Source organism: Mytilus galloprovincialis, chromosome 4 (genome assembly GCF_965363235.1).
Source record: "Mytilus galloprovincialis chromosome 4, xbMytGall1.hap1.1, whole genome shotgun sequence".
In the NCBI taxonomy this organism is placed as follows: Eukaryota; Metazoa; Mollusca; class Bivalvia; order Mytilida; family Mytilidae; genus Mytilus; species Mytilus galloprovincialis.
The window spans coordinates 85,256,959-85,384,408 of record NC_134841.1 but is presented as its reverse complement, the minus strand read 5'-3'; the positions used below and the strand labels follow the sequence as shown (position 1 = coordinate 85,384,408).

At 33.0% G+C, this 127,450-nt stretch overlaps 3 protein-coding genes and 1 long non-coding RNA gene across 12 annotated transcripts; 1 reads left to right on the top strand and 3 right to left on the bottom strand.

Annotated features, from left to right (window-relative positions):
• Positions 1–9,924: 9,924 nt before the first annotated feature.
• On the bottom strand, positions 9,925–63,490 carry LOC143073224 (kinase non-catalytic C-lobe domain-containing protein 1-like). 9 transcript variants are annotated; one of them, XM_076248591.1, is made up of 26 exons: positions 63,359–63,490; positions 61,293–61,355; positions 57,916–58,249; positions 49,231–49,251; positions 40,156–40,211; positions 37,767–38,531; positions 35,975–36,089; positions 34,196–34,332; positions 33,378–33,536; positions 32,870–32,953; positions 29,958–31,687; positions 28,452–29,139; positions 27,655–27,675; positions 26,602–26,734; positions 26,037–26,131; positions 25,487–25,692; positions 24,153–24,263; positions 23,143–23,290; positions 22,648–22,788; positions 22,205–22,225; positions 21,063–21,257; positions 20,595–20,698; positions 20,022–20,172; positions 15,783–15,965; positions 15,147–15,304; positions 9,925–13,081 (listed from the first exon to the last, which is right to left on the bottom strand). In XM_076248591.1, the coding sequence occupies exons 3-26, from the start codon at positions 58,202–58,204 to the stop codon at positions 12,856–12,858; spliced, it is 5,937 nt and encodes a 1,978-aa protein (XP_076104706.1). In that variant the 5' UTR covers positions 58,205–58,249; positions 61,293–61,355; positions 63,359–63,490; the 3' UTR covers positions 9,925–12,855. The 9 variants fall into 9 exon arrangements, with proteins under 9 accessions (XP_076104706.1, XP_076104705.1, XP_076104707.1 ...); XM_076248590.1 differs by lacking the exon at positions 63,359–63,490 and having other exon boundaries at positions 61,293–61,565; XM_076248592.1 differs by lacking the exons at positions 61,293–61,355; positions 63,359–63,490 and adding an exon at positions 61,164–61,251.
• Positions 63,491–82,139: 18,649 nt separating this feature from the next.
• LOC143073222 (uncharacterized) lies at positions 82,140–93,226 on the bottom strand. Its single transcript, XM_076248589.1, has 3 exons — positions 93,131–93,226; positions 89,097–89,213; positions 82,140–83,784 (listed from the first exon to the last, which is right to left on the bottom strand). Exons 2-3 carry the CDS (start codon positions 89,149–89,151, stop codon positions 82,598–82,600), a joined length of 1,242 nt encoding a protein of 413 aa, XP_076104704.1. The 5' UTR covers positions 89,152–89,213; positions 93,131–93,226; the 3' UTR covers positions 82,140–82,597.
• LOC143073223 (uncharacterized) lies at positions 93,162–114,088 on the top strand. The gene is made up of 2 exons (XR_012977433.1): positions 93,162–93,624; positions 112,823–114,088. It is a non-coding gene; the product is annotated as an uncharacterized LOC143073223 (long non-coding RNA).
• Positions 114,089–119,141: 5,053 nt separating this feature from the next.
• Positions 119,142–123,695, bottom strand: LOC143073221 (C-signal-like). The gene is made up of 4 exons (XM_076248588.1): positions 123,572–123,695; positions 120,851–121,179; positions 120,208–120,373; positions 119,142–119,477 (listed from the first exon to the last, which is right to left on the bottom strand). The coding sequence occupies exons 2-4, from the start codon at positions 121,172–121,174 to the stop codon at positions 119,197–119,199; spliced, it is 771 nt and encodes a 256-aa protein (XP_076104703.1). The 5' UTR covers positions 121,175–121,179; positions 123,572–123,695; the 3' UTR covers positions 119,142–119,196.
• Between the last annotated feature and the right edge of the window lie 3,755 nt (positions 123,696–127,450).

The following is a 127,450-nucleotide window of genomic DNA, read 5'->3' as shown; positions in this document are numbered from 1 at the left end:
TTCAAATCAATATAGAATCATATTCAAAACAGTGTGGTCCTGGCCATTGATTGACGACCTAAATTATCCCATTGACTGGGACAGATCAAGTGAACGTTTGTCGGTAACGACCATTGCTCACTTCTTACTTATTATATAATTTAAACTGTGGGGTCACCATAGGTTCTTAACGCCTTTAATAATAAAATAATTCGAAAAATTATTCAGGAATAACCTTTATGTTTTGATTTATATTATTGATATAAATCAACACATCGTATTATTCCGGATTAGTTTTTCGAATTACTTTATTTAGGTGTTGAGAACCTTATGTGACCCCACAGATTCAGTGTCTTTAACAAGTACATAGTGAGCAGTGATTGTTACCAACAAACGTTCACCTAATCTGTCCCAGTCAATGGGATAATTTAGGTCGTCAACCAATGGTCGTAAAAAAAAAAGGCAGGATGAGTAACTTGGAAAAAAAAAGGCAGGATGACATTTGTTGTAAAAAAAGTCAGGATAAGCTAAGAAAAAAAGGCAGGACCGAATAGACTGAAAAAAAGAAGGCAGGATAGAGATTACAAATAAAAAAAAAAGCAGGAAACAATTTTTCATCCTAGCCCCCCCCCCTAAAAATCAAATGGTAGCTTCCTAAGTTATATCACTGCTTCACTGCGTTGTCGTTTTGAATATTTGTGATTTTGTCCTCATTTTTGTTCGATGTTGTTTGTTTTAAGTTTGGCATTTTATCGGTCTGGCGAGTACAGCTTATTTAAAAGGGATTTAAACGTTTTTGTTTTTTTTCATATTTCAATTGTGCAGGGTTAAAAGGGTTGTTGGTGTGTATCGGTGTTTGTGTTGGTGTGTGTGTGTGTGGGTTAGATCTAACAAATACGTATTACCTCGCTGTATATAATTTATGGTCGTTGGTTTGTCTCATGTGAATTATTTTATTCAGGGAACATTTGAGACGCGGAGGGAAAGTTGTATAATTAAATTGGCAATCAATTGGCAATAATATTTCATCTTCTTTTTGAAGTAATACATGTAAATTTAAGTATTTACAACTCAATACAACATGCAGTGATTTGTTTAAAAACTTGAGGTATTGAGAAAAGAATTAACGAAAGTATTCTCCCGCCGCTTCTGAAGTCCATGTTTTGGAAAAAATACCCCCCCCCCCAAAAAAAAACCCCAACTAAAATATAGGTGCAGAGTGGCATCATTTGATAAAGAATCTGAGAAAGTTTTATTAATATACGGTAAGTTTAGGAAAGTTGCGTATAGTCAATGGGTACCACCCAATAAGGTAGTGGAAAAGCCCTTATCACGGAAGGAGAAAACAGTGAGTTTTCTAAAAAAAAAAAATGAAAATAAGAGGTGCACAATTGAATTAAATGATAAAGAATCTAAAAAAGATTCACAAAGTTAAGTGTCTGAAGGAATTTGTGGATATATTAAAATAGATACGCCCAATATAAAACTATGGCAAAGTCCGTATTTGAGATATAAAAATATGAAAAATATTTTCACCAAAAAATAGAAATAGAAGGTGCATATTTGCATTAATTGATTAAAAATGGAGCAATTCAGTTCAGAACTTTTATAATTGGTTTAGGAGGTGGTGTTGGAAAAACCTGATAGGTGCCCCATATAATGCATAGTCCGTATCTTATACAAAGAACCCCCATAAAAGATGTTTACTTTAATTCGAAATAGACGGTGCACAATACAGTCATTATAATTTATGATAAGGAATCCGGGAAAGATTAATTAAGTCATATCAGTGACGGATAAAAAAAAAAGGCGATCCGGCGGATTGAAACCCTTTTTAACTATCAATGCATTTGTATGGGAACATATATTTGGAATCCCCTTTTCTCCTGGATTGGACCCTCTCTCCATTTAAAAATGGCTGGAAACCCCATTGTATATTAAGTGGTAAATGAGGAGATGTACTTACAAAACAGGCCAAACATAGTATAACTGTCCAACGAACGAACGGAAAGACGGACTTCATTATCATTATAAACCCCCGCAGTGTTGTACAATTGGGTGTCACCGAAATAGCTCTACTCCCAAAACAAAGTGAAGTAACTGTGATCAATTATAGGCTACAGTACGGCCTCGAATGTGTGTAAATACATGCATTTTTGTATTACAATTAAATCTGTGCGTTTGTACAATTTTAAGTATAACGGAGGACAATTCTGAAACTTATACATACAACAAACCTTCCTCTTGTTTTAACAACATTTAAACATCCTTATACTGAATGTAGTAAGTCGAGTACACCCTATTAAGCTAATAGATATAGCAACATGTGGTGTGAGTGCCAATGAGACAACTCTCCATCCAAATAACAATTTAAAAATTAAACCATTATAGGTTAAAGTACGGCCTTCAATGTTTCATATAAGTTTTTTTCAGGATGTTAATTTATTGAAATATATTTGTGTTATTTCGAAAAATGACACCTTCTAAATGTATCGTAAATAACTTTGAAATCACTACTAGAATACAGTGAAATATAAAGATTTTAACAACATTTAACATCCTTATACTGAATGTAGTAAGTCGAGTACACCCTATTAAGCTAAACATGTTTCATATAAGTTTTCAGGATGTGAATTTATTGAAATATATTGTGTTATTTAGAAAAATGACATCTTCTAAATGTATCGTAAATAACTTTGAAATCACTACTAGAATACAGTGAAATAACGACTGATCATACAGTTTCAAAATATACAAGCGAGACTGATCGTACAGTGAGAAATTCAAACAAGTGTTATTTTCTTATTTCTGGCTTCAAAGATCTGGTTGAAACTTTTACCACCACTTGAAATATATTTCATTTAGTTAATTAAGTCTGGTATTTACGTTAATTTGTACACTAAGAGGGTAAAAAGATTGTTTTTAGGTTCACAGACTGATTGTCCTTAGTGATGCACTTGAAAATCTATTGATTAAGACAGAGATACGAATAATGAATGTGCTAAATTTAATTCTAAACCATTTGAGAATATCGATGTCAGCTGAATTAATCATTCAGCAATGTACAGATGATCCACTTACCGTTAAATTCAGTATATCCATCAAATTTCACATACTATCCAAAAAGTTCTCGCTTCGAAAATCGCGACTTCCGGATAGCGTACAGAATAGTATCTACACTGTGATTAAGGGAGCTACCATTTGATTTTTATGGGGGGGCTAGTATGAAAAATTTTGTCCTGCATTTTTTTTTTTAGCTGTAATCTCTGTCCTGCCTTTTTATTTTTCACTGTAATCGGTCCTGCCTTTTTTTTTTTTAGTTTATCCAGACTTTTTTTTACCTAAATTGTTGTCCTGACTTTTTTTTTGCAAGTGTCACATCCTGCCTTTTTTTTTACTCAAAACTCCTGTCCTGCCTATTTTTTTAAATTTCATCTATTTGTCTATGATCGGTTATTTATTTTTGTAAACTATTAGAGGACAGATTATTCATTTTCTGCACTATTGAAGCAAGATTTTTCATTTACATTAAAGCAAGGGACTGATTATTCATTTTCACAACTATATTTATGATATTCGAAAACATACAATTTTAAATGATTTGTTTATTATAAATAATACATATAGTATAGTCAAGTCATTATGTACCATTTAATTAGATTATAAACCATCCCCCTCTGCAGAAATTAATCTTTTAAATTCCCAACTGCCTATACATGTATTGCATACATACATAGTATTAAACTGTAGTTATAACTATGCACTTTTAAATGTATTGGCAAACATACTACGCCGAGCGGTGTGATGCAATTTTTTTTAAAGGGTTTTGGAGCCACTGAAGGCCCAAGAAGCTATAGACCAAATGATGCAAAATCATGCTATCTGGGTGTTCCGAAGACCCTTTAATTCATAATCTGAAAATGAAAGTTTTTTTTTAATAATTTTTTGACAATATTTTGGTCTCAAAGCAAAATGTATAAATTCAGTGTAAGACTTAAGTTTCTAGGGACAACATCAAAAGACAAATGTGAATGATAAAGCAAAAATGAAATTCACATAGTTAAGTCTGTGGCTGCTGTTTTTTTTTTAAACTCATGATCAAGTTCGTAACAAAATCACTAGATTACAAAAGGAATGCAACACTAACAGAATACAGAAGGGCAATCAATGAACAAAAGACAAATAAATAAGAAACATTGATCCCGAAAAATCAGGGCTATAAGTCTGAGGGAAAACAGAACTTTCTTCTTGCAAGGCCTTGAACACAATTTGATATGGAGACAAGCGTTTGGTTTTGAAATTTCCTACATGTAGTTACGGCCCTCAGTTAAAATAAAAGCTAGGTAAGGTTTCCTGAGACAATATAGCTCAAGTTAAATGAAACCAATTTTCAGACATTTCGAGTATATTTAAATAATATTTATACTTTTGTTATTAAAAAATTTGGGAAGTGTTTCCCCGATTTGTTTTGGGAAAAAAAGGTGAATTTATGAAGAATCTGGTGCCATCTCATACTTTCGATTAGACCTGTCAGATGAGTTATTTATTTTCTATACATTGCAAGTCAGTTAATTTATTATCAAACTACCATAAAACAAACCATTTATTTTTTTGATTATCAAGGCCAAGTTATTTATTTTCAAAATTCATCATATTTGTAACCCTACTGGTGTTACGGTAGTTGTTACAAATGTACCTAGTTGCTCTTCTTTGAACCATTTCTATTTCTTGGGTAGCATCTTTGGTGTGAGGGTCCCATAAACTGCAGCTGTATTCTAATTTAGGTCTGACTATTGCTTGATATGCTCTTGATTCAATATCTGTTTTTGATATTTTTAAATTTCTTTTAAGGAATCCTAAAGATTTATTGCCGTTTGAGATAATGTTGTCAGAATGTAGGTTCCATTTAAGATTTTATTGTAGAGTAAAGCCCAGATATTTAGCAGATGTAACGGATTCAAGAATGTGACTATATAAAGGATGTAATCATGTAAATATGGTTTCTTTTTATGTGAAATTGAAAGTTAAGTGCATTTATCAATGATGAGGGTGGAAAGCCCTAGCTTGGTGTTCACTTTTATTGTGTCAAACTGTTTTAATGCTTTATTTACATGTGTATATTAAAGCCAATAACAGCATTTTACTCCTGTGTTCTATTTATAGCAACTGTGGCCATATTTAATGATGTTTAAAATCCCCAGCTTCAATGTTCAACCTAGATACATTATGGAACATTCAGTTAAAGTTTGGTAATATATGGCCAAGTAGTTTCAGAGAACATTTTTCAAAAAGTTGATGACAACAAATCTTTCTAAACCAGATGAGCTAAAACTAGAGGCTCTAAAGAATGACAACAAATCTTTCTAGACCAGATGAGCTAAAACTAGAGGCTCTAAAGAGCCTGTGTCGCTCACCTTGGTCTATGTGAATATTAAACAATGGACACAGATGGATTCATGACAAAATTGTGTTTTGGTGATGGTGATGTGTTTGTCGATCTTACTTTACTAAACATTCTTGCTGCTTACAATTATCTCTATCTATAACAGTACTTTCTGTGGAAAATGTTATTGAAAATCTTCAAATTTTAAGAAAATTGTTAAAAATTGACTATAAAGGGCAGTAACTCCTAAAGTGGTCAACTGACTATTTTGGTCATACTGACTTATTTTTAGTTCTTACAAAATTGCTGTACATTATTGCTGTTTACAGTTTATCTCTATCTATAATAATATTCAAGATAATAACAAAAAAACAGCAAAATTTCCTCAAAATTACCAATTCAGGGGCAGCAACCTAACAACCGATTAACCAATTCATCTGAAAATTCCAGGACAGATAGATCGTGACCTGATCAACAATTTTACTTCCTGTCAGATTTGCTCTTAATGCTTTGGTTTTTGAGTTATAAGCCAAAAACTGCATTTAACCCGTATGTTCTATTTTTAGCCATGGCGGCCATCTTGGTTGGTTGGCTGGGTTACCGGACATATTTTTAGCTCACCTGGCCTAAAAGGCCAAGTGAGCTTTTCTCATCACTTGGCGTCCGGCGTCCGTCGTCGTCCGTCGTCGTCCGTCGTCGTCGTTAACTTTTACAAAAATCTTCTCCTCTGAAACTACTGGGCCAAATTAAAACAAACTAAATTAATCCAAACTTGGCCACAATCATCTTTTGGGTTAGTAGTTTGAAAAATGTGTCCGGTGACCTGGCCATCCAACCAAGATGGCTGCCATGGCTAAAAATAGAACATGGGGTAAAATGCAGTTTTTGGCTTATAACTCAAAACCCAAAGCATTTAGAGCAAATCTGACATGGGGTAAAATTGTTTATCAGGTCAACATTTATCTGCTCTGAAATTTTTAGATGAATCGGACAACCCGTTGTTGGGTTGCTGACCCTGAATTGTTAGTTTTAAGGAAATTTTGCTGTTTTTGGTCATTATCTTGAATATTATTATTGATAGAGATAAACTGTAAACAACAATAATGTTCAGCAAAGTAAGATTTACAAATAAGTCAACATGACCGAAATGGTCAATTGACCCCCTTAGGAGTTATTGTTCTTTATTGTCAATTTTTAACAATTTTCATAAAATTTGTAAATTTTTACTAACATTTTCCACTGAAACTAATGGGCCAAGTTCATTATAGATAGAGATAATTTTAAGCAGCAAGAATGTTCAGTAAAGTAAGATGTACAAATACATCACCATCACCAAAATACAATTTTGTCATGAATCCATCTGCTTCCTTTAATATTCACATAGACCAAGGTGAGCGACACAGGCTCTTTAGAGCCTCTAGTTCGTAAATCTTAGTAATATTTTACAAAAAATCTTCTCCTCTGAAACTACTGGGCCAAATTAATCCAAACTTGGCCACAATCATCTTTTGGGTTAGTAGTTTGAAAAATGTGTCCGGTGACCCGGCCATCAAACCAAGATGGCCACCATGGCTAAAAATAGAACATGGGGTAAAATGCATTTTTTGGCTTATAACTCAAAACCCAAAGCATTTAGAGCAAATCTGACATGGGGTAAAATTGTTTATCAGGTCAACATTTATCTGCTCTGAAATTTTTAGATGAATCGGACAACCCGTTGTTGGGTTGCTGACCCTGAATTGTTAGTTTTAAGGAAATTTTGCTGTTTTTGGTCATTATCTTGAATATTATTATTGATAGAGATAAACTGTAAACAACAATAATGTTCAGCAAAGTAAGATTTACAAATAAGTCAACATGACCGAAATGGTCAATTGACCCCCTTACATGCTTAGGAGTTATTGTTCTTTATTGTCAATTTTTAACAATTTTCATAAAATTTGTAAATTTTTACTTACATTTTCCACTGAAACTAATGGGCCAAGTTCATTATAGATAGAGATAATTTTAAGCAGCAAGAATGTTCAGTAAAGTAAGATGTACAAATACATCACCATCACCAAAATACAATTTTGTCATGAATCCATCTGCTTCCTTTAATATTCACATAGACCAAGGTGAGCGACACAGGCTCTTTAGAGCCTCTAGTTCGTAAATCTTAGTAATATTTTACAAAAATCTTCTCCTCTGAAACTACTGGGCCAAATTAATCCAAACTTGGCCACAATCATCTTTTGGGTTAGTAGTTTGAAAAATGTGTCCGGTGACCCGGCCATCAAACCAAGATGGCCGCCATGGCTAAAAATAGAACATGGGGTAAAATGCATTTTTTGGCTTATAACTCAAAACCCAAAGCATTTAGAGCAAATCTGACATGGGGTAAAATTGTTTATCAGGTCAACATTTATCTGCTCTGAAATTTTTAGATGAATCGGACAACCCTTTGTTGGGTTGCTGACCCTGAATTGTTAGTTTTAAGGAAATTTTGCTGTTTTTGGTCATTATCTTGAATATTATTATTGATAGAGATAAACTGTAAACAACAATAATGTTCAGCAAAGTAAGATTTACAAATAAGTCAACATGACCGAAATGGTCAATTGACCCCCTTAGGAGTTATTGTTCTTTATTGTCAATTTTTAACAATTTTCATAAAATTTGTAAATTTTTACTAACATTTTCCACTGAAACTAATGGGCCAAGTTCATTATAGATAGAGATAATTTTAAGCAGCAAGAATGTTCAGTAAAGTAAGATGTACAAACACATCACCATCACCAAAATACAATTTTGTCATGAATCCATCTGCTTCCTTTAATATTCACATAGACCAAGGTGAGCGACACAGGCTCTTTAGAGCCTCTAGTTCGTAAATCTTAGTAATATTTTACAAAAATCTTCTCCTCTGAAACTACTGGGCCAAATTAATCCAAACTTGGCCACAATCATCTTTTGGGTTAGTAGTTTGAAAAATGTGTCCGGTGACCCGGCTATCAAACCAAGATGGCCGCCATGGCTAAAAATAGAACATGGGGTAAAATGCATTTTTTGGCTTATAACTCAAAACCCAAAGCATTTAGAGCAAATCTGACATGGGGTGAAATTGTTTATCAGGTCAAGATCTATCTGCCCTGAAATTTTCAGATGAATTGGACAACCCGTTGTTGGCTTGCTGGCCCTGAATTAGTAATTTTAAAGAAATTTTGCTCTTTTTGGTTATTATCTTGAATATTATTATAGATAGAGATAAACTATAAACAGCAATAATGTTCACCAAAGTAAGATTTACAAATAAGTCAACATGACTGAAATGGTCAGTTGACCCCTTTAGGAGTTATTGCCCTTTAAAGTCAATAGCCGTGTCAGATTTGAGATAAATGCTTTGGTTTTTGAGTTATAAGCCAAAAACTGCATTTTACCCCTATGTTCTATTTTTACCCATGGCGGCCATCTTGGTTGGTTGGGCGGGTCACCGGACACATTTTTTAAACTAGATACCCCAATGATGATTATGGCCAAGTTTGGTTAAATTTGGCCCAGTAGTTTCAGAGGAGAAGATTTTTCTAAAAGATTACTAAGATTTACGAAAAATGGTTAAAAATTGACTATAAAGGGCAATTACTCCTAAAGTGGTCAACTGACCATTTTGGTCATGTTGACTTATTTGTAGATCTTACTTTGCTGAACATTATTGCTGTTTACAGTTTATCTCTATCTATAATAATATTCAAGATAATAACCAAAAACAGCAAAATTTCCTTAAAATTACCATTTCAGGGGCAGCAACCCAACAACGAAATGTCCGATTTATCTGAAAATTTCAGGGCAGATAGATCTTGACCTGATGAACAATATTACAACATGTCAGATTTGCTCTAAATGCTTTGGGTTTTGAGTTATAAGCCAAAAACTGCATTTTACCCCTATGCTCTATTTTTAGCCATGGCGGCCATCTTGGTTGGTTGGGCGGGTCACCGGACACATTTTTTAAACTAGATACCCCAATGATGATTGTGGCCAAGTTTGGTTAAATTTGGCCCAGTAGTTTATGATTAGAGTCAAGTGCATCTGCCATGTGTAGGATTCCAAACCTTAGTGTTGACAGGCTATTGATACAGTAGATGGACTACTAAGACCACTCAGCCAACCCCTCTAAGGTTAGAGACATATTGATACAGTAGATGGACTACTAAGACCACTCGGCCAACCCCTCTAAGGTTAGAGACATATTGATACAGTAGATGGACTACTAAGACCACTCAGCCAACCCCTCTAAGGTTAGAGACATATTGATACAGTAGATGGACTACTAAGACCACTCAGCCAACAAGATCCCTCCAAGGTTAGAGACATATGATCATGAGAAACACGTTTTTTTTATTATACCTTGTATTGACAACCAGGTACGATTATCTTGAATACATTCTTTATATTTTAATTATTCTGTGTTGATACAGATCAAAAACAATAATTACTGTTGGATGTACTGATAGACAAAGAGATAAGATGTCTCCTAAATCCATTTCTATAATACATACCAAAGTTTTATGAAACTAACAAAACAAGTTTTCAAAAACATTTTATTTTCATTTTTGGAAAATAATCAATAAAGTTTAACAAATACAAGCTGACAGTGTGTCCAAAATACATATTGATATACTAGTAAGATACAATTATAAAGGCATATTTGATTATTTAAGGTATACTTATTTGTGGAAGTCATTAAATGTTGTAATACAATATGTAGAATAATTTTCATACATTTTTAAACGATTTAAAACAAGATAGACATTTTCTAAAAAATAACAATAATCACTCTTGGTTTTGGAGTTTGGTTAAACTTGACCACAAAAGGAGTAGGTTCGATAAGGCCCTAAAATGGCCCCCTTTTTAGCATAAATTTCAAATTGGGATTTGTTTACCAATATCACAATGAATAATTGCTAACACAGTGACTAGATAGGAAATAAAGTCTTTTTGTTGAAAATTTACGTTCCTGCGTTTAATTCATCACGTCACAAATAGTACTCATTTTGATTTTCCACAAAAAACAATGGGTAAATTTTTACTGAATATACGGAAGGAAACATAGAGCACATACGTCGACAAAAAAGATTTTTGACAATAATGTTTGTAATGACATTTTACATGTCTAACTTGGAATATTTAGGTTGTCGACGGCTGCGCTCTATGTTTCCTGATCCTAAATTTGTCTGAAATCCTGCCGATTTTGTAAAATTTTGCCAAAAACCCTTATTTTGACCTAACTGGGATGTAAAAATCAACGCTGTAGAATAAAACTATGACAGAAATTGTTCTATAAAACTTTCTCGCATGTCTTTAATTCAACTTAAAACATTTTTTATCTTGTAGCATTGAACTTTATAATTGGGGACAAATATGACCCTTACCAAACTTACTCCTTTCAGAGAAGACATTGAGCCATATGAGCTATAAAAGAAAATTGAAAAAAATCACCATCATAATTTCATGAATATACAGTGGTTTTCTGTCTTTCGTTTCTCATGTATCTTAAACTGAATGGTAGCACAAAATAGAATATTGACAGTTCGATTCCTAGAGTTTTAAATAGTATATCATTTGATGATATTAATGCTATACAACTTGTACAAGTTTATTTTTAGAATATAAATGTCAACAAATTAATAAATGCCTGTATGTTCTATAAATGCATAGTTATAAAAGAATGTCAGCAGAATATAAAATTATAAAATAAACAATAAATAAATATACTATAATACACAATATCACAGTTTAGTATTAGCAGATCTATGGGCAAGCAAACAACCCTGTTTAACAACTTTGTAGGTATATAAATATAATAAACATAAAATATATATATTTTTTTAATTTTACATTTGTATAATAATTTTTAAGTATAGTCCTTATAAGATTCTTACTAAATGTGATTCATAGATGGAAGGCTTACAACTGAAATTGTAGGATAATAAAGGATGTTGTAATCCATATATTATTTATATGAACCCTTACAAGATGAGACATAATTCTATAGAATGCACTACAAAAACTCATGTTAAGGGAGATAACTCAAATACATCCTTTAAATCTTTGGTCAGATGTCCTGGTAAGGCAGTAAATGGAAAATATAATTAATTCAATTCATGTAAATCCACTAAAACTGATTTACAAAAATACAAATGTGTAGCCTTTCATGAAGCATATCACAAAATTATGATCTTGTTTGATTCATATATGGACTATAACTTTAGTAAAACATTTTTCATACACACAGAATACATAAGGAATAAAATTGCTAAATCTCAATCTACTGGATTAAAATATTGAGAATACAATAAAATATATCTTATTTCAGAAATACTTTTGAACAGACTTATTTCCAAATAATTCATACATCTTTTAAAAAGAAAATATAAAATAAAATGATGCACACAAAAATTTGTGCAAACAAAGACCATTTTGTTAGGAAAAAGGTTATTGGAATGATATACATGATAAAAGATCATATAAATTTATAAAAATAATATCATAAAACTCTTTATAATAAAATATATATATGTAAACATAGATGTGTAAAAAGTATATACAGTGTATCACAAACTTCTATATTGCAATAATAAAATGTGGATTTTATACAAATATGTTTCTTATACAAAAATACAACCTAAAATATCACTGTTAAATGCTTCAGTAGAACATAATAATCTTATCAAAAGTGGTTATCTCCCCTTCTTGCATTTCCTTGAAATATAAATATACATTTATTCCACGTCAGCTTTACTTTATGATATATTAAAACATACCTTTGAAACAATTCTTTAAGGGGGAGGTTTTAATTAGCATTTATAAAGAACAAGGGTAAAACTATATGGCACCGACAACTAGGCAAAAACAGAAAAGGCTTTTCCTGGCCATGAAATATATTCCTGTTTTTGTAAAAGGCAATTAAAAAATAGTGGTTGCACAGTTTAACAGCCTAATATCGTAATATTCAATGCCATTTGGAAAAAGATTATCTAGATCCTGGATTTTCATCTATAAAGCAGTATTAAAATTGAAGCCATTTTGATTTTGTTGGATATAAGGAAGACAATTAGAACATAATGCTTCCAGTCATGAAAGTGCTTTATATTTTCTTAACTATTAACCTCTGTATAATTTTGGACTTCCGCAGCACTAATAAATATTTTCTGAACTTCTTAATTTTTCTAAAATTTATATAATACATTGTTAAACAGTGCTTTTATCTTCATTTTACATCTAAAATACTGTTAACTAATTTGTTAAGAGTTAATAATATCTAAATAATCAGTACTTGTACTTCATAGGAATTTGGCACATTTTTTTCCTTGAGACAAATATATCTGTTGTCCTAAGCATGGATTTTAAAGTTATTGTAAAAATTTCATTCACATGTTTCTTATATAATTGTCTAATCTCCATTGACATGTTCAGATGTATTTTTGATAAGGCAGTCTCATTTTTTCAGCAGTTTATTTTGATTGCAGTTTTCCTTTCATTTTACGGAAGGCACCCACAATGCCACCACTAGACATTCTATGATAATTTGTATCATGCTGAGCAGCAATCTGGTGAACATCCTGGTCACAGAACTCCTTCATTCTTTGAACAAGTACTTCCTGTAGGTCAATTTCTGGGTCAAATCCATATAAATGGTTCTTAAATATCCGTACTTGATCAATAGCATTGCAAATAGATCTGAATAAAATAGAACAAATAATTACATTAAAATACTTTTTGAACTACTGAAAGAGTTTTGAAATTCAAATATACATTAATCATACAAGCCTTAGCACATACCTGTAAAGTACTCATATTCCAAGTTTCTATCAAAACCTTTCTGGTTTTCAAAAGGTCCGTCTTATTATTTAATTAGGACTCCCTGGACATAATTTTTTTTTAATTTTATTATATTTCATTTTATTAATTAACTACACTGTTATTGGACTTAATATGATGAAAACTGCCTATGCAATATAATGTGTAAACTAGGCCAATACAGAATAACTCGGCCAATACAGATTTTTTTCTGTATTGGCCGAGTTATTCTATATTGGCCGAGTTGACACAAGTGCAGGAATTCGGAACGTCTCTAGATTTTACATCGAAAGTCACGATAAACACAAACTGAAAGTAATCAGTTGTTTTGAAGACGCAGTTGTCATTTAGTGATCTTAAACATGCTGAAAATGTCAGTATGGCATACATTTCAGGCGAAAGACGGTCACATTCATTTAAAAGGTATTTTGAAAGCAGACGATAGAACTATTTCAGGTTTGGGGAACGAGTAGATTATCACAAAGTTCATTTCTTGACGACCTCATAATTTCACGATTGTACACATCGATTTTTAATTAGTTTCTGCATAACACATGCAATGGCAGTACCTTTCCAATTACTATTTATGTGTTGCGTCTAAATTTAAGTTGTAACACTTTATAGTGACTGAAAAGGGTAGAAAAATTCATCAGATGAGAAAATGCTGAAGACACCTGGAAACAGCACCAGATCATTATGGAATTGCATCTAATACAAAGAAACAAACTGTGATTTTGATAGTTCCGCTTCAAGGTAAAAATATTTATCTCTTAAAATGATATTAAGAAAATATTGTAACACTGTAGTTAATTAATAAAGATATTATTACGTGTATTTCTGTATTGGCCTTGTCATTGGTCCTCGGCCAGCTGTATTGGCCTTCGGCTTCGCCTCAGGCCAATACAGCAAGCCTCGGACCAATAACAAGGCCAATACAGAAATACTTACGTAATAATATCATAGATAAGACTAGTTGTGTCAGAAAAAACATAAATGATGTCGCTTGCAAATAAAAGCTAGAAGCCTTTTTTATGGCAGGACATTTGAGAATGAAAGTATGTTTAGCAGTAATTTTCACAAAATTTTCATGGTCTAAAAACCAACCATTTCAGTGGAGTAGAACCAAACTTATACTCAATCTTTTATTCATCATAGTAGACTCACATACTAAAAATCAGCTCAATAGGCAAAGACATTTAAGTCTAAATAACGGTTCGATGGGGAATGACAGAATAACAGAAAAGAGTAAAACTATATGGCTGCCAACATTGGTGCAGGGCAATAAAAACCTTCTTCAAATAGTAAAATTATTTATTAAATGAAATGAGCAAATAAGCACTAATACGGATAACGTAAAACTGAAAACGTTCCACTGTCGATATCAATCAAGATTTAATAATGCTCTTCCAACAGGGCCAATACGAAAAAAAAACCAGGGCCAATACAGAAAAAAGCGTGAAAAAACGTATTGGACCTAGGGCTAATACAGGACGTTCACTTCCGGTTTTCAATTTTCTTACACCATTACTTAACTTTGGAAGTATCTTTATTCATAAAAACATTTGTATAAATTTTTAAAATCAAAATAATAAAATAAACAGGTTAAATGATGTGCAATGACTTGTAACGTCTTAAAGTTTTGAAACGGAAAAAACAGGTCCAATACAGAAAAAAGCCCTAGGGCTAATACGGGACGTTCACTTCTGGATGTTTCTGTATTGGCACTGTTATAGATTCTCGGTCAGCTGTATTGGCCCAAGACCATACGGGTCTCGAGGCCAATACAGCAAACCTTGAATCTATACCAGTGTCAATACAGAAACAGCCAGTTAATAACACTATAATATTTAATTTTCTTCATGTCATATGAACTAGGATACTAAGATTGCCTTAATAATACATGTAAAATGTGATGTTTATTGCTAAACTTATTGTTTTTATTCACCTCATTTTACTCCATTTATACATTCCATTTGCCAGTTTAAATCCTCCTATTTCACACTGTTGTATATGTAGCAGTAGAAGTACCACTGATGGAATTGTGGGATACATGTGACTGTCCTTGTTACTCAACAATGATCCAACATCACTTTTCAGGAAGATCTATAAAAGGTTAAATGAGATTTTAATATTAATTAATTTTAATTTCTATATATAGACAATAGTTCATATATTTTTAAAACTTCTGTGGTTTTTTTTTCTAAGTTCAAATCATCAATGCACAGGACTTCCTAGTTCTTGAGCTAAATTGTTCAAAGTGTTTTTTCCAAAATAATCATTGTGAATGTGCTCAAATAAAATATCACTTAATGAGACATAAAAGAAGTTTTTACATTAAAACTATGTTGCTTAGAATTGTATATTTCTATAAAAACAGAAGGAGTTTGAAGACTCCTAAAATCATTACACAGCTCTTACTTAATTCAAGCTTTATGCAGAATATATTAACATGATCATTTTCAATTGGGTTATTGTGCAAACAAGAAAACATAACTGACACACAGAGAACATTGACCTATTCCTCGTTAATTCTATATTAGGAGTTAGAAACACCTACGGTATAAGCTACACAGATATTTACCCTTGTAGTGGTAAGCTCCTCCATTACTGCAACACACTTGGCAGACAGATTTTTCCAGATTGGTAACTGTTTGATGACTAAGTTTTCCAAGCCTTCTAAGATTGACATGCATGTAGCATAGTTTCTCATATCCTTACAAGTCTGGGCTGTAAATAACAGCTTACTTAATACTGCTGTCTGGCTCTACAAGGAAAAAATATAGAGCTACAGATGGATGATATACTGTTTTATATTTATATTTCTGTCAAATAAACTAGAGGCTCTCAAGAGCCTGTGTCGCTCACCTGTTAATGTGTTTACTGATGTCGGCCATCTTTGTTGGTAGGCGGGGTCATTAGACACTCTTTTTAAAAATAGATACCCTAGTATTATGATTGTGGCAAAGTTTGTTTAATTTGGCCAAGTAGTTTTAGAAAAGATTTTTATACAAGTTACAAAAATGAGGAAAAGTTATTTAATATTGACTCTAAAGGGCAATAACTCCTTAGGGGGTCCTCTAACAATTTTGATCATGCTGACTTATTTGTAGATCTTACTTTGCTGAACATTATTGCTGTTTACAGTTTATCTCTATCTATAATAGTATTCAAGATAATAACCAAAAACTGCAAAATTTTCTTAAAATAACCAATTTAAGGGCAGCAACCCAACAACAGGTTGTCCGATTCAACTGAAAATTTGTGAGGGGATATATCTTATTCTAATGGACATTAAAATCTTGAAAAATTGCCCTAAATGTCTTGGTTTCAAAGATATAAAGCAAAAACTGCATTTTACCAATATGTTCTAATTTTAGCCATGTCGGCCATTTTGTTTGGTAGGCTTGGTCATCGGACACATTTTTTAAACTATAAACCACAATGATAATTGTCGCCAAGTTTGATTAAATTTGGCCAAGTAGTTTTAGAGAAGAAAATTTTTAGAAAAGTTACAAAAAATGATGAAAAGTTGTTAAAAATTGACTATAAAGGTCAATAACTCCTTAAGGGGTCGACTGGCAATTTTGGTCATGTTGACTTATTTGTAGGTCTTACTCTGCTGAACATTATTGCTGTTTACAGTTTATCTCTATCTATAATAGTATTCAAGATAATAACCAAAAACTGCAAAATTTCCTTAAAATAACCATTTCAGGGGCAGCAACCCAACAACAGGTTGTCCGATTCGTCTGAAAATTTCAGGGCAGATAGATCTTCACCTGATTAACAATTTTACCCGCGTCAGATTTGCTCTAAATGCTTTGGTTTTTGAGTTATAAGCCAAAAACTGCATTTTACCCCTATGTTCTATTTTTAGCCATGGCGGCCATCTTGGTTGGTTTGACGGGTCACGCCACACATTTTTTAAACTAGATATCCCAAGGATGATTGTGGCCAAGTTTGGTAGAATTTGGCTCAGTAGTTTCAGAGGAGAAGATTTTTGTAAAAGTTTACAGACGACGGACGACGGACGCAGGACGACGGACGACGGACGCCAAGTGATGAGAAAAGCTCACTTGACCTTTCAGGTCAGGTGAGCTAAAAAGTATGTATGTTTACTGTACCCCTACCTACATTACTTTGTACCCCCTACCCTAAAGTTTTTTTTTTACCATTTTTGATTATGCACTGTTATAAGTCACAATTCTGCTCCACTAGACTCAATTTAAAAATAAAACCACTTTCTTGTTTGGCCTTTAATAAAAATCATGTCATTGCAAGTTACTTTATTTGCTTTTCATTTACTATTAAACTAATGAAAAGCAAATAAAGTAATTTATGAAATAGAATTTCATTAAAAATACCTCTGTAAAAAGAAAGGCTAACCATCTCAGCAGCCACCCAGTGAGATACTAAGATAAAAGCTACCTCTGTTTGTTGATTAATTTTCCCTCTTACCTTGACAGAAGAACAGCTGACTATTTCAGCAGCCACCCAGTGAGATACTTGGTTAGAGACTTACCTTGACAGAGGAACAGCTGCCTAGTTCAGCAGGCACCCAGTGAGATACTTGGTTAGAACTTACCTTGACAGAAAAACAGCTGACTATTTCAGCAGCCACCCAGTAAGATACTTGGTTAGAACTAAATTGACAGAGAAACAGGGGACTATTCCAGCAGCCACACAGTGAGATACTTGGTTAGAACTTATCTTGACAGAGGAACAGCTGATTATCTCAGCAGCCACCCAGTGAGATACTTGGTTAGAACTTACCTTGACAGAGGAACAGCTGACCATTTCAGCAGCCACCCAATGAGATACTTGGTTAGAACTTGGTTATATGACTATGCCAATATATATACTAGCCAAGATTTAAAAAAAGTCTTATGACCCGAGTATTGTTTTCTCACAAGGACAAATCTTAAAGTTATCAACTCCTACTGTAAATCTAATACTTTATATATGCACTTAAAAAGCAAGGTTTAATGTCTATACCAAAAACGTAAACTGAAACTGTTTTACAGTGCACTTAACATATACATGTCCATGAAATCAGAATTCAGTGATGTATATTTGGCAGTCAGGATATTTCATATATAATTATATACGTAAAGCCTTATTTAACATGGTGTTATACCAACCCTGGATTTGGAGTAAGTCTTATAATTGCTCTATAATCACATTATCTTTTTTTAAATCTTGATTAAATCGGCTCAATTTTCAATATGTACAGTCCCGAATATGAATGAAATACATGCCACTGGACGTAAGACAAACAACTTTCAATCACAACTTATGATGTGCTTTTTCTACCCTTCAACCCTTTAAAACAAATCCAATATAGTCTTTTTTTGTCAACAGATATGGTAAATAATGGACCCAGACTATAACTGTCGTTTATGTGAAACTACAGAAAAGAGAACTGCTCACCACCTACCATACGAAAAATCAAAATATGCTAGAGACATAAAACTCTCACTTAACATTGATAGTCAAAATGATCCAACACATTGTATGTGATAAAATTTTATTTTGCACTCTTTGCTTTTACATTCGATAAGATGTGACGAATCATCCGATTTACACGAACAATATATCTCACTTTCAAAATGTGAGGAAAAAAAATCATCGGGTATATTATCTGTCTCAAATTCATCCATTGTCAAAGTGTTTGTTTGGAATTAATGATTGTATGTCTCGTTCACATTCATCTATACACGTGTGTATAAATAACTCGAATAATTCTGCGCCCTATAGCGGCCTATAGCCTATCGAGGTAGCAATCGGAGATTAGACGGAGATCAGCGGAATATAACGACTGACATTATTCGGGTTAGTGTATAAACTGTTTCCTTAGGATTTATGACAACATCCGCTTTCTTCGTGTATTTCCGTACCCCGGAAACGACCGACACATGACTTTATCGCAATGTGCCACACGCTGGTGTATTAATATAGTGCCATGTTTCAAGTTAATTAACATGTCATTAAATGGTACGCGGCATCGCAGATGAACCGTTTGAAGTCGGGTCGTAGTAGTTCCTGTCAATATAATACTTCCATGCTTTGACAGAGGAACAGCTGACCATCTCAGCAGCCACCCAGTGAGATACTTGGTTAGAACTTACCTTGACAGAGGAACAGCTGACCATTTCAGCAGCCACCCAATGAGATACTTGGTTAGAACTTACTTTGACAAAGGAACAGCTGACTATTTCAGCAGCCACCCAGTGAGATACTTGGTTAGAACTTACTTTGACAGAGGAACAGCTGACTATATCAGCAGTCACCCAGTGAGATACTTGGTTAGAACTTAACTTGACAAAGGAACAGCTGACTATTTCAGCAGCCACCCAGTGAGATACTTGGTTAGAACTTAGTTTGCATAGGAACAGCTGACTATTTCAGCAGCCACCCAGTGAGATACTTGGTTAGAACTTACCTTGACAGAGGAACAGCTGACTATTTCAGCAGCCACCCAGTGAGATACTTGGTTAGAACTTACTTTGACAGAGGAACAGCTGACTATATCAGCAGTCACCCAGTGAGATACTTGGTTAGAACTTAACTTGACAGAGGAACAGCTGACTATTTCAGCAGCCACCCAGTGAGATACTTGGTTAGAACTTACCTTAACAGAGGAACAGCTGACTATCTCAGCAGCCACTGAATGAGATACTTGGTTAGAACTTACCTTGACAGAGGAACAGCTGACTATTTCAACAGCCACCCAGTGAGATACTTGTTTAGAACTTACCTTGACAGAGGAACAGCTGACTATTTCAGCAGCCACCCAGTGAGATACTTGGTTAGAACTTACCTTGACAGAGGAACAGCTGACTATTTCAGCAGCCACCCAGTGAGATACTTGGTTAGAAAACTCAATCATCTGCTGCATGTTAGATTCATTTCTAATGTCACATACAAACAAGTTATACTCAGTCTGGTTTTCACTGACAGGACTGTTCAACCTGGAAAATATATTTTTTAAATGATTCAATTTTGGAATCAATTCATAATAATACAAGTTTACAAGAATACAAGAACACATGTCCATAGGAAATCATGTGCTGCTCACATGATCGATCACATTTCCATGTTTCAGTTGTTGCTGTGTAGCATAGTCATAATCCTAATTTGGAATATATTTTAAAACCAAAAAGAACAAGTGTACTACGTTTCATGTGATTAACAGACACTCTTCATTTAGACATTAACCATTATTTATTGTTAGGACTTGTGGCAAAATTGATTGGTTGGTGTAATTTTACACAGCTTCTGGGAAAAATGGCTATTTTGTGACAACTTTGTAGTTGGAATGTCAATATCAAAATTTCTTTAATGAATCAATAAACATCTATGCTTCCAAACTTCCATACTAAATATAACTTACTTGAAAGTAGAGGGTGCTCTAGACTTTGCTAAGGTTAATGATACTCCTACTCCCTGAGACTTGGAGTTTAAATAATGTACTGGATGAGTTTGCTGGAATAGTCCCTAAAGCAAAAGAGAGAAGGTAACATAAAGGTAAGTACCACAATATATGATTTGAAAATTTTAATGTTAACTGCAAATGAAGTCTACAATCTGTTTTTAGAAATCTTATGCCCTATCAAATTTGCACTATTTTTACGTTTTTTATTTACGAGTGCAGAATGATACTATTGGTTTATTTCGTATGGTAATTGCCATTAAAAATCGCCACAAAAATAACAGATTAAAATGCCACATTTATTTTTCCATTCATACAGAATATATTTATACTTACAAAATAAAAACATTCAATCTTCTTGGTCATTTTTTTTTAAAATTATATACATTTACACAATCCATCATAAGTTACTTATTTTAATGGGCTTACCTGTTCTATTAAAGTCAGTTGTTCTGCCAGTTTCTGAGGAGTATAGTCAGCTAAAGTAAAATTCTCTGTCCTCCGTGATAGTTTCAAATCCAGATCAACACTACCACGTCTATGTGGCTTAACTGGCCCTGGTTTTACATGAGGTAGTACAGATTTGTTTGATTTTGATTTCACCACTGATTTGAGAGTGTCCCACTGAAATTAAAAGAGTCTATCATTAACACACGTAAATGTTTTCAAGTGTAAAACATCATATTCTACTAACATTGAAACAAATTATGGCAAAGATTTTAACCATTTAACATTTTTAAGCATTGTAAAAATAAGAAGATCTGTCCCTGGTATTTAAACAGCTATCCACTAAAAAGAGGAAAAGCAATTAACTATATACATATAAAACTTGTGACAATTTTTGTTTTCTTGAATATAAAGGCCTAACTGAGACAATTTGTCAACCTCACACTGGTAGTTAATTTCTAGAAAACAATTAATTTCTAACTAGGATATAGAACATGTACTATTTAAATCTGAACATTCCTTTCAAAATTGTTAGCATTTCAGTATATACATATCTTTGGCATTTTTTTGTTGGTTTTCAATGCAGTATATTTAGTACATTTTAATTTGATTAACTCTTCCTCAGATTTCAATGTTCTGATTTATTTATTTTGCCAAAATAATAAAATAAAAGCTAATCAGAATAGGAAATAAATGTAGAAGAAACCAAAAAGAAAAAGAAAATTCATGTTGTTATTTTAAAAGTTCCATGAGCACCAATTATTTCAAATGTCTAGGTATCCATACTTAATAACTACAATATCTATATATGAAAGTATCTGTGCAAATACTTGTGCTAGGATTGTATTTTAACAAAGTATTCCAAAAATGCTCACATATGTTATTACTACTAAATTAGTAGACAGTTTTATTTTATTTTAATATATATAGAATGACTTTTAATTTGATGTTAATACAATCATAATTTAACAAACTTTTATGTTTTTCACTAGTTAATAAAGGAATATAATAAGGTTGTAAGTTAATATGTTTTGTGCACAAGAAATTTGTAACCCAAAAATAACTGAAAGTTAAACATAAAGTAAAGTTGTTTTTGTAAATGTCACCATCTACATGCAAATTACCTGAGGTTCTTCACTATTGTCCTAAATAAAACATTCCTAGAAGCTTAAACACAAGTTTTCAATAATGTGGGAACAATTGAACAACACATATAAAAAAAAACTAATCCTTTTTTCTTTTCTTTTAGTTTCGATAATAACTAATAACCATTAATAAACAAGACTTCAATTTTGTTTTCTAGATTTCATTTTTACACAAAATTGAATAGAATAGATGAGGATATAAGTCAATAAGACAGCAACCCAATGACAAACATAATCAAATGATATAAGAGCACAACAAACAGTCTTAAACAATAGAATGGTGTCTATAAAATATGTCAAGCTCTAAATCATCCATACTTAGTCTATAAAAGATGTGAATAAATCAAAGTTTATTCCTAATTGAAAATTAATTTCTAACAAAACATTTAGCATGATAAAAAGCTAGAATAAGAGAACTGTACCTTTTTCTGTGTCCCTGGTTTATAGACATGGATATTATCCTCTGTAGCTGTTGAAGAAAGGTCTATGTTTTGTCCAATTAAACAACTGTTCAGTAAATCTTGTAAGGAGGGCTCTTCATATTCGGATGATGGCTTGATGCCCTTTAAAAGTATAAAAAGCAAGGTTATGTTCCATACACTTGATTCATCTAACAGAAAACATAAGGACTTATGCTAGTACATGTATATCTGACATTGAAAAAATGCATTTGTAAAGCTGGAAAACAATACTGTAAGATTGTCACTTTATCCATATTTTTTTTAGTTTTTACATGTTAAAAAAAAAAAATACCGATTATAAAACATTCAGACACCAGCCCTTCTTAGTTCCTCTGTTTTCTTTCTAAACAACATGATAAGTAAGTCACCTTGCTCAAAGCATTTTTTTATTATGACAATTTATTTTAATTGTAAAGATCTAGGTTTAATACTACAATTTATGAGTGTATAACTTACAGCTTCCTCCAGAAAGTTTTGCAGTGTATCAATCAGGTCAGAGTTGTCATCAAAATCTACTGAGTAAAATCCTTCCACCCAAAAATATAGTACATCTAATACTCTCTGTCTCAACCTTGTTAAATTGGATTCTCCTGATTTATTGTTTCTGAAAATAAAGATCAACAATATGATTTGTCGGCTTTTCTTTAAATAAAACACCAACAAAAAAGCCAAGTCAAAGTTAGATTATTATCTTGGAGTAAAGTGATATTTCTTTGATAGGTTATATGCACTTGTGAAAAGATGTTTTATTAGTGTAAAGAATTCAATAAGATCACATTTTTTCAAAACTGACACTGCAAATTTCAATTTAAGCTTTATTGGGTGGGATGAAGATCAAATTTAAATAAGGTTTTGAAGATATGGCATGCATTCTTTTGCCTTTAAAAGACATTTTATTTTATGTCCTCTTTCCATTAAATGTGTGAATTGTTTGTACAGCCCAACAAAATTTTCAATTTGTTTAAAATAATATAATAGCTGGGAGTTTCAGAAGAAATATAAAATTTGTCAGAAAATTGGTATAATTATATGTACGATTCTAATATTGTAATTTACAATTCTGATGTTTATGTATGTATTTGACATAGTGCAATATAAAGATTGATGATAACTGGTTCTCTAAAGGTAACAAATTTTAAAACTGACAACCTTTTCACAGTGCTATATAATTTTACATATGATGTCAATGTGGTACCAGACACCTTGATTAAACTAATTTGGCTCGTTTAATTTCTATAAAAATTTTCCTTCAACCTTTTGACAAAAATATAGAAATTCAAATAAATTGAACCACACATTTTATTGGAAAAATTTCATTGTGTATATATATGTTTGACAAACACTAATTTTTATCATTGTATTTCCATTACAATAGAACGTGATTAAAATATTCAGTTGAATTTTACAGAGTTATCTCCCTGTAGTTTTATGTACCACCTTACAGCTTACAGATCTTGGTAACTTACCCTTTGGCACTTCTATATTTAGTAATCAGAAAGTTCATTACATCTGTCTGTGAAACAAAATATCGGTAACAAAATAAATACTGGTGGATATATCCAAAACTTAAAGCAGTGCTGAAAAAAATAATACAACAATATTTAATTAGATGTTTGACAGCATTTTAATAGTTACTGTAAATTCATTTAATTTTATTTTCTGTTAATTTAAAAAAAAACATACCTTTATAAAATTAATATCAATATATACAATTTAATTAAACTCTGTTTTCAAATGACTAAAACATATGTCACAAGCCTTGAAGGTATTGTTAGGAACTGTAATATTGTATAAAAACATGTTCATAATATTCTAAAGCACCTATGTGGAATTTAATTAATATAAATATCTATTTCAATTATTACAAATTTGTAATTTCAGATCTAACTTTAAATAGAAGAATAAATTACAAACAAGAAATTATCCCAAGTACACGGATGCCCCATCCGCACTATCATTTTCTATGTTCAATGGACCGTGAAAATGGGATAAAACATCTAATTTGGCATTAAAATAAGAAAGGTCATATCATAGGGAACATGTTTTCTAAGTTTCAAATTGATTGGAATTCAACTTCATCAAAAACTACCTTGACCAAAAACTTTAACCTGAAGCAGGACAGACGAACAAACGGTTGAACGAACGGACGGACGAACGGACGCAGACCAGAAAACTTAATGCCCATAAATGGGGCATAAAAATTGATAGTTTAAAAAGCTAACATAAAGTTCCTTACATCATTTGAACTCTGGGTGATAGTTGTCTCATAAACAATTATACCACATCTCCTTATTTTTTTTTAAGAACCATTTTAAACAGAAAACATTTCTAGAAAATGTGTTGTCACTTTCTTTCATATCGCTTATAACTATTGGTATGTTTGTAAAACAAATTTTCATATGAATATTGTTAAAGACAGAACTCAACCCACAAATATATAAGGAAACTATGTCAGGAAACTGATGTTCAGTGGTTGTCATTTGTTGATTTGGTTCATAAGTGTTTCTGGTATTATTGTGGTTTCTGGTTTCTTGTTTTTTATATAGATTGGATGTTGGTTTTCCTGTTTGAATGGTTTTACACTTGTCATTTTTGGGGCCCTTTATAGCTTACTGTTCAGTATGAGCCAAGGCACTGTGTTGAAGGCTGTACTTTGACCTATTATGGTTTACATTTACAAATTATGACTTGGATGGAGAGTTGTCTCATTGGCACTCATAAGACATCTTCTTATATCAATTGAACACATTGGTTATCAAACATCTCCTTTTATATAACAGGAAAAAGCATATGAACTTACGATGAGAAGAGATATGACATAAGACCGTCTGTCATTCCTGCATGTAAAGCCTGTATCTCACAGCCTGTCTGTGGTTCCCTTAAGATCTGGAACTGTAATAAGGGGTTGTCCTGGCAAGGTTTCAGTTTAAGGGGCTGGTCAGGATCACATGTTACAACTGAGTACAAATAGGTCGGATGAATACTCGATAACTCAGTTACTGACATCTGAAAATTTACAAAATAAAAGATTTACTGTATATCAAAGTCAAAGTTAATAAATAGGCTTGTCTTCATGAGAGTAAACATTTGGTAATAATGATGAAAATTTCTTATTAAGTTAACATAAGTTAGCACAAGACATGATTCGACGAATGTTCATGTTTCTATTACCAAGGTCTCACAACTAAGGATTGAAAAATCTGAAAATGGTAAAAATCAGTGGAATCTTGTCTGTTTGGAATAAAACATTTAAACAAATTAATGCACGATTGGTTTGATAAGTTGAATTATGAGACAGACAGATAATAGCTAACCATAATACAGGCATATATTTCAATTGGTTAATTTACCTGCAGATGTGTTTGACAAAGTTGTAAGAAGTGTATTTTTGCTGCCATTTCATCTAAATCTTTACAAACTTGCAGTAATGTTGATTTCTGTTCACCTGTAAAAAGATATAAAACAAGCTCATAAACAATTTACAGCTACCATACTATCAAGGTCAACTTCAGTTTAACCTTAAGTACAACTTTTGGATAGAGCTAATTTTGGTGGTTAGTTAACAGTGGCAATATATCAACAGTCAAATTTGAATCAGAAATTTTATAAATTTTAGATATACCATTGGATAACTAATTTTTTTCTTCTAAATTCATACTTTCTTACATGAACACAACAATAAAATTTTCAAATCAATCAGTAGGGGTGGAGGCCAGCTGTATTTGAAATTCATGTACAGTTGACAGCTTTTGCCAAAGATTACCTTCAAGTGTTCTTTGACAGCTTTCAAGATATGTTTTGTTCTACAATTATTTGTGAGTGGTGTGCATAAAATGTATAGGACTGCAGTCAATTAGTAAAGTTTTGTCTAAAAAAAAATGTTTTCAAAAAGAAGAAAAAAGAAAATGTTATTACCTTTATCAGATTTTGAACTTTCTGTGAGCTTGAAGTAGAAATTTTCTGTTTTCTTCTTTTGTCTTTTCTCCATCATTACTTGCTGTTCAAGGGCAGACAACTCTGACTGCAATGAACTAGCATTTTCCTCATCCTATAAATGTAATTCATAAGTCAGTATTTATAATATGCTTTTGTTTCAGCAGAAACTACTGTTATATTGGAAGACTTTAATGAATACAAAACAAAGACACTATGTCTATTCTTTAAACTATCATGCTATCAAAAGAAAACTCACATTAAAAAAAGCTTAAAAAAAGTTATATGTATTGACAGTTTATCTTTTCACTTTAATATTTTTATGATTGAAAAATCTCATCAAAATTGTAGATTTCATTCATTCTATATCTGGTCAGATCTTTTTTTGTAATCTGACATCTCCTTCATAAATTCCTAATGTCAACTCAGCTAAAAATAATTCTTTACAGACAGTGATATAAGAAATATCAACTCCAGCTGGGTGATGTTGCATTTGAAATGGTCATTTTACTGGATGAAAAAAAAAGAAGTAGATATTTCAATTTTTATGAACTTTTGAAAAAAATCATAACAGGAGAAATATTTTTTTATTAAATATCAGGATTTTTTCGACATTTTTAAAAATATTTAAACTTGAACTGCGTTATCTTAAAAATCATTTGATTAAGGATTGTGATGATATAAAAAGAGTGCCTGTTAATTCTCATCTGAAACACCATATTAATTATAAATATATATGACAAAATATATCTAGCATCTATTACCACATGATACAATATTAAATAATTCCTTGATTGAACATGTAACCTTTTTGAATATTATTGGTTCTGATATGGACCATCTGGGCTGAAAATTTAGTTTTAATGCATTAAAAACATATTCCTGTCATGCAACAAAAAAAACAAATCATGCAATTCTAAGCATCATTTTTGTTAACTGTCAGCATCAATTTCCAAAGCCCAATGGCCCACATCATTGGTTCCAATATTTCCTGATTATATCATGCTAATGTTTTCCTGTACATGCATAAATTACCTCAAGGTCTTCATTTATTACCTTCAAATACATTTTTTTTAAACTAAATTATGAAAGACCAATTCTGCGTTAGCTATGGAAGAAATTTGGCAAAAATTTGATTTTTTTAATAATTTAACTGCAAGTACTGAGCTTAATGAGGATGACAAGTACCTAGAACAATTCCAGTAGTAAAATATCAAACCTTATAGAACAATTATAACCATATCATCTGTAAATCCATTTCACATCAGTCATCTTCACATTTTAAGTAAATTCTGACAGAGTATAATTTTTTTTACCTCTAAGAATCATGAATAAAACATGTTAGAAGTGCCAAAATCCCATATCCAGAAAAATATCAATATTTTGTAAGGAAATCTAGGGACAAAAGATGTCAAATTCAGAAATGGCTAATTCCTAAAAATTTCTAGCATGCATAATTGACATTTTAGGACTTGACAATAACATGCATTAAATCCCAACTACAAATTTTACATTAAAGTAGACAATAACAGCTGACATTCAAAGAATGGCAGTTTAAATCAATTTGTATAATAATTTTAGTTAAAAGTTTCTCTGACGAGCATTTCCATAAAACTTTTTTATTTAGTTTGCAAGCCTGCATCTGTATATGATTTAGCCCCAACATTTCAAATCACAAATTAAAATGAGTCACACAATGCCATAAGATTAAAAACAAGGCATTTGTTTAGGAAAATGCCTACACTCTTTAGTAGATAAAACATAGTGATCCTTTAACAACAGCTGCTTCATTTACAATGGGAATAGAAATAGATCATAAATAAAACACTTACTATACTCTGAACGAATTTTTCCATATCTGGTGAAAAATTTAACTGCATAGTGGCATAATGGTATACAACATTACATTTCCTTGTATGAAGTGGGATCTCCGTTCGTACATTATCCACTAACGATAATTGAGAAAGATGACGAGTCAAATTACTTCCCTTACTTAACATTCCACTATCAGCAGAAAACACACGATTTTGATTTGTTTTCTTATTTTTACGATAAATTCCATGTTCTGATTTTTCTGTCTGACTATCTGATTTGTTGCTTTCCTCTGTTGACTCATGTGAACGATAACTCCGTTGACTATCCGAATTATTTCCTAATGTTCGTAAGGGATTATTTTCCATTGGAATATTATTCTTACTGACATCCCTGTCTGGAGTTGCCTCCCTTTCCCTAAGTTTATCATTAGAATTATCTGACACTAAGGTATCATCACTAAGCCTGTCAATATTATTTGGCACATTTTGTTCCGACACATTATTAAATGATGAATTTTTCGATTTGTCGTGGTGATGTTTACGACGAGGTCTACGCCTCCTTTCGTAATTTTCATTGTCTGTGGAATCTGATGTTTCAGGCTGATGTAATCGTTGATGAAGTGACAATGGTCTTTGACTAGGAAGATCTCTTTGGTTTTGAACCTGTACAGACGGTTCTAAGACAGTAGGCTGAACCTGAGGTGATCTATTGAAGAGAAAAGTTCATGATATATTTCTATTTCTATATTTCCTTTTCAACTATCTACTTGGTACAAAATGTACTTCATTAATGTTTAAATCTAGTGCATTTCATTGGAATTCATAAATTGTTTTTATCTAACTTAAATCTATCTTTTTGTTAATATCTAACTTAAATCTATCTTTTTGTTTTTATCTAACTTAAATCTATCTTTTTGTTTTTATCTAACTTAAATCTATCTAATTTTTTAATATGGTTTAATATTTTTTTTACAATTCACTGTTTGTTGTGCAAAAAAGTTTAACTACAAACTAGTTTGTATTTTGTGAGAATTTGTCTCTAGTAATTTCATATATTCTTACTTGTAAGTATAATATGCTCTTAATTTTGTATGATCATGAAGATGCATAATACACTTTGTCTTTTAATTCAAATGTGACAAAATTCCAAGTGACCCCAAATAAGTTGACATGTAAAAATCAATCTTAAGTTGGGTCCCAACCAACATGTTCAACTATGCCCGACTCTGTATGTGCCGGTCCCAAGTCAGGAGCTTGTAATTCAGAGGTTGTTATTGCTCCTGTATATCATATTTGTTTTCTGTTTATTGTTTTGGTACATAAATCAGGTCCTCAGTTTACTTTTTTGAATTGTTTTACATCTGCGATTTTGGGGCCTTTTATAGCTTGCTATCTGTATTGGTTTTGTTAATTTTTCAAGGTTATATGGTGACCTATAGTTGCTTGCTTGTGTTTGGTAGCTTAGGTAAAGTTGTATCATTGGCAATCATACCACATCTTATCTTACCTTACAACCAACCTTACCTATTAGATGCATTGACTGAATCATACAGACTCATCAATAAATCTGGGGCCCAATAAATGTCGCAGTATTTCTCAGTTATTGCACTAGCAAAGGTTTCCCACTTAAGGTTCCCTAAAGAAGCTATATATTCAGCAGTGGCTAAATCCTCCACACCATTTTCCATATAACCATCAAATGCAAACTCCTCCCTTAACAAGTGAATAACACGTCCTAATTTCTCCTGTTGAGAACTATGGACGTTATTCAATAATCGTTCAACCATACTTCCTGCAGCAGGAGGTTTATAAGCACCATTTACACTACTAATACCACTGTCTTTAGAGGCAGACGGAGACGATGACTGGGATTCAGAAATCGGTGGCTGCATAGACACCTGATTATCTGCCCCTGATTGTTTATGAGGTATGTGTTGATTGCTAGAATGTTGTAATGAGTCAAACTGAATGTTTTGATGATTGCCCCTGTGAAGAACAGTATCATCATAAGATCCAGGTTTGATCTCAAATGCTGACAGATGACTAGAATGTCTTTTTATGGCTTCACCATCTGAATGAAAATGTTCATCATTTATCATATGTGCAGATTTAGATCTCCATAGATTGCTAGTTTCTGCTGAATGATCAACATGTCGAGCACTATGTACTCTCCCTGTATTCTTAGCTCTCATGTTAGCAGTTTTTTGTAAAAGATTTTTAGCTGCTCTGCCAGGTCTCCCTGACCTACTAGCATTTGGTGAACTATCCATATCACCACTAGTATTTAGAGGCGACTGATTTAACACAGTAAAGTTTCCATGCATTTTCTGACTTTTAGCAGAATCTGATAAATATCCATAATCATTTACTGTTGGTTGTTGAAATGGCACAGGCATTCCAACAGGTACCAACTGCACAAACCCTGTTCTTGGATCCTGTTGTAATTGAACCTGCATTGGGTAACCACCTGGTACCATTCCACCCCCATACTGTGGTAATGTCACAGTTTGTCCTACAACATGCTGCTGATATTGTGAGGGAATATTCAAATTTGGCCACATCTGTGGCGGTGGCATTTGTGGCGTCATAAACTGATTATTCTGATTCTGAACCCAGTCTGCCGTATCTACCTGTGATGGTTTTTGTTCTGATTTACCCATAAAATTTTGTAAATGCTGAGCAATAGCAGACGCCAAAGTATCTGTATCCACTTGTGTGCCTCGTTTCTGAACTTCTGACAATAAATTTTCCAATGCTCCCATGCCGTCTTTCTTATTGGATTTTTCCTCATGACTATCATCATTAGATGATTTCTGGGTTGACGATTTTTTTGGACTATGATACTGTTTAGATTTAGGTTTCGGTGAACGAGGTGGTGTGCTAGGCTCAACTTCATCATCTTTTCCACCAGATGGTTGTCTATGTTTCATCAAATTCTTTTTCAATTCTTTTAATTTTTTCACGACCTCTTTGTCCTTTTCACTTGGTTGACAATCATTGGTAGGACTTTTTTCCTTTTTGACTTCTTTCTTTTCTACTGGTGTTTCAGTTCTATGTAAAACAATAGGTTTGAAATGTGTAGCTGTTGATCTGTAAGCAGTTGGAATGGTCTTGCTAGGTTCATCTGGTTTAACTGGGACAGGTTTCTTTGGAACAAAAGCTGACTCGACAGTAGTTTTGATTGGTCTAAAAGCTGATCCCATGTCAATCTCTTGTGTCATATCATGTTTGATAGAATTTTCTTCTTGTTCAATCTGTAATTATACAGACAAGTTAGAAGTAAGACAAAATGTATGTTAGTTTAAAAATTAGTACATGTAGCTTTCATAGAAAAGTTACATCCGACGTCTGCTTCATCAAACTGAGTTAAACACCATCAAAGAGATATCTAGCAAAACAGCATTGTTTTGAAAGAAGTCACTGTTTACATGAGTTTTTCTTGTTGACATATATGATTATCAACTTGTTGACATATATGATTATCAATATGCTTTAAAAAAATCAATTTTGTCATTAACTTAACATATGAAGTACCTTTAAGGCTTGTATAGTCCGCGGTTTTATTCTCAAAAATTGGACCTTCCAGACCGAGTGCGGACTTTAGAGTACAATAAGCAAGAAATAAGAGAAAAATTTCAATTGTTCCTTCCGTTTTGGTGTTTCATACTGACTAATATGGTTTGTACTAGCTTAAGACCCTTCAAACATTAATGTGATAGATATATTAAAGACTGTTTTACAAAAGAATGGAACTGTTTACCTTTCAAAGTTGTATTATAGTAAGTAAGTAAGTGAGTAAGTAATTTTTATTGGTTTGAAATCTAAAATTACAGGATTACAACATATATATCATATTGATATCTGTAATGTACAGATTTCGACTCTCACCAGTTAATTTCTTCTTTTACACATGCTTTTTAAACTTCCTGTTTACACATAAACAAGTTTGTAAATTGTTTTTTAAGTGAATTAAAACTTATTTTAACAATCATGAAGCGTTCTAGAATCATTTACAAGCAGTTTCAGCTTCTGTTTGATGATGGAAAACAGAAGTTTCCAAGAAAATACCGCAAACGACCGCACTGGATTTGAAATTAACGGACTTTCATTAGACCTTTTCTAACAGTTACAAAACTATTTTTCCCTAAAATTTCGTCAGAAGAAGGGGGTGCAGACTATGTACCAGTGTGAACTATACATGCCTTTCTACTGTAACTTCACTTTTGTGACATCTCAAAGCCAATTCATGTTACTTCTCCTTTGTAATAAATGTTATACAGAAGATTTTTTTCAATATATACATTCAGAGGTTTTACTTTTTGAAACAGGATCTAGAATGTTTTTTAATATTATTAATTTTTCTGACTCTATTTTAAATCAACTTATTAAACATATATTTTCAGCTATATTGTATCTAATTTCAAAGAAAACCATACCAGTCTAAGTTGTGCATCCTGGAAGAGTTGTTGTAATATCAGTGCTGAAGATTCCCCTGTTCTACCATCATGGATGCCACATATCTAAAACAAATGAATATATCATTTATATGTGATTTTTGTTTTTTATACAGGATGGCTAGTTTATTATTTGGCATTAATACTATATACTTCTGTAGTCTATTTGATAGAATAAATTTGAAGGTATTAATAAAGCAATATCTTTTAACTTGTTAATTATTTGCTTTATAGGGAATATAAAATGTGGAATTTCAAGTTAATTTTTGGTGTGAAATTAAACAAGATTGAATATAATAATTCAGAATTATCTGGGGTCAAAATTAAAAAAAACATAGAGGGGATTCAATCCATGATATAAATCACTTGTTTTACATGGAATAGTATAAATTCTAAATCTCAGCTATTGGCAAAATGCATTTGACATATTTCAGCACATTAACAGAAACTGAACATCTAATTGTAGCGCCCTGAATGAAATTATCAATACCTCTAAAGTATCCTCTATACTCGGTCTCTGTGTCATGTCTGGATGAACTAACTGAGATAGTAACTCCTTTAATTCTGATGAAATACCAAGGGAGCTAACTGATGAATGTTTAGCACCTCCTGTACACCTCAAGGTTGTTCCAAGTCCATATAAACAAGCCTGAAACATAGATAGTATCAGAATATGTAAATATATAACTCATGGCAATCCTCTGAAAAATGCATATGTCTAGTAATTTATTAAAGAAGATAAGAAGAGAAACCTTTGAGATAATATGAAACATTTTCATAGATGAATTTGCCTTGAAATAAATTTACCTAAAAATCCCCTCACCCATTTCAAAAGTGTCATATTCTACTGTCAATATATAAATTTTCCTTTTAACACAAGTCCCTTTGAAATTTTGTTATAATTAGTGTTATAATACATGTTAAGATTTGTTCAGGTGATGAGGGTTCTGTATACTCCTGTGTCTTGCTTGCAATTGCTGATGTCAGCATAGAAGTGAAGTGTTAAATGTTAAGTATGAGTCCATTTGTCAGTCAAGTATTTTAAGAATTTTCACCCTGATACTGTCTTTTGGTCACAATAAAGTTTGTCCAAAGTTTGTAAAATTCCGTGAAGGTCTGACAATCATTGACTTCTAAAAAAAACTTTTGACCACAGACTAAACTAAAATGTTGATAACATCAATACACTGATTTAAACAAGGTCTCAGTTTCATAACATAAATTTTGCATACTCAACCAAAAAAGTGAAAATAGGTTTGATTTAGGGAAGTAAATACTTCCAACAACATAATTAATTCTTTATAATACCTTCTCGGAGAGTTCTCCTTTCTGTTGTAATTCAGGTGACATAAACATAACCTCCAGTGGTTTGTCCTCAGGTATGGCTCTAAAGGAAATACTCCCATTATCTCGAACAAGTAGTGTGTCTAAAGACAGGTATGCAGCTGAAATTGAAAAGAAAAAAATACAATAGTCCATATACCATTATGGCATTAAAATCGTTAAATAAGCTGCATGTTTTTTTCTCTATCTTTGACCCTGCGTGTTATACTCAGGCAGGGGTCGAATTTAAGCTTTTTTGTGTACTGGCCAGCCGGACCAGTGGACTGAAAACTCTACTGGTCAGGCTCCAAATCTACTGGTCCTGCAAAAATGACATTAATTTGACAAACACTAATATAAATGACAGATGTTTATTTTATTTTGATGCTTTCATTTACATAAGTTAGACAGTAACAAAGGAATAGTCTTTATTCTGATTTTGATAAAGGCTTTGGTAATCTCAATGATTTTCAGAATCCAATCTGAAATTTGACGATCCAGTTACGAAAATACATCTCCTATCTACATGTAGGTCTGTCACTGCAAATTTTTCACATATTGTACAGTTCATTAAATTCCGATTTACTCATATAATGCAACCATTCACGATCTTTTTCCCATGATTTTTGGTATTTGCGTTTCCTTTTGTCACTTTCGTATACTTTATTTCGATCTTCCTTTTGATTTTCAGTTATCTTAATTTTTTTGTCCGGCGGTTTAACTCCTTCCAAAAATTTCCACATTTTATATTGTTGTGAAGGACGCTCACCCGAGATATTAATTAACTTGATCAATTGTAATACCCCCAGTACCGTGTAATTGATTTTACAGATAGGGCCTAAATTGTTTTGTAAACAAACGGAGATTGCAATGCAATCAGTGATTTTTATCGACAAATTTCTACTGGTCCACCGGACCACCAGCTGACAAAATCTACTGGTCCGACGCAAATTTTACTAGTCCCGGACCACCGGACTAGCGCTAATTTCGACCCCTGTCAGGTGCGCTTTATGTATGTATTTTTTTCTGTTTTCAGGACGAGCTTGAAAAAAAAATAATCTGGAATTTTTCTGGAGACAGTCCAGTCCGATTGTCAAGTGTTTGCAGTGACTTAATAAAATGTTTATGTGGCATATTTTGTAATGAATAAATATATTTTCTTGATTGTTTGTTCTTTATTTCATTGTTGGTTCAGGAAGTTGATAACCATGTGTTCATTTCATAAACAAATTCACAAGTCCTTTACTTTTTTTATTTAACTAACTTTTATTTAGCAATAACAACAGAATAATTGTACAAATATTATCTAAATTCAAGTCATCCCCCTTTACCCCTTTATAATCACTTAAACCCACTGTCAGCTGTAAAAATGTGAACTGGAAGTGTTTGATCATTCCTCCTGAATGGCTAGCTCACCTAGTCAAAATAGGCCATTTTGATAATATTGTATGTTTGTTGCGATCAGTTAGGTTTGCTTATTTATAACAAATGACCAAAACTACAAGAAACATATCCATAACCTTTGGGTTTTTTCTGGATCAAATTTATTTTTCCTTTACTGTTTTGTCATAAATCAGGCTGTTGGCTTTCTAGATGAATTGTTTTACGTATTTCATTGCTGAATGCAGTGTGGTGACCTTAAGTTTCTTACATCCACATCATTTGGACTCTAGTGCTTAGTTGTCTTATTGGCAATCTTACCACATCTCCTTATTTATATATTGGCAACTCATTTAATAGTTAAGGCTTTTTATTTAAACTTACGTAGATGTTTCTTTTTTCTCTGTAGAGAGTAAGCACCTTCTTTACAAATGGCCCACAACTCCTCTTCTGATATATTCCTATCTATTGTCTCTAAGATCTCAGTTATTGTATAGCCCTAAAAGTAAATTATACATATATTTAAAGCCATTGCAAAAATTTCAACAGAGGAAAGTGTCCTGAAACACTTTGATCAAAAGCAAATTTCACTGCATACTTTGATTGGTCAAAGACCTCAAATTTCAAGTTGCAGATTACTCATAACTCAAAGAACCACATTTTCTGTAAGATCCAAAAAGATTAGATGAAAGTTCTTGTTTGAAAGAGTTAGTAGAGTCATGACTAAATTGTGCTAAGATTGATTGATTTATTGCTTTGTGATGTCCAGTGGCAATTATCACATGCCTATTCTAGTCGACAACATTTTAATGAATTATGAGTATACCCTGTTTTTATATAAATGACAGGAAACAAACAGCAGGTTCTCAAACATATTATTTTGGCTCAAAGTAGGCTAGTCTTTGTTCAAACTTTCACATTCTCATATTGTGAACAATTAATTTTGAAGTCTTATGTTTGACCAATGTGAGGATCAAACCAATTACCAACTGCACTCAAGGCTACTAAACTACCACAAGACCAAATACAAATAGACTGTGGGTTATTTAGATATTGCAATATTATATGTGAATTTTCAATTTGACTTCTGCAGAATATTTTACTTTTGTTGTTTTATGGTCTGTTTTTAAATTATAAGTTTGTTTTGTACTTTAGAGGTTGTTATTTTGAATCAATGTTTTCTGAGGTACTTCTTTCTTTAAGTGTCTTTAAAGTAGTGTTTTAATATTAAATCTAAACCCTCAGATTTAGCACTGTATAGGCTATTCACCTGTATACAGAACTATTAATCCAAGTAGTATAGTACATTGACATACAAACTGATGAATTAAAATGTCTACACATTGTGCCTGCTTAAATTTCATTTTTAACAAGCTAATTACAAAGCAAAATAATCTTTCCCATAACAGTTTATCCCATTTTACAGAAAATCTATTTTCCACAAAATTGTTACACAATCCACAAAATTGATCTCCACAAAACTCAATTAATCCACAGAATGACAGAAGTCATTATTATACAACTTGTGATAGAATTTGGGCTGTAAAAATGGAAGCTCCATAATTGAAATAGCTTGACATAACTTTCAAGATTTGTAATTTTCTTAAGTATTATAATATCTCATTTGCTTCCATAAAAAGAGACCTGGCAGAACTGTATCAAACAACTGACCACTTACAATAAAAATTATCAGACAACTGACCATTGCCAATTTTCAGTAACAGTATTATTTGTTTTATTAACTCCTTGAATTATTCAATAAATACATAGTCCTGGAATTATTCAATAAATACATAGTCCTGGAATTTTTCAATAAATACATAGTCCTGGAATTTTTACCATGTTTACTCAAATTATGTTCATATATAAACATGCTATGTAAAAAATTTCAGACATCATTCTACAATTTGGCAATAGTAGCTACATATATGTATTAAATCAAATATACTAAATCTATATATAAGATCTTAATTACAAGAGCAGTTACAGTTCATGAAATTTGTTTCAGCAAGGAAGTAGAAAACTAGGGCTCAAATTTAAATAAAAACATTTTTCTTCTGAACTTGTGCCTTTTCCCCTTAATTTGTGTCTTTATTTGGGAGGGGAAAAAAAACTATCAAATACCAGCACATAAAATATTTCAATAAAAGCATTAAATATAAGCATAATCTCTTACCTGACGTTTCTTTGACCTATTTGACTTTTCTGATTTATTAGAATCTGACTTTTCTTTGTTAGTTTGAACAGAATCAGAATGTTTCCGTTTTTGAGGCACAGGTTTAAATTTGGACATATTTTCATTATTATTATCATTATTATTTGATAAATCCATATCAATCACTCCTGAATCATTATCCAACTGTTTTTTAAGGTCTGGCTTTCTTGGAATTGGTGGTTTAAATCCAATGTTGTCTTTCTCATTTTCACCACTTAAAGTTCTATTTTTATTTTTCCTGTTATGAGGAGATGACTGTTTTAAGTTTCCAGTTGCCGTTGGTATCCCTGTGTAATTTCCACGAAGTGCCATGTCTTCTTCTGCATTAGCAGACGACACTATGTCAGGTGACACTGCAGGTGTAGAATGCTGCTGTGGATCAGTTATGTTTAACGCTGATGAATCGGGTAACAATTTTGACTGGCTTTGTAAATAGTTTGCTAAACCTGCAGTTACATCTGCTAAACTTGACGAATGTCCATCAGGTGCTGGAGAAAAATGTGCCGTAAATGAACCAATCTTACAACAAATATCTGCTGATGATTTTCCAACAAGTTCCTCTTCACATTGATTTATAAGAGATTCTAAATCCGGTCGGTCACTTGGTTTCTCTGATGTCATGTAACCAAATAATTGTCTTAATTCTGCAGTGATTTCTGGACGACCTGGTTCCCCATTATATTCTGCTGCATACAGTAGTGTCATCCCAAGAGAAAACAGGTGAGACTGAAATGGAAAATTTATGCTTAAATTTTTATAATTGTTTTTTAAACTCATCAACTACAAGTAATCAACATAATCCAGCAACCAATGGAATTCAAACAATATTTCAGAATCCCAACTCTATGGAAGGTTTTTCTTTTCCAAAAATTCAAAACACAAAAAAACTGACATATTTCTTCTATATACCTCATAATACTGACTGTAGAAAGTCTGAAATATAAATTTCAACAGGGAAAATAATTGGACATACTAACCTATTGTTGAAAAATACTTAAATTACTTACTTTGAAAAAGTAAAGACAGCAAAGCAATAATGTCTTCATTCAAACTTTAAAATGAAACAAAACAAATTGAAAATTGTCTGTAATTAAAACAAAATAAAGCTGAAATGAAATTTTTACAAAAACTCTTCTTCTATGGTACACAAAATTTATTTCAATTGTGAAATATAATACTGATTTACAGGCTTTTGTTTGGTTGACAAGTTTTATTTAAAAAAAAAAGCATTTGTTTTCATAAATGATATCTTAAATAAGCATAAGAACTTTTGAAAAATATGAAATCAGTAATCCCTTGGTTGGTTGTTCTTCTAAACAAAGATACAAAACTGCAGGTTCCAAGAATATGAATCTAGCATCATTAGATTGGTTTAATACACCTTCAGTCTTTAAAAAAACTCCATTCCAATTTTCTATTCACTTTAATCATGAAAGCATTCTCAAAATAGAATGTTTACAGTATTATATAATGTTATCTTGTCAAGTCAATACTTTCAGATTCATATGACTTCCAACGATAAAAAAATATTAAAAACTTTTATTCTTTATTCACTTTTAAAACAATCTATTAAACACACTATTGATCTATTAGTAAAAAATACATAAAGAAAAAGACTAAATAGCCTTTTTGATTTCACTGAAAACATTTCCGATAATTCAAGTGTTATGTGGACTGATTTTCATACTGATTATTTCAAAAATATTGAATTCATGGCTATATATATAATGACAATTATGTCCAAAAACAATAGAATTGAAAAGGGTTTTACTATCTGGTTTAAAAAAGGGTGTGCCCATACCTTTTATCTGTTATTTAAAAAAATATCTGTGCTTTTATTTAGTTTCTGAATTCATGTTGAGGCTTCTTTTTCAACATTCACTGAAGTATTTAAGAATTAAACTTCAAATGAAACTTATTCTGATTCAAGCACCATTCATACTCAATCGTATGAATATATAAGTTTTTATACATAAATCATTTAGAAAAGGGAAGTATAATTTTTCCCTCTTTCATTGGAGAGCATTCATTACATTCTACAATTAACAGGCTATTATTTGAACTTGGAATTATTTTAAATTATGGAATTTGTATAATTTCTTGTGTTTAAAATTTTTGATAAATTCTATTTTGGTTAGATAGTGTTGTGCGCGGCACAGTACATTCTATTGAAAAATATTATTTTCTTTGTAATAGAAAGTGTTGTGCGCAGCACAGAACATTTCAGTACAGAATAAACATGGAATTTATTGAAAATTTCAATAACAAGAAATCAAGCAAATTCCATAATTAAAAATAATTCCAAGTTCAAATAATAGCCTGTTAATTAGGTCTCGCATAATTTCTTTACCTTGTAAGACTGTTCGTTGTGTTCATATTCTGGAGGTATGTACAACTGCTCTGGTTCTGTAAATATAAACATGTAAATACATTAATTATACCCAACAGACTATTTGTGGTTAAGTTATATGTGACAGAAAAAGGTCTTTTTTTTCCCCAATACATAGGTTCTCTATCCAATTCATCATTAGAAAATTAGCAATCTATTTGTGTATGCATAACACCATTGCTTTTCTGTCTTCCGTACAGTATCTCATTTATCGAAGACAAAGCCTTTAAACCAAGCTATGAAATATAATTTTGGTGCTGAGGAAAAAAAACCTTCCTAATTTAATTTTTATGAATATCCTTAACATCATATGTTAGCAATCCCTGGGGGAAAAAACAACTTGTTTTTTTCCCATAACATTTATATTCAATGAGTTAACAGCTTCTGGAAAACAATCAATTTAAATCAAATAACTGGTCTCAAAACCTTTTAATAAATATGTATATTAGTTGTAATAAATTTCATATTGATAAAACTACTATTTATTGAGGAAGTCAACACAAGTAGAATTTGACTTTATTATATACGATTTCTTTGAGAGAGAGAAAAAACTAATCAATTACACATTTAAAATTATTAAAATTGCCATTATTTTTAAATTTAATAACATATATTTCTAATTTTACTCCCAATTAAAGTCTAGCATTAGTAATCCAATCACATAATTGATTTTAAATGTTAAATTTATGAAACATAAATGTGGATTCATATCGATAAATATAATAATTGTACAGTTAATTGATCCTATATTTTCACACCTTCTTTTCTTTACCTTGAGTCAGAAAAAATTAAATATAAAAGAACAGAGTTCCAATGTCCCCCACGTTGCGCTTATTTAATATTTCCAAGGGGCATAACCCTTTTAAAAAAAGTTGATGGTCCACCAATATAAAACTTGTCCAATATATAGCTGATATTAAGTTTTATAAAAATCTGGCAAGATTTGTACCTTTGAGAGAGATAACAAGACTGGAAGGACAGTACTTGATATTTCCATGTCCCCCGCAACACTTAAAGCTGGGACAAAAAAATGTATTATATAATAGGGAGACCATGTAAAATAGAACTTCATCTTCAAAGTTGAAGAATCTTTTAAATATTTAACCATAGTTTACAAGGCTGGTAGCCAGGACTAGTCAATGGGGTGCAATTTTATTAGTAAAAAAGGGGGGGGTCTAAAAGCCCATCACTAACCCTGGCAGTTCTTGTGATTAGAGAACATTAAAATAAGCCAATAAGGAAATCAGGAGTTAACAGCAATAAAAAGGGAGTGTGATCGAAACCCCCCACCACCACACTGGCTCCGATTTGGGACCTATGCAAAACAACAAAATAAAGATGGCCCCTGCTCTCTAAATAACGTTATGGATAGCCATATATAAAATATGTTAGTGAAATAAATAAATTGTGAACTCTTCATACAATCATTTATTATCTTTTTTGCTGTTGCAGGAAAATATTTCAATGAAATCTATTATTTTTTTCTAATATGCGGCATAATTATCAAGTTCTAAGCTAAATTCTAATGTGATATATAATAAATACCTTTTTTGTACCATTAAAAGTCTTCCTTTATGAATATTGGTACCAAGGGATATTTTATTTAGGTTAAAAGCTTATCAAATAAATCAAGAAAATTCATTTCCCATTCCAATTACTATACTTTTAACAAGGGTTTGTTAATCGAAACATGTTATTCAAGAATAAGCATACAATAGTTTTTATGAATTTAAGATTTTAAAGACTACTTACAATAATTTGTCATGTTTTCTATTAGTATGATCAACCCAAATGATATTTATGTAACAGGCCTGTTCCAAGTTTTTCAAGTTCAGCCATTTCAATAGGGACTATGCAAATGTTTTTAAACTTTATTAAAACATTGACTTTTGTAACCAATTCCTACCTTTAAAACTTCTTAATATATTCCAATTAAAATTTCTCTCATGGTAGAATTTTTATTCCACGTATATCCTTGTTTTGACAATAGATCCATACACCTTATAAAAACAATTCCGTGTGACAATAGACCACTGTAACGTCACATTCTATATCATAAGGTATCTATTACTCTCTCTTTTGGCAGAATTCCGCAGACTTATTCAAAGAAGAGAGTTCATTGCATAAAACAGTAACAAATCTAATGTCCTACCATATGACCTATGTTAATTGTTAAAAGGATACTGTTACATTTGATTTTTTAATAAATAATTTTTTAATTGAGGCTTGAAGTAGTTTTGGTTGTAAATATTCTAATAATAGATCATGATAAGTACGAAATTCTTCAATAAATTAAAATCACTCAGATTAGTTTAACTGAAAAACTACGGTACCGACATCAAATGGAACGATCTTATATTAAATAATATAAAACATAATCATCAGTTATAAAAGATTTGAACTATGATTTTTACCATATAAACCAGTATATCTGATTTCACATTGAATTCTTTCGACGAGTCACAATAAATTAAAGGTTTGACAAATACAATGTAGTTATAACAGGAACCTAGCAGTGAACAACAATAGCTGTAAATCTTTAACTGTATATCAATCTTTTTAAATAAACAATCAGCAAATATAATAATAACGAGATTTTATAAATAATTAATTTTCCGAATAGTTAAATGCTTGCAATAAAATACAAAAGTTACCTATACATGTATTAATTTTATTATAGCATATTCTCTCACTATAAATGCACCCAAGAGAGATTTTTCTCTTTGTTTTCATGAATGCTTTACTATTTTTTTAAAAAGCTGCAGTTGTTTCAATGAAATTTGACTATTTTGAATTAATATGCAAACTTTGCATAAAATTTTGCTTTTCTAATCTAATTTTTCTCCCATTGTTGCAAACTTAAAAGACAACAAAAAAGTTTACCATGAAAAAAAGAAAAATAATACCTTTTGCAACAAAATATTTTACAAAATCAATTTATGCTACATACCTTAATCTTGCAATTATCAAAAAAAAATCAGTACAAATTTTGGTGACAAAGTTTTCAGAGATTTCGTTAATCTTTATTGACTCAGGAGTTTAGCTAGAAGATAAATAAATATTTTGAAAACAACGTCACTTATTATTTTATCGAAGGCTCTCATAATGTATCGATCTTTAATAATAAGAAGAAAAGATCATATCATTTTCTGAGTGTATCATACAAAGACACCTGAACTCTTTCCTTGGTTGTAACGTTATGTGGTGTTTACAAAGATTACTGCTGAAAAGATAACCCTTACTGAAATAAACACCAAAGGCTTGATTAATTCCCTTACATTCTACCCTTATCAAAACCATGACAAACTCTACATGTTCTGAATGCTATTGACGAAATGTGTCAATCAATCAAACCTAAAATTTAGTATTATTCATGTACATAATTATGTGTTTTGTTTTGTTCAATGTATGGTTCAAACCTGCCATATGTTCATATGCATGTCCAGAGCTAGGAGCCTCAACAGTGTTTATCCACACCCGTAGCCAGGGGGAAAGGGGGAAAAGGGGTAAAAGGGGGAGTATAGGGGTTTGTATGAAACCCCCTTAAAAACAAATTTGCATGAAAGTCAACGTTCTATTTGAATTATAACTGTTAAAGTTGAGTATGATTGTATTGAACCCCATGTGGAAATTCCTGGCTACGAGCCTGTTGTCTTTTTATCTTATATTGTTTTTTGTCACTGGAAGAATTTTGTGTTGATGACCATTTTTTGATACTAGTCTGTTAAAATCAATCAAATCTAACTTAGCATTGAGGGGAGACAACATTATCATAGTTGAAGATTATTTGTTGACCTCTAGCTTTTTTTGGGGTGTTATTGAGTAGCTTTGTAAATAGATGGTCTGAGACCACAATTATTTCGTAGTGCATTTCTTTTAGAACGTAAATGAAAATTTTAAAAATCCCACCTACGCTTTCTCAAAGAATCTTTTACAGTGTGTTGTACTACTTTTGGGACAAATTATATAAAAATCATAGAAAACTTCATTGGCTCTAACTCAAAATATGGACAATTTTAGGGCGTCTTGAAATCTTTTGACAGCTTCCGAAGTGCTAATTTTTAACCTTTTTCAGCTGGACCAAATCACAAAAATTCCTTTAAAATTCTGGACCCAAATTTTTTTTACAGTGTAATTTCAGAAGATTATATTGATATTTTAGCAGTATATCAACATTCCATGACTTCATAAACAGCTGAGTCATGTTCATTTGTTATAGGGGCATGCTATGATTGTCCTGTGTCATTTCAAAACATGTTATTGTATGAAATATGAAAAATATAGGACCAAACAGCTTAAAGAAACTAAGTTAAAATACAAGTAAAACGTGTCTGAGGTCACCAATACCCTTGCTCAAGTTTTGAAATGGAACAGACTGACAGATTGAAGACAGAAGGATGGAAAGACAGACAGTCTAGGGTCACACTTAATGCCCCCCTCCCCTACATCAGTGGCATAAAAAAATTGAACTATCAAATAGAAAATCTCGGCTCACTAAACTGTGTATAAATTCAGTAAGATTCTTAAGTTGTCATATGATATGTATGATATTTGAAATTGTTTAAGATATTTCCTTTATCATTCGGGGTGAATGAAGTTAATTAACATACAGTGACCTATAGTTGCTTACATAATCTATGTAAAAAAAGTCTGATTTGTATCATCTTTTACATAATTTTTGCAATGCAAGCATCTGGATAAAAGACCCCCTTGACTTTTCAATGTATGTAAAGAATTATTTCAGTTAGTTATATCCATACATAATAAACATAACAGTATTCTATAGTGTATATAAAACCCATTGAACCTAAGTTATTCAACAGTTTAACAATGCATCGATTATTTTCTTAACAAATCAAAGATTAAAATGTACATATATACAACTTGCTATGTTAAGGTCATTTCTGTACCTATTGTATTTCAGTGCACTTCATTCTTTAACAAAATGTTCTCAAAAATCCTTATGATTTGTTCTGTCATTCAAACAGATTCAAAGAAAGATAACTGTTATACACCTTTATGCTTAGAATGTATTCATCAAAGGGATGCATATTTACATTTACATTTATATCTTTGGTAAAGTTAAAAATCCTAAAATAAATTCTGTTTTATTTACTTGCATTAGAGAATGACATGTCTTAAGTAATATGCTTTTTTTGATTGCTGTCATGTAAGAGCAAGATTTTTGCAAAAATAAGAAAATGTTGAATGATTTCCAATGAGACAACCTATATATTATGAGCTTATAAAAGGCTGATTGATGAATCGGATGTTTTGATAGAAACCAAAATAATTGGTTGTTCTGGGTGTATTAAGAGATTCCTGTCCAAAAGAAGAAGACGTCAGTAAATTGATTTAAATACAAATTTGAATCGAGTTAATCTGATTATATCTTATAAACAATTTGAAATTCTGTACTACATGTATCTACCTTCCCAATAATCTTGATTACATACATGAAATTATTTATAGTTTTAATTAGTGTAAGTCATTCTCCCTGAAGCTTCCATCACCAGTCCAGCATTATTCGTTATTAAGATGAATATAACTGATACATGGTCCCAATTTACCGCTGAACGAAATAACAAGTGCTCCAAGCATAAAAACACAACATGTTTTATATGTATACAGTATAAACATGCTATTACAAGATAAGGAGATTTCACTCAATAGATTTATCACTTAGCTAGCTTTAAAACATAGTATCATGCATAAATTAAGGAGAACATTTCAGAAATTGATGTAAATAAAAAAATAAAACTAGAGGCTCTAAAGAGCCTGTGTCGCTCACCTTGGTCTATGTGCATATTAAACAAAGGACACAAATGGATTCATGACAAAATTGTATTTTGGTGATGGTGATGTGTTTGAAGTTCTTACTTTACTGAACGATTTTGCTTCTTACAATTATATCTATAATGAACTTTGCCAATTAGTAACAGAGAACTATATTTGGTAAAAATTTACATAAATTTACCAAATTAATGAAAATTGTTAAAACTTGACTATAAAGGGCAATAACTCCTTAAGGGGTCAATTGACCATTTAGGTCATGTTGACTTATTTGTAGATCTTACTTTGCTGAACATTATTGCTGTTTACAGTTTATCGCTACCTATAATAGTATTCAAGATAACCAAAAACGGCAAAATTTCTTTAAAAATTACCAATTGGAGGGCAGCAACCCAACAACCAGTTGTCCAATTCATCTGAAAAATTCAGGGCAGATAGATATTGACTTGATTAACAATTTAACTTCTTGTCAGATTTGCTCTAGATGCTTTGGTTTCATAGTTATAAGCCAAAAACTGCATTTTACCCCTATGTTCTATTTTTAGCCGTGGCGGCCATCTTGGTTGAATGGCCAGGTCATCGGACACATTTTTCAAACTAGATACCCCAAAGATGATTGTGGCCTAGTAGTTTCAGTGGAGATTTTGTAAAAAATTACTTAGATTTATGAAAAATGGTTAAAGATTGACTATAAAGGGCAATAACTCCTAAAGGGGTCAACTGACCATTTTGATCATGTTGACTTATTTGTAGATCTTACTTTGCTGAACATTATTGCTGTTTACAATTTATCTCTATCTATAATAATATTCAAGATAATAACCAAAAACAGCAAAATTTCCTCAAAATTACCAATTCAGGGGCAGCAACCCAACAACCAATTGACCGATTCATCTGAAAATTTCAGGGCAGATAGATCTTGACCTGATAAACATTTTTATCCCATGTCAGATTTCCTCAAAATGCTTTGGTTTTTGAGTTATAAGCCAAAAACTGCATTTTACCCCTATGTTCTATTTTTAGCAGTGGAGGCCATCTTGGTTGGTTGACCAGGTCACGCCACACATTTTTTAAACTAGATACCCCAAAGATGATTGTGGCCAAGTTTGGATTAATTTGGCCCAGTAGTTTCAGAGGAGAAGATTTTTGTAAAAGATTACTTTAATTTACGAAAAATGGTTAAAAATTGACTATAAAGGGCAATACCTCCTAAACGGGTCAACTGACCATTTTGGTCATGTTGACTTATTTGTAGATCTTACTTTGCTGAACATTATTGCTGTTTACAGTTTATCTCTATCTATAATAATATTCAAGATAATAACCAAAAACAGCAAAATTTCCTCAAAATTACCAATTCAGGGGCAGCAACCCAACAATCAATTGACCGATTCATCTGAAAATTTCAGGGCAGATAGATCTTGACCTGATAAACATTTTTATCCCTGTCAGATTTCCTCAAATGCTTTGGTTTTTGAGTTATAAGCCAAAAACTGCATTTTACCCCTTCGTTCTATTTTTAGCCGTGGCAGCCATCTTGGTTGGTTGACCAGGTCACGCCACACATTTTTTAAACTAGATACCCCAAAGATGATTGTGGCCAAGTTTGGATTAATTTGGCCCAGTAGTTTCAGAGGAGAAGATTTTTGTAAAAGATTACTTTAATTTACGAAAAATGGTTAAAAATTGACTATAAAGGGCAATACCTCCTAAACGGGTCAACTGACCATTTTGGTCATGTTGACTTATTTGTAGATCTTACTTTGCTGAACATTATTGCTGTTTACAGTTTATCTCTATCTATAATAATATTCAAGATAATAACCAAAAACAGCAAAATTTCCTCAAAATTACCGATTCAGGGGCAGCAACCCAACAACCGATTGACCAATTCATCTGAAAATTTCAGGGCAGATAGATCTTGACCTGATAAACATTTTTACCCCATGTCAGATTTGCTCTAAATGCTTTGGTTTTTGAGTTATAAGCCAAAAACTTCATTTTACCCCTATGTTCTATTTTTAGCCTTGGCGGCCATCTTGGTTGGTTGACCGGGTCACGCCACACATTTTTTAAACTAGATACCCCAATGATGATTGTGGCCAAGTTTGGTTTGATTTGGCCCAGTAGTTTCAGAGGAGAAGATTTTTGTAAAAGCTAACGCCGGACGACGACGGACGACGGACGACGGACGACGGACAACGGACGCAAAGTGATGAGAAAAGCTCACTTGGCCCTTTGGGCCAGGTGAGCTAAAAATAAATATTTTTTTACATTTTATTACTTTTTCCTATTGTACAGCATCTTAAAACTGCAGTGTCTGAAAAATGCCTTATACCAACTTTAATCAATTTGAATAATTTACTGAAGCAAATTTAACAACTATATTCAGCATTTCACTCCTGAAGAGTTAGGAACTTTGACAATGACAACTTATAAAACAAAGGAACAATGTGTGCATAAAGATAACAAATCTTAAATTAAAGAGTTATCTCCCTGTATTGGAAACATTTTATTAGGCGGTTTCAATCATACACTTTCATCCACATGCTTTTTCAAGTGGTACAACAACCATGCATCCATTGGTTATTAATAGTTAAAATTTTCAATTAAATAATGAATTAAAAATACATATGTTATGACTGTTCTATTTGAATGCTGCAAACACTTGTAAATTCTCCCATTAAATCCATCTAGCTTTAATGAGGCTTTTTCTTTAAAAGCAAATGTTACAGATTGCTTTAAAATCTACTTTTGATAAAATATCTGGAATATTATTATTATAAGTAAGTATATTAGATGATCTAAGATTTATCTAGTTTCATCAATTCTACAGATGTGAATTTTTAAAGTTAAAGCTAATTGGTCTCCATAATTTTTTGATGCCAAGACAGACAAGGAAAGGATTTTCTACAAAGGAAACATGTTAGACTCTATCATGTCTAAGAAAACAAAATAAAACTCTAAAAGTGCCAAAATAGAATTCAAAATTACCTTAATTATCTAGGCAAGTTTTAGCAAAGAATAACTAAATAAAAGCAACTCATCTTGCAGTGTCTTAAAAATTTATGAATCAAATATCTAACTTTGAAAGATATTTCCAATGTCTATAAAGAGAAGGATTTTCATGTGTCAAAACTTAATAGGTTTTTGTGTCTATACACATGAAAGTTGTGTTTCTACACATGCATCACACATTCATACATATACATTATTACAGCAAACTTTATAATGGAAACTTACGATCTTCATATGGTTCCCATCCTGTCAATTTCCAAAAAGAAATCATTTGTATTATTTTAAAACCTTAATTAATAAATACATTAAGATAACTTTTCCCCTAAATCTTTACTACATCACATTTTTTATGCTGTTGCAGTTTATTTTCACAAATGTCTTGTTTAATCTTACGATTTACTGCCCTTCTTATATTTTGTCAAGTTTTTTCATAGCCAATAGTGATGTGATATAACAAAAGTTTGTATCTGTAGACAATCTTAATAAAAGTTTTGAATCTAATTTCCACCCTCCCCGTTTTAATTTATCAATAACAAAAACCTTATCTATGCATATAAAGTAAGGAGATGTGGTATTGAGTCAAACCTTGTCTATGCATATAAAGTAAGGAGATGTGGTATTGAGTCAACTCCTCAAACAAAGTCAAAATGACATGGATTAAAGTAACTATTGTCACTATGGTCTTCAACAATGAGCAAAACTCATACTGTAAACCCAGGTAGTCTGCTATAAAAACTAAAAATTCAGACATGACAAAATGTTAAACCATTCCAACAAAAAAATCAACAGCCTGATTTACAACCAAATTACTAATAAACTAAAAACAAATAAGACAGTCAGCAACCAAAATCTGAACCAGTTTGTTTTATATTTATCTTAAAAACAATATTTACAATGTTGGAAGTCACTATAATATGACAACTGAAATGTATAGACCTTTACAATAATATCCCAGTGGAAGATGTTTTCAAAGTTCATAGAACTGATCTAAATGATAAATAGTAAAGCACAAATTAAACCATTTGGGACAGTTAGAGCTTTAATTAATGAAGGACAAATTTGTATGTATACTTTATGGCTGGCCAAAAACTGTTTGACTGAAGTATTTTTTTCTTTTTGTATTTCAAATTAGTTATATATAGGAATTTATCGAAATGTTTTTGGTGTAATAAGTGTTTTTCACAACCAAACCTTAGTCCACTCCCCCCAATCATACATTGCCTTTATTTACCAGTCATATTCAAACCATGGTCCAATCCTTCAAAACGACTGATTTAAACTTTAATAACGAGTCATTAAAGCACCTTTTAAACTTTGTAAAAAGACTTTTTGATTATAAAATTTACAATTTCAAAAGGCATATCCTAATAGTATTCAATAAATGCTGATCAATTGCTTCGGTGTTGAATGTGTCTCCTTTTATAACTTTTTAAATTAGTTTGAGCTACAAATATTTGATAAAGATCATTTGTACTCAAAGCATAAACTAAGTAAAGGAAAATAAGCTTCTGTTAAGTTTAAATATGGATGTAAAGGCATTTAAAAGAACAGGTCATATATAGATAAAAATTAAAAACAATTCATTGACCCACTTTACATCTTCTAAAAACTTTGATACACATTTTCTGACAGAAGAAAAATAAAGTTTCAATGCAGTCTCTCTCAATTCAAGAACTTATTGACAAACAGTCAGTGAAGCAATTTGATCCCCCAAAAGAAGAAAAACAAAGAAGCTTCTAGATCAAAGTACACTCTTTCCTTTAAGGGGAGAGTGACAAAAAAACTGAAATGTTTCATATCAAAGAACTTATGGTCAAGCTATGGTGTACTGATACACTAGTGTACACTTGATAAAATTCATTCTTAGAAGTACATGTATTGTTGTTGATGTCTAAAAACTGTAAATAAAACAAATTAAATAGAAACTGATGATTTAATATCTGTAATCAGCACAAAATTATCCAAATAAACATAAGGTATAATATAAGAACTCAGATAGGTACTAAAGCAATCATATATGAGGTTACTCATGACTTGGGGCCGGTACATGAATATGTGACAGGATTAACCTAAAATTTGAGATCTCAACCCTGACCCTATTTAGACCATTTGTTTACTACAGTAAAAGTCACACCTTCCCTACAAAGAACTACACATTGTCAAACATCACTTGACTGTAACATGTGACATGGTGTTATTTCTGACAAATTCATCTAGAAATCTTTTCATATCTATAAATCTTTCTAAAAAAACCCTCTGAAAATTATTAAAAGTTGACTTTATCAGTAAAATCTCTTTTTACAGACTTTATTCATATGCTTATAAAATTGAAGGGATTATGGCTGGACACCAATCATATTGGACACCTACTGGCTGAACATCACAGGCTTCTCGACTGGCAAGAAAAATGACAGGAATAATATAAATAATCTTACACTTTCTCATTTTTACCCCCTACCCTAAATACCTGAAAAAGAAAGTTAGCCTCATGACTGTTTTAAGCAATTGTATCAGTCCTCTTTTCATTTGATCACACTCTCTTTGCTGATTGTCAAAAATTTCTTTATCACAAAAAAATTGAGAAGAATAAACGCACACATATTTAGACAATTTGAAGTACATAATAAATAAGTTTGAAATTTATTCAATTAAGTTTAAAAATACATATCACAAAGTGTAATGAAATGATAAAGCCTCTTGATTTGGTAAGTAAGTCAAGAAAGGATAAGTTGAAACCTAATCGAGATTTCAGTTTTAAGGATAACCTTTTATTATGGAATTTTAAACTTGGCGCTTGTCCAGCTAACTTTGATTCATTTGTTACTTATAATCTGAGATATAAATTATTTCCCAATTTTAAACAGCTTATGTATTCTTTAAAGGATATTTCATGTTTTTCTCCAATGTTTAACTGTGACTCAAAGCATTTAAATTCCAGTCCAGAAATCGACATTTATAAACAATATATTTTGAATTTGTCATTTACCAGTTCAATAAAACACCAGATAAACAACAATTAATTTTATAACGCTTTACATAGTAGTACAAATATGTTATTTATCAGAAAGTGAAATTGATATTTTTGGAAGCTAAACAGTCACTTCAACATGAATACTACATAATTTTATAGATAGCAGATATATTTTATTGTGGGAGATACTTATTAAGTTGATTTTGAAGCGAAAAAGCAAACCATAATAAAAAATCTTAATACTTTAAGATTCTTTCATGAGGAGGTGGACCAAGGTAAGGGAACATGGGAATGAGGGGGCTGGAAACAAGATTCAGGAGGATGGATATGGGAGTCAGGGGTTGGGTACTATGAAAGAGGGATATAGATATCAGCCTTAGAAATTGTTTTTCACCAATTTTCATTTTGGAGTAAGGAGAGGGAAACAGAGTTGGGGGTAGGAAAGTTGAAAAACGGGGACTGACCCCCTGTCCACCCTTTCTTTAATAAAAATTACCATTTGGTGATTGAACATTGAATATAATATAAAACATACAATTTCAAATTTTCAATTAATAAAATTGTTCTGTATTATTCGAAAATTTCATGAATGAACTGTATTTACAATATACAGAAGCATAAATCATAAACTCCATGGTTAAAAGATGGCTAGTCTTCATTTGCAAGACATGGAGATGTATTGACTTGACTTGTCTTGTCTTGAAAACAAGCATAACTCATTTGAAACTTAGAGCTTCCCGTTTTAGTGACAGTGTTTGACAAACCTACAACAAAAGCCATCAAGGACAATACATTATCAATATACATTGTAAAAATCCTATCACTTTACAAACCATAACAATAAACATTATGTAAAATCACCTATACAAAAATATACTGTGAAATATGATCTGATGTTGTCAGTTTGTTGTATATCACATTACAAAGGTCATAGTCATAGCAAGTGTGACAAATAAATAGAAATATAATTCATGCATATACAAATATCTTGATAAAACTAGATTTGAAGGAACCATACAAGCGACCTTGTCAGTTAGAAGAATAAGGGTGTTCTCTATACTTCCTTCGAACTAAGGTCACCAGAAAGGCAATGCCAAGTCAAAATATATCTCGCAATTATTTACCATTGAACCAAAACAGTAAATATGTGAAGGCATGTTAAGAAAGTTGAACTCAGTGTGAGCTTTTTCTCACAAATAAATAAGTAAAATGCAACAAATGGATATGAATGATGGACACACAGACAGATGGAAATCAGTCAACCCTCCTCCTTGTAATTGGTGGAGTTAAAAACCTGGAATACAACTGTCCAGAAAATTTGCACAGGCTTACTAGCTTCTTGAGCACAAAATTGGGTATTGCTGATGAGAGAACCTTTGTTTCTACTTGCTTTCAGTATTTCAAACAGTCTGTCTATTTCATAATTTTGTCAAAATTAATGTTTTCATATTTTTGTGATGGATAAAAAAGATGTGGTATGATTGCCAATGAGACAACTCTGCACAAGGGACTAAATGACACAGAAATTAACAACTATAAGTCATTGAACAGTCTTCAACAATGAACAAAGTCCACAACACATAGTCAGCTATAAAAGGCCCCAAAGCAAAATGACAAATGTAAAATAATTCAAACAAGAATACGAATGATGTTCATCTGATTTTTCACAGATGTGTTCATCTGGTTTTCACAATTGGAATTTGAATTCCGTAATATTAATATCAAACTTTTTTTTCTCTAAAAAGAAACCTTAATCAGATTTTTTTTTCTCTCAATTATTAAAAGCATAAAATCTATAGACAAACTGGCAACACCTTTTTGTAATATGAAATGAAAAAAATATAATATATAATTTAAATTTTCATTTAGCGGTTTCAAATATATTACATCAAAATTCATAACAGAATAAAAGTAAATTCCAAATTTAGGATATTAATAACTCAAGTCCTTGTATTTAATTGTACACATAGTAAAATGAGATGGCGATAGGCCTAGCCAAATCCACTTTTGGGTTGTATGGAATAAAAGCTTACTGATTGTATCTGCTCTGTGTAAGTCTGAGAGGGAAGATTTAAGGGTTTTAAAAATAACATGATTTACTGTTACAAACCAAGGCTCATCTCAAAAAGCTAGCTTATGTTTGTTACACAGTGTTACTGCAGTGTATGCAATGCTAAGTAAAATATTATGAATTTATAAGACTATCAAAATAAAACTTTTAAAGAAATTTATGAAGTGATAAAATGTACAGGTAAGAATGTGAACAGCTGATTCTCGACAGGTTTGCTACTGAAATAAATTCTTACTCCAGAGATGTTTACAAGCTAGATAAACTTAAAGGTATCTTCTCTTTTATGTTTCCAGGACAATAACAAATTAAACCTATTAGATGTATCTGGCTGGAAAAATTAACAATAAAACTTTTTTAAAGAGGTCAAAATTTTGCAAATCATTGTCACATTGTGTGTTTCAACAAAAGCATCCATATTATAATAGATACAATGCAAAAGTTTTACACTTCAGGTTTTTCTAATTTGAATTTTACACTGCCTCAAACTGAATAATGCATGTTCATGAATGCAAACAATATGTTTGTTAAATAAAGAACACTTAATAATGAACAGTCAGGATATATTTAGATTGTCAGACAATAAGTTCTTTTCCAGTCAAATATTTCAAACAAAATATTCTGTAAACCTATCAGACTTTTTGAGTAAAATTATTATGACAATTTTTTTTTAATAAAAGACCTTAGACCATATTTCTGAACCCTGTTTCCAACCCTCAACCCAAATGGCCAATATAGTGCATCAAACCAACAAAAAACATTGTAGTTTCAAATATTCTAAAACTCAGTTGAATGTCTTGATACCAACAAAATGTTTCCACAATGTCATGTTAGTTTTACTTCACTTCACAGAAACGATTTCTATTTTCATGTTAACGGATTTGTTACATTGATCCCTAGTGTCTTAATTCTGATATCACTATAAATGACAGTCCTTTTGACGTCAGTAATTCACTATTTGGACAATCAAAGAGCTTTTAAAAGACATATTTTAGTACAAATGTATTGCAAGAATCTATTGCTGAAAATCTTTTGGTGACCTCTAGATGTATTTTGTGATTGAATTGAGTTGTTAAATTGCTGTCTTATTGAAAACTACCACACAATTCATTTATTTACATGGTTAGTATTTTTCTTTCTATTATTAGTATTTTTTTTTAAACAGTATGGTATAAGGATCTTAGAGTACAACGTTACGCATGTACAAAAATAATTATTTAGGGGGAGGGAGATTTCTTTACTTGTGATTTTTTTATACCAGTAAGTAATATCTGCCTTGTAATCTGCTAAGATTTTGAATAACCTCTTGTAATTTCCTTTTTAGTGGTCAATTATCCCTTTGGCATGACAATTTATTACAAAATCTGAACTTGACACTGTACATAAAAACTTTTAATGATATTTATTTACACAATAACTTATGTTATAAAAGTCAGGCTATTTAAACACAAAACATTCAAACTTTTACCTATCAGAATCAACAGTAGAGCCAAACAAACATTGCTGAATGGATACCAAAATATTCAGTACATGTGAATTGATAACCTAGGAGTCAATACTAATTTATTCTAAACTTTGTTGAACTTTCTAAAAAAAAACAGTGTCAAATTGCCCCTTAATAGCAAATGATGAAATAGAACTATACATCATTTTAAATTGGCAAAATTTTTAAGAATAAAGAGATCATGGCAAGAACCTTTGGTGATAAATGTAAATAAGAAGATGTGGTATGAGTGCCAATGAGACAACTTTCCATGCATCCAAGGTTTCCTTGAATATAACGACAAGATTTCTGATTGTCAATCTTTCTCTATACTATGCATCAGCATTATCAAGGAAAAAATTCTTCCCAAATTATTGACAAGTGGATAATGATAATAGCTCTTTTATATAATGACTTTATAATACTTCAAATAGGTATGCTGCAAAACTTAAAGACGGCAGACAAAATTTTAAATCTGTATTATGACATCAAGATATCATTCAAAATGGTTATGAAGAAAACACGATCAGAATATCAGTATCTTTTTTTTCTTTATTATAAGCTTTAATTAAAATCTAAGATCCAAACAAGAGTAAATTTTTACACTTCAAAGAAGTTCAGTTTGCTGGACTTTTCCAACTTCTTCTTTCTTGAATATTATGCTGTTCCTTGAAAAATATATATATTATTAAACCCCCCAATTTGATGTAGCCATCAACAGTTTATACAAAATCTTCTTTAAAGCTTATCAGTAATATGACCCAACTACTCTAGAGGTAATATGACCCAATGACATTGAGTAGCTTACTATTACAAAACAAGAGCCTTAATTGTATTAAAATCACCATTTTAATTGAACACCATTGATTTGAAATTTAAAATTTTATTATCATTTATAAGATCCTTCAGATTTTCATACTCTGTAAACACATTATCTCGTAGACATTTAATCAGATTTTCGCTGACAATAGGGACACAAGTTCGTCTACTAACTAATGATGTCTGGGACAATAGAGACCTATTCTATTGAGGATCATTTTACTTTCACTCAAAATACTTCATGCAGCTTATATTTGAAATGATTAGGATTTTTCAATGAGAAAAAAGGAAAAATTTGAAAGAAATTGAAATTTACATTAATATTGGTATTTCCATAGCTGAGCAACTGCTTTGATTCTTCTTGTCCTTTTTAATATGAATTCCTTAATGGTGACCATTCCAATTCCTTTCCTTTTCCAAAATGTTAGTTTAGAAAACTATATCAAAAGGTGCTGATGTAATAAATTTTACAAAATCTTTCTTCAGTTTCAAGAATAAACTTACTTTTAAGATATAAACCATGGGCTTTTCAAATTATCTAACAATACAGTGACACCACATGGGTAAAAAAAGTTTATACATTTGTACCTTTCTTTCGCAATTTTATACATGAATTGAAAAACGTGATTAACCTAAACCATAATAAGAGAACAAGACATACATTTAATATTCAACGAATTCTTTAGGTTGGCTGCATGCAATTCTAATGTTATTAGCCCACACAGCAAAAGGGATAGGTGACAATAATTTGAAACTCCTAAAATATAATTTAACTTTGAATATATGCACATTGAATATTGAAAACATTTGTCACCTTTGAATTAGCTTTTCATTTATTTCATAAATACAAATTTTAAAATTATATTTTAACATGCAAACTTGATGAGCATGTTTTACTTAATCAAAACAGAATGGCGGTAAAAACATTTACAATATCTGTTAAAAACATGTCAAAAAGATACAGTCTGAAATTAGACCCCAAAAGAAATTTAAAACCATATATTCCTTCAGAGTTGCCCAGCTCAACTTTATAAATGGCTGTTGATGATTTATAATGATGGCAGATAAAACATGACATCCTATTTAAGCTTTTTTATCAATGGTTTTAATATCATGTTTTCAGACACAACATTTATGGCAGATCTTTTTAATTTTATACCAATTGGTGGTCTGACAACTGTGTTCTAATGTCTATGCTGATACACTGTTAAAGCATTTTCCATTGGAAAGTAAAATACATGTGATTCTTGAGGCAGGAGTCAAAATCTCCTGACTTTTTAGCACTCTTTTGTCCCTCCTCTTAGATGGTTTTTTTTTAAATTTCAACCAAAAAAAACCTTGTCAGTACATGTACTTAGTACATTTACTGGTAATATATAAATCACAACAAAAATTTTTAATATAAAATTGAAGAAAAATCTGACAATATTATTTGGTTAATGAATATCATGCAACATGAAAAATGTTCTTAATTAATTTCGGCAAAAATTTTGCAACAAACTATTCTCTCTACAATATGTTATGACCACTACAAACATAGATACGACAGTCGCCGATTTGGTACCATACCTGTTTCCAAGTCTAAAAAGCAGACGTTTCCAGAACCATCAAAAGCTACGGTGTCTGGTGTAATGCACAATGTTTGGAACATTTCTGGTGAACTCTTTACAACATCCAGTACAAGGCAACATTCACGACACAAGGCCCATAACTCTTCCTCGGACAAGCAAAAATCTCTAGATGACAGAATGTCTGAAAGACTAATGGTTTCATCTCCTTCAAACTCAGGACTTGCATCTATTTCCTCTAATTCCCCTTCCACAAACTCCATATTTGATGGAAGAAATTCTGTTTCCATGGTTATTTATCCATTATCACAATAAAAAACTACACTTTAGCTGACCTGAAAAATAAACTATATTTGAACATAGTCCATTAAAGTACATAAATATAATTGTATTGTCTGGTATTATTAAATGTAAAATAAATATCAATATACTTATATCTGTTAAAAGTTAAATAGACTCAAGGCATTAAATCTGATAAGTTTGCTGGCATTCTGTTTTTAGACAATTTTTTAAACATGAAGCATTGTCCTTTTAGCATGTTTTCTTATTTGGTACTAATACATCCTTGGCTTTCAATTATTCTGCTTTGAACATTCCAGAAAAGTGCTTTGAACGCATGAAATTTATTACATGTTGTTTTCACTTTGTTCGCATATATATTATAATCTTGTGATCATATATTTTTTTTTCAAAACTCCTTCCAAACTAATCGAAAGATCTACTTTTCATTTACATCTATTTTAGCACTGTAAAAATATCAATGATTTTCCAAATTAATTACTCATTCTGAGGGTTTTTGAAAGGTTCAGAATCACATTTCTTTTCTGTACCATCTTCACATATATCTTAACATCATTCATCAATTTTAATATGTGTTGTAAAAGTCAGCTTACATTGAGTGAACATTTTGTGCACTTAATAACCCCATCATGGAGAAGCATGTCTTAACAATGTACACAGACAAGGGAATGTATGTTAGATTTCATTCACTAAGTAACTAAAGGTATGGTGTAGCTCCTTATAACATACAACGAAATACCATTAAATTTCTGTATCAATTAAAGGTGGTCTGCATATATTATTTGACAACTGGAATTCCACTATATATTGTCATATCACTATGGACAAATGACCTTTATACCATTCATTTTATCGAAAGTATTTTATTATTAAACCATTTTATAAGGACATAATCATTAAACTGTTACAATTTTTTCTCTAAAATGAAATAACAGATACTGGAAGCAGAGATCACATGATGAAAGAAACATAGTGTGATGTAAAATAAAAATATTTGCTATTTTCTCTTTGTTGAAAAGAAAGATGTATACTTTTCCCCTATTTGTTGTATGATAAAATAATATGTGCTTATTTCCTATTTGTTGTATGATAAAATGATGTGTGCTTACTCCCTATCTGTTATATGCTATGTTTGTAATGATACGATGATTACAAATAACATCTTTTCATCTATGAAACTATGTTAAGCATAGCCACAGGTTGAAAATTGTTATAATTGTGAAAAAAGAGATTAATTTTTTAAGTAGAATATTTAATCCATCCATCTATCATATACTATCTAGAAGGAAAGGCCATTCTGCATATCTATTATTTATTGTTCTACATGTATTCATATCCTTAGATACTTTCTTTGTATTTCTCAAACTGAGAAAAACTTATTTAATGGAATCAAAATCACTTAAACAACTGAAATGAGTCCTTTGGGTTTTCTTGTTACTTTGCTGTATCAATGACATTTATCCAAGAAACATCACTTATGGTCTAGCTGACCAAGGGCTTCATAAACATATTAAGCTGTTTTTTTTTTGTTGTTTTTTTAGATCTAGCTAAATTATAAAATAAATTGCCTGTCTACTAGGCCAGTAAAATATATATTGATTGTTGGTTGTTGTGAAATGCCCAGTGGCAAATATTTCATGATTGTTCAGGACAAGTAAAATATAATTGCATTTTCTATGATTATCAAAAAATATTTTGAGAGTTGTATGGTCACTTTGCCAATTAAGCATACTTGGTTTTTATCTGCCCCACAAGTTTATATCTTTGTACACATATGAAAGTATGTTTGTTGTATAGGCCACAAGTAAGTTGTGTCAAAAGCTTAAATCTGTTATACATGAAACAAACAAAGACATTTGTTAAATATTTTATCCAAATATTAAATTCTTTTGAAAATATAACAATAAACAAATATTTTCATATTAGTAAAGTATATTGTCTATTTTTATGAATCTAATCCATAAATCTATAAATATACAAAATGTTAAACAATAAAGTCAACATAATTTTATGCCTTTATGCCAATCTTTCATAAATTTAATGTAACAGTTGATGTAGGGTCTCTTTATTAATGTTTGTATACCCCAAGTAGCAAAAAATGGGAATACATTTTTAAGTCTGTTCATAAACATTTAATAAAAACATTTCACATCTGAATGTGACTCCTCATGGGACTTGATTACAGTAAAATATTCTGCACATCTCATTTCATTTGTCTATCAAGATTCTCGCCTGATTTTTAATTGCAAAAATATTATTTTAAGGGGGAAAAAGGGGGGGTATGTGAGCTTGCGAGCTCACAGCAAGTTATGCTATTTTGTTCATAGACAACATTATGAACGAGTTGTTCTATATTGATCACTACAGGATGTAAATTGATACTCCTACAGCCTACTGACATTTTCTGTCTTCTTCATTTTGTTGACATGCAAGAAGGCAGAGAATGTTTTTAATTTATTCATGATTTTCAAGAACTTCTGTTCTTAAGACTACAAACTTATAATCATCTCTTAATACTTTGATTAATGATTATGCAGAAGAAATCTCATGCATAATGCACAAAAAAGTGTGGTTTTTTTTCCTTTTTCTTCAAGTTACTAAATTGCTGCACTAAGAACTTAAATTCAATTTAAATGGATATAAATTCTTTTGACCATCCCCACTCAATATTAAAACATGTGTAAATTAATCCTCTTAGTACATACAAATGTTTCAGAATTTATTGTTATATTAACTCCCTCCAGTTACTTTTTATTTCAATAGTTTGTTTATTTCTACTGACTGCACTAACGACCCCCCCCCCCCTATTTTCCCGTAAAAAAACCTTCATACACTACTTCTTTTATCAAAGTGAAACTTACATTTAAAAGAATAAATCTAATCTTTTCTGCTTACAAATTTTTGGTTGAAATGATGATGAAAAACTAAATAAATAAAAATAAAACGTACCTTAACATGTTGTACAATATCCTAGTAAAATGTGTATTGACACAACTTTGTTGGAAGTTATGTATTTAATGGTAAACTTTTATCTGCAGAAATCAATAAAACAAATGAATTGACCAATTTATTACTTACCTGAATTTTTACCTGTCCAGGTGTAAATTACAGGTATAAATCCTCCATACTCTTCAAAATCAGCTGAAATTTCAAAACTGTGCACTGATCAATATGTCAATTTGGATAAAAAGTTGAACTACTGCCAGAAATATCCTACAATATGTAACAGCCTAGTTAATGTGTTAATCATTTCAATATTGATGGTCTTGGTTGGACGATTACGGTACAGTAGTATACTACCCGTTAACTCATGCATGTCCAGACAAGTTTGTCAACAATCCTTTTAAAGTTCTATTCATTTAGAGGATGGCGTCAACAAACATAACACTTGATAAAAATAGAAAGTTGTTAATTGCAAATAAATAGCATTATTTTTTCCTTTGAAAAGTAATTTATTAAAATGCTTAATGAACTTGGAATTCTCCTGGCAAACAGCTTAAGATCACCCAAAAAATTTAAGTAATTAAAATATTTAGGTAGATGGGTTCGAATATCAACTTTAAACATTTATGAATTGGATTTTAAATTATGTTAATCATTAAGTACACAATGTTATTGAATTCCAAAATTAATTTACATATTAATCCTGTCATAAGGAAAATCAACTCTCTGTTCCAAATTTGAACAAATTGGATCTCATTCAAATCAACAATCAGATTATTTATTGAATGAATCATAATTCAATTATTCAGATTTAAAACTTTGAAAGATAAATTGTGGATTAATGCTAAAAATAAGACTTTTTGTGTATTCAATTTTCAAGCTTAAATTTTGAAATGTTATGATACAAGTTTTTAATTCCATGAGAGTTGTAAACAAATTATACAAATTTGCTTCAATGTAAGAAATCTAATTTTGATGTACAAAATATCAAGATCCTTAAACTGATCAATAGAAAGGTTCAAAATCTGTTTAATTTACCCATTGATTAAATGAATACATGATAATATATTATGCAGTGGCTGCATCAGCAAACTATGGGACAGCACAACAAATCGATTCAGAGCATAGAAGTTTAACTCAAATTACAACATTGTACCCTTGTTCAAGGATTGATCAATGCTGATCATATTTCAGGTATTTTAGATGTAGGTAACAGAAAGTAGTTTTCATAGATTAAATTTTTGGCTCCATCAGTTACTATATTTTTCTAAAAGTAGGTTAATGTGACCTATTTTTCATGGATGACCAATTCACTGAAGTACACCTCTATGAAGGTTTCTATCATTCTATATGAACAATGATGTAAGATTTACTCGAACAGGGTAAATAATAAAAAATCCGATAGCTAATCAACTTTTGAAAATGGAAATGCAAAAAATCACCATTATTTCTCACTACAATTCAGTCTTTTGTGGAATAATTAAGGCCAGAAAATGGATATATTCTTCCACAGTCAAATGATTTTTTCTCTAAAACCTTGAAACGGTAAAATCATGTTATTTAAAACACCCCACCTTGATATTATGGTGAAATTATAAATTACAAATAAAGTGGACACCACGTAAAATTCCACTTTGCACAGAAATTAATGGACAATTTACACATCAAAGAGTACTAATTTGTAGGGTCTATTTGTCATCTCACCTCAGGTTATAAATCGTGGCTTATCTTAATTGACCAATAAACCTTATCAATTATTCATACTAAATTACTTATTATATTGCATTTGGTCCTATTCAGTCAACTACTTACATAAATATTCTCTTAAGGGTATGATAAAATTTTATTATCCAATAAATTGCAGGTAAATGAAGTTCATCTTAATCAAAGGGGAATAATCCAAGCTGATATTCTGACAGCATTCATGAACTCTGCATTTGTTGGAGGCTATTTCTGTTTTCGTCAATTGAAATCAACTTATTGAACTGACTTAATACTGTTTATTTTTCATTGTCAAAACAACTAAATGTTATATAAAGATAAATATTATTAAAAAATTTATCAAAGCCATTTTATGTGCAATACATATATATAATTTTCATTCTGGATGCAACTTTTTAATATTATGGTATATTTTAAGCTTCTGGAATTGAAAATATGTACACTTCGATCATCAATCTGTCGTTCTTACAAATCATTACCATGGCAACTACTTGTAAAGTTCCTTGTTCAGACTCCCATGGTATCTGCTGAGCTCTTGCGTTAATTGTCTACTCATAGAGTTAATGACCTTTTCTCTTATCTTGATAATTATGTCATGGTCTCCCTAAAACAATATAAATCTAAATAATATATTATTTCACACTTATTAAACTTAAATCTATTGTATGGTAATTTACATAACTACAGTATAATACATATTAATTTCTACAGTGTATTGTATCCAAACAATAGTTTAAAGGAAGAATGTAATTAATCCATTATAAAACTATTTGACATGGTTCAAAATATAAACATGTATTATCCTTCTTTAGAAATCTAAAATATTTGGCTTATATATATCTATAACAAAAACAAAATAAACAATTTTTAAATTAACACAAAGTATATTTGTTTGTAATCATATGGCAATAACATATGTAGATGGTATATCAGGACCTAACACTAGACAGCTGGCAAATTGCTAGTTAAAATTTAGATTTTAACGGATTTTATAAGTTTATAAATGTTTTTACAAGTTATATAACCTTTGCTGATTTGGTGTAACAAACAACAAAAATCTTTAGCAAAATTAGAAATAAATTCCTTACTATTAATATTAATAGAAATTTATTTTAACAAATCCTAAACCTTTTTTCCCCTGATTATTGAGTGATATATAGGGCTTGGATGAGTGGACACCTTCTTATACATTTGCAGAGGTTTTGATGAAATTATCAGAGAGACAAGAACTAATGTGGCATTTTCATTATCCCCTCCTTAAGTGTTTTTTTTGGGGTTTTTTTTCAGAATTGTGTGATAATCTAACAAATCTTAGATTTTGATCAGATAAAACTTTTATCCAAATTTGAAGAGGATACAAAAATAAAATCAAAGACTCAAATTGGGGCAGAACACTTCTTGAACATTGGAGAACGTTCTATGCTAAATATTGAAATATTCGGAAATATAAGCGGATTATGTAAAATGTGAAGAGTCAAAAATTAATTTTATGGTTCAATAAATTCAAAATAAATTATTGCCATTCATTATAAATAAATTTCTATCAAAAATAAGGTTCAAAGAACATTTTATATTATTTATATTAAAAATAACAATGTACACACATGTTGGCATATGAAAACACTTCAGAGTGGGCGTGTTGCCATAAAATTTACAACATTGAAAATAAAAGTAATACTTTAAACCAATCAGAAGACAGTAAGTACACCAAATTTATTTATATTGGGATGATAGTAATTGCAGTTATGATCATCACGTTGACACCAGTGTTTCTGGGGCCTCTAAAGTATGTCCTTCTAACTTATAAAAACAGAATTTTAAAATTTAATAGTTGCAAAATATGGACAAATGATTTGTATATTGATTGATGGAACCACAGAGGTTTGTTACTATTTGCCAGGTTTTAAATACTACATGTATTAAATTCAAAGTGGAACCCTAGTCCTATAATATATTAAAGACTTCAGAGTTTCATATCATTTACATTCAAAGTTTTCTATCGGATATTTTTTTTTAACTGTCAATGTTGAAATGTGAATACAAGGATCCTTGGCGAATATAAGACTTTGGAGTTTCACATCATTTACATTCAACGTTTTTTATCGGATTTTTTTTTTTTACTGTCAATGTTGAATGATATGAAACTCCAAAGTCTCATATTATAGAGGGGGGGGGGGGGGGGGGGGGGGCAATACCTTTTTGTGTTAACCTGTTATGGCCCTTTTCAAGATGTTGTTAACTGTTATCTGAGATCAATTTAAGCTGTTAACTGTTTTCAACCCACTTTGTTAACTGTTATCAGCATTTTTGCATTTTTTGTTAACTGTTTTTTTGCCAAAATCGAGGTGTTGTTAACATGTTAATGGACCCCCTATTGCCCCCCCCCTTTTCCCCTAATTATAGATTCATTATCAAATTATAGGACTAAGTGGAATCCTAAAAAAAGTGTTTTTTAGGGAGTTTCATTGGATAGTTAACCCGGCAAATAGTAACACACACATGTGCGGTCTTACAGGTGTTTGAATAACTGTATGCAAAGGTGTTTGAAATCTTTGACTTTGGAAGCAATAACAGTGTCAAACTCGACTATCAAGCCACTACCGGCACTAGATTGTAGTAATGTAGGGCTTATAAAATAAGAGGCGGATTTAGAGGGGGGCCCAGGGGGCCCGGGCCCCCCTTTTTGGGAAAAAATTTGGTTGCTTATATAGGGAATCACTGAAGCGTGACTGAAGCCGGCCCCCTCTTAGGTCAGTCAGTGGGCTCCCACTTATGAAAATTTCTGGATCCGCCACTGAAAATTGGCTTTTTGAAGCTGACATCTTTGACATTTTTTTAACAGTTTTCTGACACTGGTCTAAAATGCTGAATATTTGAAGTGTGACCTGTTAACTAACTTTTATACTTTTGGTGGTCGCCAGTGTAGACAAATCTTCGGGAGATGCCAAAATTAGATTCTTTTTTCCCGCCAAATCTTAATTGGATGTCAACCTAGCACCACATAACAATTTTTAAATAACAAAACACGATTACGGACCTTTGAGTACCAAGACGCAATATCATAAATCATATAACAGTCGGAAACCAGGTTGAAATAGAACAAAAGAATCGAAGCTCTCTATTAGTTAAGGCGATAAATGTTTACTGTATTGTTTACTATAGTGACAAATTTTTAAAAAGTTAATAGAAACAAACAAAACTGCAATTTTCTTCTCAATTACGAGGTGTTTTATTTCAAAAACACCATTTGCATAAGTTTTCAATTTATCTAGTACATAGTTAAGCAGAACAATTAGATATCAAGTCGACGACATTGGTATCTTTCAAGTTGGATGACAAAAATGCATAACCTCCGATTTTTTTGAAAAAATTACCACGGACGGAAAAGATATCAATCTATTAGTTCAGTAATTTTCGTGTCTGCCCTTCCATTATGTGACTGAAGAAAAAATTCCAAAAAATAGGTAACAATTGTATCGAAAAGAGAAAATCGAGTGCACCTTTTTATGTTAGGGCGTGTTTGAGTTGAGTATTTTGTCTTGATATCGTTCAAAGTATGAATATTTCATACATCGTCTCGCTTCAGATTCTATCATTTTTATATATTAAAGCTACAGGTTGACTTTATAACACAAAAGAATAACAGTACTAAAAGATGAAATATATGGGTCAAGTGAAATACCTATCTAATGAGTCACAAAAACAGGGAAGGTGTGTTCGAATAGCTATTTTTTTACTGAAAGTACTTGACGACAGTCTTACAAGTTGGATGATGAAAATGCATATCTTCGAAAAATTCTAATTTTTTGTGTGTGATAACTAGGGTTTATAGTCTTCAACCACTAAAAAAATCTAGTCTGCCCTTCCACGAAATATTTAATTAGTTTTTTTTTTAAATGTTTATGATTTTTCGAAAATTCCACCTAACAACCGATCAGACAATAGTTTTAAGTTGAATCAATGCAGACAATATCATTAACTGATGCTCATTAGCTAGTTGATACATTTGTCTTTTAAAATATAACTGACATATAAGGATCGTATTGGTGCAATGTGGATAAATTTATCGGTTTCCAAGAGCAAAATTGGTAGCGCGTCATCGCTACAATGGCTTCCATTTTTACGACTGTGAAAATGAACTGGCGTAATGGGGAGATAATTTTGACGAAGTAGGATCCTGACTGATAATACTTGCAAAGTTTATAAATGATGAGATGTTAAACGTTTATGCAAAAAAAAAAAAAATAAGAAAAAAATTCACTTATAGAAAGACAGACATATATATACAGACTCTGAGAATGAGAATGAAATTCCAGCTGAAAAAACCACTGAACTGCCACCAACCATAGATGTAATATGGTATTAAATATATGCACCAACATACGCTGATTAATTCAAATCGCAACCAAAAAAGAATCATGGTTGTAAATATCCAGTTTCTGATAGAAATATGTCTAATCATGTAAGCTCAAGATGCCACTTACATTGACTATCTAAAAATACCCGTAAAAAGGTAGTATCATGGTTTAATAAGGGTCTACCATTTTCTACATAAGAAAATGCCTGTACCTTCTTCTTCTTCTGGAAGTCCACCCTATCTGCAGGGTCACCGCATTAAAAAATTTTGTTTATTTTTAAAATTGCGTTATTTAAAATTCTATCTACTGGTTAAAATTTAAAATAATAGTAACAGAGTTAGAATAGGATAAAACTAAAAATTAGTTAAAAACAGGAACTTGTATGTACACTATACATTTAAAATTATAAAATGGATAAAAGTAATATCTTATCAGTTGTTTAATTTCTCTTTTCAAAGGAAAGTGAAAGGAACTATTGATCTGTACTAGTAATTGGTACCAAGTCAGGAATATGACAGTTGTTATCGATGCGAAACCGTTTGATGTGTTTGAGCTCAGTTTGATTTTGCCATTTGATTAGGGACTATCCGTTTTGAATTTTCAAGTCCTCGGACTGCGGACTTCGTGTTTTTATTTGGTGATTTTACAGTTTTCATGGTGTCAGGCAGGTTAAGACTATTTCGAGTTTGCGCGATTGTACCTTTTTGCCTTTCATAGTCTATAGGAAGTCGAAAACGCGAAATCAAGAAATGAAACCGTGGCGGCATTTCGCGTTTTCGTGTATTCGACTTCCGTGTTTTCGCATTTTCGACTTCGAGTTTATAATAATTTATAATTCAATGCGAAAAGAGAGCCCACTGACTATTACAGTTATGTCTTTCGAATATGCTGACGTAACTCAATTTCTAATAAATAATATTATAGTAAACTTCAGTTATGTCATCCAACATCAGTAAAAAGTTCTACTATATCCGATGCCAAATTGACGTTGTGTTTTATTGCTTCTTCTTCATAATATCTCCAGAAGAGGTTCATATTCATTATTTTTTGTTAGTCTCCAGTAGAAGATATTACGCCGAGATGAACAGAAGAGACCAATAAAACACGACCTTGGTTAATATATTAGATGATGATCTTACGTTTGCTAGACCTTTGATCATATACGAGTTCGTAGTCCGTGTAGAGCAAATATTCGCTTCCTGATTATATATTCTCTGAGCGTAGCAAACATTATTCAACACTGTAATAAGATCATTGAATATTGTTTTTATTAGTATAAATATATTGATTTTGTTATCAGTAAATTAAAGGCTAACTATAAAATATTACTTGAGTGTTACATATAGATTCTTACATTGATACCAGTGGATTATTGGATTTGTCCAATTTCGATAGTTAAATTATCAATTTTAAAGTCCGAGCTTCGGCGAGGATTATCAATTTTAAAGTCCGAGCCTCGGCGAGGACTTTAAAATTTATAATTTAACTATCGAGATGGGATAAATCCGATAATCCACGAGTAGGTATTTAAGAATCTGTTTCTCTAATGATTAAAAAATATTTTTTCTTTTTCTGTTAAACGAAAGTCCCCTTCGAGTGCCTTTCACATTCCACGAAGTTGTCAATTTCATTAACGCCTGTTAGCATATTGTGATCAATCCAGTTAGCTAAAAAGGTTATGACCCTTAAAATCGTCCAATGATCTTTTGAGATCACCGGCAACCACATGGTGATCAATTTTTTTAATACAATGGGTTCGGAAAGGGATAAATTTCCATAGAATAAGAGAAATATATATACACATTCATGGATCTACAATCTGTCGATACCTGTATTGGCATTGCACAATGTCATGTTTTTCTCTGACTGTTTTTGACGTCTTTATACAAAATCCATTGGATGTTGGATGTGTACGGATTGATAATTTAGTCTTAGATGCATAATTTTTTTATAAGTTGTTAAAGGCTTTGAACTAGTTGTCAGTTAACTGCGATTACTCTCAGATCTGTATCTAGTGTCTTTTTGTTGTTGGGATGTACAAGTACCCGTACACGTCCACTTGTATTTTATCCATCTGACGAGTTAAACCTTTTTCAACTGATTTTTATAGTTCGTTTTTATGTCGTACTGTCTCGGGTATGGGGAAGGTTGGGATCCCTCTATAATGTTTAACCCCGCCACATTCTGTATGTATGTGCCTTTCCCAAGTCAGGAGCCTATAATTCAGTGGTTGTCGTTTGTTGATGTGTTACATATTTGTTTTTCGTTCATTTTTATACATGCATAAATTAGGCCGTTAGTTTTCTCGTTTGAATTGGTTTACATTGTCATTCCGTGGCCTTTTAAGCTGACTATGCAGTATGGGTTTTTCTCATTGTTAAAGGCCATACGGTGACCTATAGTTGTAAATTTCTGTGTCATTTTTTTGTATCTTGTGGAGAGTTGTCTCATTGGCAATCATACCACATCTTCTTTTTTTTATAATTAGTACATTTACACTTGTAACTACAAGCACAAATATGGCTAATATGACCAAATATATTTTCTCAGTAGTAGGTTTATCTTAGTACTAGGTAATCTACTTTTGTCTTGAGAAAAAGGTTTTCACGCTGGCTGAAACTTGAATGTGCATGGTTTGTTCAACAACAGTTTATTCGTTGACAAGAAGCGTAGTGATGAATAAAGATGAACAGGAAATGAAGTGTGTACTGCTTTTTTACTATAGACTTCTAACAGTCCTTGCTGTGTGGAATATCGAGAATATCATGTACTGATGGGAGACTATAAATGGCAAGGAGTTAACGAATATTTCCGAAGATAAATTATTTAGCGGTCAAGTGATTCTCTACAGGTGAATCCATAGGCTAGCATGAACAGCTGGAACTCGATAGTGTCAATTACACTGACGCCGATGAATAATTCCAGCAAGTGTACAAAAAGCAACATCTCACAAGTTCATGGATATAATTCATCTCATTGATTTTCGGTAGAATACCTCTATGTCATCTAGTTGTTTTTGTCTGGAAGAAGAATTTCTAAGCCATATGTTAATACTGGTAGAATATAAGTAAGAAATTGTTATTTTTACAAAGATAGATTATTAGTACTTGATTTATTTTTAAATTTGCGTATTAAGGGGAGTTAATTCTAAAAAAACCCAGCATGGTTTCTAGAGGAATCCTCATGAAATGTGTATATGTTATGCCATAGCAGGGGAAAACATACGGTGACCACATCTTTTCTTTTGATAATCTGAAAACATTTTATTATTTCTATATTTTCATATTTTATTTATGTATCATTTTTCCCCACCTTGTAGAATAATGCTAGGTGACCAACATTTGTACACATATCACAATATATTTAAAAGCTGACTTTGCGATACGGGCTTTGCTCATTGTTGAAGGCCCTTTGTTGACTTAGAGTTGTTAGTTTCTATGTCATTTTGTCTCTTGTGGAGAGTTGTCTCATTGACACTCATGCCACATCTTCTTATTATACTGTTTCAAACTGAGTTTGGCAAAGAATGAAAAAAATCCACCATTTTTCGTTTCATACCCCTATATTACCTTAATAGATTGAAAGGTCATTTTTACTTTCCGGTGGTTTTTTTTTCTATGTATTTGATAAATAAAAAAATTAAAAATATTAAGTTTGTTGTCTAGTTTTCTCTTTTGTTAAAAAAAAAGAGAAGTTATTTGCAGCCTTTATAGATTTCGAAAGAGCTTTTGATACCATTTGGCGTGATGGACTCTGGTTTAAGTTGCTTACTCTACATATAAATGGGAAAATGTATAATGTAATTATCCATTCATATGAAAATATTAAATCAAATATTGTATATAACAGTTATGTGTCAGACTATTTTATGTGTAATAAAGGTGTCCACCAAGGTGAAAACTTATCCCCTATATTATTTGCATTATATTTAAACGACCTAGAACACTTTCTGGAAGACAAAAGCCTGCGGGGGTTTGAGAGTATTTCTGAAGAAATGGAGTCCAAGCTTCAAATTTATTTAAAACTGTTTGTAATCCTTTGTGCGGACGACACAGTACTATTGGCAGAAAGTTCTGATGATTTACAGAAACAGCTGGATTCTTTCAGTGAATACTGTAATGTTTGGAAGCTTAAAGTTAACGTCACGAAAACCGAAGTGATGATTTTTTTCCAGAGGCAGAATGCCGTCAAATTTACACGGACATTGAAATTGTTTCTTAAGAATTTAACTATTTGGGCATATTATTATCTAGAAATGAGTAATACTAAAATAGCACAGAAACACTTAGCAGAAAAAGCAACAAAAGCTATGTTTAATGTGTTGAAAGCAGACCACATACATAATCTTTCTCTTCAATGTCACTTAGATCTTTTCGATAAAGTTGTATAACCCATACTTTTGTATGAATGTGAAATTTGGGGGCATGGTAATGTTGAAACTATAGAAAGAATCCATCTGAAATTCTGTAAACTCCTTTTGAAACTAAAAAATTCCAAACCTAACTATATGGTATACGGTGAACTTGGTAGATATCCTTTGGACATTGATATTAAATTAAAAATAGTGTCTTATTGGTGTAAATTATTATCTGCTAAAGAGACTAAGCTATCTTCTATCGCATATAGACTATCAAAAACACTATTTACTGTTAATAATGCATGTCCATTTTTTGTGAGTAAAGTTAAAAATATATTGGATGAATGTTGTTTTTCAAATATTTTGATTTCTCAATGTTTTGATAATGATATCTATAATACTAAAATTACGAGGTCCAATTTGTCAGCCGTCATCACGTAAAAACGACGAATCAAAGAATTCAGCTTTATATATAACTAATATAGAATGAAATTCAAAACAGTGTGGCTGTGGCCATTGATTGACACATTAAATTCTTCCATTGACTGGGACAATTTAGGTGAACGTTTGTATGTAACGACCACTGCTCACTATGTACTTTTTAAAAACACTTAAACTATGGGGTCACCAAAGGTTCTCAACACCTCAATAAAGTAATTCGAAAAAATTAATCAGGAATAACACGATGTTTTGATTGATATCAATTATATAACTCAAAACATAAAGGTTATTCCTGATTATTTTTTTCGAATTATTTTATAATTAAAGCCGGTAAGAAACCTTTGGTGACTCCACAGTTTAAATGTCTATCGTAGGTACGTCGTGAACAGTGATCGTTACAGACAAACGTTCACGTAAATTGTCCCAGTCAATGGATGAATTTAATGTGTCAATCAATGGCCACAGCCACACTGTTTTGAATTTCATTCTAGTACAAAGGTGTAGATTAAAAATTACACCACTCCAGGCCCTTTTGTTTTCCACGTAATTAATATTGCCAATAATTAAGAAGTTCCGGGTCGAGTCCGATACCGATACCAATAGTATATTCACCTGTTACCTATTACCTTATCTGTACGTTCCGCATCTAACAGGTGCACCACCAAACGGTGTATTTAGGATTATTACAAGAGTCTACAAAAGCAGTAAATTATAGAATTATTAAGTTAGAATTAAATTTTGAAAAATATTTCGATATCTTGGATATGCACGAAAATATTATTTTATGTAGATATAGAACCACAAACCACAGGCTCCCAATAGAGACAGGGAGGTGGAATAATGTTAATAGAAATGATAGAAAATGTCATCTATGCTATATTGGTAGCATTGGAGACGAATTGCATTATCTGCTAGAATGTCCATTTTTTAACGACAGCAGAAAATTATACCTTGATAAGTACTATTTGGCTCGTGTTATTTGGAAAACTGACGAGCAAACTAAACAAAAAGTCAGAGTTAGAAAGATTATGTAAGCTTATAAAGTGTATAAATAAACATGTGGGTCCTCCTGGCTAAAATGTATATTATTTCGAAACCACTGTATTTTATATATGTTTTCTAAATAGATGCACATTAATGACATTTTGCACTCTCTCTGTACCTATGTATCTGCAATGGTTATGAGAATAAAGAAAGGTGTAAAAGGTTAAAACAATCTAATTACCGTAATAATTAAATCATAACAGCATGGTATTAAATTAATGGGCGTATGACATTTGCGCCGATTTTGAAAATTTTCATTCTTTCATTTGCGCCGATTTCATTTTTTCATTTGCGCCGATTTTTTTAATTGCTCCTAATTAGATTTACAGGTAAATTAATACTTGTACATGTACTATACCATTGGTAAAATTTGGTTCTTATTTGGTTTTTCATTTATGTTTAAGATAATTTTGATTCATATTTTTCTGCAACTTCATTGTAACATGATAGACATATTGCACACTGAAACTAGCCGAGGAGACAGTTCTTTAATCATCAAGGGCCATACATATCGGAAGATAAGTGTCCTGAAATATAACAACATATCTTACTAATGTACTATAAAACTGTGTAAAGCCAGAGTCACCACGGATTTTATTGTCAAACACACAGATCGAGCATAAATATGTGGCAGATGTCAGAAAGACAGAGGCTAAAGAACTACGGTTACGTTCAGGGAAAATGTCTGGAGATGTATCTTGTAGGCCTTCTTCCACCTCCCCACTGTGAGCAGGGGACAACAGTTATATAAAATTGAGAAAGGAAATGGTGAATATGTCAAAGCGACAACCACCCGACCATAGAGCAAACAACAGTCGAAGGCAACCAATGGGTCTTCAATGTAGCGAGAATTCCCGCACCCGTAGGTGTCCTTCAGCTGGCCCCTAAAATATGCATAATAGTACAGTGATAATGGACGTCATACTAAACTCCGAATTATACACAAGAAACTAAAATTTAAAATCATACAAGACTAACAAAGGCCAGAGGCTCCTGACTTGGGACAGGCGCAAAATTGCGGCGGGGTTAAACATGTTTATGAGATCTCAACCCTCCCCCTATACCTCTAGCCAATGTAGAAAAGTAAAACAATAACAATACGCACATTAAAATTCAGTTCAAGAGAAGTCCGAGTCTGATGTCAAAAGATGTAACAAAAGAAAATAAATAAAATGACAATAATACATAAATAACAACAGACTACTAGCAGTTAACTGACACGCCAGCTCCAGACCTCAATTAAACTGATTGAAAGATTATGTCTTCATCATATGAATATCAGGTACAATCCCTCCCGTTAGGGGTTTAGTATCATACTATCATAAAATATATGAGAAGAACATAACCCGTGTCATGCCAACAACTGTTTTTTTAGAAATAAATGTGTTTAGTTCCGATGCAAAGACCCTATCAGTGAATCAATGTTAAAGCCAAAATATGCAATCTTTAATGACCTGACAACAGTATCGTAACTATATCCCCTTTTAATAAGTCTATTTAAAGGTTTTGTTAGTTTCTGAGGAGAATACTGACATTTTTGTGCTTTATAAAGAATATTTCCATAAAATTTTGGATGTGAAATACCTGAACGTATAAGATGTCTGCATGTTGAGTTATATTTACGAATTATTTCCTTATACCGGTGATAAAATTTAGTAAATGTTTTGACCAGTTTGTGATATCGAAAACCCTGGTGTAATAATTTTTCAGTAATACATAAATTTCTCTCGCTAAAATCTAATACATTGTTATATACACGAGCGAATCGTACAAGTTGAGATATATAAACACCATAAGATGGTGACAAGGGAACGTCACCATCTAAAAATGGATAATTAACAATAGGAAATGAAAAATCATCTCTTTTATCATAAATTTTTGTATTAAGCTTCCCGTTTATGATATAGATATCAAGATCGAGGAAAGGGCAGTGGTCATTGTTATCATTAGCTTTATTTAAAGTAAGTTCTACAGGATAAATTTCTTTAGTATACATACTGAAGTCGTCATTATTTAGAGCCAATATATCATCCAAATATCTAAAAGTATTGTTAAATTTTTGTATCAAATGTTGTTTTGATGGGTCTTTGCTAATTTTAGTCATAAATTGTAACTCATAACAATACAAAAACAGGTCCGCAATAAGTGGTGCACAGTTAGTCCCCATTGGAATTCCAATAACTTGACGATATACGGAATCTCCAAAGCGAACAAAAATGTTATCAAGTAAAAATTCAAGTGCATAAATAGTATCAAAGCATGTCCAATTGACATAGTTCTTTTGTTTATTGCTACTAAAAAATGATCTAAAAGAGTTTGAACATATGTACTCGCATATACATGTTATGATTGACAATTCATAAATTTGTACAAGTGGCTAATTCAAGTGCATAAATAGTATCAAAGCATGTCCAATTGACATAGTTCTTTTGTTTATTGCTACTAAAAATGATCTAAAAGAGTTTGAACATATGTACTCGCATATACATGTTATGATTGACAATTCATAAATTTGTACAAGTGGCTAATGGAAGAGGTCTATAATGTTAAATGAAAAATAACATGACTTGGATGGAGAGTTCTCTCATTGGCACTCATATCACATCTTTTTATATCTATTCACCTGTAATTTACCTGTAAAAAAAATCGGCGCAAATGAAAGAAAATATCGGCGCAAATGAAAGAAAAAATCGGCGCAAATGAAGTGCAGATCGGCGCAAATGCAAACCGCCGAAATTAATGTTTTGAACATGTTTACCCACAGGGTAAATGTAACTATGACATGTGTATATTTAACGGATTCTTATCAACTGTCAACTTTCTAAGAATTTCACTGAAAATAAAAATTGACAAAAAAAATATATGTAAACAACTTTTTATTAATGGTTTGCAACTCGGTCCGTCCGGAGATTAATTTCGATTTTCGAGCGCTTCCTAACTCCCGGCTACACGACCTAAAAATATCATGTATTCGCCACTGTAGAAGATTCGGAAATGAAAACCAAAAGATGATACATTTTAAGCAAGCATACGCTGGAGAAGCTATATGACTAAAAAGGTCATGCCGACATAGCTAAATCCATAATTCTGCCTTAAGAAGGTTGAACATTATGTAGGCTTTTTTTTTTTTTTTTATAATTTCTAGATTTATCACCCGAGAAATTAAGAAAGGTATACAATCTTTTTGCCATAGGCTCATTAACAGCTAACAAAACCCACGAACACGTCATTGCCATGTCAGTGTAGAAGTACTAATACTGGTGAACGTTGACCGTATTGAACTAGCAATACACCAACACTGGTAGTAAATACAGTGGCGGATCCAGCCATTTTAAAAAGGGGGTTCCCACTGTAAAAGGGGGGCTCCAACTATATGCTCCAATTCAAATGCATTGATCGGCAAAAAGGGGGGTCCAACCCCGGAACCCCCCCCCCCCCCCCCCCCCTGGATCCGCCACTGAGTAAATATAAATATATTAACGCTGCATTTTGTGTTTCATGATGATGCGCCTCTCTGGCGCAACCTTTCACAAGAGCGCCCGAACAAAAGAAAAAAAAACATGGAGCCAGTTTATTTATACTTGATTATTTGAGGAATTAACTTTATGACCAAATGAAGAAAACATACATAACCAAGTGCACCATATTATAGGGTCTACCTTCAATGTAACCTTTTTATAGGGTCTACCTTCAATGTAACCTTATTATAGGGTCTACCTTCAATGTAACCTTATTATATGATGGAGTTGGTTGGTTCGATAAATGTACGTAATGGACTAATTATAATCACTGTATCCAATTAAGGGAATTGTTATTTTGTGAATGAATATTGTTTTAAATTATGAAGACATCGGGCAATTTAAGGTATATAGATTCTGTATTCTTTATAACCCTATCCGCACTTTTATGAAGCATCACTCCAATTTATTTATGCCAACGGGACCAACTTGAAGTACGTAGAATTATAAATCGAGATAGCTGTCCTTATAAATTTAAAGACAGATTAGAGGAAATAAGTAAAAAAAGTAAAAAATTTAGAAAATAATCAAACTTTTTGTGAACTAGATTACAAAATAACCCTAAAAGAAATTTTGGATACTATAAATACACTAAAGAATAATAAAGCTGCAGGATTGGATGGTATTCCAAATGAGATGTTAATTTTATACTATTTTAAAAGATATGTACAGCAAGAATGAAATGCCTGTGAAAGTGGGCAATGTATTAACACCATCTTTCAGTTCACTAGTTGGGGTAAGACGAGGGGATGTTCTAAGTTCAAACTTATTTAAGCTTTTCATTAACGATCTGCCTCCAAAATTTGAGCCAAGTCCAGATGCTGTTGATATCAATGGGCGTAGAATTGATTGTCTTATGTACGCTGATGACATTATTGTATTATCAAACACTAAAAAAAGGTCTTCAAAACCGACTTGATATATTGCATACTTATTGTATTGACTGGTGTCTAGATGTAAACTTGTCCAAAACAAAAGTTTTAATTTTTAACAAGCCTGGAAAATTTTTAAAGGAATCATTTTATTTAGATAAAGAGGCTATAGAATGTGTTAATAAATGTAAATATTTAGGGATAGTCTTTACTTCTAGTGGTCTTTTTCAACAGGGGAAAGAAGAGCTATTCAAAAAATCCTTAAAGGCAAAATTTAAATTACAAAAATCCATGTCAGCTTGTAATCCAAGTATTTATACTGCAATTCATTTATATGATCACACAATAAACATTATTTTATCATATTGTAGTGAAATTTGGGGTTCATTTAAAATTAACTCTGCTGCTTGCAAGAAAAAAAGTGATTATCTATTTGAACTAATCTACATAAATGATTATTTGGAAAAATCACATTTCAGATATTTAAAGTATATTCTTGGTGTAAATAAGAAAGCCTCAAATTTAGCAGTGTCATCAGAGGTTGCAAGATTTCCTCTTTATTTTTCTGTCATTATATCTATGGTAAAATATGTACACAGGCTTAACAAGTTGGACAAAGGGTTACTTTATGATGCTTATGTATGTAATAAAATTTTAGATGCAGAAAACATTAATTGTTGGTATTCATCTATGAAATATGTACTTCAATCACTTGATATACAAAATTTAGATACAAATTAAGCTCAATAAATTAATTAAATTTGTAAAATGTAAACTTTGTAATAGTTTTAAAACATTTTGGTTGGTCAAAAGATCTGAAACCTTATCACAAGGTAATACATGAATAGTAAATAAGGGAATTATTTAAACCTCAAGACTGACTTTGTAAAGGAGGCTTATTTATCAATTAAAGATTTTAGTATAAGAAGAGCTATATGTAAAATGAGAATAAGTGCTCATGATCTTAAAATTGAGAAAGATAGATATAGTAAAAAATACATAGAGAGAACTCAACGTCTATGTCATCACTGCTTATCACATGGATCAAATTCTATTGAAGATGAGACCCATTTTACAGTAAATTGTCCATTATATGATGAACAGAGGAAATTATTATTTGATAAAGTTATTACTTTTTGTACTAATTTTAAAGAACTACCTAATGATGAGAAATATTTCTGGCTGTTCACAAATGAGCATTTACCAACTCTCATGTGCCTAGGAAATTACATTATTAAAGGTTTAGAAATAAGATCCAGATGTAAACAAAATATATGAAGTAATTTAGTATTTTATTGTTATAAGATTTAATATAATAGTTATATAAAACACATGTTGTGTTAGGCTCTGACCCTGTCCATAACGTTATAGTATGTATTAGTTTTCTGTTTTGCCTTTTTCCAATCATATTGTGTTGTAAAATGATGCCCTTTGTGGGTTCTTGGTTAGATTAATAAAATTCTTATCTTATCTTATCTTATACAACGAAGTATTAACTGAAGATGCTTAAAACAAAAATACTAATGTATTAAATTGATGAGGTGTACATAATTCATCCTAAATATATAATTAATGATACGTGATTCGTCATGTTCGTGGAGATTGATGTGCTATATTTATTTCTATATTTAACCTGAGAGTAGAATAATAATAATAACCATATCACAGATTTAACTGACTGCAGATTGAAACGTTTTCTGGGGATGACAGATAGAGTTCATAAGATATCCTCCGGAGGCCAAATTCAGTCGATTATCAAAACCGTCGTTAACCTTTGACCAAGTGACATAAAATGTCCTCACCAATGGAGCATTATCAAACCTTGAGTACTAAAAGTGTCTGTTGTTTTAAAGTATTTTCGCAATGGCATAATATAAAAAAGAAGATGTGGTATGATTGTTAATGAGACAACTCTCCACAAGAGACCAAATGACACGGACATTAACAACTATAGGTCAGTCACCGTACGGCCTTCAACAATGAGAAAAGCCCATACCGCATAGTCAGCTATAAAGACACCGAAATGACAAATGTAAATCAATTTAAACGAGAAAACTAAGTAATGGTATAATTCATGTATAAAAAATGAACGAAAAAAAAAATGTAATACATCAACAAACGACAACCACTAAATTACAGGCTCTTGTCTTGGGACAGACACATACGTAAAGGATGTGGCGGGTTAAACATGTTAGAGAGATTCCTACCATCCCCTTACCTGGGACAGTGATGCAACCGTACAACAGTATTAAAGAACGAACTATAAAAATCACTTGAAAAAGGCACAAATATAAATACTACACAGTGTGGCCGTGGTCGGGTACTTGTATATCCAAACAACAAAAAGACACTAAGTACAGATCTGAGAGTACTCGCAGTTACTGACAGCTAGTTCAAAGCCACTAACAAATAATTCGTGCATCGAAGACTAAATTCTCAATCAATAAATTCCTTTATAAAGGCTTTAAATGTACAATGCCAAGATACAGGCATATGTGTAAATAACAATAATATTTTAGTTTGCTTTTTAATTTACTGATAACAAAATCAATATTAATACCAATAAAAACAATATTCAATGAGCTAATTACAGTGTTGAATTGTTAACCGTTTCGTATAAGTTTATTCAAAGGATCGATAAGTTTATCAGGATCGTTTCTAAATTATCGGGCACGGTAAACAACATTTCCGTAAAAATGAGGATGTGCTATCCCGTTTGAAATAAGTATTCTACAGGTACAACCAAACTTCAAACCAAATCTTTATATTTATTGAAGAATTTAGAAAATGGTTTAAGTAATTTGTGGTAATGAAATCCCTGGCTTAACAATTTACCAGTCAGCTTGTTTTCGACTAATGAGTTTGATTACCCTTTTGGTATGTCTCGTTTCTCTTGACTATCAATAACTTTTATAGTATGGAACAATTTAAATTTTGCATTTTAAAACCGTCTATGGACGTTTTTGATAAATAACATGCTCGTGAATTCGGTTTGACGATACTTGATTTGTTTACTCTTTACCCTACATTTCCACACAATCTTATCAACCAGAAGTTTTCTTATTGAAAAAAAGATTCTTTGAAAAATTAAAGCCATTTTTAGTAATGAAAACAATTATCCTCATTTAAAGCTGCTTTAATTATCTATTAATCATTTAGTATTTTGAATTCTAATTATTGTCCGATAGTTTGGCATTGTTTACGAGAAAATGATACTTCAAAAATGGGGGAAATACAGGAACACGCCTTTCGCTTTATCTCTGATGAATAGAAAAGTACTCTTAAAAAAATACTTATACAACAGGTTTACCATCATTAAGAATTAAAAGATTAAGAACTGTGATTTTAGAAATCTTTAATAGGATTTTACATAGACAATATCCATGCAGTATATCGTCAAGACAATCAAAATGTGCTTATAAGTGTGCTGGTCATGTTTGTTTAATTTATATTGTATTTGCTATTTTAGTTGCCCTATCTCGTCACTAAGGTGGATAGTCATCCTATGGACATACAAAATCTCTTTATTTTTGTATTTATTATCTAGATTGTTTACAGTGCTTATTATGCTTTCACCAATATGTTTGACTGTAGCAGCTATAATGCTACATATGCATCTATAACCTTATTGTATATGCATGGTAAGTGTGAGTATAGCATGTCATCTAATAGCTCTACATAGATTATGTTATACTTGTATTAGTGTGTACCGACTTTTAACTTCTTTAACTTCTATAACGCCTATATGTGATCATTAAAGCAATACATTTCTCCTTGTCAACACATGTGTACATTTCGATAATAAAGTTTATTGACAGATTATAGGTATTTCTATGGGCACAAATTACGCCCCTTAAGGGCAAACGTTACAGTAGCCAATTTTCTTTATATTTTTTGTGTCTTGAAATACAAGTAAGGAGATATATTGTGATTATTGCCAGCGAGACAACTATCCATTTAGAACAAAAGGAAAAAGCAAGTATTCACCAATGGTCTAACACAATCCTGTGCGTTAAACTATAAAAGGCCTGGAATTACAAAATTCGATACAATTCAAAAGAGGAGATCGCTGGCCTTAGATTTACTAAACATTTAAAAAAAATACTTAGACGGAACTAACAACGACAACTAACAACAGGCTTTTGGTGGGCACTACAAATATGTACCTGGAGTAAACATGCTCCCTAGTGTTCAATTCTACCCCTTCGCCGTCACTTTGGACACTGGGGTAGTTTATATATACACTAATTGTTTGTTTATATTTTTGCATTGTACATATAAGGTCATTGGGTACTCAGACTGTTCACGACGTCTTTACTCTAAATCCGTCGGATGTGTATATACTTTAGTCTGGGAGAACACAATCTATCTATTAGCTAGTTGAAATGCATGACTTTGAAGTAGCTCTCCGAAACTACGAGTACTCCTATATTGGTGCTTTGTTTCAATTGTCAGTTTTCCTGCCGAAGATTGTGTGTTATCTCCAGGCACTCCTGCTACCTCCATCAATAGAAACTGTCGGCCATGAACAAGTCAAATGTGCTGAAAGTGACGTAAAACACCAACAATTTTAATCAATCAATCACTGACCCAGAACAGAGCGGGGTTAAATTCATTGTGTGAGATTTCAAATATATAACTCCAATGAGAAAGATAACAAGAACACAAAATAATGAAAAAATATCCCGTAATAAATAGTAAAAATACACATTAACAAAATTATTCTGACAATCAAGGCAATTTATAAATTTTTCTCGTTAATATTCCCTTTTTTTTTTCTTTTTATTTTTTACAAATGCTGACTTCTCAACAGCTAAAAATCACACAGACCTCTCATATTATTGTTTAATATTATAATTTAGAGATCTTGATGTATCACATACATTGCCATTTGAAAAAGTTAGTTTTTTTTTGTTGCTAATTGATTTTAGCAGCTAGCTTACATTAAATTTAAGTTAATATAACTCTTGCAATGTGAAATGAAACTAGAATATTCGCCAAAGTCAAATTGCTTTCGAAAACCTATATTTATATCTCATAGAACTATAATTTGCGTTAGATGAAAGCTATTGAATCCAATTATAATGCAAAAGTGTTCAGTCAGTAACTATAAAACGCATCAGTCAAATTAGAAAAACCATGGACCAGTACGTTTAGATTCTCTCATATATGTTTTGACTGTGTTGTCGAGTGTCTGGTCAGTGTTTTCTCCTATTCCGAAATTTTGGGCCTCCGTGTTGGTAAATTCATTGTAGCCCGACGAAGTGAGCGGCGGCGGTGCTTCTTTTACAAACGTGTCCTGTTGTTTAAAATTAGGATGAATTCTTTTCTGTACATACGGAGAATTATCATCTATGAATTCACTTAATTTAGGAATTTTATTCAAAACATGAGAAGAGCTAAATTCGGGTAATGCTTCTGTCTGCTGAATAGAAGACAGCGTATTAGATTGGCTAAGTCTGCGTTTATTTTTAGTTTTAGTCCTCTGGTCTGGAGAAAACTCGGCGATATTCTGTTGTTCAAATAATTGTGAATTATCGGCAATACTTTGTTCTTGAAATAGTTGAGAATTATCGGCGATACTTCGTTCTTGGAATAGTTTTGAATTATCGGCGATACTTTGTTTTTGAGGAAATTGCGAATCGAATAGCGACGGTTCCTGTGATATTGATCTTGACTCGAACTGACTATTCTCATTTTTGTTTAAAAGGTCCATATTGTTTTGATCGAAATTAGGAACATCTGTTAGAGAATTGATTCGCTCTATTCCAATACCTGGATCGACTAATTCTCCAAAACTTGGCCTCCATCTCGGTTTTCTTCTCTTTGAAGTCACCACAACATCTTGAGCTTTTATCGTATCAGCCTTTATCGTGTCAGCTTGTAATCTATTTGCTCTCATATTGTCTGTTTTGATATAGTTTGCCTGGAGTTCTTTTGTTCTCAACAGTCCATCTGAAGGGTCTGGTCTTGTTCTTCTTCGTCGTCCTCCTCGCATTACGGGCCTTTCGGAAATTTCGTTACGTGGTTCTAAAGCGGTTTCAATTAATGCATCCTTTTGTTTTCGTCGTCGTCGTCGTTTCTTCGTTTTACGACGACGGGACACCGACCCAGTACCATCCACGTCCATCATAGCTTGGGCTGCGTTACGTTTCCGTAGGACATGAAGGACGTGATGTATCCCACCATCTGGATAAAAGTCCTTCAAGGTGTTGAATTTTTCAATAAAAGTTATTTCCCCTGGACTTACACTGTGCTTAATTTTACTAAGAAGTGTTTCTTCATAGTGCCTCGGTAACTTCTGGCTCTCGGCTACTGAAATGACAAAAGGGGGAAATTAATCTTCAGCAAATTACGTAATAAATTAATTATCTTTCATACAGACTTAATTAACAGTCATTAGATTATTTTTATATCAAACCACTTAGAATAATTCTAATAATAGTTATCTTGAAATCTAATTAACCTATAGTTCCCTGATTTCGATATACTCATATATACGAGCAGCAGGCGCGGATCCAGCCATTTTAAAAAGGGGGGTTCCCAACCCAGAGTAAAGGGGGGTTCCAACTATATGCTCCCATTCAAATGCATTGATCGGCAAAAAAAGGGGGGTCCAACCCCCGGAATCCCCCCCCCTGGATCCGCAACTAGAGCAGGCGAGTAAATATGGATCGGAATTTTATTCATTTATTTAGATTGAGTTCACTTGTTCTCGTCCGTCGAGAACATGCATGAAATATTTCAGTGTCATAGGACATGTCGCAAGCAAATACCAATTAATCAATCTGCAAGGTGTTTTTAAGAAAGATTTATTAAACATACTGTTTAATCATAAAACATGTACACACATTTATTAAAGACGATTTGTGTGATATTTAAAGGTCATTACCGGGTTGCATTTCCTTGTTACGTGTATTATACATGTACGACTTGTAAAGTAATAATTGGTGATGATGATGGATCCGGTAGAAATATTTCATTAACGAATCCTATTATGTGGTTTATTCTTAATTTTTATTATTTTATCACAAGCCCTAAGATATTTCATACTTATTTATTCAAGAATATAAAATTTGGAGATTTGTTATGATTGTAAATGAGACAACTGTCCACCAAATGACGAGATTTAAATTCCTTTATTTATGGTTAGGAACTATATGTCAAGTGGTGGATCCAGGGGGAGGCAGGGCCCGGGTTCTGGGGGTTGGAACCCCCTTTTTTTGGACAATGCATTTAAATGGGGATACCCCGCCCCCACCCTTTATCCTGTGTTAGGAACCCCCTTTTTAAAATGGCTGGATCCGCCCCTGATGTCACTGACGGACTTCACCAAGGAGCAAAGCTCGAACCATATACTCGGCTTTTAAGGCCTCGAAATGACACACATAAGAATACATTATTGCAAGAAGCACTTCTTTATCGAAGACTGGCTAATTATAATTAATCTTATTATTGAATTAAATAGGCACCTGCTAAAAGTGCTAAGTACTTCAACTAGCACATGATTGTTACAAGAAGTAACATTATAAAGCACTCTTTGGATAAGCTACAGCCTAGAAGATAATCACCAAATGGGCTCTTTGGATAAGCTACAGCCTAGAAGATAATCACCAAATGGGCTCTTTGGATAAGCTACAGCCTAGAAGATAATCACCAAATGGGCTCTTTGGATAAGCTACAGCCTAGAAGATGATCACCAAATGGGCTCTTTGGATAAGCTACAGCCTAGAAGATGATCACCAAATGGGCTCTTTGGATAAGCTACAGCCTAGAAGATGATCACCAAATGGGCTCTTTGGATAAGCTACAGCCTAGAAGATGATCACCAAATGGGCTCTTTGGATAAGCTACAGCCTAGAAGATGATCACCAAATGGGCTCTTTGGATAAGCTACAGCCTAGAAGATGATCACCAAATGGGCTCTTTGGATAAGCTACAGCCTAGAAGATGATCACCAAATGGGCTCTTTGGATAAGCTACAGCCTAGAAGATGATCACCAAATGGACTCTTTAGATAAGTTACAGCCTAGAAGATAATCACAAAATGGGGAAAATTCCTTGAAAACAAATCCAACCAATCATTGTATACAGCTATAGATTTTTTTCCGGACAAACTTTTTTTCGCCTTCGGCGGAGAACAATCTATTTTTTTGGCGACAAGTCGAAATCATTTTTTTTCTTTCAATTTTAGCATTACATATAGTGGCAGCTGAGGGTGAAACAAACAACTTTTGTTCTCAGGGTAAAAAACAAATGATTTTTTTCTCCAAAAACTGGAAACAAACTTTTTTTTCCAAAACAATTCCATAGCCATAGTGCTTTTGTAGATAACAGTGAAGCAGACATCTCCCCCCCCCCCCCCCCCCCCCCCAATACGAGACTTGAATGTTTAATAGACTAGAATGCTTTACTCCTTGTGTTAACTGAATAGGTTGCTGTCTTTGTTTCAACATTTTTCTTTTTTTAATCTTGAATTAGTGCAATAAATCAAATTTTAAAGTCAAGACCTCATCCATTGCCTTATAGTTGTGCCATGATCCAACTAATGCATCATAGTGACATATTAATTTCATATATCCTTTACTGTTGATATTAGCCATTGATTAAGCTAACTATTTAAATTGTTCTATCGGAAGAGGTCACTCACAACTTAGTTGTTGTTTTTTTTTGGTTCGGCTAGCATAATCAGAAGTGGACCCAGGAGCTTTCAGAGAGGGGGCATGCAGTGAATTGTGATTAAGGGGATTTGATAGGAGACAAACGTTATATTATGATAATTTTACTTGTTTTTCGAATAGTCTAAATAGAGTAGGACTTGTGAACCCCATATCCTTTACGGATCCACTTTTCTAATAACTAAAAATACTGTTTTAACCCTTGTATGATTTTTCGTTGATATTGCTAGTATAAATAGGCATTGATTTTTTTTGGATATACCTGAAGTAATGGACAGTTATCCTTTTTCTTGACGGGTAGACATGAATAAAAAGATATAAAGCTCATTTTTCAGTTTTATCCTACGCCGTTAAAAGATGTTACAACACTCGGCTGCACCAAACACATGAATGACTGATACCTCTTGACTGTTTTTACAACATGTCATTTTGTTATCTACAACAATAAAATCTAATAAACTGATCCATTTTTCCAATAAAAATTTCAAATATTCGGTAGGATGTATGTCTATTTTAAAAATTTATAGATTTGGAGAGAAAAAAATCATAGATGTTCCAAAGAAAAACAGACAACGCAGTGAAACCAAACGAAAGACAACTACAAGCTTAACTAATTATAAAAAAGAAGATGTGGTATGATTGACAATGAGACAACCGTCCACAAGAGACCAAAATGACACAGAAATTAACAACTATGGGTCAACAATGAGCAAAGCCCATACCGCATAGTCAGCTATAAAAGGCCCCGAAATGACAATGCAAACAATCTAATTAAAATTAAATCCGTTAATTGCTCCTGTTCTGATATGTCGCGCATCAAGGATCTGATGGATCTGATGCGCGACATATCAGAACAGGAGCAATTAAAGGATTTCTTCTTCTTCTTCTTCCAGGTAAGGAACCGGATTCAATACTGAATGTTCATGGTTCCGCGCGAAAACTTTACGCAGTGTCGGGCAACACAGAAAGCTTTCTCTTGGCTATTTACAAATACATTTAAAACGTTCGCAAAAATATACAATTAAAATTATTTACAACTGGGTTTTCCTACTTCCTTTCAGAGCATGCCTTCAGGGCAGCTCTGAATCCCTCAACGGTGTTGGTCGCTGTAACTGTTGTTGGTAGGTTGTTCCAGTCCCTGATTGTCCTCGGGAAGAAAGATTGGCCGTAAGTGTCTGTACTTTCTTGGAAGAAGCGGTTTTTACCTCTGGTCCGGTTATCATTCGGTGTCAAATATTGGTGACGGTCTATATCTATAAGATCATGCTGGATCTTAAATAGCATGCATAATCTATTTGTTTTCCTCCGTTCTTTTAGACTTTCCCATTTAAGATTTTTAACCATATTTGTGACACAGCCAGGTGTTCGGTCTGTGTTGTTGTTATTCACAAATCGTGCAGCTCTTTTCTGGACCTGTTCAATTGCCTTGATTTTATTTTGGGCGGTTGGGTCCCATATTGTGCTTGCGTATTCCACTGCAGGTCTTACCATGGATACATACGCAGCTGCCTTTACAGGTTTTGTACAGCCTTTGAGGTTTCTACGTATAAATCCCAATGTTCTGTTTCTTTTGCCTACTGTATTATCTATGTGTTTATCCCATTATTAGGTTGTTGCTGATGGTTACTCCAAGATATTTACTTGCTTCCTCTGTGTCTAGAGTATGACCGTGTAGCTGGTACGATGTTTGTATCACTGGTCTATTTTTGGGGGATATTCTGATGACAAGGCATTTTTTGGCATTAAAACTCATCTGCCATTTGTTTTCCCAGTCTTCCAATGCTGTTAAGTCCTTTTGAAGCAGTTCACTGTCAGCTTGGTTGGTGATGGTACGAAAGAGTAGGCTGTCATCCGCGAACAATTTGGTCTCTGATGTAGATGCTGTTTCTGGCATGTCGTTTATGTAGTCCAGGAACAGTAATGGACCAAGGACTGTGCCTTGGAGTACACCAGAGAGTACTGGTACTAAATTTAATTTTAATTAGATTGCAATGTAAAACAATTCAAACGAGAAAACTAACGGCCTTATTTATATAAGTCGGTACTTTTGGGTAAGAACATGTTTTCCGATGATTTTGTCGTGTATAGATAACATCCTAACATACATATATCTTATAACATAAAAAACTCCCCCCCCCCCAAATCGCACCGACTGTAGGTTTGTTTTTACTATTTTCGGTTGCTCTTACTTGACCAAGTACCAGAATGTCATATCCACGTGGAATTTTATTTCCATAAAATGAAAAGCATCTGAATCAGAAAATCAATAGGAACATCAAAATATTTCGCTTAATTGTTCAGTAAAACTAATAGATTTTTTAAAATACTATAGAAGCTGACATTGGATGAAAGCATCACTACAGATTGCATATCCGAGTAATATTTAAAAAGCACCGACGTACTGTTATCTCAGATGACTCAAAGATCAGATGGCTGGCAAATAAATAATACAGAAACCAATCTCTCTTTCGACTGCTAAAAGTAACTTTTGGTTGTTTTCTTACATTCAGTATCAAATATTGGAATAAATTTGAGGACAATGACATGTTGAACAGTTACCAATTTTGCAAGTTTTGTGGGCACAACTGAGGGTTGCTTTCGAAAAGGGCAAATGAAAGAGAAAAAAATATATAAAAAATTAACGTATAAAAGAGGGGCGAAAGATACCAGAGGGACAGTCAAACTCATAGATAGAAAATAAACTGACAACGCCATGGCTAAAAATAAAAGACAAACAGACAAATAATAGTACACAAAACACATATAGAAAACTAAAGACTTCCCCGGAAAACCACCAAAACGGGGATCTCAGGTGCTCCGTAAGTGTTGTGTCTTCTTCTCTATTTTGTGTACGTGACATGTTATTCATATACTAGTATATATATATATATATATAAGATTTTTGTCCTTTCTCAAAGTAAAATCAGACAATCTCATTTATTGTCTTACCTGCTATAAAGTGAACTATTTGAAAAGCAACAATCAAAATAATCAGCTCCTTCATTATCCGAACACAGAACCCGTTCTGAAACTCTGACGTTCCTATCCTATACTGTCCTATAGTCTCTAAACAAAAGAACATTGTATATAAATCTTGTTTGATATAATTTATTGTACAGATGTAATGGCCTTTTTTTGTGACAAGTGAAGAATATACAATCAGGTTAACGAAATACACTGATCATCACGGTATGTATAGTGTCCAACTGAAGTTGTATTTTTTTCCAGTGAATCAGCACACTTTTTGAGTGGTATTAGGTGCGATCAGATTGATTTATATACCTTTTCGCGTGTTTGGTAGTTATATCATGACTATTAATTTAGTCTGAATACTTTACAAAATTTTGAGCACAATTTCCATGTAGCTTACATATAAATAAGAGCTTTACATTGTCCGTTTTTTTTCTTCTTCGAGGGCAACATATACAACGTACACTGATTTTTTTAACAAATGGTGCAATTTTTTTAAAAGAAAAAGTGAATAAGAAAGAAGGCATTGTTGGGCTCAAAATGAACTTGTCTAGTTTGTAACTATGACAGCATTATCTATATTCCATATTGTCCATGTTATTTTTGAGATATGGCAAATAATAATATACCCGTACAGATACCCGTATTTTCGCAGGGTGTAAATTTTCGCTTATTTTCGCGGAAACACTCGGAACAAAATCTCATAATTAAAATTCCGCCAATTCAAAAGTGCACATGCAAAGGTATAATTGATAAAAGTTATGAATCCGCAAAATTGATAACTGCCAAAATATTTCGTATACTTTATTCAATGAAAATCGCAAAATTGTACACCCGCGAAAATAACCCGCTATACGGTATACAAATGAACGATGGTTATTATAATGAAATGCACACGTGTTGTCTCATACAGCAAATATCATTGTCTTTTAAACGTAAATGCACTAACCGTGATATATATGATATCGTAAGTATTTGTTCACTCGGTAAAACCTGGCTGACCGCACTAAAAAAAAAGCCAAATCGGATCTCCTAAAAACACGAACATTTGAATTTAGATTTATTATGAAAATATCCTTAATGCAATAACAAGCATTTTTATATGAAGTGTCTGTATATCTTAGGATATTTAGTTTTTCAATATATATGTCCTGTGAGACTGTGACACTTGCATATTTGTATGAATACGAAATAGCTTCATTCTATTTTTCGGAATGACTGAAAACTTGTTAAGCCGTATTAGACCAAAAACATTGTAGATTTGATGATTTTTATATTTTTATCACAAATAGTAGCTTACAGTGTAAGTTATTGTCAAACCAGAAAAGAAGTATGTTTGTTTACCTTTTTGTCATATTCACTGAACAAAAAATAATGGTGACGGTCACCATTATTTTTTGTTTTCACAGAATAATACCGGAAATGTATTCACTTTAACCGTCAAATACATTCTACATCTCTTTAATTTGAATGATGATAACATGGATTATGTTTTCAGTTTCAAAGTTGTTATATAAAATACAGTTAGTGTCTTATTTTTTTAATGTACTTATAAGTAAACAATCACAGTAGGTATAGTGTCCAGCTGGGATCGTGTTTTTCAAGAGAATTTATCGTTTCTAGTGTGACCTGGTCCGGTATTATTCTGTGAAAATTTTCTTAGATATATATTTTCTAAACACAATTAGGGCCTCGATGTAATTAATCACTTGCCAGTCAACAGCTCGACATAGGGATAGTGAGTCGTCGGCGGCGGCGGCGTTAGCTAACTTCTTAAAAGCTTTAAATTTTAGAAGGTGGAAGACCTGGATGCTTCATACTCTGTATATGGATGTCTCATGTTACGAAGTTTCCGTCAGTCACATGTCCAATGTCCTTGACCTCATTTTCATGGTTCAGTGACTACTTGAAAAAAAGTTAAGATTTTTTGTAATGTTAAATTCTCTCTTATTATAAATAATAAGATAACTATATTTGGTATGTGCGTACCTTGCAAGGTCCTCATGCCCGTCAGACAGTTTTCACTTGACCTCGACATCATTTCATGGATCAGTGAACAAGGTTAAGTTTTGGTGATCAAGACTTATCTCGGTTTCTATAAGCAATAGGTCTAGTATATTTGGTGTATGGAAGGACTGTAAGGTGTGCATGTCCAACTGGTAGGTGTCATCTGACCTTGACCTCATTTTCATTGTTCAGTGGTTATAGTTTAGTTTTTGGTCTGTTTTTCTTATAATGTATGCGATAGCTGAGGTCTACTATATTTGGTGTATGGAATGATTGTAAGGTGTACATGTCTAGCTAGCAGGTGTCATCTGACCTTGAACTCATTTTCATGGTTCAGTGGTTATAGTTCAGTTTTCGTGTTTTGGTCTGTTTTTCTTATTCTGTATGCAATTGGTCTACTATATTTGGTGTACGGAATGATTGTAAGGTGTATACTTCTAGCTGGCAGGTGTCATCTGACCTTGACCTCATTTTCATGGTTCATTGGTCAAAGTTAAGTTTTTGAGTTTTGGTCTTTTTTTCTAATACTATATGCAATAGGTCAACTATATTTGGTGTATGGAAATATCTTATGATCTATTTGTCAGTTGCGCAGGTTTTATTTGGCCTTGACCTCATTTTTTCACGGGTCATTGGAATTTGCTCAGTGTTAATTTTTTGTGTGTTGGTCTGTTTTTCTTAAAACTATAAGCAATAGGTCAACTGTATTTGTTGTATGGAAGAATTGTTAGCTGTACATACCTGCCTGGCATAGTGCATCTGACCTTGACCTCAATGTTTAGTTTATGTGACAGTTGTTATAAAGCTTTATATTTAGGACGAACAACATAATATCAATGATTAGTAAAGAAGGCGAGACATTTCAGAGTGTGCAGTCTTGTTGTTAAATACACAACAAATATCTCGTCAATTAAAAAAATCAGAATCTTGATCATATCATATAAAAAAGGAGTTGTAGTATGATTGTCAACGAGACAACTCTCCACATGAGACCAAATGACACAAAATTTAACAACTAAAGATCACCGTACGGCCTTCAACAATGAGCAAAGCCGACTCCGCATAGTCAGTTTGAATCCGGGAGTGTTTTTTTTTATCCTTTCCTCCAAGAAGATATTTGTATTTACTTTGGACATTCTTTTGGACATATATTCTCTAATATGTCTTTAAGTTTGGAATTCAATTTGGAGTGTAAAGGGTGGAGAAGACAAATATTTGTTTTTCTACTGCAAATATACCAAGAGTGTATGTATTCTAACAGATCTTTGGGATTGTTTGGTGTATCAAAGGTAAGATTTTATCATAAAGTCAAGAATCGTTATATTTAAAGATGACATGACAGTTACCTTCAGATTAATAATGATAATTTGAGTTTAAAAAACAGTGCAAGAAATTATTTTTGATTTTTTAATAAAAACAATGAATTTATTTACATAAAGTCTACAGAGGGGGAAAGGATGACTATTTTGTTACGTGTGTTTCGTATATTTTTTTAATCGTTTTAAACTTCTGATACTGCAGCGTTTAGCAAGCGACCAAAATTATCAGTCGAAATAAAGACTGATAATATACTCTATAAAACACTAACAAATGTATTCGTATAAACATGAACCATTACATATTCTTATTCTTATTCTTATTACAACTGAAGTTAAAAAGTTGTAAAGTTTATAGTGTTTTTTTAGGTGCACTTGCCCATCGGCCAAATGGTTGAAAACATTGGTCTTAATTATGAGGTAAATTGATTCTGCCCGTTTTGTTTTGATTTGTTTTTTTTTATCTGAAAGAGCATCAAGTATACAACGAACATATATAATTTAGGCGCGGTAATTGTTGAGTAAATTCGATCAGTATAATATGTTTATAACAATAATATAATTTTTGAAAGCTAAAAGTAAATGCTGACTGCATATATACCAACAAGTTAGCCGTAAGCTGAAATTCGTTGATATGCAATATATTCTTGTAAAAAAAAAGTTGGTGTTTAACAGCGGTTATGCTAGTACGATAATACTCTGAACGAAAACTACACAAACAAGATGTGGCTGATTTGTCAAACAAAGTTGTTGTTGACAAGTTCAAAACAAAACTGTAAACTATTACTCTGTATACACTTACTAAATGTATAATTTATAATTTTGTTACTAACTTGTCAACAACCACTTTGTTTGACAGAACAGCCTCATCTTGTTTGTGTAGTTTCCGCTATCAGTTTGACATTTACAAGTGTAATATTAAAGTGACCTCGGGTTATAGTATCCATTTTTAATTTGTCGGACATCTTCAATTAACGGAAAGTTGACATGTCAGATAAAATCAAACACCGCAATAGTTGGGGAATATTATGTACATCAGACAGATTCTTTGCATATCAACAATTGGTTATCTGACCAATCAAGCACACCCTCGGGTTATTGAAAACACGTGGTCGGAATAGAAAATTTTGTCAACTCCTGGATGTTGGCTTTCATAGAATCATATAAGGATCTACACTATACATGTAAGTACTTTTAATTCTATTTTATATATATTGTTTTTACTAAAGCAATCTATCAGTTAAACTTATTATTACACGTATCATGATAGAAAAATTAATGTAAATTGCCAAAATATTCTGTATATTGAATTATATGTCTGTAAAGATCTGTAAAGTAGATAAGAGGACAACGTATTACTGTAAAATGTCGGGTGGACATCCTGTCCGATGTAACTTTAAAAGATAAGTTTATAACGGGCAAACATTGCAGAAGGAGCTAATCGTAACTGAAAATGGAGCGAGACAATTGCGTGGACAGGCTTACTGAGTATTTGTACCTTGCAGCAAGATTTGCATGCATCACCCGTTTTCTATTTTTAGTTATATCACTTAGTAAGTATAAATAGGTTCACCACAAACAAGGGACATGGCGAAATAAGATATAAAGTCAGTCATAAAACAGTGTATACTTAGGGATCTATAACTGGTTATTTCAGCTGTTATTCGTGTTCATAGCCTTGCTGGAATATATTCTATATTTTTGTGAAATCGCAATAACTAGTACTAGTATTTGCTTTTGAGTATCGTATAAATGAGAAATTATACAAATAGTGAGTTGAACTTGTGAAGCTGTATGTTTAGTATAGTTCTGCATAATCATGCTGGGATATGTTCTATATTAGTACTTGCTCTTGTTTTGTTGCCGTTACAGTATCAGTAATTGCCTTTTTGTTGATCCCGCTTTAACACATTTCAAGAAGAACTGTCGCCCTACTCTGAATCAGTGTTATGACTCCGAGTTACTAAACCATGAATGTACTCTTAAATGCTTTGTTCTCGACATAGATGCAGCAATAAATGACCATTTACTAGTATATAGTGTATGGGCTAGTTGGGAATCGTTACACATCATCCCAATGACAAAAAGCAAGCAATGCAATCACACAGGTGATTCTCTCCCGAGCGATAACACTAAATTGATAACGTTGTCAAGGTCTTTGTATGAACTGTTTTTAAAGTAAAAAATTAAAGAAATAACTAATATAAATATATCCCGAATTACAATAGTCTTTTGTAAACTGTTAGACTTCTATAAATGTCTTTCTGTTGATTTATGTTGTGTCTTTAATCCCCCCTTTTCATATTTTAGCTTAATTGTGCTTGGGAGAGAAAGGTGAGGCAAACAAATCTGCGTGGTCTTATAAGGATAATTTGAAGAACAGTTCCCTTTAAACATCCTACGTAACTAGTACGATTAATTTCGTGGAATTTTGTCAATTAATTTCTTAGAAGTATAAGTATTGTCCTTGATCTTAAATAAAAAATTATTTTTGAAGAATTTAAAGTTTTAAAAAATCCGAATACAATGCCTTACATTTAATACAATTACACACGCAGATTTACTGGTAATTTGCCAGCATACCGTTTCTATACACCCTTTGCATAATTAACCAATTCTTGTTGTTTTAGTTAGAAGAAATAAAAGGGTATGGATTACATCTTATCAGAAGTTACACTTCATTATTTTAAAGTCGACAAATTTCGTAATCTTACTAACCACAGTATTTGGTCCCAGATAGATATATGGAGATTTTGTTTGATTGACAAAAATGCAACTCACTAAAGCTGACAATATGAACAATTTAACATCATCTTACAGCCTTTAACAATGAGCAACACTCAGGCCGTATACATGTAGTGAGCTTTCAAAGGACCAGGATATTTATAGAATGTGAATCAATTCAAATGCACGAGAAACCCATCTGGATTATTTATAATACAGCAATTAACGAAAAACAATTATGACAGACTTGCATTTTTTTTGTTAGATGCTCCTTTTTAATCGTGCTATTGGGTAAATGCAAACAATGATCGACCGTCCTAGTACTGTCAATAAAAAAAATAAAAAATTCTCGGTATGATGCCCAATGAGAAAGATTTTCAGTTCTTCACAAGAGATTAAAATGACACAGAAATTGACAACTAAAGGTCACCGTACGGCCTTCTTCAACAATGAGAAAAGTCCATACCGCATAGTTCACTATAAAAAGCCTCTAAAATGAAAAATGTAAAAACATTCCAACTAGAAAAGCAACTGCCTAATTTGTGTACAAAATAATAAATGAATAACAAATATGCTCCGTGTTATAGTGTGTTATAAGGTAAATGTCAAAACATACTGTCTTAGTACTGTCAGTGCTTTTTCTGCAGTTTGAAAAAAAAATAATTGTAGATTACGATCTAGACATTTCACACAGGTATCGTTTCTTGTATTATGGGCGTCAAGTTGGTTACCTTTTCCCTATTCCCTATTCGTTACCTATTCCCTATTCCCTATTCGTTGCCTATTCGTTACCTATTCCCTATTCCCTATTCGTTACCTATTCCCTATTCCCTATTCGTTACCTATTCGTTACCTATTCCCTATTCCCTATTCGTTGCCTATTCGTTACCTATTCCCTATTCCCTATTCGTTACCTATTCCCTATTCCCTATTCGTTACCTATTCGTTACTTATTTGATTTTTAATATCCTTTCCCCTTTTTAATTATGGCATGGAATAGTTTAATATGGCTGCCGTTACCATGGAAACGGCACAATTGTGAAAAAAATGAGCTTTTGGTTTTTGGTGAACTGTTTGGATATGCTTCAACTCAGAATCATCATATTTTAAAACAATGTAGGTGCCCACTATATACAGGTGTTGGATGATTTTAACGATCATTGGAACTACTATGTTGCCATGGAAACTACACCAAAATTTTCAAAATTCTCAAAATGCTCAAAACTTCATGAAACTTCACAGTAATGATGAGCAACATTGGAGTTGGAATTTCCAAAATAGGTCTTGTTACCATGGAAACAATGCAAAAAGGTCAAAAATTTCAAAAATAAGAATTTTCCGCAAACTGGATGAAACTTTACAGGAATGGTAACTGGCATAGGCAGAGTTGGATTTTGAAGTTAGAATTTTCAAAATGGCCGCCGTAACCATGGAAACAGCAAAAATATCAAAAATTCAAAATGTTCAAACTTAATGAAACTTTGCAAAAATGTTACTAGACATCTGTAGATGCTCTCTTTGACTTTGGAATTGTCAAAATGGCTGTCGCTCACCTGGTAATAGGGGGAAGGGGTGCCTTCCGTTATTGCTAGCAATTACAAATCTAGTTGTTAATAGTCTTACATATGGTAATAGTTCTGAATTGGTTGAGGTAAAATGATCTTTTTATGACCTATTTATATGTGTTTGTGCTCAACCGATCCTTTTACTTCATGTTCGATACGCATTTGTTCCTTACTTGTTTTTTATACGTTCTACCTTTTAACTGCTTTATGTCCGTATGTTTGAAGATGGATCTTGGTTCGACGGGATGAAATCACCGTGTTAGCGCTTGCGTAAAAACGAAGATGTGGTATGATTACCAATGAGACAACACTCCACATTAGACCAAAATGACACAGAAATTATCAACTATAGTTCACTGTACGGCCTTCAACAATGAGCATAGCCCAAACCGTGTAGTCACCTATAAAAGGCCCAGACATGACAACCTCATACAATTCAAACAACAAAACTGACGGCCGTATTTCATATACAAAAAAATAAACGGAAATATGTAACACAAAAACAAACGATAACTACTTAATTTCAGGCTCTTGTCTAGGGACAGGCACATACTTACATAATGTGGTAGAGTTAAACATGTAAGCAGGGTGTACATCGTTTCGGAGCATGCTATTACCTTGTTTAATTCGTTCCATCACTCGCTTATAATTCGCTTATAATACGTGTATCTTACGTTGCATCTTTTAAAACATGATTTTCAATTGTTTTGTTGTCTCTGGTGGAAGATTTGGGCTCTTAGAGGTGATATAACTCTATAAGTGCATTTGTATCCGTTCCAGCGGTCGGATAATACCCTGTTAAATATTCGTTACTAATTCGCTTTTAAAAAGTTTGTTGTACGTTGCACCTTTTAGAAAAGGATTTCCAATTGTGTTCATATCTCTGGTGGTAATAATGTGTTCTTATAGATGAAATACCCCTATAAGCGCATATGTACTCGTTCCAGCGATCGGTTAATACCCTGTTACCTATTCGTTACCTATTCGTTACCTATTCACTTATAGTACGTTTGTTGTACGTTGAACCTTTTAGAAAAGGATTTTCAATTAAATTCATATCTCTGATGGTAACAATGTGTTCTTAGAGATGAAATGACCCCATTAGAGCGCATGTACCCGTTCCAGCGCTCGGTAAATAACCTGTTACCTATTCGTTACTTATTCGCTTTTAATGCGCGGGGGAATACGGTGCACCTTGAAATAAATCGTTTTTTAATTGTGTTCAGGTCTCTGGTGGTAAGAATATGTTCTTAGAGATGAAATTACCCTATTAGCACGCATGTACCCGTTCCAGCGCTCGGTTAATACCCTGTTACCTATTCGTTACCTATTCGTTACCTATTCGCTTATAATACATTTTTTTATACGTTTCACCTGTTAGAAAAGGATTTTCAATTATGTCCAGGTCTCAGACGGTAACAATGTGTTCTTAGAGATGAAATGACCCCATTAGAGCGCATGTACCCGTTCCAGCGCTCGGTAAATAACCTGTTACCTATTCGTTACCTATTCGCTTTTAATGCACGGGGTATACGGTGCACCTTGAAATAAATCGTTTTTTAATTGTGTTCAGGTCTCTGGTGGTCAGAATGTGTTCTTAGAGATGAAATTACCCTATTAGCGCGCATGTACCCGTTCCAGCGCTCGGTTAATACCCTGTTACCTATTCGTTACCTATTCGTTACCTATTCGCTTATAATACATTTTTTTTATACGTTTCACCTGTTAGAAAAGGATTTTCAATTATGTCCAGGTCTCAGACGGTAACAATGTGTTCTTAGAGATGAAATGACCCCATTAGAGCGCATGTACCCGTTCCAGCGCTCGGTAAATAACCTGTTACCTATTCGTTACCTATTCGCTTTTAATGCGCGGGGTATACGCTGCACCTTGAAATAAATCGTGTTTTAATTGTGTTCATGTCTGGTGGTAACAATGTGTTCTTAGAGATGAAATGACCCCATTAGAGCGCATGTACCCGTTCCAGCGCTCGGTAAATAACCTGTTACCTATTCGTTACCTATTCGCTTTTAATGCGCGGGGTATACGGTGCACCTTGAAATAAATCGTTTTTTAATTGTGTTCATGTCTGGTGGTAACAATGTGTTCTTAGAGATGAAATTAATCTATTAGCGCGCATGTACCCGTTCCAGCGCTCGGTTAATACCCTGTTATCCATTCGTTACCTATTCGTTACCTATTCGCTTATAACACATTTTTTTATACGTTTCACCTGTTAGAAAAGGATTTTCAATTATGTCCATGTCTCAGGTGGTAACAATGTGTTCTTAGAGATGAAATTACCCTATTAGCGCTCATGTACCCGTTCCAGTGCTCGGTAAATAATCTTGTTACCTATTCGTTACCTATTCGCTTTTAATGCACGGGGTATACGCTGCAACTTGAAATAAATCGTGTTTTAATTGTGTTCATGTCTCAGGTGGTAACAATGTGTTCTTAGAGATGAAATGACCCCATTAGAGCGCATGTACCCGTTCCAGCGCTCGGTAAATAACCTGTTACCTATTCGTTACCTATTCGCTTTTAATGCGCGGGGTATACGGTGCACCTTGAAATAAATCGTTTTTTAATTGTGTTCAGGTCTCTGGTGGTAACAATGTGTTCTTAGAGATGAAATTAATCTATTAGCGCGCATGTACCCGTTCCAGCGCTCGGTTAATACCCTGTTACCTATTCGTTACCTATTCGTTACCTATTCGCTTATAATACATTTTTTATACGTTTCACCTGTTAGAAAAGGATTTTCAATTATGTCCAGGTCTCAGACGGTAACAATGTGTTTTTAGAGATGGAATGACCCCATTAGAGCGCATGTACCCGTTCCTGCGCTCGGTAAATAACCTGTTACCTATTCGTTACCTATTCGCTTTTAATGCGCGGGGTATACGCTGCAACTTGAAATAAATCGTTTTTTAATTGTGTTCAGGTCTCTGGTGGTAACAATGTGTTCTTAGAGATGAAATGACCCCATTAGAGCGCATGTACCCGTTCCAGCGCTCGGTAAATAACCTGTTACCTATTCGTTACCTATTCGCTTTTAATGAGCGGGGTATACGGTGCACTTTGAAATAAATCGTTTTTTAATTGTGTTCAGGTCTCTGGTGGTAAGAATGTGTTCTTAGATATGAAATGACCCTATTAGCGCGCATGTACCCGTTCCAGCGCTCGGTTAATACCCTGTTACCCATTCGTTACCTATTCGTTACCTATTCGCTTTTAATGCGCGGGGTATACGCTGCAACTTGAAATAAATCGTGTTTTAATTGTGTTCATGTCTCAGATGGTAACAATGTGTTCTCAGAGATGAAATTACCCTATTAGCGCTCATGTATCCGTTCCAGTGCTCGGTAAATAATCTTGTTACCTATTCGTTACCTATTCGCTTTTAATGCGCAGGGTATACGCTGCAACTTGAAATAAATCGTGTTTTAATTGTGTTCATGTCTCAGGTGGTAACAATGTGTTCTTAGAGATGAAATGACCCCATTAGAGCGCATGTACCCGTTCCAGCGCTCGGTAAATAACCTGTTACCTATTCGTTACCTATTCGCTTCTAATGCGCGGGGTATACGGTGCACCTTGAAATAAATTGTTTTTTAATTGTGTTCATGCCTGGTGGTAACAATGTGTTCTTAGAGATGAAATTACCCTATTAGCGCGCATGTACCCGTTCCAGCGCTCGGTTAATACCCTGTTACCTATTCGTTACCTATTCGTTACCTATTCGCTTATAATACATTTTTTTATACGTTTCACCTGTTGTAAAAGGATTTTCAATTATGTCCAGGTTTCAGACGGTAACAATGTGTTCTTAGAGATGAAATGACCCCATTGGAGCGCATGTTCCCGTTCCAGCGCTCGGTAAATAACCTGTTACCTATTCGTTACCTATTCGCTTTTAATGCGCGGGGTATACGGTGCACCTTGAAATAAATCGTTTTTTAATTGTGTTCAGGTCTCTGGTGGTAAGAATGTGTTCTTAGAGATTAAATTACCCTATTAGCGCGCATGTACCCGTTCCAGCGCTCGGTTAATACCCTGTTACCTATTCGTTACCTATTCGTTACCTTTTCGCATATAATTCATTTTTTTATACGTTTCAACTGTTAGAAAAGGATTTTCAATTATGTCCATGTCTCAAGTGGTAACAATGTGTTCTTAGAGATGAAATTACCCTATTAGCGCTCATGTACCGTTCCACCAGAGACATGAACACAATTAAAAAACGATTTATTTCAAGGTGCAACGTATACCTCGTGCATTCAAAGCAAATAAGGAACGAATAAGAAGCAGGGTATTAACTGAGCGCTGGAACGAGTACATATGCGCTAATAGGGGTATTTCATCTAAAAGAACACATTATTACCACCAGAGATATGAACTGAATTCAAAATCCTTTTCTAAAAGATGCAACGTACAACAAACGTAATATAAGTGAATAGGTAACGAATAGGTAACAGGGTATTTATCGAGCGCTGGAACGGGTACATGCACGCTAATAGGGTCATTTCATCTCTAAGAACACATTGTTACCACCAGAGACATGGAGACAATTAAAAATCCTTTTCTAAAAGGTGCAACATACAACAAAAGTATTATAAGTGAATAGGTAACGAATAGGTAACGAATAGGTAACAGGGTATTCACCGAGCGCTGGAACGGATACATGCGCGCTAATAGGGTAATTTCATCTCTAAGAACACATTGTTACCACAAGAGATATGGAGACAATTAAAAATCCTTTTCTAAAAGGTGCAACATACAACAAACGTATTATAAGTGAATAGGTAACGAATAGGTAATAGGGTATTAAACGAGCGCTGGAACGGGTTCATGCGCTCTAATAGGGTCATTTCATCTCTAAGAACACATTGTTACCACCAGAGACATGAACACAATTAAAAAACGATTTATTTCAAGGTGCAACGTATACCTCGTGCATTAAAAGCAAATAAGGAACGAATAAGAAGCAGGGTATTAACTGAGCGCTGGAACGAGTACATACGCGCTAATAGGGGTATTTCATCTAAAAGAACACATTATTACCACCAGAGATATGAACTGAATTAAAAATCCTTTTCTAAAAGGTGCAACGTACAACAAACGTATTATAAGTGAATAGGTAACGAATAGGTAACATGGTATTTATCGAGCGCTGGAACGGGTACATGCGCGCTAATAGGGTCATTTCATCTCTAAGAACACATTGTTACCACCAGAGACACGGACACCATTGAAAATCCTTTTCTGAAAGGTGCAACGTACAACAAACGTATTATAAGTGAATAGGTAACGAATAGGTAACAGGGTATTTACCGAGCGCTGGAACGGTTCCTTTTCTAAAAGGTGCAACATACAACAAACGTATTATAAGTGAATAGGTAACGAATAGGTAACAGGGTATTAAACGAGCGCTGGAACGGGTTCATGCGCTCTAATAGGGTCATTTCATCTCTAAGAACACATTGTTACCACCAGAGACCTGAACACAATTAAAAAAACGATTTATTTCAAGGTGCAACGTATACCTCGTGCATTAAAAGCAAATAAGGAACGAATAAGAAGCAGGGTATTAACTGAGCGCTGGAACGAGTACATACGCGCTGATAGGGGTATTTCATCTAAAAGAACACATTATTACCACCAGAGATATGAACTGAATTAAAAATCCTTTTCTAAAAGGTGCAACGTACAACAAACGTATTATAAGTGAATAGGTAACGAATAGGTAACGAATAGGTAACAGGGTATTAACCGAGCGCTGGAACGGGTACATGCGCGCTAATAGGGTAATTTCATCTCTAAGAACACATTGTTACCACAAAAGACATGGAGACAATTAAAAATCCTTTTCTAAAAGGTGCAACATACAACAAACGTATTATAAGTGAATAGGTAACGAATAGGTAACAGGGTATTAAGCGAGCGCTGGAACGGGTTCATGCGCTCTAATAGGGTCATTTCATCTCTAAGAACACATTGTTACCACCAGAGACATGAACACAATTAAAAAAACGATTTATTTCAAGGTGCAACGTATACCGCGTGCATTAAAAGCAAATAAGGAACGAATAAGTAGCAGGGTATTAACTGAGCGCTGGAACGAGTACATACGCGCTAATAGTGGTATTTCATCTAAAAGAACACATTACTAGTATTACCACCAGAGATATGAACTGAATTAAAAATCCTTTTCTAAAAGGTGCAACGTACAACAAACGTATTATAAGTGAATAGGTAACGAATAGGTAACAGGGTATTTATCGAGCGCTGGAACGGGTACATACGCGCTAATAGGATCATTTCATCTCTAAGAACACATTGTTACCACCAGAGACACGGACACCATTGAAAATCCTTTTTCTGAAAGGTGCAACGTACAACAAACGTATTATGAGTGAATAGGTAACGAATAGGTAACAGGGTATAGAGCGAGCGCTGGAACGGGTACATGCGTGCTAATAGAGTCATTTCATCTCTAAGAACACATTGTTACCACCAGAGACATGGGCACAATTGAAAAACGATTTATTTCAAGGTGCAGCGTATAACCCACGCATTAAAAGCGAATAGGGAACGAATCAGTAACAGGGTATTATCCGAGCGCTGGAACGAGTGCATACGCGCTAATAGGGGTATTTCATCTAAAAGAACACATTATTACCACCAGAGATATGAACTGAATTAAAAATCCTTTTCTAACAGGTGCAACGTATAAAAAAATGTATTATAACCGAATAGGTAACGAATAGGTAACAGGGTATTAACCGAGCGCTGGAACAGGTACATGAGCGCTAATAGGGTAATTTCATCTCTAAGAACACATTGTTACCACCTGAGACATGGACATAATTGAAAATCCTTTTCTAACAGGTGAAACGTATAAAAAAATGTATTATAAGCGAATAGGTAACGAATAGGTAACAGGGTATTAACCGAGCGCTGGAACGGGTACATGCGCGCTAATAGGGTCATTTCGTCTCTAAGAACACATTCTTACCACCAGAGACCTGAACACAATTAAAAAACGATTTATTTCAAGGTGCACCGTATACCCCGCGCATTAAAAGCGAATAAGTAACGAATAGGTAACAGGTTATTTACCGAGCGCTGGAACGGGTACATGCGCTCTAATGGGGTCATTTCATCTCTAAGAACACATTGTTACCACCAGACATGAACACAATTAAAACACGATTTATTTCAAGTTGCAGCGTATACCCCGCGCATTAAAAGCGAATAGGTAACGAATAGGTACCAGGTTATTTACCGAGCGCTGGAACGGGTACATGCGCTCTAATGGGGTCATTTCATCTCTAAGAACACATTGTTACCGTCTGAGACCTGGACATAATTGAAAATTCTTTTCTAACAGGTGAAACGTATAAAAAAATGTATTATAAGCGAATAGGTAACGAATAGGTAACGAATAGGTAACAGGGTATTAACCGAGCGCTGGAACGGGTACATGCGCTAATAGGGTAATTTCATCTCTAAGAACACATTCTTACCACCAAAAACCTGAACACAATTAAAAAACGATTTATTTCAAGGTGCACCGTATACCCCGCGCATTAAAAGCGAATAAGTAACGACTAGGTAACAGGTTATTTACCGAGCGCTGGAACGGGTACATGCGCTCTAATGGGGTCATTTCATCTCTAAGAACACATTGTTACCATCTGAGACCTGGACATAATTGAAAATCCTTTTCTAACAGGTGAAACGTATAAAAAATGTATTATAAGCGAATAGGTAACGAATAGGTAACGAATAGGTAACAGGGTATTAACCGAGCGCTGGAACGGATACATGCGCGCTAATAGGGTAATTTCATCTCTAAGAACACATTCTTACCACCAGAGACCTGAACACAATTAAAAAACTATTTATTTCAAGGTGCACCGTATACCCCGCGCATTAAAAGCGAATAAGTAACGAATAGGTAACAGGTTATTTACCGAGCGCTGAAACGGGTACATGCGCTCTAATGGGGTCATTTCATCTCTAAGAACACATTGTTACTACCAGACATGAACACAATTAAAACACGATTGATTTCAAGGTGCATCGTATACCCCGCGCATTAAAAGCGAATAGGTAACAGGTTATTTACCGAGCGCTGGAACGGGTACATGCGCTCTAATGGGGTCATTTCATCTCTAAGAACACATTGTTACCACCTGAGACATGGACATAATTGAAAATCCTTTTCTAACAGGTGAAACGTATAAAAAAATGTATTATAAGCGAATAGGTAACGAATAGGTAACGAATAGGTAACAGGGTATTAACCGAGCGCTGGAACGGGTACATGCGCGCTAATAGGGTAATTTCATCTCTAAGAACACATTCTTACCACCAGAGACCTGAACACAATTAAAAAACGATTTATTTCAAGGTGCACCGTATACCCCGCGCATTAAAAGCGAATAAGTAACGAATAGGTAACAGGTTATTTAACCGAGCGCTGGAACGGGTACATGCGCTCTAATGGGGTCATTTCATCTCTAAGAACACATTGTTACCACCAGACATGAACACAATTAAAACACGATTTATTTCAAGGTGCAGCGTATACCCCGCGCATTAAAAGCGAATAGGTAACGAATAGGTAACAGGTTATTTACCGAGCGCTGGAACGGGTACATGCGCTCTAATGGGGTCATTTCATCTATAAGAACACATTGTTACCACCTGAGACATGGACATAATTGAAAATCCTTTTCTAACAGGTGAAACGTATAAAAAAATGTATTATAAGCGAATAGGTAACGAATAGGTAACGAATAGGTAACAGGGTATTAACCGAGCGCTGGAACGCTTACATGCGCGCTAATAGGGTCATTTCATCTCTAAGAACACATTCTTACCACCAGAAACCTGAACACAATTAAAAAACGATTTATTTCAAGGTGCACCGTATACCCCTCGCATTAAAAGCGAAAAGGTAATGAATAGGTAACAGGTTATTTACCGAGCGCTGGAACGGGTACATGCGCTCTAATGGGGTCATTTCATCTCTAAGAACACATTGTTACCGTCTGAGACCTGGACATAATTGAAAATCCTTTTCTAACAGGTGCAACGTATAAAAAAATGTATTATAAGCGAATAGGTAACGAATAGGTAACGAATAGGTAACGAATAGGTAAAGAATAGGTAACAGGGTATTAACCGAGCGCTGGAACGGGTACATGCGCGCTAATAGGGTAATTTTATCTCTAAGAACACATTCTTATCACCAGAGACCTGAACACAATTAAAAAACGATTTATTTCAAGGTGCACCGTATACCCCGCGCATTAAAAGCGAATAAGTAACGAATAGGTAACAGGTTATTTACCGAGCGCTGGAACGGGTACATGCGCTTTAATGGGGTCATTTCATCTCTAAGAACACATTGTTACCATTAGAGATATGAATTTAATTGAAAATCCTTTTCTAAAAGGTTCAACGTACAACAAACGTACTATAAGTGAATAGGTAACGAATAGGTAACGAATAGGTAACAGGGTATTAACCGATCGCTGGAACGAGTACTTATGCGCTTATAGGGGTATTTCATCTATAAGAACACATTATTACCACCAGAGATATGAACACAATTGGAAATCCTTTTCTAAAAGGTGCAACGTACAACAAACTTTTTAAAAGCGAAATAGTAACGAATATTTAACAGGGTATTATCCGACCGCTGGAACGGATACAAATGCACTTATAGAGTTATATCACCTCTAAGAGCCCAAATCTTCCACCAGAGACAACAAAACAATTGAAAATCATGTTTTAAAAGGTGCAACGTAAGATACACGTATTATAAGCGAATTATAAGCGAGTGATGGAACGAATTAAACAAGGTAATAGCATGCTCCGAAACGATGTACACCCTGCTTACATGTTTAACTCTACCACATTATGTAAGGATGTGCCTGTCCCTAGACAAGAGCCTGAAATTAAGTAGTTATCGTTTGTTTTTGTGTTACATATTTCCATTTATTTTTTTGTATATGAAATACGGCCGTCAGTTTTGTTGTTTGAATTGTATGAGGTTGTCATGTCTGGGCCTTTTATAGGTGACTACACGGTTTGGGCTATGCTCATTGTTGAAGGCCGTACAGTGAACTATAGTTGATAATTTCTGTGTCATTTTGGTCTAATGTGGAGTGTTGTCTCATTGGTAATCATACCACATCTTCGTTTTTACGCAAGCGCTAACACGGTGATTTCATCCCGTCGAACCAAGATCCATCTTCAAACATACGGACATAAAGCAGTTAAAAGGTAGAACGTATAAAAAACAAGTAAGGAACAAATGCGTATCGAACATGAAGTAAAAGGATCGGTTGAGCACAAACACATATAAATAGGTCATAAAAAGATCATTTTACCTCAACCAATTCAGAACTATTACCATATGTAAGACTATTAACAACTAGATTTGTAATTGCTAGCAATAACGGAAGGCACCCCTTCCCCCTATTACCAGGTGAGCGACAGCCATTTTGACAATTCCAAAGTCAAAGAGAGCATCTACAGATGTCTAGTAACATTTTTGCAAAGTTTCATTAAGTTTGAACATTTTGAATTTTTGATATTTTTGCTGTTTCCATGGTTACGACGGCCATTTTGAAAATTCTAACTTCAAAATCCAACTCTGCCTATGCCAGTTACCATTCCTGTAAATTTTCATCCAGTTTGCGGAAAATTCTTATTTTTGAAATTTTTGACCTTTTTGCATTGTTTCCATGGTAACAAGACCTATTTTGGAAATTCCAACTCCAATGTTGCTCATCATTACTGTGAAGTTTCATGAAGTTTTGAGCATTTTTAGAATTTTGAAAATTTTGGTGTAGTTTCCATGGCAACATAGTAGTTCCAATGATCGCCAAAATCATCCAACACCTGTATATAGTGGGCACCTACATTGTTTAAAAAATGATGATTCTGAGTTGAAGCATATCCAAACAGTTCACCAAAAACCAAAAGCTCATTTTTTTCACAATTGTGCCGTTTCCATGGTAACGGCAGCCATATTAAACTATTCCATGCCATAATTAAAAAGGGGGAAGGATATTAAAAATCAAATAAGTAACGAATAGGTAACGAATAGGGAATAGGGAATAGGTAACGAATAGGTAACGAATAGGGAATAGGGAATAGGTAACGAATAGGCAACGAATAGGGAATAGGGAATAGGTAACGAATAGGTAACGAATAGGGAATAGGGAATAGGTAACGAATAGGCAACGAATAGGGAATAGGGAATAGGTAACGAATAGGGAATAGGGAATAGGTAACCAACTTGACGCCCATTCTTGTATTGCAGTAGTATCTTTTGTCAAAAGTCTCGGGACCAGCTGTTAATGAAAGGGACGTTTATTAATTTATTTTTTAACTGATTCTAATCGGTGATGAAAATGTATTTAAGGGCAAAAGGTTGCGGATTTAATAACATTCCATATTTAAGGTTTATTTTTAGGAAGTATTTTTTTATAAACCGTCTATCAATTTAAAACTACTTGACCTAAATGGGAAATAATGCTTATGCAAAAAAAATAGAAAATAGTCGATTCAGGCCCTAGACGTCCTTATTATGTTAGCGGAGTTTGACACATGTCAATGAAACGAAGAATAATAGATATAATGCATCTCTTTTTTATCTCTTAATCTTTCTGCATTATAATAAGTATAATTCTCAACAGGTCTTTATTCAAGCTGACCTACAAACGTTTGTTTTGGTCCACTGCTATTGCATTTCGTAATCCATTCAACGATTTAAACTGTTCATCAGTCTGTGTGGTTATAATCTATGTGGGGCAACCTGCCGTATGTAATAAAAGTGCTAATTAGCTGTCTAATTGTAGCATTTAGAGACACATTTTTCGTAATTTGGATAGCTAAACGTCAAAAGGAGTAATACTGTCAAATATTTACTCAAATTAAGACTTATAATAAAACAACGACCGGACAATTATTTGTACATGTGAAGTTAAACACGTGAAAGGAAAGAAGTGAGTATTTTTTATTTTCCGAAATTTTCTATTGGATCGTTAAGAAGGTAAGGTTTAAGATTTTTTTTCATTTTAAACGTTTTTCTTCTTTTTAAAATTGATAAAAAAAAACAACACCAAAATACACGAATCGATTCAGGAAACATTAACATTTATTACAAACATATTTGCAAGACAGTCTCGTGATTTTTTAAATTGTATGTTAATATTTTAAAATGTAATGCTATTTTATAAAATATTCGAGTATATAAACGTCTACTACTTTTATGTGTAGACCAACCCACGTTCCTGATTCTTCATTTAGACAACTTTATCTTCACGTAAAAATAAATGAAACGTATAAGCGGTTTCCTTTTCTATAATTCGATAACACTATTCTAGCCGACCGTCTTTTTAAATAGTTTATATTAATTAATGATATGGCCAAATAATTCATAACGATGAAAATTACAGATTAATTTTTTTTAGAATCTATTGAGAAATGCCAATACCGTTGTAAAGTCATTTTGGGGCCCTTTATAGCTTGCTGTTCGGTGTCAGTCAAGGCTCCGTGTTGAAGAACGTACTTTGACCTAAATAATTGTTTTTCTTTTACAAATTGTGACTTGGATGGAGAGTTGTCTCATTGGCACTCATACTACGTCTTCTTATATCTATGTATAATTGGGACCGGTTTGTGACAAAACTTCAAAATGGGTGCAATTTTTATGACTATTTATCTTTCAATTTCAAGGCTGACACCTTGAATGAAAGTGTAACATTTTTGTGGTCATCATAGTTACTGATTAAATGACTTTGACATAACGTAGGTATCAGCTTTTTAAAGAATTGAAAATCATTGTATAAATTTAAGAATAATACTTTAGCTCTTAAATCAAAACAGAAATAACTTTCAAATTATTTTAAATTATGACTACTTTCCAAAATCGTTCCTATCCTGGCGAAAATCTCCATTTTATACACATTTCTCTAGTAAAGACTATCGATTTACATTAAGAAAAAACATATATCCCCAGGCTCTGAAAAAACCCGGACACGCAGATTTAACCGGCGATTTCTAGTATTCTACTGGTTTTTCTTTTCGGACATAATAGCTCGCTCGGACAGTAAAAAGATTAAGCTTTTCGTAAAAATAAAAATCTTTCATCAGATCCGCTTCAAATGTTTTTATTTCAAATAATTTGCCTTAAGAAATACGATTTATTTTCCCACACAATGCTGGTATTGTAATGTTTTCTCGGTAGTTGGGTACCTGGTATCGGGTTCAGAAACTCTCATTAGTGTCCATGCTCTTGATCTTTACTGTATTATAACTACTTTAGATGAATTGTGTACTTTAAAATTCAGGTAGGTGGAATGTATAATTATATGAGGGTAGTAAATATTCATCATGTGAAGACTTTATTCGTCTGCTTGTCATTTCTCTATTCCTCAAGTTTCCAGTTGGAAAGTCAACATGAACCTTAAATGTAAGATGTCTCCCGTGATAGAGTATCAAATTTCGCGCCCTTCGGCATACCCAAACATTATAATTGATTTAATTGTAATCTTGCTTTAAAATGCTACCATTGTCAGTCCATACTTCTGTCCGTCGGTCCGTCCGTTTAACCGACATTTTGTAGGTCCCGTAATTGTTTTCCGTTCTTTAACTTAAGTTTGCCTCAACCAAATTTTATGAAACATAAACATAATGCACCTTGCTCAATATCAGAAACCTCAGATTAAATTCTTATTTTGTTGTCGTCACTTTTTTTTTGTTCTAGAGTTATGCCCCTTCATAAATTTATATGCAAGCTGGTGGTAATCTGTGTCCCATGGACACATTCTCCGTGTTTATTGTAAGCAAAGCGTGGACCAAGGATCTGCATTTCAATCGGTTTGACTTTCTCATCACTTTGATTTTTCACATTTGATTGAATTTAAATCCTACATGCATATCAATTCAAATCCATCCGGAATATAAATAGGTCACGGTGATCCAGTTTGTGTACGTTACTAAAATGTCAGTTTTTGCTTTGATGTTTGCCTCAATATAACAGTCGTGTAGATGTCCTCACTGTGACTTTGAAATGAAGAACATGAATTAAAGTTCTAGCTCTGTCTGTCTTTATGTCCGGCGTCCACAGGCCACGGTCGCACCGTAACTTGATGACTGTTATCCAAATTTCATGAAACTAATCAAAGTTGTTTCTTATGATTGTCAAACGATCTGTATACTTTTTGGTGATATTAGGATTTAAACCTTTAGAGTTACGGGTTTTTATAACTAAAACAGGGGTGTGTTTTTTTCACATGTCGCGCCGTATTTCAGAAACAATTCATGATTATTGCTTAAAACTTTCGCACAATATCTCAAAAACGATTTATGGTTATTGCTTTTAACTTTACACAATTTTATTTATATTAATCTCAAGATCTGTATACTTTTTGGTGATGATTCAAATTTTCTTTTTAGAGTTATTGAGGTTAAAAAAAAAGGGGGGGTCTCTTTGATATGAATATGAATGTTCCCTTTTTTGTAAATCATAAAAAACAAAACCAGACGCACTTTCTTTAACTTCTTTGATACTTTGTTTCGTGACTCGTATTGGATGTACTTGTAAAATCTATTTAATTTAAAATTCCATGAAATAAATTAACCTGAAAATTTCTCAAGAAAAAGGTTATCTGAGACAACGTGGGGCCAAATGACATACAAATATATAAAGTAAGAAATATTTTATTTGGCAAAAGTACAAAATTGTACGGCCACGGCTTGACAAAGAATGGGACTGCCGAGAAACATAATTGGCAAGTCCCTAGTATATATAATTAAACCTTATAGTCCATTCCTTATTCCTTATTTCTACATTATTGTCCATTCCTTATTCCTTATTTCCACATTATTGTCCATTCCTTATTCCTTATTTCCACCTTATTGTTATTCCTTATAATGTCATTTCCTTATATATCAATATAATATCCTTATTAACATTATTGCTTCCAAAATATATCGGATGCTGGCCCTGGGAAACAGAAGCTCAGCGGATACATAATTCCATTATAAGAAGCATAATATATTTGTAGATGTTGTGTCGCTATTTTCGCCATTAAATGGTCGGAATCTTTGTCTGAAGCCGTGACGAAGGATTGGGATTACAATGGTCGGAATCTTTGTCTGAAGCCGTGACGAAGGATTGGGATTACAATCGGAATAAGCTACCAGTCATTTCAACCTGAAAAATAGAACAAAAACAGCAGAAAAACGAACAACATGATATAACATAATATAACATTTAACACATGTATATTAACTACATTTTAGGAGTATGTCTTTTATCTAAGTGGTGGGTGGGTGGGTAACTTTTGAAACAAACATTAGTTAATTCATACGGAACCCAATTTTTTGCGTCTTCCCTCTGCTGTATCGTACGTGGTAAAGAAAGAATGATGACGTCACAGTTATCAAGGTTAAAATAATTAACGTGACTCATAATACATAACAAGTTCCACCACGTGTTCAAAGCGGGACAACTCCCAAAACGTAAGCCCACTTTCCTCCGATAACCGGATTTATTCTTCATAGGAATAAATCTTATTAACTTGGTCAATGGACCTTATAGTTTCGATAAACAAAATAATTTCTACCTTTGTGAAATGTAACCGATTAATGAAATTCGAGCGACAAATTGGCGAGTGGATAAAACGATTTGAACAATTACCACATAAAAGTACAGTACAGCTGGAAAAAAAAGATGCATGCAATCCCGAACAATAACATTTTCTTAAATATCCGCTTCCTGCTTAAACAAAATACTTGAACGATACTAACGTATTGAAAACCCATGTCCTCAATACATGTAAATATAAAAAAAGATGTGGTATGATTGCCAATGAGACAACTCTCTAAAAGAGACAAGCTTGTTTTTGATTCAAATTTACCGTGAAGTTGAAAAGTTATATTTATTCTATAAAAAAAAACCAATCCGGCATAAGTAAACCTTGAGATGCACAAAGCATTTATAATACATTTTGATCATATCCCTGTGATTTATAACAACTATTTTTTTTTGTTTCAGATCTAAAAACAAGTCATGCAAACTCAAAAGACGACACGAGGATTTTCTGTCCGAGCGTTTTCAGAAGGTCTTAAGAGGAGACTATCCCCAAAGGGAAAAGAAGTGCAACAACCGAAAGGAATACTTCGGAACAACTCAACTGAATCTATAACATGCGTTTACTGTGATCAAAACAATAATAACAGATCTTTCACAGGTACAGATACTCTCCGGAGCAGGATTGGTAATATACCAGGATGTCAGACGTGTGCAGCAATGAATACGGACAATTCGTCTAAAAAGAGCGTTAGATTTAACACCGTTGTCCGGGAGAGGAACTACATAAGATCGGATGAGGAAAATCCTACAAACAGGAAGTATAGAAAAGTTTCATCGGACTATAATAGTGCAAAAACCACAAAACCTTGCTTTCAAGCAGCACTGTTCGCATGCAGTATATGTCACATAACAATGAAAACTGAGAGTGAATTCATAACACACCAAAGAAAACATGGAATGAACAACACACAAATATTCCAATATCAGATGCCACACCAGTATCAGGATTATAGACCAATATCCCCACACATGTTTGTTCGGCAGTAGGCTGATTCCGCTACATATGTTTGTTCGGCAGTAGGCCAATATCGCCACACCTTTTTTGTTCGACAGTAGGCAAATTTCGCCACACATGTTTGTTCGACGGTTGGCCAATTTCGCCAAAAACGATTGTTCGACAGTAGGCAAATTTCGCCACATACGTTTGTTCGACAGTAGGCCAATTTCGCCACAAACGTTTATTCGACAGTAGGTCAATTTCGCCACAAATGCTTGTCCGACAGTAGACCAAATGCGCCACACTTGTTTGTTCGGCAGTAGACCAAATGCGACAACAAATGCTTGTTCGACAGTAGACAAAATGCGCCATACATGTTTGTTCCGCAATAATGCAATGTTTGTGCTTTTTGAACATCTAGTCATTATAAAAACAATCATGTTCAAGATAAAATGTATAGCATTTATTGCGTATAAAAAGGAGCAGAGTTTAAAATTTTAAATGCATGAAAGTAAACCAACTGTGATTGTCGTCAAAACTATGCAGCTATGATGTGTTACGAATCATCGTGCATAACTTTTTAATATAAATCATTTTATCAAATTTTTAAAGTGAAGTTTATGCATGTAAAGAGAAGACAGCATGACTATCAAGACATCTGCATTATTTAAATATTTTCGATTTTAAATGTAACACATTTTAAAACATATTTTATGTACCAATATATTAAAATATTAAAATAATGAGTTCCTTTTATTGAAAGTTTAAATATCTCGCAAATGACAAATTTGACACATCAAAATAATCTCTATCATTGTATTCGCTTTATTTATGATCACAAAAAAATGTAGGTGGATATACTTGTCCTTCGCCTACGGAAATTTGATAGCTTTGCAACACTTTAATATGAACCTGTATTTTACTATGAACAGGCGGAAACCTAGTTGAAATCCAACAAAAGAAACGGAAGTCTTTGTTAAAGAAGGGGAAAAAAGCCAAATTGGTATATTGGAACTTTCGAAAATTCCACCTTACATCAAATATAGTTGACCTATTCCTCATAGAATTAGAGGAACAAAAAAAAAAATAACATTGGGCAATGAACCGTAAAAAATGAAGGTCAAGGTCAAATAAAATATAATTGACCTATTGTATACAGTTTAAGAACAATAGACAAAAGCACAAACACTTAACTTTAACCACCTGGCAGATGGAGTTGCACAACTCACAATCATCCCAATAGAAAATGGAAATAGGGAATGTGTCAAAGAGACTACAACCCGACCACAGAGCAGACAATTAACAGACGAAGGCCACCAATGAGTCTTCAATGCAGCAAGAAATTCCCACACCTGGAGGAGTCCTTCAGTTGGCCCAACAACAAATATGTTACTAGTTCAGTGAAAACGTACTTCATACTTAACTCCGAATCATACACAAGAAACTAAAATTAAAAATCATACAAGACTAACCCAAAATTATACCTATTTCATACAGTATTAGAAAAACAGACCAAAACACAAAAACTTAACTACAACCTTGAAGCATAACGATGAGTTTTAGGTCAGATGACGCCTGTGAGTTTGACATGTGCTCCTTACAATCATTCCATATACAAAATATGATCGTAGACCTATTGCGTAAAGTATAGATCTGAGATATTTTGAAAGCTTAACCTTGTTTACTGATCCATGAAATGAGGTCGAGGACAAGTAAAAACTATCTCACTATCTTAGTATGTGCATGCGTTCCTTGCAAGGCCCTTGCGCTATCGTTGTCTAAAACAAATGAGCACCAGACTATATCTAAATCTTTAATATAAAATATAAGCTTGACCTCATTGTCATGCTTCAGTGGTTATTTAGATACAGTCTGGTGTTCATTTTTTAGACAAACATAACGCATGAGAAAATTGCAAGGAAAGCATGCACATAATAAATATATTGATCCTATTACTTGTAATAAGTTAATCAAGAGAGAAATTAAGAATACTAAAAATATTAACTTATTTTTCAATTAGTCACTGAACCATAATAATGAGGTCAGGGACAGTGGACATATGACATTCCGGTATATATACAAAGTATGAAGGATTCAAGGTTTTCTACCTTCTAAAATATTAAACTTTAAGGAGGTGGACTAACGCTGCTCGAGCTTTCTGCGACGAACATGATAATTTCGTATATAAAAATTTAGCTTTTTATGTTCACTTTTAGCCAAAAGTCATAAATTTCTTTGAAAGACAGACACAGTTATTGATGTGCTAAAAAAACTTTAACCCTAATCTGTATGTAAATGTTTACAGCCAAAAAAATAAATAAAACATACATATATGGATACTGGTTAACCAGAAGGTCAAATTTTCTTAAAAAACATGGTATATATTAGAAATAGTTCTCGGAATTTTGTGTGTTTATAGTTTATAGTAATACTGTAACGGCAAGAACACCTGAGTGTATCGAGTAAGGACAGGAGTTACTGTTTAGAAAGAAATCACTATATCGGGAAGATGTCCGTACTTTTTGTAATAGAATTTGTTATCGTCATTGGATACTAACTTAAGAATTAAGCTTCAAATTTATTTCAAATATATGTAACATTATAATAATTTAACGTGGAACTTGCAAGTAAAATTTAGAACAAGAGTGCACACGCTGAAATGTCTCGCCTTCTTTACTAATCATTGATATTATGTTGGTAATAAAGCTTTACTACAACTATCACATAAACTTAACATGATCCAAGAAAATGAGGTCAAGGTTATGTAAAACAAACAAAAAATGCATGTACACCTTTCAATCATTCAATACACTAAATATAGTTGACCTATTGCTTATAGTTTAAGAAAAAACAGACCAAAACACAAAAACTTTACACTGAGCAATGAACTGGGAAAATGAGGTCAAGGTCAAATAAAACCTGCATGTGAGACTGACATATTCATGATAAAATATTTCCATACACCAAATATAAAAACTCAAAAACATAACTTTGACCACTGAACCATAAAATGAGGTCAAGGTCAGATGACACCTGCCAGCTAGACATGTACACCTTACAATCATTCCATACACAAAATTTAGTAGACCTATTGCATACAGTATTAAAAAAACCAGACATAAACTCAAAAACTTAATATACCCATATTTTGACTATTTTATTTATTATGTCAGTTTAGTTCACGCATCATTGTAAATATAACACCCCACTCCCAATAGGCCACGATCGCACTACGATCTGTGAAAAAATGCAAATTTTGATGATCGTAGTGCGATCGTGTAGATCGCAGTAAGGTCGTATCACGGTCTTGGTGAGGTCTTCAAGATCGTGAAGAGCGTGGGCAACTTTGAACATGTTCAAAACAATCGAAGTGCGGTCGTGGCGATATCAGGTCGTAGTAGAAGCGTAGTGAGAGCGCACTAAGATCGCAGTAAGATCGCTGTACAATCGTAGCGAGAGCGTGATTCTATTCGGAGAGACTGCGCTACGATCGCACAGCGACGTTATCACGACCTAACTACGACCATCACGTTCTCACTGCGACCCAACTACGCTTCCACTACGACTATACCACGCTGTTCACGACCATAGTACGATTCTAGCACGCTCTTGTCGTCCTCATCAAGCTCTTCTTACGACCTGACTACGTTCACACTACGACCATCATTCTCATTGATTGTCATTTTCACATAATACCCCAGTCCCACTAGGCCACGATCGCACTACGATCTGTGAAAAAAATGCAAATTTTGATGATCGTAGTGCGATCGTGTAGATCGCAGTAAGGTCGTATCACGGTCGTGGTGAGGTCTTCAAGATCGTGAAGAGCGTGGCCAACTTTGAACATGTTCAAAACAATCGTGGTGCGGTCGTGGCGAAATCAGGTCGTGGTAGAAGCGTAGTGAGAGCGCACTAAGATCGTAGTAAGATCGCAAAGGTCGCTGTACAATCGTAGCGAGAGTGTGATTCTATTCGGAGAGACTGCGCTACGATCGTACAGCGACGTTATCACGACCTCACTACGACCATCTCGTTCTTATTGCGACCCAACTACGCTTCCACTACGACTATACCACGCTGTTCACGACCATAGTACGATTCTAGCACGCCCTTGCCGTCCTCATCACGCTCTTCTTACGACCTGACTACGTTCACACTACGACCATCATTCTCATTGTCATTTTCACATAAAATATATAAAAAAGCTATCTAGATTTTGTTTGTTTGAATGTAATTATCCATTTGCTCTAACAGCTCAACCATGCTTCTCGTTTTTATATAGATTAGACCGTTTGTTTTCCCGTTTAAATGGTTTAACACTAGTAATATTTTGGGTCCTTTATAGCGTGCTGATTGATGTGAGCCAAGGCTCCGTGTTGAAGGCCGTACCTTGGCATATAATGGTTTACTTTTATAAATTGTTACTTGGATGGAGAGTTGTCTCATTGTCACTCATACCACATCTTACTATATATATATTGATACATCTATGTCATCTCTGCTATCAGTCACTAAAATATCGTCATTGAGCTTTATGGACCAGCAATAGGTTGTAATTTAGGTTGGATTGGTCGGTCCGACATCTCTGCTTGATCAGGATTCGTTACTTTGCTCCCTCTGCCTCTACATCAACTCCTACCACCATGACCACGTGTTCTGGTAGATTTTGGTGGCATGACTGTATTGTTTCCGAGAAATCCACGATTTAATCAGAAATAGAAGGAATTGAACTGTATTGATATGGAACACGATGTTGACGTTATTGCTGAGAACGTAGTAAGCTCGCACTATGAACGTAGTATAATCGTGGTAAGAACGTGTTATAATCGCAGTAAGATCGTGTTGCAATCGGATAACTCGTGGTATGGTCGTAGTGAGAACGTGAAGAGCGTAGAAAGATCTTGATAAGCGTAGTGAGGTCGCAGAATAAGCGCGGTGAGAACGTGGTATAATCGTAGCGGGATCTTTGTAGAAGCGTAGAGAGGACGTAGTAGCATCGTGAAAGCAACGAAAATTTACATTTTCATGCCGCTCATGACCGCGACCTCACCACGATCTAAATTTATTTTAGATCGCGGTGAGCGTGGTGCGATCGATGTATAGTGGGACTGGGGCTTAAGGGAATTTGATGTGCTGTCATCAAAGTGAGAGGGTTAGCGCTATAAAACCAGGTTTAATCCATTATTTTCTACATTTGGAAATGCCTGTTCCAAGTCAGGAATATGACAGTTCTTGTCCGTTCGTTTTTTATGTGTTTTGTTACTAGTATTTGATTTTGCCATGTGATTATGGACTTCCCGACTAGATTTCCCTCTAAGATAAGTATTTTTGTGATTTTACATTTAACTATAACCACTGAACCATAAAAATGAGGTCAAGGTCAAATGACACCTGCAAGTTGGACATGTAAACCTTGAAGTCCTTCTATACTCTGAATATACTAACTACCTATTGCTTATAGTATCCGAGATATAGCATCTAGAGTAAAAAGTCGATTTTGTTTCAGATACATTGACTCAGACTCAAGTCATGACCGTAAACTTTGCACTTTAAACTGACAGCAGCAACACAAAGTTTCGCGAAACAATTGTCGACTTTTGTATCAAATTGTTCATTAGGAGTATATCCACTTTACTTTTAAACCTTACACACTTTAAGAGTCTTTAAACCTTAAAGATAAGAACTGCACATTTAAAATAATAAACCTATAGTGCACATGTTTTACTTTTTATGGCCAATTCAGGTATTTGAAGTATACCTATTGGTAAGTAAGTAAGTTGGAAATTGCAGTAAATACCCTTTTATTTCTGTTATTTATGAAAAAACAAAGCAAAGATTACTAAAATGAAAGTTCCGTTCTATCGTATGTAAAGAATTTCCCGGTATCTTCTACACACAACGAGTCAATAACTTCAAGCATCATTCCAACGGATTCTTCAGTACTAAACAGTTTGGGAACACCTTTGTGGTATGGACGAGACAGGTCGGTATCTACAGTCCCCGGATGTAAAGATATACACGTGATTTTATTTTTTCCACGTCCAAGCTCTATGCTAAGATTTTTAGTAGTCATGTTCAGAGCAGCTTTAGACAGCCTGTAACTGTACCAACCACCAAGACCTGAAATGAAAGCCAGGAAGACTATTAACTACACACACGATGACCTATAGATGATAATTTCTGTGTCATTTGGTCTCTTGTGGAGAGTTCATTGGCAATCATATCACATCTTCTTTTTTTATATACCATGACAAAACAAAATACTCAAGGTTTAGATGTAATAAACTTGAGAAAATGGTTAACTGCTAAATATTAAACTTATTATCAGCCAATAGATTCTTTTATAGAATATACTTAGTAATTTCTCAACGATGGGTCCAATCTTCCTTTAGATCCTATTCTATTTCCTGAATTTACCTTCATTCATCTCGTCAGGAATAGTCAAACCCATACATCTATTTTCTGAATTTACCTTCACAAACATTCGAAAGGTCAGGAATGTATAAATACAACAGGAATAGCTTAATTCATCTTTGATCAACACTGTCTGAAGGAGTTCGAATTTTAATTTCTTAGTAATGTATGAATTAGAAATTTCAGAAAAAGATTTGTTTTCAATCGGTACCGAAGCACGGACTACTGAGCTGATGAAACCATCGGGGACTAAACAGTCCATCATCAGTGGCTTTAGCCAAGTGCTAGTAAAAGAAAATTTGGTTAGATCCGCTCTCATTTCAATTAGCTTTTGGATATATAAATATTTTTGGCATCTGTCATCTAAAAAGACATTACTTGTCGAAATGCGCATCTGGTGCATACAAATTGTTACTATTTATGTTATTTTACTCACCATTATCTGTGATTGACCCAACTTTAGCAGACATGTTAACAAGAACACCTGTGTGTTTGGAAGGTTGCTTCCCAATGTCACCATTCCCTTTCTTTAGAAGAGGAGCAAAATATTTAGCCATTATCAATGGTCCTATTGTGTTTGTTGCAAATGTTTGACTCAGTCCCTGTAGAGAGAAAATCACAGTTCAGAAAATCTAAAAGGTGTTTTTATCTTCCGACAACGAAACTATATATCTATAGTTTGTTTCCATCAATTTAACATTGAAACTTAAATTTTGTAAAGGTTAAATGGTTAATGCCAAAGCACTGCCATATTCCAAATTTTGAATGATTTCGCCATTGCTTAGACGGGAACAGCTGTTTTCGACATCAATCTTAGTCCGTAGTTGAATTAAAATCAAAGTATCAGCATAAAAAAGGTTGAATATTGATATTGCGAAGACTGTCTATATAGAACAAAGTTAAATGTTTGTTGCATATATACTAAAAGCCTTATATAAGCCCCCCCCCCCCTTTATATATTCCGTTTTGATATCGATCTTTAAAAGTGTACATTTGGAATTGCTTTGGGCGATTGCTGATGAATTAATCCTTTATTTACCAGACATGGTCAGGCACAGAATGGTAGTGGATATCTTTACCTCTTCCGTAACATCTCTCAAACTGGTTTCCCCTTTCCCTGATGGATGAAGCATACCAGCTGAATTGATCAACAAATCGAGTCTTCCATAGCTTGCAGTTGTCTTTTTGCAGACGTTTTCTATGTCTGCCGTCTTGGTAACATCTAGCTGATGTATGTGTAATCTGTTTGGCACATTACTCTGTAGTTGTAACAATTCGTTGGCTTTGTCTGGAGATCTACATGTAGCAATAACAACTGACTGTGGATCCCTTGATAATAAAGTCCTACAAAACTGCAGACCAATTCCTTTACTTGCTCCTTGTATCAGTGATATCGTAGTCATTATTCCTGAAAGATAGTTCGTGTGTGAAGACAAACATATAGCTTAATGACGAAGGGTCTATTTTAAAGAGACAGACGTTTTTGCAAGGACCTAGCTCCCCTTTTGCATTATTTTCTGTGTTATAGATATTTCCCCCCAAAAAAATCTATGTAATTTTAGATCACTTGGATTGATTTAAAGAATTATTTTGTCTCTTATCAACAATCTATTACAACGGAGGCATTTTATATATAGATCAACTGGTCCTCATTTATTACCGAGCCTACTAGATTTTATTGTGGTTCGCGATTCTCGATCAAGTTTTTATAATATGGTTTGGGAAATGTTTTCTCGTTTGGAATGTTTTGGATGTTGTTGGGTACTTATTTAGCTCATAGTACGACTGCGATATTGTTAAAATTCAAATTTCTGAAGCGAAATACTGGTAATGTTTCTGACTGGGATTTTCAGAGTATAAATGTAAAGATAACCTAATGGGATAACCTAAGACAATTTTTAAGTAATAGAATCATATTCAAAACAGTGTAGCTGTGGCCATTGATTGACAACCTTAAATTATCCCATTGACTGGGGCAGATTATATGAACGTTTGTCTGTAACAACCGCTGCTCACTATGTACTTGTTAAAGGCACTTAAACTGTGGGGTCACAAAAGGTTCTCAACATCTAAATAAAGAAATTAGAAAAACTAATCAAGAATAACACGATGTTTTGATTTATATCAATAATATAAATCAAAACATAAAGTTATTCCTGATTAATTTTTCAAACTATTTTAATATTAAAGGCGTTAAGAACCTTTGGTGACCCCACAGTTTAAATTCTATAATAAGTAAGTAGTGAGCAGTTGTCGTTGCAGACACACGTTCACCTAATCTGCCCCAGTCAATGGGATAATTTAAGGTTGTCAATCAATGGCCACAGCTACACTGTTTTGAATATGATTCTAATGTAAAACGTTGCTATATATATGCTACAAAATGAACACTGTAAGATGAAAAATCGTTATGGGTTCCTCGAAGTCCGGTGTCTCATCGCCTAATCCTATACTGTCAGTGTAAAATTTAACTGTTTACTGCCAAAAACTAAGTTCATTTACTAGAATTGGTAAAAAGAAGGACTTTTTATGTCACGACTCTTCAATGACCGCAGTATCTTTTTTACGCTTACAAATCCTTGGCTTATATCATTCGTTTTTTGTTTAAAAAATTAGGCTTAGAAAGCTGTCTACAACGAAAGACGATAAGTTGTTTCATTGCAGTGTTCCTTTGTTGGTAGATCCAGGCAATTTCGTTTGGGTGGGGGAGTTGCCAGTTACCGGATTAAATATATGTTGAATTGAATTGAGTTGAACGGTTAATTGTCACCGGTGTTTTTCAACAATATACAAAAATAACAAAATGAAGTATGACTGGCAATAAAACAATTCTTCACCAGAGACCAAACGACAAAGTTAATAAAACAACATGTGTAGGTCGTCGTACGGTCTTCAACAAACTGCAAGTTAGATAATTCATTTTGTATCCGGATAGATGTAAGTAACTGGTTACTCGGGTCGTATACATATTTCTCTTCTTTCAGTCTATTTTTATCAATAGTCTACTGGACATACCAATATAAGAACAATGTTATTTTTCGGTATACGGATGTAGGTTATAATTATTAGAATGAAATTCAAAACAGTGTAGCTGTGGCCATTGATTGACACATTAAAATCATCCATTGACTGGGACAATTTACGCGAACGTTTGTCTGTAACGACCACTGTTCACGACGTACCTACGATAGACATTTAAACTGTGGGGTCACCAAAGGTTTCTTAACGCCTTTAATTATAAAATAATTCGAAAAATTAATCAGGAATAACCTTTGTGTTTTGATTTATATAATTGATATAAAATCAAAATATCGTGTTATTTCTGATTAATTTTTCGAATTACTTTATTTAGGTGTTGAGAACCTTTGGTGACCTCATAGTTTAAGTGTCTTTAAAAAGTACATAGTGAACATTGGTCGTTACATACAAACGTTTACCTAAATTGTCCCAGTCAATGGATGATTTTAATGTGTCAATCAATGGCCACAGCTACACTGTTTTGAATTTCATTCTATCTTAAAAATTGTACCGTGATTGGTGAATAACGTGTAAATCTTGGTGTTTTGATTTTTAAAATTTTGAAAAAAATAAAATGTGAAAAATGTATCCGAGTCCCTGTGGTCCGAATTTCTATGTTTAATATTATCAATAATAATGTAAAATAGATGTCCCGGTACACAGTATTTTAAATTGGAAATTCCGGCGGGAAAAAAGTTGTCTCCCATTAACAACATAAACTGTTTATAGAATGAAAAACCTAGACACATAAATTGCAACATTGTATTGAAAAACATACATACCTTTATCTTCAAAGTTGAATAAAAGTAGTTTACAAAATACGGGATATTCAAACTGTTCACCTGAACACAACAAATAGCGGTTAACGTGGCTAATCGAATCGGCTAATGAGTATTTTGTTGCACATTGTGTCAAGGGGGATAACTCAAAATATCACTTTATGTAATTTATTATTTTTGAACAGGATTTGTATATAGTATACAAGTTCTTGTTTTGAAACTCGGGGGGGCCACTTGCTATATAATTAGTGGTAGGGATGAGCCGCTGGAATAGGTCACTTTTTCATGCTCTATGATATATGAAAAGGGTGGGAAATTCAGATTAAATATATCAATAGGTTGATATTATCACTTGCTTGATTATATCATAAGTATCTGAAACTAATCAGATGTCCGTATTTATTCTTGATGCGGTTAAACCACAGTCGTAAATGCATCAGTTATTTGTCAAACCAATTAAACTCTGATGTTGTATTTCCACTGATGCCAGTGATAGATGCAATAAATCCAACTATTTTGACATTTGCACCTAATTAACATTCAAGGGTTTGTATACATAAAACATGATAACAATTATTTAAAGAAATTCCATTGTGACAGCGTCCTTTACAAGGGAACGGCGATGAACTTTTTTTTATCAGTTTTTAATTAATATTTAAACATGTTAAAATCAGTGAAGGTGTTACACTCTGGGGTGATATTACAGTTATCTGACCATAGATGATCTGACCAAACGTCTTTTATATGTATTGTATTTTGGAATTGAAATATCTTCATAATGAAAGATGTAAAATGGACAATAACAAAAAAGTGTTTAAGATGTGTCGAATTTATTGGAAAAGAAGGTGATATTTTTGCGACTATTTTGCAAGGACAAGGACGTGATGATGAGTGGGGAAAATATTGAAATATATCTATAGGTCTGTTTTTTGTTAATTAATATATGAAAAGGTATATATTTTTGATTAACAAAATATATGAAAAGGGTGGGGTACTTGATGTCTCAGCTGCTCACCCCTACCAAAAAAAGTTTGAAGTGGCCCCCCCGAGTTTTGAAAAACGAATAGGACAAAATAAAATATGCTGAATTCCAAATTAATCAGTAGACCAACAACAGACAATATAGTATTATAACATAAAAATGAGTAACAAGTACTCACGAAAAAATGCTAAAGGAAAGAAATTGATTGAAGAGGGGGGGCAAGGGGGGTCCCAATAACAGCAAAACAGCAAATTGATTTGGCTTATTAAAACTTTTGATTTTTCAACCTTGTATACAACCATTCCCCATGTGAAATTGAAAACCCGTCTAAAAGAAATAATTCACAATGCTTTTCATCATAAAAATGGTAGCATACGCTATAAATTTATCACTTTTGGATACCATAAGGCATATTTTGTTAATAAGGAACAAAAGGGTAAAACATACTACACAGAGGAACAAGTGATCAGTATGCTGGAGTTTCTTATTGACAACATATTTGTTGAATTTGGAGGTAGACTTTTTCAACAAATTGTCGGCATTCCTATGGGAACGAACTGTGCGCCTCTCCTTGCCGACCTCTTCTTATTTTCATATGAATCGGAGTTCCTTCAGACACTTGTCAAAAACAAGAAGATCAAAGAAGCCAGGTTATTTAATTTCACTTTCAGATATATTGATGATGTTCTTTCCATTAACAATCCGAACTTTTCTGATTGGATTCCATTAATATACCCACCAGAACTAGAAATTAAAGAGACCACAGACACGGCTTCCTCTGCCTCATTTTTAGACTTATACCTCGAATTTGACATACACAGTCATCTCAGTACCAGAATCTATGACAAACGAGACGATTTTAATTTTGAAATTATCAATTTCCCCCACCTTAGTAGTAATATACCAACTTCACCTGCATATGGAATATACATTTCCCAACTTATTAGGTATTCAAGAGCTTGCAGCTCCTATTCAGACTTTGTAAAACGTCACAAGTGTCTGAGCAGAAAATTGATGAACCAGGGGTATGTCAAAGAACGTCTCGTCCTTTTTCTAAAAAAGTTCATCGGAAGATACCCAGAACTTGTTGATAAATATTCCGTATCAACTTCACAAATAATACAAGATGGTCTTGAAGTATAGATTTTCCGTACTGACGTTTGTTATCATCTTAATTACGTATTATAGTATTCTTTTATATGTCTGTTTTAGATATTCATTAGAAGTGACTCTGTGGTTACGTAAAACCACATACTTTGAACGGCAAAATTATTTCATTTATTGATATTACTTTTACTTAAGGATCTTGACATACTATGAATGACTAAACTATTTTATTCAATAAGACTACTTTTTCTGTTTAGTCTGTTTTTTATGATATACATTTGACGTGAAACTGTACTTATGTATCCCGTCATACTTTGAACCACACCATTATTTTATTTATTATTATTATTACTTTTACTGTTAAATCTGGTTTTTGTTATATCTACTTTACGTGAGTCTGCATTTATGTATGCCGTCATACGACAAAATTATTTTTATGTCTACCTGTGCGAATTTCAAACGCGCAATTTTACACCAGTAATGAAAACCTTCTATCATTTATGGGTAGACTTTACATATATAAATTCAGCCGTATTTGACGTGAAACTGTACTTATGTGTCCCGTCATACTTTGAACCACACCATTATTTTATTTATTATTTTTACTGTAAGTCTGTTTTTTGTTATATCTACTTTACGTGAGTCTGCATTTTTGTATGCCGTCATACGACAAAATTATTTTTATGTCTACCTGTGCGAATTTCAAACGCGCAATTTTACACCAGTAATGAAAACCTTCTTTCATTTATGGGTAGACTTTACATAGATAAATTCAGCCGTATAAGAAAAGCAAAATGAGAATGTTAAATTTGATGTATGCCTTTTTGTGCTACTTTGTTACATTTGTTGTTTATGTAGTGATATTAAGATGATAACACAATATTGACTGTTGTACCCCTATTTTTGACATTTTTACTCTTTGAGTATGTTTGTTTTGTTCATGCATCGTTGACAATGTAATGGAATTTGATGCGACTGTCATACAAGTGAGAGGTTTAGCTAGCTATAAAACCAGGTTCAATCCACCATTTTCTACATTAGGAAATGCCTGTTCCAAGTCAGGAATATGACAGTTGTTATCCATTCGTTTGATGTGTTTGGACTTTTGATTTTGCCTTTTGATTTTTGATTTTCCTTTTTGAATTTTCCTCGGAGTTCAGTATTTTTGTGTTTTTACTTTTTTTTATAACAGATAACAAGGAATTCAAATGGACAAAAACAGATAACAGTAAATGAAATATTAAAATAAGTCGGGTCTTTGACAAATCCAGTATTTCTTATTACGTGTATAACCCTTTGTAATGAATTCCATTTTCTATGAAAATGTTTTTTAGAATTATGTATCTAGATATGTATTTGGTATATTCGTGTCCGTCCGTCGTCAACATGTCGGACATTAACTCAAACACTCTTTAAACATTTTACATAAAACTTTGGAAAATTGTTTATATCTATTGATGTGAGCTCCCTATCGTTTTTTAAAATTTTAGATTTTAAGTTTCTGAGTAATGGGGTTTTATTCAATAAAAATGGTGTTTTTTTTTTCTTCAGTTTTCTGATAATATCTCAAAAATCCTTTCACAAATTTTCAAGGAATTTTGATGAATTGTTTATATCTATTGACATGACCTCCCTTTCAATTTTTATGAATTTTAGATTTTACGTTTCCGAGTTAAGTTGGTTTTTTTTAATTAAAAAGGGGGGATTTTCTATTTTTCAGACATTAACACAAAAACGTTTTCAGCAATTATCATGAAACTCTGCTGAATTGTTTATATCTATTATTGTAAGCG

What these genes read in the sequence shown, in the direction of transcription:
- LOC143073224 (XM_076248591.1), bottom strand. Translation starts at nt 58,204, where the DNA reads ATGGAAACAGAATTTCTTCCATCAAATATGGAGTTTGTGGAAGGGGAA. An exon ending in ATAGGTCAAAGAAACGTCAG is followed by an intron (nt 36,090 to 37,766) that starts GTAAGAGATTAT and finishes ATTTACTTTTAG; the next exon opens with GGCTATACAATAACTGAGAT. An exon ending in ACAATAGTGAAGAACCTCAG is followed by an intron (nt 21,258 to 22,204) that starts GTAATTTGCATG and finishes TTTTAATTTCAG; the next exon opens with TGGGACACTCTCAAATCAGT.
- LOC143073222 (XM_076248589.1), bottom strand. Translation starts at nt 89,151, where the DNA reads ATGAAGGAGCTGATTATTTTGATTGTTGCTTTTCAAATAGTTCACTTT. An exon ending in AATAGTTCACTTTATAGCAG is followed by an intron (nt 83,785 to 89,096) that starts GTAAGACAATAA and finishes TTGTCATTTCAG; the next exon opens with TAGCCGAGAGCCAGAAGTTA.
- LOC143073221 (XM_076248588.1), bottom strand. Translation starts at nt 121,174, where the DNA reads ATGACTACGATATCACTGATACAAGGAGCAAGTAAAGGAATTGGTCTG. An exon ending in TGAGAGATGTTACGGAAGAG is followed by an intron (nt 120,374 to 120,850) that starts GTAAAGATATCC and finishes TTCTCTCTACAG; the next exon opens with GGACTGAGTCAAACATTTGC. An exon ending in TGGGTCAATCACAGATAATG is followed by an intron (nt 119,478 to 120,207) that starts GTGAGTAAAATA and finishes CTTTCATTTCAG; the next exon opens with GTCTTGGTGGTTGGTACAGT.